Below are 144,179 nucleotides of genomic sequence, written 5' to 3'. Positions count from 1 at the left end.
TCAGAATCACCTGGAACAACTTGCTACTGTGCGGACTACAGGGCCCTGCCCCAAAGTTTCTGATGCAGGTGTGGATGAAGCATGAGCCTTCCCAGCTGGTGCTGCTGCTCTGGGGTGGGAGTTCTCAAGACAATGTTAGACTATGATGGGACAATGAGGATGCTACAGGCAGGCACAGGCTGGCCTCCCAAACCCCTCTGTGTGGGCAACCACTTCTACAACTGAGCCAGGCTGGCGGCCTGAGGGGTGTGCGTACTCGGGAAGCAGAGCACAGGTGAAGCCTCTCCCTGAATGTCAGCTATTTACAACATGGCGCCACCTGCCCAGGAGTCTTTGACAACCTCTTCTTTCTTCTACTTGTCATGCCTTGGTAAAGAACGGATGCTCTTTCCCTTCCCTGGAAGGAAAATCCAACACGCATGCCTGCACAGGTGTCAAGACAAAACTTCTCCTCCCTCCAGAAAGTAAAACATTCAGGCTAAAATCAAAGAAGCAGCTGATCGCCTCCTAGAGGTCTGGTCAGATTGCTCCAATCAAACTGCGTTTTCCCCCCCTTCCATTCCCAAAACTCCTGGAGGGCAGACTATTGATTTATCAAGTATTAGCCTCTTCTAGGAGCCAGGCCTGAGCCAGGGATGTGGTGATGAGCAAAGACCACGCCATCTTTGTTCATGTCACTGGCCATCTGATTTCTCTTCCTAAGCCCCTTCTTTCCCCTAGCCCTAGCCTGTATAGTGCCTTGGCATACAGAAGTTTTTCAAACGTCCCTTCAAGAACTCCCTAAGCCCTCCCTAGATCATTGATGCTGTCATTCTGTGTCACTCCAAGCGAGGAGAGAGAATATTTTAAATTAATAAGTAAAAATCAAAGGTACACTGGAGATGTGAGAACACTTAAGCAAAGCACCATCCCTCCTGCAAGGCTCAGGGACCATCTGCTCAGCCCACACTGGACAGCCTCGACATCATGCCTACCCTCATGTCTGCGTGTACAAACACACACACGCATACACAGAACTCATTTGATCACATCCATGCCCAAAAGAAAGCCCCACCTCCTCCTTTCTTCCTGGGACACACAGCTCCTCCCTCTCCTAGGGTGCCCAGGCTGGGCAGCTACTGCACACCCTTCCCACCCTCATGCCTCACCGCCGGCCCCCCCTCTGCCCTGCGCACCCCTCCTTTCGGGGCACAAGGCCTTGGTCTCAGAAGCAAAACATAGCCCCTTGCTGGCCTGGAGAAGGCCACAGGACACCATGGCCTCTGCTCTTAGCTTGACTCCAGGGTCTGTGCTGATGGGAATTTAAACCCGGTTTACTGCTTGCAACTGGGGCTAGGACGAAGGAGAGCCCATCAAGTCCAGTGAGAAAAAAATGTACCTAAAAACAAAGTTTACTCATACACACAAATACATACACTGAAGCCCACCCTAGGAGCTGGTAAAAATTCAAATTTTAGACCCATGTGTCTTCCAGGGTCGTCTGGCCTGGGTTTCCTGAAGAGTGTGACCCTAGGAGCCTAAAGCGCCCCCACCAGCCCCATCGTAGGGGTCCCAAAGCAACATTACAGCCGCTCGGTACCAGAGAGGCAGAGCCCAAAGATCGGCCGGACAAGCCTCAGCCCAGTTTGGGATTGGAGGGGAGGGGCTGTGTCTTCAAGCCTGTGCCCCTTGGCACTGCCAGTGTCCTGCCTCTCCACCTCCCATCCTCTGCTTCGGAGGTGAGGGAGGAGAGAAGTTCTCCAGGCCAAGTCACCCTCTCCAGAGACCTGGGGATTCAGTTCACAGTCTGGGTTCTGGGGAGCTCAAGTCAGGGGTGCTGTTAGCCATCCTGTCCTTGGCCCGCAGGTGTGCACGTTGGGGTGGCCCGCCGATGTCCCCTGCATTCTACACCCCAGTCTGCTCTTTAATCCAGTCCCGAAATTCAGAGATTCTCGTGTACACGCCGGGTTTGTCCCTCTGAGCGCAGCCGTCACCCCAGCTCACCACGCCGGCCTGGAAAATCCGCCCGTCGGCCTCCACGCTGGACAGGGGTCCCCCGGAGTCGCCCTGCGGGGAGACCAGCGCTTCGGTGTTTGAGTGCCCGCCCGCGCCCGCGCCCGGGGCCCGCCCCCTACCTCGGGGCCCGCCCCCTACCTCGGGGCCCGCCCCCTACCTCGGGGCCCGCCCCCTACCCCGGGCCCCGCCCCGCGCGCACCTGGCAGGCGTCCACGCCGCCGCTGAGGTAGCCCACGCACATCATGCGCGGGGTGATCTGCTGCGGGAGCAGGTTCTCACAGATCGTCTGGTTGATGACGCGGATCTCGCCCTTCTGCAGCACCAGCGCGCCCGAGCCTGGGGGGCGGGGGGCAGGAGGGCGGAATGAGGCTGAGCGGGGCCGTGGCGCCCCCATGGGTCCGTGCAACGGCCAGGGCCCCCTTCCGGGCGCTTCCACGGCAGTGACCGCACTAGCAAATCTCCGGACACAACCCCACTGCCCGTGGCTGACAAAGGCTCAAGGAACTGGGCGACCGGTGACAGGAGCTCGGACGTTCGCCATGCGAACGGGGTGTGGGAAACGAGAAACAGGAGAGCGACGGAAAGCACCACGCAGCGGCTCCGGGGTTGTGTTAAGTCGGGTTCTTTCCCTTTTTTCTCTCTATATTCTACAGATTTGCCACAGTGTGCTGTCGCACTATGATAACTGATTTTTCCCCTTTGCCACTGACCAACTAACGGGCCTTCAGACGGAGGCGGAAGGGCCGAGGAGGCCAGGCTCCCGCCACAGGACCTGACACGGGCCCAGCTTGCCAGGCCCCCCTGCGTCACACAGCGCTCCCACCAGTGTCCTTACGTTCGCGGAGCACCATCTGGGAAGGTGTCTGACCCTCACTTTACAGGTGAAGAAACAGGCTCAGAGTTTAAGCAACCGCCAAGGTCACTCAGATAAGTTCAGCGGCATGGCCAGGCCTTCCACGCGGAGCCCAGCCTGCACTTCACTCCTGAACAACCCCGCCCCGCCAGGCAGAGAGAAGAGGAGGCTGCCCAGCGGCCGCCAGCCCCCCCACCCCCCACCCGCGCTCGCTCACCTCCTTCCTGGGTGTGGCCCCAGCCCGTGACCCAGATGGCCTTGCCGGCGGGGAAGCTGTGCGAGGATTCGGGCAGGCAGATGGGCCTCACGGAGCTGCTGTACTCGGCGGGCTTGTCCAGCTCCAACAGGGCAATGTCATAGTCGAAGGTGAAGTCGTTGAAGAAAGGGTGGGTGATGATGCGCTTGAGGCCGAGCTCCTGCACCCCAGTGGCACTGCGCTTGCTCTGGTCGTGCAGGCCCAGGAAGGCGGTCCACAGCGTGTGGTCAGAGTAGCTGCGAGAGGAGCGGGACAGCTGCCTGAGCACTGACCTGGGCAAAGCCACCTGCCACTGCCCGGACCGTGGAGGGGGCTGTGGCTTCCGGGTGGCTCCTCAGCTGCCCACAGCACTCAGCCCCCTGTACCTCCTTGTTTCCCTCTTGTGATAGATTTTTAATCCGATTACCAAAAATACATTTCTTAGCGATGTGCTCTTTCACAGAAAGAAAAACACAGAACTCAGCACAAATACTTTTTTAACACAGTGGTACGTGTTCTAAGAACAAAATGAATTGGAAAGTAGACTGAACTTCATCTACTAGGTTTGCTGTTGGTGGTGGGACAAGTGTAGCAATTCAAAACTGTTCACGTATACTGGCAGACTGCACAAGTAAAGATAACACATTGCCATTGCTGGGAGCTAAGTTCTGGTGTGGGAAAAGGGAGATACAAAGGGAGCAGGGGAGGAGGGAGTGCAATCAGAAGTAGCAATCAAAGCTCAGGATTTCTCCAAAAAAATGGCCCCAAAGCAATGACATCCCCAATAACACCCAGAACTTGGTTTCTATATATTCTTCTCCATTAAAAGGAACCACGGCTCCCTGGAGAAATGGTTGATTTCAGGTCTGAAGCAAGGAAGGCATAAAGTGACCTTGGAACATTTTGTTTTACCAGAGGTAAGCACGTGAGTGCTCAAACAATCATTGAGCCAGTTATCAGGACCATCCAAACATCAAAATGAACAACAGGATTAAAGTACTATGCATGCTGAGTAATATAAAAGGGGGAGGGGAATCCATGAGTCCATCCTGAATCTAAAAAAAGAATTTCAAAATTTTATAAGGACAGAAGGAAAGCTACTCTTTACAGAAGAACACCAGCTAATAAACACAGAAGAAACAATATAATAAGAAATCGCATTTCGCATCTACCTTGGCAATAACCAACACCAGCAAGAATCATCGATGGATGCTAAAAGCACTGGGTAAAAGATTGCCGGGGGGGGGGGGGGGGCTCCTAGGGGGCTTAGTCAGTTAAACGTGTGAATCTTGATTTTGGCTCCGGTCATGATCTCAGGGTCGTGAGATCGAGTCCCACAACAGGCTCCACACTAGGCATGGAGCCTGCTTAAGATTCTCCTCCCTCTGCCCCTCCCCGCTCCTCTCTCTCCCTCCCTCTCCAAAGAGAAACAACATGATATTCACACTGACTCAAAGTGTCATCCAAGATTATTCATAACGGGGGGCACATTTATAATGGATGAAAGCCATGGACCCCACCTTAACCAAGTGATCAGACTGTCCTCCCAGCCATTCCCACCAATGGGCTAGGACACAGCATCACCTATATAGTGTTTTGGGCGGAAAAAAAACGTTTAACCTAACTCTAACCAAGAAAAAACGATCAAAAAATCCAAATTGAGAGACATTCTGCAAAATAACCAGCCTGGACTTTTCAAACATGCAATGCCTAAAAAATAATAAATTAAAAAAAAAATAAAGGTTTAGGGGAACTGTTTTAAATTTAAGAGACGAGGGGCGCTTGGGTGGCTCAGATGGTTAAGCGTCTGCCTTCGGCTCAGGTCATGATCCCAGGGTCCTAGGATCGAGCCCCATGTCTGGCTCCTGGCTCGGCTGGGAGTCTGCTTCTCCCTCTCCCTCTGCCTCTCCCCTACTCATGCCCTCTCTCTCTCCCTCTCTCTCTCTATCTGTTTCGAATAAAATCTTTAAAAAATTTAAAAAAAAACAAAAATAAATAAATAAATTTAAGAGACTAAAGAAAACTAAGGACTAATTCAGAGCACAACCCTTGACTGGATCCTAGATTAAAAAAAAAAAAGCTACAAAAGACAATATCGGGGTCATTGGGGGACACCTGAAGCATGAAAGACATGCTCGCCACTAGTCCTGTGTTAGCACTGTTGTTTCTGGAGGTGATTCCCATATTGTGGGGGGGGGAGCTCTCGTTGTTGGGAGACACGAGCTGAGGTACTTAGGGGACAGGTGTCATCATGGCTGCACCCAACTCGGAGACAGTTCAGAAAAACATGTGCATGTGTAGAGAGAAATAACACAAATGTGGTCAAATTCAACAGGTAGTGAATGTAGATAAAGGGTATGAGGGATTCATTGTCATTTTTTCCTTCATTATATTTGCAACTTTTTGTAGCTTTGAAAATTTTTCAAAATAAAAAATTGGGAAAAGTGTATCTTTAAAATAGAAAGTCTGCAAGAGGAAGAAAAGCATGAAGACCAGCTTCATTTTCTCTAGCCTATCAGGAAAGTCAAGAGGCTAGTGAAGTGGCCGGTGCTAAAATGTCCCGGCAAGGCCCCTTCTCTCCTCGGGTTTCTGAACCTTACCTCCTCCTCCACTGTCTCTCTCCCCCTGCCCCTGGAGCCCAGCTCACCGGCCGTCCGCCAGCCCCGCCCTGCGCCCGCCCACGCCTCTGTCCCCTCCTCTCCGTTCCTGCCACCACCTCCCTGCAGAACCTCACACCCAGACGGTAGCACTAGCCTCCAAACCGGTCTTTTTGCCTCCGGGTCTTTTTAATCTGTTGCTACCAGATGAGAACTTCCTGAAAATTTCTTTTGTGAGAGCCGTTTTCAACAGCCTGAAATGATTCCAAGACGTACCAGATCAGCCAAGCATTCTGTATCTGCATTAATTCTGCCTTACCCTTTCTGACTTCTCCCAACCATCTGTGGTGTTCCAGGAACGGCCCGAGACCTAACCTAACCTCCAAGTGTACCGCGTCCTCGGGGAGGGAGCCATGAAAACCACCCATGACAGCCCAGCATGGGTGACCTCCATTATGATGGGCAGCAGGCTATGGCAGAGTATGGGGTGGGAGGCGGGGTGGCGAGGAGAGGAAGCATGTCATGAACAAGGCCTTGGAGATCAAATAGGACTTGGCTAGTCAAAGCCTGCAGGTGGGGGAGAAAGCAGCAAGATCACAGAGACCCAAGGGAATGTTGAGATGCCCCCCGAAATTGAATATACAGAAGGTATGAGGGCAGGACAGGAGACTGAGCTTGGAGAGATGGCACGGGCCAGAGAATGTGGCCATGTTGGTCATGTTACACCTTTTCTGCTTTATCCTACAAGTTACCCCGAGCAAGGGGTTGATAGGATCAGATTAGCTCTTTGGAAAGACCACTCCCACCTGGTGGAGACAGGCGGGCATGCTGAGAAGCAAGAGGGTGATCAGGTAGAGGGTGCTGCAGCTGTGAGAGGGTAGCAGCAATGTGAGGGGGAAAGAGCAGAGATGGTCTGGGATATTTAGCAGGCAAGGGCCGGCGACTGAAAGGATGGGGTAGGGTTGGGGGACAGGGTGGGATAGTCCCCCTCCTCCCCTCTGGCACCATCTGTCTGTGATCTCATCACCTGCTACAGACATCCCTTTGTCACCCTGTGCCCATGCTAAGCCACGTGCCCCCACCCCCTTGCCAGCCCCATTCACCCAGCAACCCCAGCCCCTCTTTCTCGAAGCTTCCTCACATTAAGCCTGCCAGGATGGTCTTTTCTCTCCAGTCCACATGCCTCGGTCGAGGACAGCCTTCGACTCTTTGAGCAGACTTAGTCTCTAGTCATTGAAGGTACACACGCTCACCAGCAACTGAGAGACCAGGTGTGAAGGTCCAGCCACTGAGGTGCCCCGGGGACTGCCGTGTGGTTGGGAGGGCACTGGTGGTAGCCACGCCAAGCTCTCTTCTCAGTGCTGACACATCAAGTCATTTCATCCCCCAGGCAGCCCGTCAACGTAGGGCTGCCCATTCTTAGATGAGGACTCAGACTACAGAGAGACTAAGTAACTTGCCCAAGATCACACAGCTAATAAGTCATGGACGGGACTGAACCCAGGCAGACTATACTCTTAACCACAGCAACACCCTGCGAGGACCTGCCGACTCAGAAATGTGTCCAAAGTAACTGCACTCCAGATCCTTGCACACTTCACACCCACCTGCCTCTGCTCACACCCCTCTTTGTCTGGAAGGTCTGCGTCACCTTGTCCAGTTGCAAACACTCTCAGGTTTCAACACTCACACCAGACACCCCTGCTCACAGAGGCACTCTTAAGTCTCCCTCCCCCACCCAGGGGGGAATTCTCAACTCCCACACGCCGGGCCCAGGTAACCTGTGCACAGTTCCCACACAGCACTTGCCGCGTGCGCATGTATGTGTGTGTGCACGAGCATGTGTCATGGATCTCGTCCCCCCAGCCTGGGAAGCCTGGGAAGAGTGAGGAAGAAGGCTTATTCATCTTTGTCCCCCGGTGCTAATAACAGCACGGGGTGTCGAATGGATTAACTGCACTATCACTTGGCGGAAGTAAGACTGATGATGAAGAGAAAATGAAGGAGGAGGAAACGAGACATTCAGTGATGAAGCAAGAGAAAGAGGGAGAAGGAACAGAGGGTGCGGGGACCATACACGCAGATCCTGGCTCGCCCTGCTGAGGGTCTAGAACCAGTAGGATAGCAGTAACACTGAGGATACCAAGAGGCCCGGTCTCACTGTCCTCCGATAACAGGATTCCTGGGGTGGGGGGGGGATGGCTCATTCCAGGCCTGGGCCAGGGAAAATACAAGATGGGCCTAGAGCACCTGCTAGGGCCAGAAAGCACGGAAGTGGCTCAAAAGAACAAAAGAATGGGGGCAGATCAAAGAGACAAAAGAGCCAACCTCGGAGAGAGTGCCATGGTCGAATCTGGAACAATCTGAGCAACAAAGTCGTATCACGGCATTGGATTAAAATCCAAAGAAATGTAAATATACATGAGTCCATACGAATAGAAATAGCTAACTAAATAAATAAATGGAAGAGAAGGGACAAAGCTTCCTCACAGAAGAATTCCAAATTGGCTCACTTCCAAAGAATAAAGAAAGGGGGCCTTCACCATGAGGCAGCCTGGCAAACACTATCTCAACCAGCAGAGGAGTCACGTTACCAGTGATAGGTCAGGCTGGTGGCCTGTGCCTGTTGACAGCGTGTGATATTCTTTCCAAACACTCAGAAGCACAGTCCAATCATGACAAGAACATTAGACAAACCCAGACTGGGGCGGCGGGGGGGCACTCTACAGGACACCTGGCCTCCGGACTGTCAAGATCACAAAAACAAAGCAGGCTGACTGAGCAACTGTCACGGATCGGAGACTGGGGACAGGGGACAACAGTGCAAAGTGGTAACGTGGACTGGCTCCTGCAGCAGAGAGGATCTGAGAATAAACCCCACAGGATGCACCCAGAGCCTGCGGTGGTGTTCGTGGTGGGGCCCAGGGGGTTTCTCAGGGCTGACAGACGCACCCTGCCCACAAGAGAAACTGGGTGAGGGTACGCAGGAACGCCGTACTATCTCTGCAACTCGCCTGGATCCCAAGATAAAGAGTTTCTTTTACAAAATTCTTAAGTAAGCTCCCATCACCCCAAAAACGAACCAAATCATTTCTGCCCAGGGTAGAGCAGGGTGTGAGAAAATAAGAGGGAGGGCAGTTGGGTGGGATGAGGCTGCCCTTCAGCCCAGCAGGGCCCTGGGGACCACGGCACTGACCCTGCTCCCTCCAGACCTCTGCGGTCACCCCCATCACGCGTGTCTATGTGCACCTGCCTGGCCTTGCTCAACACCTGTGCCTCAGTGCCCTAGGCCCTGTCTCTCCTGAGATTTCAGGGTGCTTCTCCTCTCCTCCCTGCAAAAGGGTGACTGTGGCAGCCCAGTCACCTCTCACAGCTGACTCTGGCAGAAGAGTACGTGCCCGGCAGAAGACACTGAGGGTGGGGAGTCCCTGGAAGGTCCACTCCCCTCGGAGGAGGCTGTCCCACCAGACTCCCTCCATGGCCAGTGGCCACAGGGCCTGGGCCGGCTGGCTCTAAAACACAAGTAGCTGGTCAGGCTCCCCCATCCCGCTGCCCTGCCCCCCATCCTGAGATGCCAGCAGGACCCTTCTTCAGTGACCTCCCCTGTGCCAGGCTGGACTCTGCCCGTGGGCCCGAGGCCCAGGGGGCAGAGCGCACTGTGTGCCAGGCGCAGAGCTCAGGGTTAAGGTGCATGAGCGCGGTACTCGCAGGCCTCCAGGAATAAGAACTCACAGTGTCACCATTCCTGCGGAAGAACCCGAGGCCCAGGAAGCGTGAAACACTAGCCCACGGCCACTGGGCAAGCAGAGCTGGAGCGTGAATGTGAGTCTGAACCGGACCCGGGGCGGCCCCGTGCACAGACCGACCACACAGGCCTTGGAACCCGCACACCAGGGCTTGAGCCTGCCGGTGCCGCTCCCCAGCTGCATGCCCATGAGCACACGCCCTGACCTCTCTGAACCCCCGTTTCTGTAAAATGGGAACATAACCAGGCCCGCCTAACCAGGTTGTTAGGAGAGGCACTGAGATACTGCTTTACGGAGAGGGCGCACCTAACAGGGTTCTGTTTTTATGATTACTGTTATTAAGCCTCATCCTGGGGGGTCTGCCACCCCTCCTGGTCCTGTCGCAGCGCCATCCGCCCTGGCATGACTTATACACCGGGGGCTTTCCGAGCCCAGAAAACACAAGGACAACCCCTCCCAGCCAGCGGCCCACCTGAATCCTCTGTCGTCGATGAAGCAGTGAGCTGCCGACACCATCCAGTTGGGCGAGATGATCGAAGCCCCGCACACATGGCCCTGGCCCAGGACGTGGAGGCTGACCTGCCAGGGCCACTCACCTTCGTCGGCATTCGTGCCCCCGACGACCCGGGACTGCCTGGAGAACGACCGCAGCCCACAGTCTGGGAGGCGCAGAAAACGCACAGGTCAGAGAGTCCAGGTGGGGGCACTAGCCCCCCGCGCCCCGCTCTTGCCCCGCACCGGGCTCAGCAAGAGGCCATGTGAGGCAGCCACCTCTTCGTGGGAACCCCTACAAATATCTTGGAGACTCAGAGACCCCACTGACGTTCCCCCGGCCCCCTCCCTCCTTCCAAACCCAAAACCCTCACACTCCCACCCCCCTAATCCCGTCCAAATGCATTTAGAGGCCTTCAGACATCTGCTGGTTTGCTTGGATTTAATGTGAGTGGCATTTGCCTAGATCTCCTTGCTGACTGCTGACGGGCACAGCTCTCAGAGAAGGAGCGGATGGGTGGCGTGATGTCCCAGAAAGGCCATAATTGTGCTCAGATTCAACCTATGGCCAGTGCTTCTGAAATACACCCGAGGCCACAAACTGAAGCATGGGTGCGCTGGGGGCAAAACCCTGCCGGCTGCTCTGGCAAGCTGTGCCCTCTCTCCTCCAGGGAGGATGGCCAGCAGGGGCCAGCCCAGCACCTCGGCCAGGACGTCAGCTCTGCCACAGAGGCACTGACATGCTGGCGGCCCCGGGCCCTGCCTTCAGGATCACAGTGCCTCTGTGCCAGTCAGCAAAGTCATCCTTTCCCCCAGGCAGACACACCCTCTCACTAGGGCAGAGCTGGGTGAGTGAGGCACTGGCATGAGTTCTACCTCTGTATGTGTCTTGCACAGTGAACAACCTGCACAACTGTATGCAGTGGCCCTACTCACCACAATCCTTCTCATCTGAGCCGTCGCTACAGTCCTCCTTCCCATCACACTCAGGGTTGCTCTTGCTCAAACAGAGCCCGTTCTGGCAGCGATAGGTGTGTTTGGAGCAGGTAACAGTTCTCACTGTTCAAGAAGGAGTACAAGGGGCAGGCAATCAATTCCTCTGCAGCACCCAACCAGAAACCTAATGACCCATCCTCCTTATGCTGCTCATCAAGCCTGTCCCACCCATCCGCACCCATGCCCATGTCCTCCCAGCCTCGCCAAAGGTTCTCCACCTTCCGGAAGATTCTCCCCCCACTGACGCACTTTCGCAACACACTTAACGTCTAGGGTGGTTTGTGTTTGTTAAACTTGGGACCCCCTGCAGTCTGAGTGTGCTCACGGCGGCTTCCTTCCTTCCTGCTCCCACCAGGCCTCACCGAGGGCACACATGGCCTCGTCGGAGCCGTCGCCACAGTTGTCCGTCCCATCACACTGCTGGTTCTGTGGGACGCACTTCCCACTGCCACACCTGAAGGTCTGAGCCGGACAGCCTGGGGGCGGGATGCACGAACACTCAGCAGTGGCTCGACGGGCCCCTGCTGAGGGTGGGCCGCAGGGAGGCCAGGCCAGCCCCACCCCTCACTCACTGCACTCCAGCTCGTCGCTGTTGTCCCCACAGTCGTTGATGCTGTCACACACCCAGAAGAGGGGCTTGCAGAACTTGTTCTTGCACGTGAACTGGTAGGTGGCGTTGCATTCTAAAGGGAGTAAGGGGTAGCATTCAGCTGGGCTCCTGGCCCTCGCTCTGACATCAGTCATTGCTCACTGCTTCCTAGAGAAGCAGGCGCGACCAGACAGCTGCCCGGGGACCCCTTTCCCTGCTGGGGGGTTGGTTCTGGGGCGTCCCGGCGTCCCGAGCTATGGAAGCTGAGCCCGGTACTGCAGAAATTCTCTACTCTGCAGAAATACCCAAAAGGCGGAAGGAGGGGCGGGGCGTGAAGTCTACACGGGGTGTGGGGGGTGGGGACAGCGTCCAGGCGCGGGGCACAGTGCGGGCAGAGGGGACTCACGGCAGTTGAGCTCGTCACTGTAGTCCGTGCAGTCCGCCCAGCCGTCACAGCGCAGCTCCTTCTGGATACACCTCCCCGTGCTACACATGAACTTACCCGGGCACGCTGCAAGGGAGAGGGCAGGCCTGAAGTCCAGGCCACCAGCCCTGCCTCCCACGTCGGCTGCCCTCCCTCGGGGGCCACCCTCACCGCCACACTGAGGACCAAACAGAAAACTCTTCCCCCTCCAGCCCTCAGTGTAGAGAGGAGCGGGCTGCAGTTGGCACCAAGGGCAGGGGTCTCCCAGCCCCACCCAGCTGTGGCAAGTGGGGTTCCTAGAACCTACAGCCAGCACAGGAGGGCCAGCCGCAGACCCACAGCGAGGGGCCCCTCCTGACCGCCAGTGACCAAACCCCAGGGAGCTCCAGACAAAGTGGAGAGAGGCTGGCTGGGTGTGCACTCGGTTCTCCTGCCCTGTGTCCTTGCCGGCCACATGCCTCCAAGTGCCAGGCTCCCCCTGCCCAGCACGGAGCAAACCGAAGCTCAGCGGATCGATGACGTACGCATCCTATCCAAGTGCCAAAAGGCATCCCGAGATTTCCTTAATTCTAAGGCCTTTCCCACATTTCCGTGCTTCTGCAATTGGAATGTGTCCACCAACCAACGTCGTGAGGCCGGGGACAAAGCTGAGGGTGGATGGGAGTGAGCCTGGCCCGGAAGGTGGGGCCTTCACCTTGTGCGCTGCACCGGTGCTTAGTTACTTATCAAAGGGCTTTGGTCGGCCAGTTACATTTTGGGTGGCGAGCCGTGCTGTTGCATTTTAACTTAAATTTGGATTCTCGTGTATAGTTAAAATGTCTCCCAGAAGGTTACTCTCTGACGTGGGGCTGACACAAAAAGTCACCATGGATGCGGACGAACTTCTCTCACACAACAGACAGGGAAACTAAAGGCCACAGAAACCACCACATCTCTTAGGTAGAGACCGCAGAATTTTCGGAGCTCGGAGTACTTCGTGTGACGAGTCCTGCCCCAGGATTTTCTCCTGTGTCTCAGAATTACGCTGCCATTCCCCAAGGGGCCAAAAGGCCACAAAGACAGGCACGGATCTGCAGAGGCACGGCCATGCTGAAACACAGGCACAGATGGCCCAAAGGAACCCTGGGGCCCTCGGGCTCTGGTGTCTCCCACAGGGACTCGAGGGCACAGCCTGTACCAGCATTCCCTGCCCACCTTTGCCAAGAAATGCATTTATGGCAGCCTTTTATTTTATCCCTCCAAAGGCCACCGGAGTGATATGCACCTTGCAATCTCTGGTATCTCAGACTCAGGGAAGCACAATGCTAGGAAGATACACAGCAGAGGGTTCGTTGCGGGCCAGTCCCTCTAGCCAAGCTCCTCCTTCTAGAGACGTGTACTCACGGTCACTGGAATCATAGGAGAGGTACTCGGCTAGGAAACCTGTGTCGGTGTAGGACTGATCGGAATGGAAGCGCACAGTGATCCTGCTGCTCCTACTGGTAACTACAAACTGGGGCCTCTCTCCACAGTACCTGCAGGGGGCGGTCAAGGGTAAGGAGGGGATCTGGAGGGGCTGGGGGCACCCCTCCCCCTCCAGCACTGGCGCTGTTCCAGGGCACTCACTTCTCCCCGTTAACCTCCACGTAGTCCTTGGGGCAGGAGCCCGGGGGAATGTTGGGCTCCACCAAGTAGAAAAGCTTGAAGAGCACTTTCACATTTTGGTTGTTGGGCACCTAAGGAGGGAGATGCTGCTGGGGGTGGGGGGGGGTCTGTTGTGACCTTCCCTCCTCCTAAACCCAGGGACACAGCGTGCTGCTGGCCACGGGCGCTGGGGGACCATGGCACATGGCACAGTCGCTGCGTTTTTCTCTCTCCGACCCATGTGGGCAATATGGAACACACAGCAGGAGGGCCTCAGGTTGGACGTTTGGAAGAACTTCTAGACTCAGAGGCAAGAGACACTCTTCTATTCCTCAAGAAAGCTGGAGGTCCTCCCGGCATCATCGAAGAAAGGAAGGCGAGCCGGGTCTCTGACTCGGAGGGCATAAGGGGGCCTGGGCGGCAAGACTCTCGTCTTGCTGCATCTAGCAAGTGCTTTCTCCACGCCTCACGCACATTCTGCGACTTCACCTCTGAGAGGCAGACACCGTACTCTCCTCTTACCCAGGAGCAAGCTGAGGCACTGACGGGTGGGGTGACTGGCCCGGGGTCCCTCAGGCGGCCGCTGATCAAGAGCTAGGATTTGAGTCTTGGGGATGCTGTAAGATCAGCCCCCTCCACCCTGTCCCACCCTGCAAGCTTTAGATATTTGCTATTTGGGGGCTGCTAAGGGAGCCCATCTCCCTCTCCTTGCGCTTCCTCACTTGCCATCCTAGAGCAGCCCTCTCTCTTGTCTTCCCTCCCCCTAGAGCTCTCCTGCCCTCTCTCCCGCTTCCACCTCCTCCCCCTCTCTCCCCCTTTCTGCTCTCACAGGCACCCTACAGCTCCTACCTCAATGTCCCACGTGCAGTTCATGTTGGGCGGGTAGTGGCCAGGATAGTAGGGGCTGCTAAATGTCCCATGGGTGCCACGTAAGTAGCCTCCACAGGCTGAAAGGAAACGCAGGAGAAAGAGCCTGAGGATCGAGGACCCCGGCAGAGGCGGCCCTCCCTTCTCTCAAGCTGCGCGCCTGGGCACCCGCACACTCCACAACCAGTTGCTGGAAGGTGTGAGTGCTGGGAGTCTGACCCCTTTAGGGAGGGCTTCCGACCCACATGAGAGGCAAAAGGCCCTGTGGCTTAAGGTTCCCACCTCTGTCACCGACCAAGGCCAGTTCACCAGCCAAAGGGTCTGTCCTGCGCCTCATGGGCTCAGACCAGCCCCTCGGATCTGTCCCTCCTCTGCCCCGCCATGCCCTTCCTTACAGCTCCGCTTAGGCAGCTGGAAGAACGTGGCCTCAAAGCCAGGGTGTCGCCGCTCGGTGTTGGTGATCAGCGTGACGAGCAGGACATTCTGGGAGGAGAGGAAGGTCAGGTTGTAGGAGGGAGGGTAGGTGCCACACAGCCTGTGGGGGGGCAGAAGGGGTGCATGTTACCGAGAGCACAAAGAACCCCAGCGTCCCTAACCCCAGTCCCATCCACAAAAGGCCAAGGGTGGGGTCACTTCAAAGCCCCTCCCTGCATAAACGACCTGAATAAGGATTTAGTTGTAAGACTGTCTCTTTTTTTTTTTTTTTTAAGATTTTATTTATTTATTTGACAGAGAGAGAGACAGCTAGAGAGGGAACACAAGCAGGGGGAGTGGGAGAGGGAGAAGCAGGCTCCCGCCGAGCAGGGAGCCCGATGCGGGGCTCGATCCCAGGACCCTGGGATCATGACCCGAGCCGAAGGCAGACGCTGAACGACTGAGCCACCCAGGCGCCCTGTAAGACTGTCTTTTAAACAAACAGCAAAAACTCAGAAACCTCGAATACCTGACCACAGAAGATTCATTCAACTATGAGGTAAATAATAACAATAATAGTAACAGTAACAGCAGCAACACCACTTAGGAACATGCCAGGCTATGTATCTATTCACTCAGGCATTCTTCCTAACAATTCTACTAAGTAAATACTATAATCCCCTCTTTACAGACAAGGAAACCGAGGCACAGAGAGGTGATATAACTTGCCCAAGGATCCACAGTTTGTAAGTGACTGGGCTGAAAACAAAACTCAGGCATCCTGGCTCTGGAACCGACGCAGCCAAAGACTGTGTCCTGATGCTTCCACACAAGAATGCCACGTTATGCAACCATTACAAATGACAGAAACAAGCTTACTGATTCGGAAAGAGCGTCATGACATACTTCAGTTTTAAGAAGCAGATAGCAAAACCAAATGTGCCCTATAATCCTATTTTTATTTTTTTATTTACTTATTTTTATTTTATTTATTTGACAGAGAGAGACACAGCGAGAGAGGGAACACAAGCAGGGGGAATGGGAGAGGGAGAAGCAGGCTTCCCCCCAGGACCCTGGGATCATGACCTGAACCGAAGGCAGACGCTTAATGACTGAGCCACCCAGGAGCCCCATAATCCTATTTTTAAATCTATACACAAATGTACCCGGACACAGCAAAAAGAGTGAAGAACGTACATCACAAATCTCACAGTGATTACTTCTAGATAGTAAGATTACGACTGAGGTTTGTGCTCTTTGTACATGTCTGTTTCCCAGTTTTTCCTTTCAGAGCCATGTGCTGATTTTGTTGGACAATTCATAAACTAGAGAGAAGGAAAGAAACCTTGCAGAAAAAGGGTGTTCAGCCTGGAGCCCTGGCTGCTGAGCTGTGGCGGCAGATGGTTCTATCCTGTTTGGAACCTGAATTCTAGCCCATTATTTATCACGAAACGTCTGCCCACCTCATTTCTGCAGACAGCAAGGGAAGGCTCTGGCCCACTGAGTCAGGGAGAGCTGAGGAGAGGGCAGTCCACCCCCACCCGCAGCGCTGTGAGAGGCACGCTCCATCCTGGTGGGGGGTGGGGGGGTGCGGGTGGCCATCTGGGCACCCCCACCTCCTCAGCAGGTGTATGATGCCTTCTTATTTCCTGTAATCCTGAGGCTTTGGCCGCTGGGTCGCTCTTCCCTCCAGGCGACCACCCACCCTAATGGAGGTGGCCCTAATCACCCCACGACCAGATACCAGACAACCAGAGATGGCCCTGTGCCCCAGAACCCACTGGAATTATTCGAACCAGCCAATCCTTAACCTACATACAAGGCCTGGCCTTGCCTTTCCCGGAAACCATGACAAAGGCTCTGGCCCCTGTTTCCCCCCCCCAGCCCCCTCTGCCTCCTGACTGACCCTGGGGCTTCCCCATGTGGCCCCACACCTGGGGACTGCCCCTCCTCTTGGGAACTGTCAGGAACAAGTGATCATTGAAAAGATCCTGATTTTTTCAGTCCTGATCCATCGGCCTGAACATAAGTGAATGTAATAAAGTGGGGTCTGCACCTCCACTCTGGCGAAGAAAGAAAGCGCACCCAGCTCGCGGGCACCGAGGAGCCGCTGAGCCTTCCTCACCCTGGTCACGGCTGATGAAATCGCCTCTGAGCTGCTCTGCGGGAGCTCACGCCAAGGCCCACACACACCTGATCCCTGCTGCCCAGAACGTGTGCAGGGGCCTCAAGTCCCACAGTCTATCTCCAGCCCACGCTGCCCTTCCCTCCGTGGGCAGCCACCAAGCCCACCACCCCCCACCCTCGGCCCACCTCTGAGTCCCTGGGACACTCACTGCACCACGGCACGCGGCTCCACGGGGCTCAGGGTGTCATACACCATGACCAGGTCACTGCCACGGTCGTCACAGGACGCGACATCAAAGCTGCGGAAGGTGAGGCTCAGCACGGACTCGGCATCCCCCCGCAGGGTCCACTGGCAGCGGGCCCAAGCTGGGTACGGGCTGTCGGGGAAGCCAGGCGTGGTGAAGCGGGTCAGCTCCCCGCTCCGGGCGTGCAGGGCGAAGCTGCAGCTGTCTGTGTGGGAGACAGAGCGGCTGTGGGGGCAGGGCCAGGCGCAGCCGGCAGGGGTGAGCCACCCAGAGCCTCCCTGGCGGTGCACCCAGGCCCTCCGAGATGTTCCAGGCTGCCCTGGACCCGGGAGAGACCGAAGAGGGGGCTTCTCGTGGCCTGGGAGCGATGGGGGGTGTGTGTGAATGATTTGGGGACCCCCTTGACTGAAGGGGCATCTGGCCACATCCGTCCTCTTCTCTGGGAGATGGGCATGATACTTACTGTCCTTGGCGGTCTGTACTGTTCTGGAGTCAGTGGCTGAAGAACAAGAAGGAGAATGAAGTATTTAGTGGCGTGGTTGATTTCCTCATTCCTGCTTCCTTGCTCCCCTAGAGGGGAGTGCGGGGCCAGCAGGCTGACTTCCTTCCATGCCCTGGCTCAGGAGTGCTCTTCCCCCAACGGTCCAGGGCCTGGCCCTGCACCACCGACGATGGGCCCCACACACGCCCACCCCTAGCATCCCTGTACTCACGGAAGGCCACCACGGAGGTCAGCACGAAGGAGCCGAGGGCGCGGGCGCGGGGCGGTAATGTGACCACACGCTCCTCGGCCATGGCGCGCTCGGCCTCCTCCACCAGGTATTTGGGGATGCTGAACTCGGACCAGTAGTAAGCGATGACGCTGCCCTCACTGGGGGAGAGGGGTGAGCCTGAGGCACGGGGCGGGGGTGGGGCGCGCTGGGCACCCCACCTGTCCCCATACTCTCCCAGATGCCCGGCGCAGACGGAACGGCTCAAGTCCCCAAAGAGACCTTCCTCCAGGCAGAGGCCCACCCCAGATTCTTTTATGCTTCCCCACCTTTTGATCCCTTAAGCCAGACGTCTTGCCCCTTGACCCTCTACTCTCCGTCTCACGCCCAACCAGACGTGTTCTGGGGCCAGATCGCGTTTAGGAATGGGACCGCAGCCTTGGGCTGTGGACCCAGCTCTCCCACTAGCTTGGGCGCACTGAGGAACAAATTCTAAAGTCTGCCTCCTCATCTCGGAGAGAGGATGCGAATGCCACCTGCCACACAGCATTCATAAGGATTAAATTAAACTAACAAAATCAAAAGCATTTTTGAGATAAAGTCTATTTTTACAGAAGCATGTGGAAGGCTGAAGGCTGGTTGAGCACGGAAAATATGAAGGCTCACGGAAGCCTTCCAAAGCCAAGTTTGGAAAAGTAACACCCGGTCACCACCATTACTGAACGGCGTCTGTGGCCACTGCATTCACCTGCAATCACCCGTAACACCTGCATTCACCCATGTCACCCTGGCAACACCCCTGCGGTGACCCCTGCCCAGGAGACAGCACGATGCCGTGAGCTGAGGAAGAACAGGGCCTGGTGCCCTGGTCCCCAAGCCAGACCTCGCGGCTCCATCACCCTGCAATCTGTGAGCTTTCTGCCCCCCAAACACACACACACTGCACCAATCCCGCCCAGCCTTCTCCCCAGCACCCACCTGAAGGCAGTCACGGCCGACTCCTTGTGGTAGGGGCCCAGGGATGGCACCCCACTGTATAACAGCTTCAGCTGAGGGAAGGAGAGAAGGCTCACGGCTGGCCAAAGAGCAGCAACACCCCCCCCCGCCGCTGCCCAAGCCTGTGCCGCCCCCTCCCTCCGGGGACCTGGGCCCCCTCCCCAGGTACCTGGAAACCCACGCCACCTGCAGCCCAGGGATCTGGGAGGAAAGGGAGCCGTGTCCTCTCGGCCCAGGTGAGGTGGGAGCGCCAGGGCAGACAGCAGGGACGGGGCTCCCTGCCCTGGGGCTGGACTCACCGCTTCCTTCACCTTGTTGGCCAGGTTTGCAAACTCAGTGGAACTGGAGTTCTCATAGGCATCCAGAAAGTTCTCATTTGTGATCCTCAGGTAGCCATTGAAGACTTTCTGAACCCGCACGTTCCGGTCTATGGGAGACCAGAGAAGGAGGGTGGTCAGAAGAAGCGACACCGTCCCTGCCACCATCCTCAAGCTGCCCTCAGCAACCCCCAGGGAGCGAATGCCAGGAGGGGCCAGTGGACACATGAGCCTCTGGGCCAACACTCCTCCCTTATGGCTTCAAAGAGCCAGGGGAGACAGAGCCCTGGACCCTTCCTCACCTGTCCCCCACCTGCATCCCCTGTTCTCTCCCTCATGTCCCCCACAACCGGTAGCCCCTGCATCCGTCTACTGAGAGGGGAGGTACAGCCACCCCCAAACCACCCGCCCCAGAGCCAACCCCTGGCTTTACTCACACTGGAAGTGCCACACCAGGAAACATGCCACGATAGAAAGCAAGAATAAGCCAATCAGCACGGCCACCAGCACCACCCAACGCTTCGGGCCCCGCTTCTCAACCTTCTTGGTGTTGTTGACTGGCAGGAACTCCACGCCTTCCTCAACACCGTTCATGCTCTGAACAGAGAAATGCAACACAGCTCAGACACTCTCCCTCCCCTCAACAGCCTCCCCAGCCCTGCTCCAGGAAGAAGGTTTACCCTTTGTAAAGTCCCGCTTGGAGAAAAAAGCAAGGAGAAATGAGAAGTGGCCTTCTCATCCATGCATCCCGTGTCTGGGCAGCACCATACATGTATCGCTTAAGAATTGATAGTTTAAATGAAAATGAAACCCAGTCATGGAGGCTTTCCACTCAAATGAATCATCTTTGACGCAGGTAAATGCCCGTGTGTGAGGAGAAAGGGCCATGCCCAGGGCCATGATTGGCTGCGTCAACTTCTACAGGCAGCCCCTCCTTCAGCTGACACAGCCCTGGGGTGTGGTGCAGAGAGCCCCTGCCAGCTTCAGTCCCCACTGATCACGGAGGGGGAAGGGGGGGCAGGAGCCTATGGGCCGCACAGAAACTGTACACCCTACCCAGTGGCCTTGCTCTGCCAATGTTTAACCAGCCCGAAATAAAAAGGCAGTAAACCCGGGCAGCCCTGCCATGCCACCATGGAACCAGCCACTGATTCCCGCCTCAAGTGTCCCAGTCCGGGATCTCAAGGTGACATGAGGCTAGGTCACTACTGGAATCCACACCCACGCTCACCTGAGAGCAGGAAAAGCAAAACTTCCAATAAACAGGGCGACAGCTTCCTTCCTAGGCTCCTCCCAGTCAGGGGCTCTCCAGGAAGAGAGCAGTAGGAATATGGCGGCTGGGGTGTCTACAGGCCCGTAATGACAGGGAGGCAAACTCTTCAGCACTATAACACACTCTGTCTGCCCTAAACCCCGGAGAGGAGCTCTGCCCTTTCAGCTTTAACTACCTCAGACCCATTCCAAAAGGGTATGTGATCAAAGCAATAGCCCCCACCCACAAATTCCACAGATGCAGCCATTTTAACAATGTGTTTCCAGATGTGGTTCTTCTGTTGTCCTCCTCATGCTCTCAATGATGTGCTTGAACTGACATTTCTTGATTTGTTACATTTAAACATCATCTATTAACTTCACCATTATGAGTCTCCCCATTCCTGCCACCCTGGATACTCATATTTCTGTTTCATAATTGGTTATTTTTGTGACCCTAATACTGCGTACAGAAACACACCCCATTGCTAACTCTACTTTGGTAATCATATTGCAATATATAAATGTATCAAATCAACATGTTCTATACCTTAAACATTACACAATGTTCTATGTCAATTATAGCTCAATAAAATAAATTTTTAGAAAGGAAAGAAACACAGCCCAGAGGTGATCACCTAAAATGCTTTCATGATCTGCTTATTGTGGAATTTATCTCCATATTTCTAAATAACACTATCTCTTGATTCATCTATTTAAAATATAAGCATCTGACTTACTATTATGATAATTTGAATTTTAATATCCTTTCTTTGTCTCACCCATACTCCCAATAGTTACAGGGCTAAAGTTTTTTTTGTTTTGTTTTGTTTTAAATTATATCCACACTCTATATTTTCATTACAGTTGGCCCTTGGAGGGTTAGGGGTATCCACCCCTACACAATCAAAAATCCACATGTAAATTTTGACTCACCCAAAACTACTCATAGCCCACTGTTGATGAGAAGACTTACTGATTAACACATATTTTGTATGTTATATGTATTACATATTGTACAATAAGGTAAGCTAGGGAAAAGAAAATGTTAAGAAAATCGTAAGAGAAAATACATTTATAGTACTATACTGTATTTATATATTAAAAAAAAAAACCCGCATATAAGTGGGACCACGCAATTCAAACCCGTGTTGTTCAGAGGTCAACTGTATTAGTCTTTGGAAATACTGTTCACTATTGTTTCCTTCCCAGTACAACTAATTTATTTCTCCTGCTGCAAAATTCATTTACTTGGGTTTCTTTTTAACATATACCCAGGTCTTTCTATACAATCTAAGAGCTCTGTAATACTCTTCTAATCTTCCACACATAAAGTCTGTCAACCTTCCCACTTCATTTTTTCCTGGAAGCTTCCCTCCCTAGGACTCTCTGCCCTTTCCTATAGCTATTGTCTGGAACTTCCTGCAATATCACACTGGGAATTTCCTTCCTCTCCCTCTTGTGTTAAAAACCCCTATTTCCTGGATTCCATGTGTTCATCTTTCTTGGTTTACTTCATTTTGGTGGAATACATACCTCAGTAGCTTCCCAAGAGAGAAAATTTTTCAGACTTTGCATGTTTCTGAGTACCTGACACACATTTGTTGATAGTTTAGCTGGGTATAGAACTATAGGTTTCAAATAATTTTCACTTAAAATTTTGAAGGCTCCATTGTTTTTTAGCTTCTAATTTTGCTTTTGAGAAATAAGGTAACAGTACAAATCCATTTTTTCTTATTCATAATTTGTTATCCCTATCTGAAAGCTTTGAGGATATGCTTTGAATTGGGTCTTTAAATTTCATTATGCTGAGCTCTCTCCACCTGCCCTTTGAATTTGGAAATTCATATCTTTCAGTCTGGGAAACTTTCTTGTACAAGCATACTTTGTTTTGTGCTTTGCTTTATTGCACTTCACAGATAACACATTTTTTACAAATTAGAGGTTTGTGGCACCGTGTGTCAAGCAAGTCTATCGGTGCCATTTTTTAAAAATTTTTTATAAATTTTTTTTAAGTTTGTATGTATTTATTTGTCAGAGAGAGAGAGAATACAAGCAGGCAAAGCAGCAGGCAGAGGGAGAAGCAGACTGCCCGCTGAGTGAAGAGCCTGATGAGGGATTCAACCCCAGCACCCTGAGATCACCACCTGAGCCGAAGGCAGACGCCCAACCAACTGAGCCACCCAGGAGTCCCTATCAGTGCCATTTTCACTTCCAGTTTCTGTGTCACATTTTGCTAATTCTTGCAATATTTCAAAACTTCTCATTATTATTATATCTGTTATGGTGATCTGTCATCAGTGATTATGACTCACTGAGAGCTCAGATGATGTTTGACATTTATTAGTAATAAAGTATTTTTAAATTAAGTATATACATTGTTTTTTGTATAGTGTAAACGTAACTTTTATAAGCACTGGGAAACCAAAAAATTCATTTGACTTCCTTTATTGTGACATTTGTTTTATTGCAGTGACCTGGAACTGAACCCACACTATCTCCAAAGTATGCCTGTATTATTTCTTAAATTATGTCTTCCCCTTCATTTTCTCTAGTCCTTCTGCAATTCCTATTACATTGATTCTCTACTTATCCTTTCTCTATTATCCATCTCACTTTTTTCTTTTTTAAGTAATCTCTACACCCAACATGGGGCTCAAACTCATGACCTCAAGATCAAGAGTTGTATGTTCTACCAACAGAACCAGCCAGGCACGCCCGTCTCATTGTTTTTTAACTTTTCCACTGAACTCTTCATTTCTGCTGTGAACTCATTTCCAAGAGTTCTTTCTTGTTGAATTTTCCTCTTTCTTATTCTCTGAATTTTGGATGCAAAATCTTCTCATCTTTATATTGCTATTAAGTACTTGTTCTCTGTTTTTGACTTTCTTTTTCATGTTGAAGACTTTCCTCAAATGCCTCAGGGTGTTTGGTTGTTCATTCATATTTAGGAATGAGGTCCTAAAAGCAGTTTGGGAGCTCTGTGTGTATGGTTTGCCACCAGTGGCTTTGCTGTAGGCTACAATTAAGTGGCTAGCCAGATTTTTTTTTTACTAGGCACTCCCAACTGTTAAGTTAGGTCTATCTCTTCTATGGGATGGTTTAATTGCTCCAGAGAATAATTTTCTAATATCCTGGAAAGATTGATTTAAACCCAGCCACTAGCATTCTGAAACACATGAGAGACTAGGCCTTTGACTATTCTTCACCCCTCACTACAGCCTTCCTCTATACCTAGTGTCCTCAAGTCTAGAGAAATCAATTTCCCATTCCTTATGGGGGACTGGTGGGGTAGGGGTATGTTTGTTTGGGATCGAAGTGGGGATCTGGGATTTCTAACAATGCCCTTCCCCAGCTCTCCTCTATCTCATAGCTTGAGCCCAATTCCTGAACCTGGGAGTGGACATTATCAAAGAATACTGTAAGAATATTTCCAAGAGCTAAAGAGAGGCACATAACTTTAAATTCAAAGATGAATGAAATGAAAGAGCATGCTTAACTAAATATATCATGATGAAATTTCAGGACACCAAGGATAGAGGAGATCCTTTGCATCTCTCCCTGGTGTTTTTTCCCCGCTCTCATATTTTACATTTCTTTGTCATTTGGTTCTATTCTGGGATTTTTTAAATTTACTCTTGTGAACCTTCTATGGAATTTTAAAAATAGCTTCACTGACATATAGTTGACACAAAATAAACTGTACATATTTAAAGTGTGCAATTTTTGGCACATATATACACCCATGAAACCATCACCACAATCAAGATAATAAACATTATCTGTCATCTTCAAAAGTTTCCTCTTGGCCCTTCCCTCCCATTTCTCCCTGATTCCCTTTCCAGTCCCAAAGCAACCACTTACCTGCTTCCTAATTTGCTTTGTTCTAGAACTTTATAAAAATGGAATTATACAGCATGTACTCCTTATTGTCTGGCTTCTTTTACTCAGCATAATATTTTGAGATTCATCCACGACACTAGGTTTATTACGTTAACAGTGCATTCCTTTCTATTCTTGAGTAGTATCCCATTGCATGTATATACAACAATTTGTTTACTTATTCATCTGTTGATGAACATTTGGGGTGTTTTTAATTTGAGGCTATTCTAAATAAAGCTGCTATAAACATTCCTGTACAAATCCTCGTATTGGCATATGCTTTCATTTCTCTTGGATAAATACCTATGAGTGGAATAGCAAGTTTGCATGACAGGTTTTTTCTTAACTTTGTAAGAAGCCACCAAACTGTTTCCCAAAGTGACTGTATCATTTTACATTCCCATCAGCAGTGGACGAGGACTCCCATTGTCCACATCTTACCCAACATTTGGTATGGTCGATCTTTTTCATTTTAGCGATTCTAATAGATGTATAGTGGTATCTCACTGTGGTCTTAAGTTGCTTTTCCCTGATGACTAATGATGTTGAGCATCTTTTCATGTGCTTAAATTGCCATCTGTTTGTCTTCTTTGGAGAAGTGTCTTTTCAAATCTTTTCCCTAGTTTTTAAAATTGGTTTGCTTATCTTCACATTACTGAGTTTTGAGAGTTCTTTCAATATATTCTGGATACAAATCTTTTAACAGATATATAATTTGCAAAGATTTTCTCCTAGTCTGCAGCTTGTATTTTCATTCTCTTAACAGGGTCTTTTGAAGAAGAGAAGATTTTCATTTTGATGAATTCAGTTTGTCAAGTTTTTCTTTTATGGATTGTGATTTTGGTGTTGTATCTAAGAAATCTTTGCCTAATCCAAAACAACAAAGATTTTCTCCTATGTTTTCTTCCAACAGTTTTAGGTTTACATTTGGGCCTATAACCCATTTTGGTTTTTTTGTTTTAAAGATTTTATTTATTTATTTGAGGGCACCTGGGTGGCTCAGTCGTTAAGCGTCTGCCTTCGGCTCAGGTCATGATCCCAGGGTCCTGGGATCGAGTCCCGCATCGGGCTCCCTGCTCAGCGGGAGGCCTGCTTCTCCCTCTGCCACTCCCCCTGCTTGTGTTCCTGCTCTCGCGCGCTCTCTCTCTCTCTCTCTGTCAAATTAATAAATAAAATCAAAAAAGAGGGAGTGGCAGAGGGAGAAGCAGGCCTCCCGCTGAGCAGGGAGCCCGATGCGGGACTCGATCCCAGGACCCTGGGATCATGACCTGAGCCGAAGGCAGACGCTTAACGACTGAGCCACCCAGGCGCCTTGGACCTATAACCCATTTTGAATTAAAAATTTTTTTATTTGGTGCAAGGTATAGATGAAAGTTCTTTTTCTTTCTTTCTTTCTTTCTTTCTTTCTTTCTTTTTTTATATGGATATCCAATTGTTCCACTATAATTTGTTGCACAAACCATCCTTTGTCTACTGAGTTGTCTTTGCCTCTTTATCAAAAATCAGTTGTCCAAGGGGCGCCTGACTGGCTGTTGGTAGAGCAGGCAACTCTTGATCTCAGGGTCAAGAGTTCAAGCGCCTGTTGGGGAAAGAGCTTACTTAAAAAAAATTATTTTTGAATTATTTTTTAATTTTTTTAATCAGTTGTCCATATATTTTTGGGTCTATTTCCAGACTCCATTCTATTCCATTGCTCTCTTTAATAATGTTTAATGTGGGTCTATTCCCAGATCCATTCTGTTCAATTGACCTCTTTATGTATGTTTATGCTAATACCGTACTGTCTTCATTACTGTAGCTTTGTACATCAAAACACTTTTTGTTTAAGATTTTATTTATTTATTTTGACAGAGAGAGAGACAGCGAGAGAGGGAACACAAGCAGGGGGAGTGGGAGAGGGAGAAGCAGGCTTCCCGCAGAGCAGGGAGCCCAATGCAGGGCTCGATTCCAGGACCCTAGGATCATGACCTGAGCCGAAGGCAGACGCTTAATGACTGAGCCACCCAGGCGCCCCCAAAAAAGCTTTTGAAATACTAAGTGAGTTTAGCCAGGTTGCAGGATTCAAAATTAATACACCAAAATCAACTATATTTCTACATATTAGCAATGGCCAACTGGAAATTTAGAGAATTTTTAAATACTATTTACAATAAATATGAAATACTTACGGGGCAAATCTGACAAGGGATATACAACATCTGTACACTAAAAAATACGAAACTGTGAGAGAAATTTTAAAAGACCTAAATAAATCAAGTAATATCCCAGGTTCATGGATTAGAAGACTCAATATATTTGGCTATTCTCCTCAAATCTGTCTAGAGATTCAATATAATCTTGATCAAAATCTCAGCAGGCTTTTTGGAGAAATTGCTGAAGTGCTTCTGAAATTCATATGGAAATGCAAAAGACTCTGAATAAAAAGAACAAAACTGGAGGACCAATGTCACCTAATCTCAAGCCTTATTATAAAGGCAATGAATCTTTTTTTTTAATTTTAAAAATCATATATTTCACTCCCAAGACTGTTGTTTTATTCTTTGACGGTTACTTTATAGAGCAGACTTTTCTTATTTTATGAATGCACTACCTTCTTGGTCTTTCTTAGGATACTAATTTGGTTTTTTTTGTTTTTTTTTTTACATTAGAACTTTGTCTTCACCTTTCTCTTTCAGGGTGTAGATTTTTCATTAAATGCCCAATGGTCCTTGGTAGTCTAATCAGATTTACAAATGAAAAAATAGTAAGGCTTTGGCTAGACTCTCTGAATAGAGTGTGTGTATGTTTACATGTGTTAGGTAAAAATGTAACAAAATAATAGCTTATGAAGTTTATTTTCAATTTTCAGAGTAATTGCACAATATTTTCTTACCTGATCCTCACAACAATCCTGGAATCATTCATGACTGGTGCCATCACGCCCACTCTATAGATAAGGCAGGGAAAAATGATGACTGCAAGCCAACAGACTTGGTGGCAGACCCAGATTTAAGCCTGGTTTTCTACCTCCCAATGTGATCTGCTTCAGGAACTCAGGAAGCAGGTATTAAGGGAAATGGAAAGCAAGCTCCTTGGGAAGGGGAAAGTGGCTGACAGCATGGACAGTGGACCCCAGGGGCCACCCCCAGCCTTGCTATACAGCAAAACTGTCAGCTTTGGGACTGGCTCAATGGCAGGGCCTTGGTTGTCCCTACTGTGTGAATTCTGGGGCTCCACTCTGCCCAGACATGCTGTTTAATCAGTAACTAGACTGTTTCCTTTTATAACCCTACTCTCAGCTCCATTCTTAGGCATATTAGAGATCATCTTGCCTAACCTAGTCACTTTATTGATAAGGAAACTGAGGCTGACAGAGAGGGAGTGACCTGTCCAAAGTCACAAAGGCAGTGAGGTCAGAAAGCAGCAAAGCCGAGACAAGAGCCATGTCCTTCCAACCCCACGTGGGGTTTCAGGCCCGCACATGATCCATCCGCCTCCAGAGGAGGGGGGGACAGGGAGCTCCCATCCACTAGATCTCCACTGCATACATAACCATCTCTCTGCACATACCAATCTCTCTGCAGGGCCATAAAGCCAACGGGAGACAAAGTATGCCAGTCCCTGCTTCTGCCTCTTCTTTCTCTCTTTCATAAAAGTAAACACATCAGCAGGTGCACATAAAATCTCAGTGCTGTGAAGCCAGGTGCTTGCTTATCATGAATAGAGACAGAAGCTACAAAGCTCTTGTGGCCAGTTCCCACTGGCCAGCTCAAGTTAGATCACGGCCAGAGTCCCCAGAAACACAGGATGGCTCAAGGCCAGCTCAGACAAGAGAGCAAGGAATGACTTCCCAAAGGACAGATGCATATAAAGGGCTTGGAGTACACACACACTGAAAACCAGGAGGATTGAAGGGGTAGAACCCAAGGGACAGGCTGCAGGGACAAGATCAAATTACCACCATTTCCGTCCAACTTCCTGGAGGGAAACAGGAGGTACAGTCCAGAAATCCAGGGACTGTCCAAAAGAAATTGACTTAGAGAAGGTATGTGATGATATAAGAAAGACTCTTGCAGTCACCGGACTCCCATCAAGTAAAAAACTCACCAGACCTGAAAGCTAAATGCTAAGCAAACAAAACCTGGTGTCCAAGTCAACCAAAAAAAAAAAAAAAAAAAAATCCTTCCACTTTGAAAGGAATCTTCTCCCAGGTTCCCTGTCACCAGCTCCAACTCTCCAGGACCCACCCTCTCACGGGCTCCAGGGACCAGCAAATCCAAAGCCAGAACCTGCCATTGTAGCTCAGAATGTGCTCCTCACTAGAGAAAAGGCAACTGGTAAGTGTGTACATTTGTAAACAGCAAAAATAACACCAACTAACCAAAAATCTACACAAGATTTCAATCAGAACGGATGGGGGAAAAAAATTAATCTTCACGCTAGACTTTTTTTGTTTGTTTGTTTTTTTGAAGATTGTTCCTCATTTGGCTACAGCTGGGTGGGACCTGATGGGAAGGCAGGGTATGAAACTAAACACTAAAGAAGTCACTCAGAGTCTTGGGATGACATCACACAACTGGTAATCTGCTTCTGCTGCTGAAGGTCAAGATCAAGGGGCAGAGGTGATGTCACTGGCGGGAGACACAGGTGTTTTGCTCCGGCCTGAGATGAGGACAAGGGTGGCTGGCTTCATGTGACACCATCAGCTCTGTTGCCGACTTGTGGCAGATGCTCTTCACCTCCAGCTTTGGTGGCTAGTGTACCCACCACCAGATGAGATGGGTCCCAATTCCACCATCCACCACACAGCACGGTCATGCAAACATCCCTCAGATTGTTCAAGCAGGAAAGGACAATAGTCGGAGCCTCTGCAATGGTTTTCCAAGGTGAGGAGGTATTCTGTAGCACTCGAAAAAGCCCTCTTTTGCAAGGAGCAAGACAAAGCCAGCGTAACTCCCCGGGGCCACCCCCCCTGATGCCGGTTCGAGTCTAATCCTGGCCAAATTCCCCAGAAATACAGCATGGCTCAAAGTTACCTGACACAACAGGGCAAAGAATGACCTCCGAACACGAGCGCTGTATTGGTCATCCTGGGCGATACTGAGCACAGACATGCACAGAACTGACCCACCAGAGGTGACCCTGGAGAAAGGCCTCTTTTTCCAGTTGCTGATTAGGAAGGGAGGTGGGTCCCTACGTAGCTGGGCTCTCTCCAAACTCAGCTGCTGTGGACAGAGAACGGCCAGCCCATGCACAGGCTCCCCGAAGGCAGAGACTCCCCAGTGACCAGCACAGAGAGGACACTTGATTTGTTCAGCACGGCGGGGGGGGAGGGACAGAGGGGACAAATGAGAGGGGAAAGAAAACCCACACTGAAATCCTCCACCCACTCAACCACGCTGAGGCAATCGATCCCACAGAAGCTAGGAGTCTCAAGAAACCCACATGAGGCTCCAGTTCCCATGATCATACCACTTCAGCATTTCCCAGGCTTGTCAGGTCATGAAAAATCATAAAAGAATAAAATAAAGTAAACACAGTGCTTGCCCGGCATCCAGATTCCCAAGCCCCTCTCCCTGGAGATTCTGATACAGGAGGTCAGGGGCAGGGCTCTGGCATCTGGAAGTTTAACAAGACCCCCAGGTGATTCTTAGGAACCTGACAGTTCAAGAAAGGCTGCCTGCCATCTTCCAGAGGCTGCCTGCCTGGCTCACCCACTTCCCATTGCTGTGAGGAGCCTGCGAGGTTGAGTATCACCCGCCCCATTTTAAACCACCTGCATGTGAGGAACCTGCTATACGGGCTGCGCTTTGCTTCTTGCCCTGGGATCCTCCCACAAGAGGGTCCCGGAATAGGGGATCAGCGTCACCCCGAAGTCGCTGAGGCTGCCACCAGAGCTCCTCAGAGAGGCGCACTCCCAGCTGAGGCCTGGTCAGCAGGCGGTGAAATCCCTAAACCCTTTTTGGTGCCCAACCCTCTCACCCTTGCCCTTTGACCCCGTCCCTGTCCTCAGCTGACACACCAGAAGCAGCTGCTGGGAAACAGGTGAGGCTTTGGGGCCCCAAGGAGGATCCAGAATTACCTGTGGATCTGTGACCATCTAGGGGAGCAAAAAGCTGACCCACAGCCAACAGTTTCTACCTGAAGGAAGTAAATCACCACTCTGCTCACTTGGTCGGAGCAGGAAGGAAAGTCCCCTGGGGCCTGACTCAGCCACCGTGGGCGCTCTGTCTGCACTGAGACCCCATAGTGCTCTCACGGCCAGTATCTGGCTGCTTCAGGTGTCCCGCCGGGTCCCCTCGCCAGACCCTGCCCACACAGCCACGGGTCGGGGCCACACACCCCCACAGCAAGACCCCACAAGGGAATAGAAAACAGACCCACAGATCCAAATTCCTTCTTTCCTTTTTGAGGGGTTGGGTTGGTCATCACCTGGATGAGGGGTCGGGCCTGAGAACCCTGAGCCACTGGGGAAAATATTTCTCACTGTGCCTCAGTTTTCCCCCTCGAAAAAGTGGGTTAATAACCCTTCCAGCCTTCTAAGTAGAGGTGTTGTAAAACATAATTAGCTGATTCCTGCTAATGACAGAGGCCTCCCTACTATCGTCCTTCGATTCTCATTTCTCCACCCACAGTCCATCAACCTGCCTAAATTGACCAAGGCCCATCCCTCCCTCTGGTCTCGTCGAACAGCCAGAGTTCAAGTTCAAATATTACAATGAAACAAACAAAACAACCGTGCAGCCTCAAAGGTAGCCCGTGTCCCCTGCCCTCTTGTCACTTGCCCTTGACCAAAAGCACCAGGAAGGCCTTGTGCTCCCTTCCCAGCACCCACCCCTCCCATCCTGCCCTCTGAGGAAGGCGGGGACTGGCCTGGGGCAGAGAAGGGAGCCCTCCTAGGGACCTCTGCACCCGCTCACAGCCCAGAGGCGACTCACCTAGCAAAGCCATCAAGTCTGCCATCTACTTATATTCTAGGCCTCGGTCTACATGTCAAGTTTCCGGTCATTTCCAAAATATTTTTTAAAACATTAAAATCCATTTCAGGGGCGCCTGGGTAGCTCAGTCGGTTGAGTGGGTGACTCCTGATTTTGGCTCAGGTCATGATCTCAGGAGTCCTGGGATCAAGCCCCACATCGGGCTCTGCATTCAGCAGGGAGTCAGCTTGGAGATTCTCCCTCTCCCTCTGCCCTTTCCTCCCCCTCTCAAGTAAATAAATCTTTTTAAAAATCCATTTCGAATGCAATTGTTTGCAGAACCTCAAAATAATAAAATAATAAACAGACTGGTTCAAGTAGCCTCAGGACCCAGAGGGTATCCAGACTATTCCTTGAAACATTGCCTTCAAGGTCTGTGACAGGTTTCCAAGCCACGGAGTTAGACGATGCCTAACCCAAAGCCTTCCTGGGGGCTACAGGAAAGGGGTCAAAGCCCACAGAGGCTCTGGGGATGCCCTGATAGTTGCCAGGGCCCTCACCTCCTTCGTCCACGTGCCTCACAGCTCCGGGAGGGATGGAGAGGCCACCACAAACATATTCATGATTTCTGTGTATCTTTGTGCTCCGTTAGGGATTTTAAATACAAATTATCTCTAATTCCTAGAGTAGGTTTCATTTCCAGATGAGGAAATGCATAAAGGAGGGTAACATCAAAACCCCAGACAGCTAAAAAGTGGCAGGGCGGAATTCCAGATTCCAAAGCCGGTGTTCTCGAGGGGTTCAGCTATCATCCCTTCTCCCCCAGTGTACAGACAAGCACACTGAAGTGCAGAGAGGAACCACCTTAAAGAACACTCTGCAAAACTCCACCTACGACAGAACCCGTGTCTGGGGCCCAAGAGGTGAGAGGGCTGGCCCAACGCTATATATGCATTTCAGCCCTTCAACACTGGTCTAGGGGTGTTGACTACCCCCACCTCTGACTTTGCCCCCAGCCAGGAAGCCCCCCACACCTGTAAGGAGCTGGGATGCTGCCCCCATCCTGCCCACTCAGAATGGCTCTGCTCTCCTCACCACCTACCAAACCCACCTGCCCTTGAAAACACAGCCCAAGGCTCTGCCCCTCCAGAAAACCTGCATGGACCACCTTCACCTACAGAACTTTCTCTTGGAACCTCACCTCCCTTATGACCCGTACCAGCCACTTGGCATCAGTGATATTCCACTGCCATGCTAAGACCAGGCAGTCCTAGGGGGTCAGGGTACCCCCGTTTCTTCTTCATACTGCTTCTCTCCCCAACCCCCTCCATGACCTTGCCCAGAGGTAGCACCTGATTGGTTGGTTGATTGAATGAGGGACCTCTTTTTCCCTAGCCACACTTGGGTAGCCTACCCAGGGCAAGATGGGAATCTCCCAGGTGCCAGGGCCCAGGAGAGTTTCCAGACTCATATCCCAAGGTACCTTCATCTACCTGGAAGGGGACAGAATCGTCAGTCTACACCCCAGGGTTCTTGTTGACAGCCTCCCAAGCTCTCTGGTGTCAGACCTGGCCTGGCCACCTGCTTTGGGCAGCCCCACCTAAGTATGGACTCTCCCAGCCTCTCCCTCTCCAAGTCTTCAATTAAATGTTCCCCCCAGGACACAACCTCTTTTGTAATTCAATCTCTGCTACCAGATCAGGTGGCAGTGAGCACCACAAGCAGCCCCTGCCCTACCCCAGGCTCTCATCCTCCTCCCGTATGCCAGGGCCCGGGGTCCTTAATCTCCTGAGATCCTCTGCCCGCCCCTCGCCTCTCCTGCCCCCCCCACCCGCCCCATGTCCGGGATTCAGGGGGCTGGTGGATCCACTGGCAGCAGCACAACCAGAGAGTACACCCGAAGTGAAACGAGAGAGCCAAGAGGTGAGGGCAGGGCCATGCAACTCTTTTCATTCTTTTCCTCGACTTCTCACTGAACCCACATTCTGACTTCACAGGCTAGTGCTTTTTTCATTTACCGCATTTTTTTTATTGAGAGAACTAGGTTCACGTGCAGTTATAAGACATAACACAGGAAGACATCCCTTGTACACTCTGCCCCGTTTCCCCCAACGGTAACGTTTTGTAAAATTGTACTATTATACCACAACACCGATATAACCCACTGATGTAGGTTTCTCATTTTACTCGTACTCATCAGTGTGTGTGAGTATTAAGGTCCAGGCAACTGATCACATAACTGATTACGGGGTAGGGTACTACAGCCACCGCCCTTCGGTAGCCACGCCCACCTCCCCGCTGGTCTATCCTCCTATTCTAAAACCGTCCTTTCAAAAATGTCACATAATGAATCATCCCGCATATAATCTTTTAAGATTACTGGCTTCTTTCACTCAGCAAAATTCCCTGGAGAATCATTTGAGTCATCGCAGGCACCAAGAGCTGGTTCTTTCTATTGCTAAAAAGTATTCCACACAGGCACCCCGGTCTGTGTTAACAGCTTTTCCGTTAACCCTTTCTAACAGCTGCCTGAGTGGACCCAGGAATCTGCAGAAGTTAGTGGGAAAGCCCCAAGCCCACCTTGCTTCCTGGAACTGACTACATTCCCAAAGCCTCTGCTCAGGCACGTTTATAGAGCAATAAACCAAGGGGTCAGTGGGAATGAGAGGCCTGGATAGGCCTGGATAACAGGAAAGCACGGCCCTGCGGGGAAGGCGCCTGGAGGCCCAAGTCCACACTCTAGGGAGCCAGAATCCCTGTGGTGCAAGCAGAAGGACAGGAAAGAGGTGAAAACCGCGAAGTGTGTCCTTGGAATCACATTCTTAGAGCTGGGACAGACTGTAGACACCATCTCATCTCCCATCCTCCCCGGGCCATTCTTTGGACGGGGGGTGCCCCCGGGGGGGGGGGAGAGTGGGGAAGGATGATAATATTTTCCTTTCTTACCAATCTTAGGAAGCTCTCCGTCACACCAATGTGATCAGCATCACAATAACTCCTGTACATTAGCATTACAATAGAACTGGCCAGATAGCTTCCGCTCTGGACAGCTCCTGAAAGACTCCAAGTCGGCAGTCATGCTCTGAGTCTGCTCTTGATCTGGCTAAACACGTTCCCCTCGATGATTCAAACGATGTGTTTTCTAAACCTCTGGCCATCTACAACCTCACAGGTAGCAATGTTCCCATGAAGACATGGTGCCCAGAATTCAACAGCATAATTCAAACACGGACCAGCGTGGTCTCCACAGGGGCTGTTTGTCAATTACCTCCCTCTTCCGGAGGGCTCTATCTCCATTAATCGTCCAATAATGCATTCAATTAGCACATAAAAAGAATAAAAATAAATAATAATAAACAATGATATATCCACTTTATGAAAGCTTACGCAGCAATCAAAAATGGATTTTCAAAGGGTAGGTAATACCATGAAAAACTCTAAGAAACGATGTTAAATGAAAAAAAGACAATCAAAAAGTATATAAGCACTTCCCGTCCCTCTAAACTCAACTCTGGTGTCTCCCAAGGAGGGCCCCTCTCCCTCTGTTTTAGTCAGGTGACTTCCCAAGTGTTCCCTAGCACCCCAAGCACCCCCCCCAGTCCCAGCCTCTCACGGTCTCAAGGTCAACCACCTGCTCTTTAAAGATAGGAGAAACAGGCTGTCTTGTTCCACAATCCCAGCATGGGTTAACACAGTTAATAAATGTTTCACCCAGGGGCGCCTGGGTGGCTCAGTCAGTTAAGCGCCTGCCTTCGGCTCAGGTCATGATCGCAGGGCCCTGAAATCGAACCCCGCATCAGGCCCCCTGCTCAGTGGGGAGTCTGCTTCTCTCTCTCCCTCTGCCCCTCCCCCTGCTCAGGCTCGCACTCTCCCTCTCTCTCAAATAAATAAATAAATACAATCATTTTTTTAAAAAGAGACTGTGGGAAAATACAAGCCAAATTATTTATAGGGGTTATAAAACCCAGGGGAAAGAATTTCAGAGGAATTTTGCTTTCTACTTTGCGTATTTCTATATTGCTTGATACAAACAAACAAACAAAAAAACCTTCCTAACTTTTGTATTCAGAAAAAAAGCAACTTTTTTCTTTTAGAAAAAGTGCATAGGCAATACCAAATTATAAAAATGCCTTTCCAGGGCACTTTCCCCCATTTCTCAATTCTTTTTATTTATCTGAGTTATCCAAATTTTCTTTAAATATGTATATCTTGGTCTTTTTAATAATAATTTTAAAGGGTCTAACCAAATAAAAATACGGGAAAGGAGGAATTTCCTTTACATTTTAGGGAGCCACAGAACATGCCTGGCTTCTACTGAGCTTGCCGTTGACTCAAAATATGGGCTCTACTGTGGTGTCCAGCTTGTTCCTTCTCAGTCTCCTCCTCATATCCCAACCGTGGGAGGGAGGTGGTTTTGGTTTCCAGTGTTAGGGTGGTGCACTAAAGCACAGCATTTACTCAGAAGGCAGATGGACACAATCCCTGACACCCCACCATGCAGGCCGTCCAGGTCCTTCTGACTCAGAATTAAGTAAGCAGAGGTATTGGGCCTTTCCCTCCCTGGAGGCTGTCATCTACAGAGCTGATAAGCAAATACTCCAAGACTTCATGAGAATTGTTAGTAAACAAGAAATAGCCTTTCCCTCCCTGGAGGCTGTCATCTACAGAGCTGATAAGCAAATTCTCCAAGACTTCATGAGAATTGTTAGTAAACAAGAAATGGCCCAGAACCCAGGAACTATGCAGAAGCAACCCCCAGGCCACGGCATAGAGTGACTTGTCCGCGAATGGACCCTCTTGGGCACATTCGTTGTCAGACCTGAACCAGACCTCACTCTCCCTGTCTTCTAGCCCCTGGGCCTCCACCACGCCAAGCAGATAGAAGTCTGGTAGAGAAATTCCCCAGGACACAAACTGTCTCCGCAACAAGGAACTCGATAAAACATATGCATTTGGTAAGGCAGGTAAGGAGGCATGAAAAATGTAAACAACCCGATCTGTTGGCTTGGGTAGGTGAATCTTTGCCTTTTTCATTTTAAAACTGCCTTTGTGATCATAATCATGTGTATAATAAATAAAGCTACATTTTGTTCAAAGCCTTGCTGAAATCACATCTCCAGCCAGTCTCCTGGTCTACCAGATGAGTAACCTCATCAAAAGGGGAAACCAGACGAGTTTGGTGTGAGGGGTTTTTGTGGACTCGTGTTGGCGCCTGATGCTCACCACTCTGTTTAATGATGTGTTCCAGTACTTTGCTGGGGATATGCATCAATCACCATCATCCTTGGAATACAACTGTATAATGGCTTTGCGGTTAAGATCTAGGCTTTGAAGACACACAGATCTAGGTTTGAACCCTGGTATACCTCTAATTGCCTTTGGGCTATTATGCAAATTTTGGAGCCTCAGTATTCTCATCTGTAAACCGGGCTTTTTTTTCCCTTAGTTGCTGTGAGAAGAGAGAGACATGATGAACTGAAATACACATACTGACTGATGGGTAGAAATGGTTGTAATCATAGTCCGCTCTACCTTTTCACTAACATCACCGAGTCAGAGAAACAAAGGATCCAAGATTTTGACCAGTTTGCCAACTGCCCCAAGGAATCTAAGGATTCTGTTGCTAAGCCTGGATAGAATAAGCAAATTCAGAAAATATGAGATTCCAAGACAGAAATTTTAGTAGAGACTTGCTTCTGGAAAAGTTCTTAACAAAGAGAAAGAGGCAATTACTATCTGAGAACTCTGAATAAACCCCAAACACCTTCTCACCACAGCCCACCTGAGTGAGAATTCTCAGAGAAGCCCAGAAATTCCCATTCCCATCTGCGAATTGGCCATTATAATTATGGTAAGCCACCAGCATCTCAGCAACATCCTAAGAAGAGAAATCCTGTTTCTACCCAAATCAAACTAATCCTCACCCTTAGTAATCCATCCAGTCCCGAGCGCACTGTCTGACACTCCAGTAGGCCGAGTACAGCAGACAGAGCCGGGTTTCAGATTCCAATCCCACTAGTGTTTCACTCTGTGACCTTAGGCAAGTTACTTAGCCTCTCTGTGCTCCACTTTCCCCACCTATGAAGGGGTAATAATAATACTAAGAGGTATATAATACATGGTCTATGCTCACCAAATGCTAGCAATGATCTAAACACTCCAGCAGCATACATACAATGTCAGAAGCAACACGTTTAGGCCCTGGGCTGAGGGGGCTGGGTCACACTCTCTTCTACGAACAGACTTTCTCTCTTAGGAGAGACATGAGCCAACAGTCTGGGCAGGACCAGAGGCCAGAGAAGGAACTGACACCAGGGGAACTCCAGCACCACAGCGGCCACTGTCCACGGCCACGGCCACAATGCAGGCAGCCACACCCCCTGGGGGTGCAAGTGAGAGGCCCAGGTGGGGGAGGCTGTGATGATGTGGTGCCCCACCAACAAGCCAGCTCTGGGCAGACCACCCCACCCCTGGCACCACGGAGAGTCCCACTGGTTTAGACGTCCCAGGCTTCTGACTTGGGCAGCGACTAAGCTAGGGTTGTCTTCTCTGCCTCAGTTTCCCCATCTTCCAAATGAAGCCATGAAGGTCCAGGTCTTTCCGGGACCAAGGTGCAGGGAGGCCCCCTGGAGTATGTAGGCTCCCTGTTCATTCACAATACCTGGGAGGCGAACCATCCCAGTTTCCCATCGCCCACCCTCCTGGCTCTCCCCTCACCCCCTGCACACACCTTCCCAGCACAGGGGCCTCTGAGAGAGCCCGGCACGCACTCAAGAGAACCCGGAATGAAGGAAGTTGTTTTAAAGTTTTGTGTTGTGGGGGGGGGGGGGGCAGGAGGAAGAGGGGAAGGAGGAGTCAGTTACAGTGGTCGTGAGCTCACATTTCCTTCCTGTAGAAGGATCTTTCCCACAGAAGCTGCATAAAGGGTGCTCTCATTTCCCACAACTCCTCTAAGACAGTTCCTGTGTTCAGCAGGGCAGGCCGGCCGTTCTGGGAGGCCAGTGCCCCAGCACCGGCCCGGGTTCTTGGCCTCTGCACAAGCCTGCTACCAATACGACAGCACCTTCCTCTTGGTCACTAAGCCTTTTCCAACTCAGAAATCCAACCTGTGCCATGTGTACACCACCCTGCAACTTACAAAGGGCTGTGATGTAAAGTATCCCTTTTAATCCTTGCAACAAATCTGTAACACACGTCATCCTCATTTTATAGTCACAGAAACTGAGGCTCAGAGACATTAGGTAACACCTCTGAGATCACCTGCCAGGAAAGTGGAGGCACCAGGTCTTGGCTCCATCATGTTGGACGCTCCGGCACCACATCACAGATGGCCGCATGCCCCAGTTCCCCTACCCTGACCCTTTGGGCCTGGGGTGGATGCCTCCTACGTGACCCACCCCGGGCTTCTCTGGAATCTAGTACTTACCATACACACAGAACTTAATTCCCTGTATCCCACACATACTGGATGTTCCCTGCAGGCAGGGGGTCCCTGACTGGGGTCTGTCTCAGCATTATTGTTCAGTACCTGGCACTTGCTGTCAGTGGGTATCTAATAAATATCTGTTACATGGATGAGTGAATGTGTGAACAGTTCACAAAGAGATGACGCTATGAAAAGCCGCAGCTGTACAGCCTAGCCCCCAAACTTGATTTCCCAGTCCTGGTCTCCACATGCCTAGGGGATACTGAGTCCCACCCAGGGCACTCCTGACTTGAGAAGGCACCAATGGATCCAGCAAATATTCAACAAGGGCCCAGACACTCAGTGAGGCAGGCTTTCCAGTTCTCATTGCTGGCCATAATAATTGGCCTCTGCACACCTGCTATCATGGAGGGAGGGTTCACACAATCCCCAGACACAATGTGTACGTCAGGGCCCTGGGGACAGTAGGGACACTGAGATGGCCACTTCCTGCTTGATGGGAACAGCTTGGGGTGGGGCAAGGGCTAGAGTCATCAGCCTTGGGAAGGATGCAGCCATACACAAGAACCTCCAGACAGGACCTTTCTCCATCCATGCAGGAATGGAAGTAGCCAGAACATGGCACTTGAAAGCAACAGTCCCCCTGCGGGGCTCAGCATGACCCAGCCAGGCTCTGCTGACACCCAGGGCAAAACCAGGGGCAGCAGCTGCACCTGCTGATCAGGGAACAGGTCAAGGCCGAGCCTGCAGACCCTGACTGCAAACACTGCAAGGTGATCCGGGGAATGAGATTTCTGCTAAGGCATGGGATGGGAAGGAATATCTGAAGACTTCCTGGGAAATGGAAACGAGCTTTGGGCATAGTCGGCTACTTTCTTCAGGACACACTGCATCACATCTAATTTTTGCACATGTCTCTAAGCATGGCTCTCAGGACTGTGATTTCCTTAATGGAAGCAATCACATCTTATTTGTCTTTGAGAACCCTTCCTCCAAAATTCCTGGCCTGGGATCAGGTACAGAATTGGTTCAATGGAGCCTGGCAGGAGAAATAACATGACAGAGTGATCTATGTGAAGGAAAATCGCAGAATCAGAGGTGGAGGGGAGAACCCAATGGAAGAGAGAACGTGTGAGCTTCACAGAAGATGAGAAAACCAGCAGGGACCAAAGGGAAAAATAAGCAAGGGCTTGCAGGTGACAAGAGAAAGCCGGCTGTCGGGGGTTCTGAGAGGAGTGTGGAGATGAGCCCCAGGCCTGGCCCCTCGTCAGGAGGGAGTGTGGGCGGAGGGGCAGCACAGACAAGACGGATCCCAGAAAGGGAAGTTGAGGGGAAAAAACAGCCCTGAAATAACAAATACCAAACAGCAGGCCCTCTGCTGAGGAGGCAGGAGGCTAGAGGCCCAGCAGGCAATTCTCAGGGATTCATAAACATGGCAGTTACAGAAGGGAAGATAAAAGGCATACATGGGGTGAACCGGCAGCCTCAAGCGGGGCGGCTCAGCAGGAACCCAATCCCAAGCCTCCAGGCTGGCTGCCCTGTCCGTGCTTCCTTCCACGCAGGGTGGAGAAAACAAGAGTAACCCAGCCTCGGTGACTATTTGGGGTCTGGCTAACCACAGCAGCCCCAGGATCTGGTCTTCTGCAAACTCCCTAAGTCACCAGGCCCCCCCTTGAAGAAAAGGAATTGATTTCAGAGAGCGCCAAAATGTGGCCTGACTTGGAGCAATGGCCACAATGTGGGGCAGCAGATGTTCCTGGACCAGGACAGGAGAGAAAGTAAGAGCCGGTGGTGCAGCAGAGCCCCCCATCATTTGCAGAGGGGAAAGCTCCCTCCCAAAACAGCCCCTGCCTCTCAGCGCCCACTCAGCGTCTGCTGTGAGCTGGAGTTTACCCGCATTTTGGGAAACCCGGGGTCCCAGCTAGACAGAGGTAGAGGCCTGGTTGCTAGTCCCGCCTGGATGCCGCCACCTAGGTGTGTCCTTCAATAAAGGAACAACCCATCCCCAACTCTTTGCATTAAGGTTTAACGTCCTTGAGATCTTTCAAGAGGTCTCTCATTGTTTTGTCTGTCAAACAAGAGCTGCAGGCTTTGGGAGCTTCCAAAAGGCTCAAGACACATGTTCTCACATCTTTTCCCAGAGAATCACCTTCCCAAAGAGCTCCATCCCCTCTTCCAGGAGCCCAGGCAACCCCAACCCTGGAGTCCTTAGCACCTTAGCACCACCTTAGCTCTGGTCTCCCAGTAGCTCTCTACAAAGGTCACAAAATGCCTTCTGACGGGGAATGAAAAAAGCAAACTCCTGCAGAGGCCAAGGATGGCTCTGGTCCAAAGCCCCCTAGAAACCTCCCTTCCTCGGCCCAAATCACCCCACTCCGTGCCTTGGTTCCCTGCTTCTTTTTCCAGATGTGCACTAATAGCGCAGAGTTAATGGAGGGACCGAGAGGGAGCCCTTTTTTTCGGGTCAGGGAAAGGACTGAGCGGGCAGGAAGGCCGGGGGAGAGATTGGGCGTCTCCAAGGACCTGGGGGTTGCCGCCTCCACCGTGGCCGGCTGGCGCGCGGCAGGGCTGGTACCAAAGGTCCGCCAGGCACCCGCCGAACAGGAAATTCCACCTGTCGGGCCGGCCAGCGCCCGGGCCACAAATGGGCAATGGAGCGGTTCCCTTTGCCAAGACAAAGCGCGGCGCTGCAGCGTCCGGGGCCCTCGGCGCCCGCTCGCATCGCCCAGCTCCCGGCCACTCGGGGTGGCTTCCCGGGCCCCGACGACGCGCGCGAAGCCCGCGCCCCTCTCCCACCTCAGGCCGCGAGCTGTACTTGAGTCCCGCGCGGAGGTCCTTGGCGCCCCCTCCGCCCTTGCGGGCCCGATTGCTCTTCATGGTCCCGGTGGCCGGCCGCGAGTCTCAGAGGCGTGGTCCCCGCGGACGGCTGGCTCCCATCGCCCACGGGGCGCGGGGGACGCGGAGGGCGCGGGGTGCGCGGCCGCGCAGGGGGGCGCGCGGGCTGCGCGAGGGGCGCGGGGGCGCGGGGCCGCGGGGGGCGCGGGGCGGGCCGAGTTCCGGTCGCAGCCCGGCGTCCCGGCCGCCGGCGGTCGCTCTCGCCCTCACTCTTCCTGTCCCGGGCAGGTAGTTTCAGGGTGTGGCCTCCCCGGGCCCGCCCCGCCGCCCGGCCGCCCGGCCGCCTCGCCGTATCACCCTTCCCAGGTCCGTGTGGCCTTCCCAGGCCCGCCGCCCCCTCGGCCCATGCCGCCCCCTCCGCCGCTCCCGCCCCGCGCAGGGCCCCGGGGAGAAGGGGAGCAGCAGGCCACGGCCCGGAAGGTGAGGGACAAGTAAGACTCGGCGACCTGCGTGGTGGTGGCCATTAGCATTAACTGTGGTGGTGGCCATTAGCATTAACCATACGGGCCCAAGGCGAGTATCTAAGAGCAACAAAAGTGAATGCACCGCTCTCCTCCCCTCCGAGAGGTGACCCTCTGCCCCTGGAGACAACCCTTCCATCCGCCTCCTTGATGCCAACCATGGTTTCCCTCCCTCCCTCTGGCGTCTGCAATCTCTCTCCACCTTGCTACATGACTAGGTCTCAATTATAACCCCTCCAAACCCAAACAGAAACCAGAACTGCTCCTTGACCCAGCCTCCCCCTCCAGCCACTGCCCTCCGTCCTCATGGCGGAGGCCATTGCTGCCCTGTCCTCTCTGCTAGGAGGCCCTTACTGGGGTCTGTGTCCAGCTCTCCCTGGCTGGGTGACCAGAGACTCCAGTTGCTCCACCAAATGCCATACTACCTGTTCCCAGCACCCTTCACCTGTTTGCCACATCCCGTACTGATTGATCCCATCCTCCAATGCTCACCCCTTCCCTGGATTCTGGTCCTACTTTCTGGTCCCTAAAGGTCAAGTTTCCCAAAGTTGTCTCTTCAGCCTCCTCCCCTCTTTGGCTCCCCTTTCTGGACAACTCATCTCATCTAATGACTTCAAATAGGTAACTCTGCCTTCCTAATGTTGACATCAGGAAGGAGTGCTGGTTCTGCATTAATAATTGCTCGGGAACTTCTCCATTTGTGTTCTCCTGGTATTACATAGTCAACAAATATTACTGAGCACATATTATATGCTAAGCACTGTTGTAGGTGCTGGGAAACAAGAGTAAACAAAATAAAAATCGCTGCTTTGCAATCAGCAAGCCCCAAACTTCTTTCCCAGACTTGGCCATCTTCCTCTGGCTGTAATGGTAGTCTCCTAGACTCAAAATCTTGGAATTATCTCTGACTCTCCACCCTCTTACACCTTGGATCTAATTAGTTCCAAATCTGGCCAAGTCTTTCTCTCCAAGAGCTGACAGGTATAGCCCTTTCTTTCCTCCCCCCTTTCAAAGACCCCCTTGAATACAAGCCCTCATCACCCTTTTCCTGGATTTGTGTAAGAAGCAAATGGATCTCCTGTCTCCAGTTTGGTCCCCTCTGATCCCTCCTGGACACACCAGTCAAGTTACTCTTCCTAAGCCATGGCTTCTGTAAAACCTTCCCTGTCTTCTGGATCAAATCCAGCCTCCTTAGCATGACTCTCACAGTGTGACCTGTCTTCTTTTGCAGCCTTGTTGTCCCGCATTCCTGTTTGGACCCGGTCTCTGCAAACAGACTTCCCAACACGTGCACCTCTCCTAATGCTCCTCGTGCACAGAAAAGCCCTTCTCCTTCACACTCGTCTCTGCACATGGGGACAGAGTCACGCACAGTAGTCATGAGTGTGTTGTCATTGTTCACTGGGTGTTTTTCATTTTCTGCCTTCTGGGCATGGGCTAAGATTGCACTCCCTCCCCTTTGAAGTTAGGTGTGGTCATATGGCCAGCTGTGGACAAGGAATTGTTAAATGAGGAGGTAAACACCACTTCCAGGTAGGAGTATAAGGAAATAATACACAATCCCATACCCTCTTCCCCAGTGAAGTACGTGTTGAGGTAAGATCTCCCCTCACCCTGTGATCCGGAGCGGCTGCAGTGAGCAGAGACTCTTGCTGATGTGCATTGGCCATGGAACGTGAATGAGAAGCACGCTCCGGGGATGGTAAGCCCTGGGGAGTTGAGGGTTGTTCAATACTGCGGCAAGCCTAGGCCACCCTGATATATTACATCCTCCATGAGATTTTCCTTCCCTCTAAACCAGAACTAGGTCTGCTTGTACGTTTATCATGGAATTTATCACCTTCTCTTGGCATTTCTGTCAGCGTCTCACTCACCTTTGAGTCTCAGAGCGTAGCACACCAGCACGATAACTCGGGTCAGTTTAATAAATGGAAAATAAGTCTGCCACTGTCCATAGAAAGCATTCCAAAGCTAACTAGAAGATATCAAAAATAATTTCCTGCGTATCGGGACAGAGTCACCGATGGTCCTTTGTAGGCACCACAGTTACTAATGATGCAATAGCTTGCAGTTAGTGTGGGTGATTGAAAGTAAGCCAGATCCCAGGTAAGCGAAGTGAGACGGCAAGCATGGCACTGAAATCCGCTGTTCTGCTGCAAAAGGAGCATCTCATATCACCGCCTCGGTTCCTAGGGCATCATCTCTTAGCTCATGGAGCTAAGAAGTGCCTTGCCCACAGAAGGCCCACAGAAGGTACCGCTGAACACAATACACATGCAGTGAGTGCACTGACTCTGATTCCAGATTACGAGGAAGCCATGCAGCCCGAGACCCTTCTCTGGGATCACTGGGTCATGTCTATTCACGTTAAACCGATTTGACTTAATTCTCGTAAAATTATATTATGTGAAATAAGTGCTTTTATTCCTAAATCATAAGCAAAGAAGGCCAAGAGCAGGCAGCCTAAAGGATGTAGCCAGGTTCTCATGCTCTTAAGGGGTAAATCCAGACTCAAACCCAGATTTCAGTTGGAGGCCGGGGTCATTTGCTGCAACGACCAACTCACACAGCCTCCATCATCCCCCAGCTCACCCCAGACCCTCCCAATCCAAAGCTGCCAGCCATGTCATGGGTCAGTCTTCCTCATACTGACCCCAGGACTCTGTCTGCTGGGGAAGTCAGGTCTATGTCCCTGGGACCCCCTCCGAAGGCCTCTCCAATTAGCCCACTGCTAATGTCCTTGGGGCCAGAGCCACTTAGAGCTTGTACAAGTGTGGAGCTGACCAGAGGCCAAAAAGCAGGCTTCAGGTGGTGATAACGTGGGAGAGAGAGTGGGGCCACATCAGGTAGACCCAGCCCCAGTTCAAAATCACAGAGCACTGTTATGGTCCAAGATAGTGAGAACCGGGGGCAACGCCGCTGAAGCAGATTTTGCCAGGAGGGCAATCCCACCCCTGCCAGGAGAAGTCTGCAGACAAGGAGTGGGGGGCATGGGGGAGGTTTAGCATGAACAGGGTAGAGCAGTGTGGGCCAGTTACGGAGCCGTCATCTGTGAATGTATCCGCATCGTCTGGAACAACGGGGTTGACAGACTGGCCCCTAATACCACTTTTGCTTTTGTGCTGCTGCAGATCTAGCCCTTCCCGGTGGAAGGTGGAAACACGCTTTCTAAATACGAGTTGTTCAGTAGCCGCCAGGTGATTCTGCCTTCTCCCTGCATAACCACTTCACCCCACCCCACTTCTTCGCCTTCTGCAGAAATCCAAATTCCACTAAAATATCACTCTGCGGAACCTTCTTCAGGCATATCAATCTCTTCTACCTCAGCTCCCCCAGAAATTGGTACACTCCTCAGGCAGAGCTTACATCATGGGCATTTGATTGTTCTGGTCCACGTAAGAGCTCTTTAAATGTCGTTGCAAGAAGCAATGAGTGAGGAGAGTCCATGAAGCTGATGGGAAAAGCAGCATATCAAGCCCTTGCTCCGGCTTCTGCTCTTGGGTTTCTTCATGTACAATTTAACAATAAGAGTATTTACCTATATATCATAATTTTATGAGAATTAGACCTAATGGGTTCAATGTAATGACAGAGGGTTACACTTGTCCTTCTGTCACATACAGCACTCTCTCAGGAAGTTGACCTGACACAGTGATTGTAGAGAAGGGTCTCGACCCGCATTGCTTCCTCTTAATCTGGAGTGGCATTAAGTGTACTGTGTGCATATTGCATTCAAATAATAGCACTCAATGCTTCCTGTGTGCAGGGCGTTTATTCTAGGAAGCCAGGAAGCAATACGAGACATCCTTTCCTAGCAGAACAGCAGGTTTAGTTAGTTAGTTAGTTATAGGTAAGCTCTAGGCCCAGTGTGGTACTTGAACTCACGACCCTGAGATAAAAGAGTCACATGCTCGGGGCGCCTGGGTGGCTCAGTCGTTAAGCATCTGCCTTCGGCTCGGGTCACGATCCCGGGGTCCTGGCATTGAGCCCCACGTCGGGCTCCCTGCATCGCGGGAAGCCTGCTTCTCCCTCTTCCACTCCCCCTGCTTGTGTTCCCTCTCTCGCTGTGTCTCTCTCTCTGTCAAATAAATAAATAAAATTAAAAAAAAAAAGTCACATGCTCTACCGACTGAGTCACCCAGGCGCCCCTTTTTCAAGTACGATTTTTTTTTTTTTGGAGGGAAGATTACTTCATATGTGGTGGTGTGTTTCCATCTGGCTGTCTCTTTTATTTCCAACTTCACGCTTGGATTCTAAATTCAGGAAATGTGGACAGTAACCTTTCAGTTTACCATTCTTTATTTACTGATTGAAATACCTCTTCAGGGCGAGATTTCCCGTCTGCGCAGTTACCCAGGGGTAACGTTTGTATTGGAATGAAAGATAAAGACCTGAGTCTTTCCCTTTACTTAGCGGTTTTCAAAATAGTTAATTCCCAGGGCGCCTGGGTGGCTCAGTTAGTTAAGCGACTGCCTTCGGCTCAGGCCATGACCTCAGGGTCTTGGGATCGAGCCCCGCATCGGGCTCCCTGCTCGGCAGGAAGCCTGCTTCTCCCTTTCGCACTCCCCCTGCTTGTGTTCTCTCTCTCTGTCAAATAAATAAATAAAATTTTTTTAAAAAATAATTAATTCCCTAACATCTTCCAAAAGGACCAATTGGTGTTTGTTGGCTTGTTTTTGTGGTATTGTGAATTCTTGGATTTTTAAACGTATGTATTATGTTTTGGTTCATTGTCATTTTTATGCTTAGTGATGTTCAAACTGTCCTCTCTTTCAGGAGCGGGAGCCTCTTCTTCTTCATTTTCTTTTTTTTTTTTTTTAGTAGGCTCCATGCCCAGCACGAGCCCAACATGGGGCCTGAACTCATGAGCCTGAGATCAAGGCTTACCTGAGACCAAGAGTCAGACACTTAACCGACTGAGCCACCCAGGTGCCCCGAATGGGAGCCTCTTCTAATTGGCTATGACTTTTGACTCAGTTCTACTCATCTTGGATCATTTATTTGCTTTCTGGTAAGAGTTGCAGGTTCTTCTTATATACTCATCCCTTGCGCAGACATGCAATCGGCCATTTCTTCAAGACATCCTGGTGTGTTTTTTAGTGAGAAACAGTATTTCAAGACAATCACCTGGGCACAAGGGATATTTATTCCTACTGAGTTGGTCACTGCTTCTGGGGATTTTGGTGATGGACAGAGCTAGGAATTTTTTAAAGAGATAAAATACCCAAGAAATTCATTTGTATATTTCCAATTCAGATTTAGGGCCACCGGGTACTGACAGAGCTTATTCTATCTTGTATCTGTATTTTTTCCCCCACACTGAGAGTCCTTGTTCCCATGTCACTTTTTTTTTTGCCCTATCTTTTTTGTTAAATGAAGGTCACAAGTACAATTTTCTCATTAGAGTTCAGTGACTTCGTTTTTAATGCAGTTTTTGTCAACTTGCCAATTTACAAACAACAAAATACTCTAGCTAATTTGAGAAAAAAAAAAAGAGGAAATTATTAAAAGATTCTTAGGAAGTTCGTAGAATCTCTGGGAGGCCCAGAGAGGCAAGAGCCAGGAAGCAGGCCAGCCACACAACAGGGCTGCTCACGAAGCTCCCCCAGCCCCCCACCGCTCTGGTCCAGGGAGTTAGCACTACAGCTCATGCCAGTGAGCTCGCCCTGCAGGCCAGTAATGCCACCCCCTGCCGCCCCCGAGCTGTCTGACTCTACTGTTACTCGAGCCAGAGAGTGACCCGTGTCCTTTCTTTGTTCCTTTTTGAATAAGTCTCCTGTGAGTGCACCTCACTGGCAATCCTAAGTTAGGCCTGTGCCCTACCTACAAACCAGTTGAGAAGTCGAGTTCTGTTTCCTGCCTTGGGTAGGCAGGACTCTTAATGTGGAAATCCTCCAAATACAGGAGGGCTGCTCGAAAGATACCCTGGTGTCTACAAACCAGGCAATTGCAGGTGCTCTGAGCTTGTCGTCTGGAATGTGCCCTCAGAGCCTTTCCGAAAGGCATTCTATTTACCCCAGGCTACTACTGATTTGATGCTCTGTCTAGACGGCATCACTGAGCACTTTCTTTCGTCTGACTGCCCCTGTCCTATCCTTATCACCGACACAGCCAAGTTCACCCCTTCTTCCATCTGGTATGTGGAGCTACGCCCAGCCCACCACTCCCTGACCCATGGTGCTGCGTTGGGCCTACATGGGCTTTTGATTTTTATTTTTTAAAAGATTTTTATTTATTTATTTGATGGAGAGAGAGAGCACAAACAGGGGGAGCAGCAGCAGATAAAGGGAGAGGGAGAAGCAGGGTCCCCACCGAGCAGGGAGCCCGATGCGGGGCTCGATCCCAGGACCCCGGGATCATGACCTGAGCCCAAGTCAGACGCCCAACCGACTGAGCTACCCAGGCGCCCCTACATGGGCTTTTTTTTAAAAAATCCAAGTACCCTGACTCATTTGCTTACTCAGTCTGAGTTCAGTGCTCATGGGCCTAGTTAAAGGAACTCAAGTTTTAATCAAATAGTGTAAATATATGTGTGTGTGGCTTTAGAAGATTCTTACAAAATATTATCTTCACTGCAATTAAGTAGACAATACCAGTACCTCAAGCACAGAACAAGAAAATGTTCCCACTGACATTTCTACTCCCAGTACAAACTCTTCAATGGCCACAACAATGGCCCAATGGTTACAACAATTATCATCTGATTAAGAAGTTGGTTAAAAGGTTCTGAATCCGGGCGCCTCGGTGGCTCGGTTAAGTGTCTGCCTTCGGCTCAGGTCATGATCCCAGGGACCTGGGATCGAGCCCCACATCGGGCTCCCCGCTCCGCGGGAAGCCTTCTCCCTCTCCCACTGCCCCTGATTGTGTTCCCTCTCTCGCTGTATCTCTCTCTGTCAAATAAATAAATAATCATTAAAAAAAAGGTTCTAAATCATCAAGATCATGAACTTACATCTATTAATAATGATGTTCCTCACTCTAAGTGTATGTTGGGCCTTGGGGTGTTAACAAGTATTATGAGGCCAACATGATTAATGAGACTTAAAAATTAAATGTCCAGGGGCGCCTGGGTGGCTCAGTGGGTTGGGTGCTAACTCTTGACCTCAGCTCAGGTCTTGATCTCAGGGTCATGGGTTCAGGCCCCACATTGGGCTCCAACCTGGACATGGAGCCTACAATCAATAATCAATCAATCAATATCCAGTACATGACAAGCCACTGCATTTTTTAGTGCTTAAAGTCATACAATACTCAATTCAGTAGTTTACAAAATTTCATTAAAGAATGATAAATGTACAGCCTGAGGTTCTTAATTACAAACCAAAGACCCTGTAGAATCACTTTTCCTGCCACAGTAAGAATGGCTTGAAACAATACAAAGAAAACAGGCAACACTATAATACATTCTTCTGTCAGTAAACACTGTTGGATGACTCACAGACTTGAACAAACAAGCAAAAAAATAATGTTAGTGTATGGAAGGTTTGGATGGAAGTACAGATGTTTCTTTCTTTCTTTTTTTTTTAAGATTTTATTTATTTGAGAAAGAGAGAGGGGAGAGGGTCAGAGGTAGAAGCAGACTCCCTGCCGAGCTGGGAGCCCCACGTGGGACTTGATCCTAGGACTCCAGGATCATGACCTGAGCCAAAGGCAGTTGCTTAACCAACTGAGCCACCCAGGTGCCCCAGTACAGATGAGTCTATCACAGCCCAGTTTATGGTATAGTATTTGCCAGGTTTTTTTTTTTTTTTTTAAGATTTTATTTATTTATTTGGCAGAGAGAGACACAGCAAGAAAGGGAACACAAGCAGGGGGAGCAGGAGAGGGAGAAGCAGGCTCCTGGCTGAGCAGGGAGCCCGATGTGGGGCTCGATCCCAGGACCCCGGGACCATGACCTGAGCTAACAGCAAGATGCTTAATGACTGAGCCACCCAGGTGCCCCTTTGCCAGTTTTAATCATGAAGTACACAAGTACTGTCTCTTGAGCGAGCCCTGTGTCCTGGAGAAAGATATGTTTTCAACCGTTTAAAATAATAATACCTGCGGCACCTGGTTGGCTTCCCACCTCCGTGGGAAGAGCATGCTACTCTTGATCTCAGGGTCGTGAGTTCGAGCCCCATGTTGGGCATAGAGATTACTAAAAAAAATAAATAAATTTAAAAAGATAGCTCTTGGGCGCCTGGGTGGCTCAGTTGGTTGGGCGACTGCCTTCGGCTCAGGTCATGATCCTGGAGTCCCAGGATCGAGTCCCGCATCGGGCTCCCTGCTGAGTGGGGAGTCTGCTTCTCCCTCTGACCCTCTTCCCTCTCGTGCTCTTTCTCTCAAATAAATAAGTAAAATCTTTTTTTTTTAAAGATTTTATTTATTTATTTCACAGAGAGAGACACAGTGAGAGAGGGAACACAAGCAGGAGGAGTGGGAGAGGGAGAAGCAGACTTCCTGCCGAGCAGGGAGCCCGATGCGGGGCTCGATCCCAGGACCCTGGGATCATGACCTGAGCCGAAGGCACACGCTTAACGACTGAGCCACCCAGGCGCCCCTAAATAAGTAAAATCTTTAAAAAAAAAAAAAAAGATAGCTCTTGGGGAAACTGGGTGGTGCAGTTAAGCATCCAACTCTTGATTTTGACTCAGGTCATGATCTCAGAGTCATGAGACTGAGCCCTGCATTTGGGCTCCTAGCTGGATGTGGAGACTGCTTAAGAGTCTCTCTCTCCCTTTCCCCCTCCCCCCAACCCTGCTTTCTCTCTCTCTCTAAAAAAAAAAAAAAAAAAAGATAGCTCTTATACTTTTAATGATACCTAACATTCACCGAGCACTTGCTCTGCACTGGGCACTGGTCCATGTTTCAGAGCTTTCCCTGTGGTCACTCACTTCTAACCCAATGCAGTAAGTACTGTCACTGCCCCCATTTCTTCAGATGGGGAAACCAAGGCACAGAGCAGTTAGGTAACTTTCTCAAGGTCCCCTAGCTAGTAGGCGGCCAAATTAGGAGAAGAGCCAGGCAGTTTTGTCTTCAGAATTCCCACATGTAGCATTATAGCTTCCTCTTAAATTTAATCTGTATTTTGTGGAAAAGAATGGATTATGAAAAATCTCAGAAAATGAAATGCTATTGGATTGGCTGATTTGGTTAGAATAAAGAAATGTTTCCAGATAACGTTCTGGTGCTAGTCCACGTGAAAACCTTAAGTGCACAATATGTTACAAAATGTCTTCAATGTAGTTATTTTGATAAAAATCAGGAACATTTAAAATATGGTAGAATCTTTGCAATATTTTAAAATAAGATTGGAAATGACCAAGAAAACATTTTGTCCCACGCAGAGATTCGTCTTGTGACAAAGTATTTAAAAAGTTGAACTTAAAGATGTTGCAGTTTGTTGTAAGTATTTTAAGCTAAAAACACCTGTTCCAATTTTCCTTTTTTTTAAGTAAGCTCTTGGCCCAATGTGGGGCTCAAACCCACGATCCCGAGAACAAGCATCTTATGCTCTACCGACTGAGCCAGCCAGGTGCCCCCCGATTTGCTTTTTCTAAAAGAGCTCATGCTATGGAGAAATTTGAAAACAAATTATCTAGAGAGGTTTCCATCACTAGGTTATTTTGTTGTGGACAGTGATGTCTCCTCTAAAAGACCTATTTGTATACCTAAACTCAGAAGCAGAATTGATAGATCGGATTGTGCTGTAACAGGCAGAGCCAAGGGCGCACTTCTCATTCCAGCCTGTTTGTATGAGGTGTCTCTCTTGGCTTTTTGCTTTTTTAAACAGCTTTATTGAGGTTAACTGACAATCAACTGCATCTATTAAAAGTGTTCAAGCTTGTACATATGTCCAACTTATATACTCATAAAACCATCACTACAATCCAGAACTCTTGGGGTGCCAGGGTGGCTTAGTCGGCTAAGCATCTGCCTTTGGACCCCTGATCTCTGGATCCTGGGATCGAGCCTCCCATCGGGCTCCCTTCTCAGCGGGGAGTCTCCTTCTTCCTCTCCCTCTGCCCCTCTGCTCGTGCTCTCTCTCAAAAATAGATAAAATCTTTCAAAAAGAAAAGAACTCTTTCAGTTTTGATAGCCATTAAATGACGAAACAAGTAGACTTTGAGCCAGACTTGTAATTGCTCTACTTCTAAGTGTTAAAACACAATTTAAAAATAAATACGGAGGAGCATAACTCTACTCCTTAACTGTGGGTGGCACGTAGTGACATCCTTCCAACAAGGGAACGGGGGTTGGTGAGAGTATCTTCCCAGCAGAAGACACTGCCAGACCTGCCCCAGACAGGTGGGCAATGCCATCAACAGTGGTAAGTTATGGTGACAGTATGTACCCTTGATATGATGTGATGAGCATGGCACTTTGGTCTTCCACCCCAGTAGCACATAACGCCGGGGTCTTATCACGAGAAAAACATCAGACAAACCCCAGTAGAGGGGCATCCTATGAAATACCTGACCAGCACACCTCAAAACTGTCAAAATCATCAAACACAAGGAAAGTCTGCAAAACTGCCACAGTCAAGAGGAGCTTAAAAAGACACAACTAAATATAATGTGGTATCCGGAGACAGAACAAGGACAGCAATAAAAACTAAGGAAACCTGAACCAACTGTGGACTTTGGTTACAAGAGAACAAAAGCAATCACTTCGTTTGCACTGAAGCTCGTAATATTTTACTGGACCCAAGAGGCTTCATTAAATAACATTTAGAAAAAATAATTTCATCTTTTTTTATGCTTTCCAATTTTCTCTTTATGACTTTATATATATCTAATCTTAAAATAACTATATATATAGGGCACCTATCAAGATGTTTTGTTGATGGATGTTCCTGCTCTAACCAGAAAGAGCCACTGACTTCAGTATCTCAAGTTCATTTGGACCTAGGTTAACTTGGCCAAAGAACTCCCGAAGATTCTCCAAGTCGTGCCCCATCCATTTCAAGGATCGTGAAACAAGTATTTGTGAATTGATTATGTCTTTTGTCCCATCCTCTGGACACCTGGGCTTCTCCACAGCGGTTTTGCACTAACAGCCTGCGATTTTTAAGGAGCTCTAGACAGAAGTATCCCCAGACAGAAGTACCCCCATTTCCCAAGGGGTAGCCAGGCAAGATATTATTTTAGAAGAACCGCTTTACCTTTTGTCCCAGAAAAAAGAACCTGCTGCCCATACCACAGACTTTCGTTCTGCATTGAATAGCATCGTGACCTGTGGTCATGTTTGAACTGTGAAATGAGAGATGCCATGAGGGCCCTTCTAGTTCCTTCCATCCATTTTCTCCATGTCCGTCACTTCTAATGAGTGAGGTAAGACAGTAGGTTCCTTGAGAGTGAGCCTCTGGGCTTCCCGCCAAATCTGAGAGACTCATGGCCCCCCATTCTGTGTCTCCTAGTGTAAGGGTATCAGTGTGACAGCAAAGGAAACCAGAGGAGACTGCCAGGACACCTGGGCTGGCTCTGACCTCAGCTGCTGGGTTCCAGTTTCTAACAGAGCAGACAGGGAGGTAGGAGGACTTTACACCAAAGCCAGCTGGAAGTTGCCGGCACCCGAGGCCCACGGCAAGGTGGGCAGGGCCACATTCCTCAGAAGGCAGAGCTGAGTCACCAAGGCAGAAACCAGGGGATGATAAGTTTCTCTCAGTCCCCAAACAGGAGCCGGGGCCACCAGGGAGCAGAGTGGAGCTGGCCTAGGGTGAGGCCTGCTGGACAGTCCAGGCCGGACACACGCCTCATCGCTGTGGGTGTTTCCTTTCAAAATGAAGAAACAGGGCGCCTGGGTGGCTCAGTTGGTTAAGCGACTGCCTTCAGCTCAGGTCATGATCCTGGAGTCCCGGGATCGAGTCCCACATCGGGCTCCCTGCTCAGCGGGGAGTCTGCTTCTCCCTCTGACCCTCTTCGCTCCCGTGCTCTCTGGCTCTCATTCTCTCTCTCTCAAATAAATAAATAAAATCTTAAAAAAAAAAAAATTAAAAAAAAAAAAAAAAAAAAAAAAAAAAAACAAAATGAAGAAACAGACTCTTTATCTGCAGATCTGTATCAGTCCAAGATGAGGGAGGTACGTGAGCCTCGATGCCAGGACATTCGAGTCTAATCCCAACTGCCTCTGCACCGACCCTGTTTGGGTAACGGATGTGTAAACGGAAACACTGCAATTTCACCAGCCCCAAACTCCCCCAGGGCCCATCATCCACAGGAGTGTTGGTAACAGAAGTCCTACCAGTCGACCAGTTGGATGGGTCCTAGTTGACTGGCACCAGCCTGTGGGGTGACCCCAGGGACCGCTATCCTCTAGGACCAACGTACAGGGAGCTTGGATCCATCCCTTAGCAGTCAGAAGACCTCAGCTTTCTCCAAGATAAGAATACCCATGCTATAAAGGTTAAGACAATTAAAGGAGGCTCTGCGTGTAGGGCAGCTAGCAGATGGCAGGCCCTAAAATAAATGAAGCTGGTCTGTTCAATTTGGAACCAGATAAGGAATGCTCCATCTACACTTTCCAGCTGATACCGCAGAAGGTCAAGTGACAATACTTTTTTTTTTTTTTTAAGATTTTATTCATTTGAGATAGAGAGAGAGAGAACATGAGCAGGGAGAGAGGCAGAGGGAGAGGGAGAAGCAGGCTCCCTGCTGAGCCAGGAGCCCGATGTGGGGCCCGATCCCAGGACCCTGGGATCATGACCTGAGCCGAAGGCAGACGCTTAACCATCTGAGCCACCCAGGCGCCCCAAGTGACAATACTTTTGAGATCACTCTGCCAGAAACTGGCTTTAAAAATTTTCATTTTTTTCATGACTTTCCTGGCAGCAATCTGAATGGTCAATGGAGGAGGAAGAGGCAGATAGGGAAGTGCGGATTGATGGTAACAAAAGAACCAGCCTGTTCAACAGGTTTGTCCCATGGTGCTTCCTGGCGGCAGGTTTGTAAGATGCAGTCATTATATTCAAGTACCCTAAGCAAGATACATGCATCATATATGTATATACATGTAGTGTTACCTTCACTGCACTATCTATGTAAACTGGCATTACACTCAACTGGGGTGAGGACTCTAAGATTAGCCCTGAGTTTACTCTTACACATGTAGCCGGACACTAAAAACAAATCACTAGTGAAAACCACCCCCAGGCACAAAGTGCTAAAAGCAGAGGTCAGGTAAACAAACCCCCTTCAATGAGAAAACAGCACCTCCTAGTGGCAGGTCATTAAAGGAACAAGTCAAGGCTGGAAATATTTCTCTGAAAATCCTGTGCTCGAAATCCAGCCACAAGCCCCATTCATTGTTTCCAGTTTCAAAAAGAAAAGTCTTGGGGCAGCTGGGTGGCTCAGTCATTAAGCATCTGCCTTCGGCTCAGGTCATGGTCCCAGGGTCCTGGGATCGAGCCCCGCATGGGGCACCCTGCTCCGCGGGAGGCCTGCTTCTCCCTCTCCCACTCCCCCTGCTTGTGTTCCCTCACTCGCTGTGTCTCTGTCAAACAAGTAAATAAAAAAATAAGATCTTTAAGAAAGAAAAAAAAGCAAAAAGAAAAGTGTCCTATTAATAATATCAGTAGCCCAAATTCAATTTTGCTGGGCAAAATGCTCGGCTAACTTTCCCTCCTACTTTTTTAAGTAACCATGATCAAATAAATAAATGCTACACATTTACAGGAAGTCAATAGCTCAGAAGGAAACATGTAATTTAAAGATAACTTTAAAAATTCACGTGTAAATTCAGATTTGTCATCGTGAAAAGCGATGTTAAAAGGAATAGTAAAATAAAGTAAGCAGCTCTCCAGAAATTTTAAACTTACAAAATTGACCAAAAAGGCTGCAAGATAAAGGCAAAGCAATCACTCAGATTATAGACTGAAACTACAGAGAAAATTTTAAAGAAAAAAGCAATCAAGGAAGTCCAATGTTTAGCCAAATTCGCATTTTAGAAAATATAAAATATGGTGGAGGAAACCATTAAAGGAAATAATTTCCCTTAGACAAAAGATACCAGCCTTCAGATTGAAAGCACTTTCCCTTAGTATTTTTTTTAAGTAATCTCTACACTCAACTTGGGGTTCAAACTCACAACCCCGAGATCAAGAGTCACACACTCTACTACTGACTGAGCCAGCCAGGCGCCCATCTCCCTTAGTTTTTAAATGAAAAAACGGAATTCAAGGGGCACCTGGGTGGCTCAGTCCTTAAGTGTCTACCTTTGGCTCAGGTCATGATCCCGGGGTCCTGGGATCGAGCCCCGCATCGGGCTCCCTGCTCCGCGGGAAGCCTGCCTCTCCCTCTCCCACTCCCCCTGCTTGTGTTCCCTCTCTCGCTGTGTCTGTCAAATGGATGAATAAAGTCTTTTAAAAAAAATTTTTAAGAAAAAACGGAATTCAATCCTAAGAGCCAACTTGCTTGAGTGGCCAGATTCCTGTCCCTGTGGTGCAGCTTGGAACCTTCTAGGGAAGGCAGGAGGGTTACAGCCATCCCCACGGATTAACACCACGCCAATGAAACAAGGAGTCTTGGTGGAAGTTAAAGTATTTATTGATGTGTTTCAACTGTACATTCTCCACAGATCAGATTAAGGAGTTTGTAGGTGAAGTTTATCTGTGCATAGTGGGAAGACACATGGATAAGGTAGAGGGGAGGAAGAAGAAGGAAAAAAAAAAAAGGTCACAGGGAAATAGAAAAAAATACACCACAGGTTACCAGAACCTTCCGACTAAAATAAAGAAAAAGAATGAAAGGAAAAGAAAGAACAGAAGAAAACGAAAAAACTGTGAGCATCACCAACTATACAAGCATCACAAAGACTCAGGTGAAGGAAACAAAATCTCCAAAGCTTTACATGGTGTCTACAGAGCATTTCATGTACAACGTGGAGCATCCTCCTCGCACATAAAAGCCAGCCCCCCACCTCTCTCCTGGGTGCGTGGCACCCCCTACTGCGGTCTTCTCTGAGCAGCTGAGGGGGCGGGCAGGGAAGTCAGGGTACAAAGGGGAGGGAGGAGGGTCAGTGCTGGGGCCGGGGGGGGGGTGTCCAAATAGGAAAAGACAGTACGTGTGGACGTGACTGGAAAGGGAAGTGAGTAGTAAAAAGCTACAGTAAGTCAACGGCAGACAGTGGAAGGACATCCTATATAAACTACAGGCTAATTTCCGTGGAAGAACTGGATTTAGAAGGAAAGCAGGAGTGGCTGCCCTAATCTGTATACGGTAGGCTTGCTAAAAGCTGCCGAACTCAAATGCTTTCAGCCTCCTGGGTGACACCAAGGTGCCCAGCACTGGGAACACCAGACTTCCAAGAAACTGGTCCTTTAACATGATTCTGCAAGGGTCTCATGATGCGCTTGAGTGGTCAATGACGGTTCCCTATTACATTTAGTTTCTAGGCAACTTTCTGAAAGCTAGCTCATTTAAAAAGGGAATACTGCCTTAATTTCTTCTTTTTTTCCTAAGAAAAACCAGGACAGTGAATGAGCCTTAAAGAGTGGTTTATACAATGCAGATGGAACGGCCTGCATATACAGTCCATCACCGAAAACCAACATTGTCCATTTACAGAGAGCATATGTGAGACAATACAATAGAAGTGGGATTTCTGATTAATTTAAAAAAAGAAAACTACATCAGTCAAATATCTGCAATAGATCATTTTTTTCATTTCATTTAAGGTTTATATATCATATATTGTTATATTAACATTTTTCACCCATTTAAAAGAATGGAAATTGTGATTCTACAGTAGTACTTTAGAGTCTTAATGATCCAGGAGGTCCGAATGAAATCCTCCGGGCGCAACTGCTGGTCAGGAGTTGACCCAAAACACCGGACCTCCATCTCCTGGCCCACCTGCAGCGCCTGCTCCAACAGGTGGCGCCTCGCGCTTCCTTCCGCTTAGATCTGCATCTGCTCCAGGTATTTGTAGGTGGGGTTTTCATAACCATGGTTCTGCATCTTGTTCAGGTGGCGCTCCTCTGGGGTGAGCATTGGGTCAACCTGGAGGAACGAAGACGGAAGATCACTGCACCGTACCGGAAGACAACTGCACAGATCGGAACACTGGAGCCGTTTGCTGTGCAGTCCCCTAGGAACCAAAGTCTACCCGGTGTCCAACTGCCACCGGGTAGACCAAACGAGAGTCAGTGGTGAGGACACTGGGGGAGGAGGAGGAAGAAAAGAAGGGGGTCAAAGAGCCTTCTGAAAGCTGGAGTCCTAAAAGTGGAGTCCGAGTTAAAGGAAAGAGTGAACTGAACTTCCTAGCACCACGGCACCAACCATGTCTCAGTTGTGCCGCTTACTATTTGGGACAGCCTCGGTGAGTGATCCCTATAAAATGAGAAATGGGATCACGTGATCTGTGGGTCTTTTCCAGCTCAGAAATTCTACTACTAGGCCAGTGTCTAGCAGGAGGTGAAACCAAGTCACTAAGACACACATCTAAACTTATTTTCCAGGGCACATCACATTCCTTATTGTATTCAATTTCTGGAACCAAGAAACTCTGGACATTCCCATCACCTACCTCAAAATGAGTCGTAAGCAATTCTAATTATGAATCAGCAGAAGACGGAACCGAAACAGTCTGCTCTGGCTCTAAATTTCCTGTTGCTTTTTCCCCCCCCCATTAAAAAAAGACTACTGGGGCGCCTGGGTGGCTCAGTCATTAAGCGTCTGCCTTCAGCCCAGGTCATGGTCCCAGGGTCCTGGGATCGAGCCCCGCATCAGGCTCCCTGCTCAGCGGGAAGCCTGCTTCTCCCTCTCCCACTCCCCCTGCTTGTGTTCCCTCTCTCTGTCAAATAAATAAATAAAAATCTTAAAAAAAAAAAAAAAGTCAGCAACAAAAACAAAGAAGGGTATCGACAGTCCTCATTCCCAAATACCTAAACATACCGGAAAGAAGGAAACACCAAGGAAATAATCTGAGAAAAGTTTTCACCCTCTGCAGCATAAAACGCTCTTATGTTTTCCTCCCATTCACAGTCAAAGGCCCAAATTAATGTTAAAATGTGACAGGGCCAATATAATTCAGTTGGGGCGGACTTCCAAAACATGACCTGATAACCCAGTGACTACTTTAATTGAAGCGCGGCGCCCATGAAGTTGAGATGTTTGCATGCCATTAACCTCCCTGACAGCACAGAGCAAGCCGTCACCAGCTCGGGGCCATGGCACAAAGAAAGGCCTACTCACCTCCACGATCCCATGGCTGATGGTGCCATACTGTCTCTTCCTCAGCATCACCAGGCTGATGACGATGACCGTGGCGATGGCCACCGCAATGACCAACAGCCCAATGAGGGCACTGCTGCTCAGACTGAAGTCCTCCCGTAGGGGCCCCACAGATTCCTACAGTAACAGAGCAGACGTGCGACAAGGTCTCGGTGACTCAGCACAGCGGGAGACACGCACTCCACGAGGCCCTAGCTCCTGGAGAGCCATGACTCTGAAACCCACGGGAGCTCCAAGATCCTGCCTTCCAAGTAACCATCCCCATAAGGAGAACTCCCACTTTTCCCAATCTCCACGGAGATCCTAATTTTAGCTTTCTTATCCAAACGTGTGGAAAAATGGGGACGGGGGCCTTTGATAACTTGAGACGCCGGGCATCTCTCCGTTTTCCACTTGAAATGGAAAGAGCGCCGTGAACCCTGGCAGCTGGGTTCTGGAGCTGAACACGCACCGGTTCTGCCTCCAGGCCACCGACCCTCTCGGCATTGAAGATCATTTCCTTAACGTCCAGAGTCTCATCGATGACCTGAAACCGTATGAAAAGGTCAGCACCCGGGTGGAAGGGGGACCTTCAGTACAAATGGAACCACTTCTTTTCTACCCCATTTATTATTTGCTGGAGGGAAGCAGATACCTGAGGATACCCACTAACCAAGCAGTTCGTCACGTTCTAAATCCACTCACCAAAGCGCTAGAGGAGGAAGCCAGTGTGGACAAGGTTACTGAGTCACAGCTGGCCCCTCAGGGCTCTCGCCTGCATGTTCCTCTAGGTAACCATTATGGAGACACATTTCAGGACAGACTCCCAAGAAGTCCTGTTCAAGTATCGAACTCAGTTGAGGAGAATCCAGAAATATCAGTGACAGAAAGTGCTCGTATAATAATAATAGTAGGTATAAACCTAAAGCAATAGAAGAGTCAAAGTCGACTCTATTCCAATTTCAAGTTACTAAATCTCTATATTCACTTGAAAATGGCCTCTCATATTTTATCCCTATCTTCGGTTGCAAATATATTTCCCCCTCATCAAGAGATGAGCCACTGCTGAAAAATGATTCTTTATTCCTTCTCATACCCAGATGCTAAACAATACAATCAATTTGTGGGAGTAGTTGGAGCCGACCCATCTTCTACCATATGGAAAAGGAACGCATGGAGGTTCATCGGGAAAGCATCTAGAACAATGCCACTCATGCCAACTAGTCTCAAAATTAAAACAGGGTAGGGCAGAAGGGAGAAATGGCTCACCATATTTTCATCCACTTTATTCTTACTGTTAATCACTTTCTCCTCAGCACCGATCAGCCCTCCATCCTGCTCTCCCACTCCAGATCCTGTGTTGGAGAGAGAGCACAGCTAAGTGTTTCCCAGGCTGGGCCGGCCTCATGCCAACCTCACAGAAGCAGTAAACTCCCTCCTGAGAGCCGGGGAGCCCTCGCTGATCACCTCCCCACCCCCACCGCCCACCCAGGCTAGATGATATGCTACTTTGTTCCCATTTCTGGGGATGCACTGTGCTCTATAAAGATGAATGGTACAGGCATTTTTCAGAGGACCGATGGGTATAATGGAGGAGGAGAGAGTGCTTACTTATATCCAACTTGGAAAAATGGAATGCCAACCTTCAGAAAAGAATGTTTATTATAAGGTAAACAGAAGTGGAGTCCAAAGGCAACCTAGCACAGAAAAACATGTAATACCCTTCTGGGATATTACCAAGCACCTATTATCCCACAACCTGGTCCTTCAACATCCTGGGCTCCCTTTGGATGGAGGCACCATCATACCAGCAATGAATCTGCACGTCTGCCTCGGGCATCATATTTTATTCCACAGGCAATTCTGTCCGCCTGAAATACCCTCCTTGCCTGATGAAGGACCTTGTCCTTGGAGCTGCAGCTCCTCTTGGGAGACAGTCCCAGCTTACAGCACTTAAAATCCTTGTTTATCCTCATCTGTCTTCTTCTCTGTCTCCCACTAGCCGGTCACCCTCTGAGGGCTTAGATCACAGATGTCACATCTTCGATGGGGATTAGAGAATGAACAGGAAAGAGGCACGCCACAGACAGGGAGAATTCTATCACAAGGGTGGAAGGCACCTTTCTATATGTGGAGCAAGACTAGCCACACTCCTCTTGTCAAGGTCAGATATCACTTGAGCCAATGTCACCTGTGCGTGGCACCCCAAATGACAGTATCCAAAGATGTGGCGTGACTGAAGCCAGCACGAACCCAGGCAGAGGAGAAGCGACAAGCCATCCTCCTTATTTCTAGCTTCAAAAGGCATGGGACTCCTACTAGCTATCCTACCAGTTTTTGTGAACAATAAGATACACAGTTCTATATAAATGTCTGTGATTTGAACCCTCTATAAATAGATCACCCTGACAGCATTCTAAGGGGACCACCTGCATGTGAGGAAGACTCAAACAGAAGTATATGCCAAGCACTGCTGTCTCTGGGCTTGCCGACAATGACACTAGGCCCGGCCACAGCACAGCTCACAACCAGACTCGTTCTTGACGTGGAGCCGTGAGTAAAAGCTACCATGGGCGCCGATCACGAGGGCTAGCTACTGTGTTCACTCATTAGAAGGCAGACAAAAATAATGCCGGTTTTTCCTAAAGCATTCACTTCAAAGAGGAACTTCACAACTCGATTCTAGGGTGAGTTAAATCAGGGCTGGCTTTTGTAGTCTCAAAAGGCCACTGAAACAGTATTATTGCACACTGACTATTTCAGAAAGAGGAATCTGGAGAGGTGCTGTCTCAGCATGGCTGCGGATGAGCAAGCCTAGTAAATTCTAATCCTTCCATCACTCCCTCTCTCCTCCTCCAGACTTTAAAGGTCACAGGGCAGGATCCTATTTGAAAAGTAACATGGCACTGAACCAACAAATTTTAAGTCCTACTACTAGTCTAGACTGTTCTCATACTCCTTTGGTGGTATAACCCACGTTTTCTTAAACACTGACCAAAACCACTTTGGTTTTACAGAAGGCACAAACAAGTGACATTAAGAGAACAAAAATTCATGTTTGAATTATTCCAACTAGTAACGACTGAGGTATGAGGACGAAAGCCAGGTAAATTTCTAGGAAATTCATCTCTACAAATATCTAAGAGGTACTACTGTTCAGAGGAAAGGGAACACAGTCATCTCCGAGAAGAGGAATATTCAAGTAGAACTAAATCAAGCATTTACATATACGTGATTTTTACAAGATTCAAACTGCACTCTTCATGTTCTGAGGCAAAGCTGTGGCAAAAACCACAACATCAAATTCTTAGAGAACACTGCTTGGTCCATCCAAAGTCGGCCAGAGCCAGTACACTGGGCTCATAAAACACACACTAAGAAAACACTGACCCTAGGACGGCAGACTACCCAACAAGCCGGAGAAATTCAGCAGCATTGTATGGAACAGAAACAGCATGGGCTTTGAAGACAAAGGAGCTGGGTTCAAATCCAGATTCCTCCATTTCTCAAAGTCATGACTGAGGAAATCATGCAGCCTGAGGCTTCTTCAACCACCTAATCTGTCTGAGAGAGCGAAAAACCTGACCATGAGGTGTGCTCAGTGCATTAAATGAACCCAAGCACGTGAGGCCCTCAGCACAGTGCTTACAGAGCCCTAGCCTGTTCTGAAGCTTGGACACTCACTACCATGCAGCAAGAGTTCACTTGTCACAACCTGTTCCATCCATCAGCTTCTAAGCTTTGAGGAGTGCTACAACTCCGGACAGGAGACAAGTGGGCATCGACAAAGGGTCAGGCGCAGCTAAAAGGAAAGGGAAAGATGTAGTGGGGGCAGCACAGAGGTGGGGGGAGAAAAAAAAGAGGTCAAAGAAAAACTCTCTACCTGCCCCTAAATCAAGCATATTTTAATTTTTTTAAAAAGATTTTAAAGTAGACTCTACACCCAATGTGGGGTTCGAACTCACAACCCGAAGATCAAAGAGTCGAGAGCTCTACTGACCAAGCCAGCCAGGCGCCCCCAGCATGTTTTCAAATATATGAGCAATTCCAGCCAACCGGTGTAAGTTGGATATGCATTTAAAAATATACCCAGACGAAAATGTTTCATAAAAATATCCGTATTCTCTGGACATCCAGAAGGAAAGTTCAGGATGGCCACCTTATCACCAATACCACGGACACTGGATCCTACGTGCAGGACACAGGGCTACTCTGGTTCCACTCACAGCCATGTCTAAAGAAATGAGGTGGGAACATCTCAGGTGATGGTATGACACAGAAAATGAAACTCCCGACACACGGGGGAAGTGAAAAGGAATGAGATCTTTAAAGGGAACATCTTTGACAGACCAACCTTTTTTCATTGGGTGGTACAACTCCGGCTGAGTGTCTAGCAGAAAGGAAAACAATAAAAAAAAAAAAAAAAATAGCACAAAAAGGAGATTAAGAAAGAAAATGGCTTCTTTCGAAATTCCTACCTTAGAATTTCTCTATAATGTGAACAGAAAGTATCCTTCCTTAAAGATATGCCTGAAATATCCCATAACAAACCAGCAAGTAAGACCCACAGCATGTGGACTGGAAGGCAGGAGAGAAAAAACAGGTCTGCCTTGGGTCTCTGGGGGGGGGGGGGGGGGGGTTTGGGAGATTCCCAAATTTTTCAGCTGAGCCCGCAGTTGTTTTTCTCAGGAAATAATAAAAACAAAGTCAGTATCTATCGACTGTGGTTTTCTGACAAGGAGACAGGGTCCTCGTTCAGACCTGTCCGAGATGCCCCCACCCCAAACAAAGTGTGTAAGCGTGGCCACCCTACAGGCCCATGGAAGTCTGGCGTTTGGAAGTGCGGGTTTTAGGAATGAAGTGGTATCTGGGTCCTTTCTCAGATTCTGTCCCAAACTGAGTTGGTGCTTCTGGGGTAACTAGTTCAGAAGGCATTCTGTTAAGGTCTGAAGGTGAAGCTGGGTGCCCCCCAGTGTCCCCGTTCGGCAGGCCTCTGTTCCAGCCCTGCTGTATCTGGTCAGGGGCAGCTGGACCATACCCAAGACTGCAGGGGTTCAAATCCTTACTCTCCACCTACAAGCTACGTGACCCTGGGCAGACACTTAACCTCTTTACATCGTGGAATGCTCAAATGAGGGCAGGCCCCAGGACCCACGTTAAGAGGGCTTTCTTGAGGACTCAAGGAGAGCAGCCGTGCACCAGGCTTAGCTAGAGCGGCCCATGATAAGGACTCCATGGTTGTGGCCACTATTTCCCCCGTCACTGCCGTCAGCAGCAAACAAATAAATAGAAACGGATTCCACACCCTGGTCTCAGGGCACCGGGCTCAGCAGCTTGTTTATTTCTGGTGCAGACCCACAGCTTTCAAAGATCCTTTTAGACACCGAGAACCAGCAAGGGAATAGAAGGAAGCATGCCAGACCGGGAGTGAGGGGGACAGGTCTTCTGATCCCGCCGACCCCCTCACCCCCCCAATACCAGACGTGTCACCTTGAACAAGTCAAGCCACCTCTGTAGCCTTCCCACTGCCTGCCCCCCTCGCTTGCTATGAAAAGCTGATGACCTCACATAACACGGAAGTGCTATTTAAGCAGCAGAGTGACGTCCACGTGCCAGGAGTCACACACCCTGTGGAGGCAGCTGACAGGACCAGGAAAAAGAGAGGGTTTCACACAAAGCGTCTATAAAGTGGGAGGAATATTACTGACCTCATGGGGATCCTGAAGCCGGCGATCTGAAGGCACCCGGCACGGTGCCTGCACACAGTAGGTGCTCAGTGAATCCCTGCCCAGCTGTCACCAGGAGCACAGCCCCCTGCCACAACCCAGGTCCCAATCCCTTCGGGTTTCTAACCCCGCGCCCCCGCCCATGCCCCCCCCCCCCCGCGCGCCCCCCCAGCCAAGCATACACACCTTCGTTCTCAGGTAAGGATGGGAAGGGATGGAAGGGGCGGAACGGCGGGGTCTCATCACTCTCTTCGGAGCTCACCCGGACGTCCACGGGGGTCTCAGACATAGAGGCAGTGAGCTGGTCCGTGTCGGCTCGCTGCTCTTGCAGCAGCTCGTCTGACAAAGACAGACACACGGCAGGGAGCCGGCTTTCAGAAGGACCACCAGTGCGAACGAGGCTCACTCGGGTCACCACAGAACATGAGGTCTGCTGCGGCGAGCATCTCGCCAGCTTGCGGTGCAGTGGACAACTGCCTCCTAGCTACAGCCCCGATTCTGTAGCACCGCAGAACCCCGGCCCTGGCCCGCCTCTCTCCTTTATGAGCCTGCTCTGGGGCTCAATGGTTTCTTCCCACGGCAGAGATTTTTAAATGACCCCCCAAACTGTACCTCCTATCTACTGCCCGGACCCGCTTCATGTCCAGCAGCAACTTGTGTTTTCTCCGCTTTTCCTCAGGGAAGTGGGGCACCACTGTCCACGCCGCTGCAGACGCTGGAAAGGCCCAGGCACTGCCCTCGGGGCTTTCCTATCCCTCACACCCCTGGGACCCGAGCCAGCGGCACCCCCTGCTCACCCTTCCTCTGCGACATGCCCTACAGCCCTCACCTCTTTATTTCCTCCACGACCACCACAGGGCCCACTACCAGCGTATAAACCAGATGTTTATAATGGCTTCCTGGCGGCTTTGTAATTTTAATAGCACACAGCAGCCAAGGATTTTTTTTTTTTTTTAATTCCTGTTCTTTTTTAAAGCATAATACAGATCTAGTCACTCCCTCATTTAAAACCCTCTAACGGCTTCCCATTTTCCTAGAATAAAGCCCAAACTCCTTGATTTTGCTAAAATCTCTGAACAAATTGGCCTCTGCCAACTTCTTTGGCCCCCTTTGTCCCCCCCCTGTGTTCTCGCCACACTGATCTACTCAAATGTTGTCAACTCGACTTGAACTTCAGGCAGCTGCAGCGGCCATTCCCTCTGCTCACGGTGTTTCCCCCTCGTGATCTCTGCATGGGAGGCTCCTTCTCGTCATGCGGATCTCAGGTCACTGTGCCCGAGACGGCCCTCCTGACCACCCAGCCACTCTCCGCTGGCCCACCCTGCCCTTCCATCCCCCTGCCCCACCCCGTGGCACTCCTTGTCTTATTTTCCTGATTCCCCTACTGTAACATGACCTCCAGGACACACTGCCTGCTCATGCACCATTTTGCTCTGTGACTCACAGTAGCCATTTATTTGCCAAATAAATGAAGCAGGTGAAGAGCAGAAGAGGGAGAAGTAAGAAGGTGTGTAAAGCAGGAGCCTTGAAATGCATCAGCAATTAAGGGGCAAAAGGGCAACAGGAAATTCCCCTGGTCCCTTGCAATTTCACACCCTAGAGTTTTTCTTCCGGTCACAGAGTAGAGGTCAAGAAACTCAAGGCTCCGCGGCTCACAGCCAGTACATCTGTCCTGGGTTACTCCTTGACCTTGCCACATAAGCTCCAGTGAATTTGAGACTTACACCCCGGCGTGCTAATGCCCAGCTTCCTGGCCCTGGCTGTCCCGACTTCTCTAGTCGTGCACTCTGCCACCCCCGAGCCTCAGCCAGAAGTCCCACTGGACCGCGATACAAACACAGCACCCACCAATTTCCTCTTGGATTTCCTGGGCTACGTAAGGTACTTTGTAGAGCAGGGAGAGGCTCTGGTTCCTTCTTTCTTCAATCACATGGAGATGGGTCATCACCTGGAGGTACAGTACGGTGGAGAGGCCTTGTTACCAACAGAGCCGGGCCCGGAGGAAACTTGCAGACCCACGCTTCCGCAAAGATCAGCTGAAAAAGCATATTCTCTACACAGTCCAGCAAAGCAGCTGGCCAGAGGAAATGCATCCACCCCACCCTTATTTGCTGACCACTGCAGTACAACAGTCCCCCCCCCTTCTCTGTGGGGCCTACGTTCTAAGACCTCCACTGGACGCCTGAAACTGCAGACAGTACTACTGAGCCCCCTGCGTACTGGGTCTTCTTCCTGTACATACATACCTATGATAGACCTCAATTTATAAGCTAGGCACAGTAAGAGAGGAACAGTACCTAATAATAAAATGGAACAATTAGGGCACCTGGGTGGCTCAGTTGGTTAAGCGACTGCCTTCGGCTCAGGTCATGATCCTGGAGTCCCGGGATCGAGTCCCACATCGGGCTCCCTGCTCAGCAGGGAGTCTGCTTCTCCCTCTGACCCTCTTCCCTCTTGTACTCTCTGTCTCTCATTCTCTCTCTCAAATAAATAAATAAAACTTTAAAAAAAAAAAAAAAAAAAAATGGAACAATTATACTATAATAAAGTGACTTAATATGGTCTCTCCCTCAAAATACCTTCCCGCACTGTACTCACCCTTCTCCTAGTAATGAGGACAGAAGAGAAAATGCTACGTGAGGAGATGAAGTACGGGGATGACGGAGGCCCTGAGACATAAAGTTAGGCTCCTACTGACCTCCTGATGATACATCAGGAGGATCGTTCGCTTCCGGGCCACAGCTGACCCATGGGTAACTGAGACCACAGAAACGAAGCCTCCGATTGGGCGGGGGGGGGGGGGGGGGGGGAGGGGGGGGGGGGAGGGGGAGGTGGGGGTGGGCACTGCTGTCAAGGAGTATGTTCAGATTGTGTGTAATACCCCTTGGTGATCTGAGAATTTATCCGGACAGTGCTCGGAGTTAGAAGAAAATTTAATTTAAAAACTTTCACAAGGCAGTTATTGATTTGATTTTTATACGAGGCACTTAGCAACTGTACTAATCAAGAGTAAAGGAACCCTAATTTATACAATGCCAGATACTCGGAATGAGTCAATTTTAACCACTGGTCAGACTGGATGGCGTAAAAAGAGAATGAAATCACTGGCTAAAAAGTGGATTTGCATGGAGAGGGGGCCATTCATGGATTTGCTAAGTAACTGCTTGAAATGATTACCATGGTGAATAACAGAACAAGTTTATTCATATTTAACTGAATTAGTATTCCTTTCAATATTTACACCGAGGTATAAGTAAACCTGATTTTAGGGGGTGATAAAGACTTACCTACCATCTATCTTCTGCAGTTCACTACCGTCTCTGAATTCAACAGTTCTAGGTTGTTCATATTTTTTAAAAAGGAAAAAAGCCATCAAAACTGGTCACTTTTAAAGCTTTTTTGGGGTGGAAATGAAAGGTGACATGGGCTAACATCCACCCCAAGGCCACAGTGAGGCCTTGTGTTGTTGAAGCTCACACAGGCTAATTCAGGACGGTTACACTTGCAGTTACCACACTCGTCCTAAAGAGGGTGCTCTAAGCCCAGGGATTAATTATGTGGGCTTGAAGCCATTAACATGGTCAAAATGGAAAAAAAAAATTAAATGGAAAGATGCTTTTATTGTAGATTGATGTCTCTCTGACCTTTAAAAACAGGGATGAAAGCAATTTAATTTTATATTTGCCATTCTTTCAATCAAGTAAATTGATGGGAAAGCACAAGAGTTAAGTGCCTTAGAGAGAGAATGCAAATGGAAAGTGAAAATGCACCACCCACAGTCTTCGCGCGTGTGTGGATGCTGTTATACTTCAGATGAATTAAGGAGCCATTTGACTGAAGACGGTTCATATGCCCCCAGGAGAAACACGAGCCGCAGGGTGGAATACTGGACACATCCGTGTCTTCACAGTGAGCCCTGAGCTACAGGATGAGGGGGAAGGGCACCACACCACTCACACCCCAGACCAAACACGCAAACTAGTGTAGCTAATGGGGAACATGCAAAAGTTCATGTAATTCAGCAGCCAAGTTAAGTTCCACTAGAACTATGGGCTTAGAGCACACGCAACTTTCACGCCAGAGGAGACAACTCATTCCCTAGTTGTCGATACACTGATCAAGGTCTCTCCTTTCCTTCTACTCTCACACCATATAAAAATGGCTCTTCTGTAAAATACTCTGTGATCTATGTTATAATCTAGTTTTTCCACAAAAAATCTGGGGGAAAAAAAAAGGTCATGTTTTTTGTTTCTGTTTTCAAAAAACCAAACAGACCTGAAAAACCTAGCCCCTGTCAAGGTGGATGCATTGTTCCACCTACACTTCCTGGAAGTTACTCCAGGACTTGGCCTTCTGCCTTCTCCTCTACTCCAACCAGCTCAAAGCAAAGCACTGAGCTCCAGGCCTGTACCATATGCCTCCCGGGGTCCCCAGAGCCACCCCTCTCCACATTCTCCCACTCTTCTCGTTCCCCCAAACATCCGACTGCTAGATCAACTCTGTATGCTCAAGGGTAATTATTCTTCATCTTTGTAGCTACTATAATTAATACTACACTGATAGTGAGTTGCTCAAGGGTACACAAGGGATTCCATTTCGCAAGGTCAGATGCTAGTGCTGAGTTGGGCATGTAGACAGCAGGCACTGTCTACACAGCAGGTTCAGCCAACTTCTGAACCAGGGGAGCAGTCACCTTAGTTGCAAGACTCCTAAGACTTCCAGGCAGATTGCCTTGCAATCCTAATACACACTAGGCAAGAGGCTGGGAGGGGAGTCCCTGAGGAGATGGGCAAGTGTCCTCGAGGCTAAGTGCATCCCATGGACACTGGGCAATCAGCACAGCACTAAATTTAAAATATGGGAGGAAATTAAGATCAGTTGTGTCATGACAAGGCCTTCTAGGAAAACCAACAGACTAAGCTATTAGACTTGCTGGTTTACAAGGAAGCCAGCAGTCTTGCAGGCAAGGCTTCTTTTCTACAAATGCGAGAGAGTAAACGTGAGTTAACAGATGGACGATACCGAAATTAAGAGGGTCCAGAAACGAACCTCTCCAGATAACTGCAAAGGAACAAACCCAGGAAGGTACCAGTGTCTGTCTCAATTAAAACTAATGTACAAAACAAAATAATTTTTAAGAACTGCTTGATATAGTTGCCTAGAAAAAGACTTCAAATATTCATTCTGGTGGTACCCGAAATCCGAAATAAACGGATATAAAAGAAAGATTGAGAAACTGACTCAGCTCTTCAATATGATCATGCATTTCTAAACTTCCAGAAACTCTTTTAAATAGAAACGATTTAATAGAAGTACGGGGAAGATATTTTTTTTAAAAAATCATTATCTTTGCACAAACCAACTCTTATAACCTCATAATGTCTTTGGAAACCATTTATCATTTTCCAATATCAGCACTGCCCAACCACTGGTCAAAGCAGAGTCTCCCCGCTAGAGACACTCTCCCGCCACAATTCCTACTCTGTCTAGCGTACCTGGGATTTCATTTGGGCTGCCTTTTCTGGGTCAACAGCCAACACGTGCTGGTAATGACGGATGGTATGCAGGCGATCTTTGTTCTCAGCACGGACATAACGCCGCAAGGCCTGGAGGATGCGATGAGGCTGCAAGAGAGAACAGTAGTTTTAAGATCCAGAGACTACAGAATGGAAAACAGGCAGGAAGGCAAAGCTTAAAAACACTCACCTAAGAATGTAAAGCCCAGCCAGGCACAAGGATGAAAGCTATGCTTTTTGAAGCTTTTAGCTTACCCAAGAGTAAGAAACTTCCTTTCTACAGAAAGTACCAAAAACTAAGCTCCAAAGCTGCAACCAACAGTATTTTCCCGCTCATTCTGTCCTCTCCCCTGGGTTAAGTGTCGGACACCTTAATTACAAGGTAGGCAACCCCTGTGTCACCCAGAAAAGACTTTTACTTGCTCACTTAAGGATACTACTATCTACTTGACGGTACTTTCCATCCCCCCAAAGCAAGGTAGGTTGGAGTTAAGGGATAAAGAAATATGAGGTCACTAGCACAAAGGGCTTCGACGGAAGTTCCTTTACCCCTTTTTTCATAACCTTCTTTAGAACAGAATGAGTGCAAAAGCTTTGAAAGACAGGTTTTTAATCTTTGAAAGTAAAGCTACTACAAAAATTCAATAACTGAGTAACTACCAACCAGTACTGTGAGGGAAGGTACTTCCATTATCACAGGCGGCACATGCAAGCAGAAAGTGTGACGCTACGGTGACCTAAGCACATACTAGAACATACCTCTTCCTCCCTACTTTTCTTTCCTTACCTCCTCCAGCCTCGCCAGAACTTGTCACAGAAACGTAATCTTTTTGCTGACCTGTGTGTCATCATCTACTGGTTCTACACAGAGCCTACGTTACAGCAGGCAACCCCGAGGACAACGTTCACCAGTGACCAGGCTCCGCACAGCACTCACCCGCGGGGGGTCAGACTGCAAGGCAGCCAGGTAATTCTCCAGAGCCATTCGGCGGCGGTCATTCAGCATAGCTTCCACTCGAGCCAGGTGGGTTTCCACCAGCTGCTGCTTCTCGCTGGCTGCCTCCTTCTCCAACGCTTTAACCATAGCTTGGAAGTGCTAAACCGAGAAAGCAGGACCGACAGGTAATTCGTGGTGCCTGGAAAGTCTAAGCAAACAGCCTGAGACCCCAGTGCTGCCACTCCGGCCCAGAGCCTGTGCGAGTCGATAATGGGGTCAGAAGAGTGGAGCAAGGGTAAGATCCAAGTACACTCTATCTGATTGCTGTTGGAAAAATTACGTCCTTATCTAATTGAGAGCATGTTAAATCTGAGCGTCGGAGTCCGAATTAGCACCTCCGTCACTGAAATCACTAGTGTTACGAGCCCAAGGCGGGCTTTCCCAATGTGCCCTGCAAGAGAAGGGATGCTGTCCTTTCCGTACTTAGCAAAGGTGCCCACTTCCAAATCCTGAGACACAGACCAACAGGAATTATATTTTGAAACATATCCCAGTAATGTGGTAAGTTACGCTGAGTCATTCACACCGAAGTCCTGAAGGGCAAGTTATCTGTGAAGTACCTGGCTAGGTTTAAAGGTAAAGTTTAAGGCTGTGGAACTAAATTTCCCTGCACAGGATGCATTGGCTATGTAGAAATTAACACTCTTAGATTTTCTATGTGATTGATAAAAAGGGAAAGGTGTCCCGATAAAGTATTAACATCACGAGAAGATAGATTTCAGTGAATCATAATCTGCTTTATGAAACCCAAATCAGTCTTACAAACTGCTATCCCTATTCCTAGCAACACTCTCTTCTGTTCAAGGGGCACCCAGCTGCTGCTACAATTCTAATGTTACATTCTTGCAAAGTTAAGTGATGAACTGGTATCAGAGGGTCTTATTGTCTGCCTTTCCACTTTTGAAGAAGTCTGCAAAAAAAGAATTCAGGAGGTGCCTGGGTGGCTCAGCCAGCTGTGTCAGACTCTTGGTCTTGGCTTAGGTCACGATCTCATGGGTCTTGAGATCGAGTCCCCCACCCATGCACTCACCCCTGGGCTCTGCGCTCAACAGGGAGTCTGCTTAAAGATTCCCTCTGCCCCTCCCCCAACTCGCACACACTGACGCACATGCTCTCACTCTCTCTCTCAAATAAATAAATCTTTAAGAGAGAGAGAAAAGGGGCGCCTGGGTGGCTCAGTCGTTAGGCGTCTGCCTTAGGCTCAGGTCATGATCCCAGGGTCCTGGGATCAAGCCCCACAACGGGCTCCCTGCTCAGTGAGAAGCCTGCTTCTCTCTCTCCCACTCCCCCTCTCTTGCGGTCTCTATCAAATAAATAAGTGAAATCTTTAAAAAAAAAATTAAAATGAGAGAAAAAAAAAAGTCAGTACTGCTGAAAAACAAGTCACAGCCAGGATTTTTGCCAAGAAAGCAGAATTTTTAACAAACATAGCCAGCTAGGGTTGCTTCCTGGCATGAACTAGTAACACTCTGGTTTGTTTGCTTTCCTTCCACTATAGGTGATCAATTCTAGAGAATGCCAGTTTGGAGGCGAGGAAAACAAACAAACAAACAAAAAAAGCAAGCCAGTTAAAACTTCCCTGTAACGGGGTGCCTGGGTGGCTCAGTTGGTTAGGCGACTGCCTTCGGCTCAGGTCATGATCCTGGAGTCCCCAGGATCGAGTCCCGCATCAGGCTCCCTGCTCAGCGGGGAGTTTGCTTCTCCCTCTGGCCCTCTCTCCTCTCATGCTCTCTCTCTCTCTCTCTCAAATAAATAAATAAAATATTAAAAAAAAAAAAAAAAATTCCCTGTAACATAAGCTCTTGACTGAAAGAAAGTGTCAAACTCTAATTTCCTGGGAGTCTGGCTCTGTCCCTAGAGAATGCATCTTACCTGAATTAGAGTCTGCCTCTCTGCTTTCGGGAGGTTCTTGGCCTGAAGCTCAGCCTCTTCCCATTCTTTCTTTACCTAGAACAAAGGGTCAAAGCCACTAGCACCAGAGAATCATCTCTGAAACAGTCCCCCCATTTTCTAACAATACTGCCAGGCCCTGAAATCTAATATAGGAAACTGCAAATGGAAATAGCATCATATGACCCCTCACGAGCTCAGGGCTATTTAAGCTTATTCACAGAATTACTGTCTCAGAAGGTCCTGTACCACGACCATCCCCAAACAGAGCCTCAATTCCATGACCTCCTTGTTTTAAATAACCCGGGGCAAGTTATTTAAAAGTTTTTGTGCCTTAGCCTCCTGACACACTAAAACAAGGAGGGGGGGGCGTGTTTCATACCTATTTCTCAGAACTGTTGTGGATAAAAGAGAATAAACATTTCCCTAAGTATAAGCCCAGCACAGGTGATGTGTGAGACTTTAGGTGGTATTCAGACCTAACAAGAAATTCTTTTCAATTTTCTTTCAATCTTCCTAAGTAACTCTAGGAGAAAGCTGCAGTACGGTGCTCAATGTTGCTCTAAGCCTTATAATTCTTTTAAGAAAGCATCCTGAGGGGCGCCTGGGTTGCTCAGTTGGTTAAGCATCTGCCTTCGGCTCAGGTCATGATCTCAGGGTCCTGGGAGTCAGGCTCCTTGCTCAGCGGGGAGCCTGGTTCTCCCTCTCCCTCTGCTGCTCTACCTCTCTTGCTCTGTCAAATAAATAAATCTCGGGGGAAAAAAAAAAAAAAAAACCAGCATCCCAAGACTCAGAAGCTTCAGCAGGCAACAGTATCTAGCTAGAATATGTTAATACAGGTTTGCTTTCATCTATTTTTACAGTTACCTGTTCTAATGGCAAAAGATACTAGCTTTCTGTTTACAACAGTTATATAAAGTTTCCCTCCTTAATATAAAAAAATTTTAAAAGCTAGTCAATAGCAAAGAGAAATAACAAGGACATAATCGTTTTGGAAGTGCTCTGCAGAGTCTGAACACGGTAAGCACTCAGAGAGTATTATATTATCCGGGGGCAGGGGGTGGGGGTGGCTAGGCTCACCCAGAATACAGCCCTGCTAAACTCTCACATCTCACCTATGCTAACACAGCATGACAATCTGCAGGGGTGTCCCTTTTCTTCAACTATGAAAACGCTATTACCCAACGCCAAACACCAGGAGCATAAGGAAGCACCAAGTTTACCCTGTCCATCCGGTTGCGGTGCCGTATTTCCAGCTGCTCCTTAGCCTTCTGGAAGCGAGCGTGCTCATTATCATCTGCAGAAGTCTCAAAATACACATCGACATCATTGGTTGGCAGAGGAGTTGGGGGAACTGAAATGAAATGACAAGAGGGGTTCCCTCTGGGGGTCAGGCCCAACACAGAAACCTCACTGAGCCCTAGGAAGAAGACCGAGCTGAGGACCTGCAGGACGCACTAGTTTGCCTCGCACCGTGCTCCCAGGACAAGGTGCTCCTGTCTGCCAAGACTCCACTTGGTCAGATCACAGTGCTCCATCTTCCTTATGTGACATTCGGCACCAGGCCAGTCCCTGCCCCCTGGTATTTTTGGCACCAGCAAGGCACCTACTTAGGACTTCAGAGGAAGAAAAAGAAATCCTCTACACCTTCCCTCAGTTCCTGAAATCTTAAAAGCTAAAATCTAATTATTTGTTACTGTCACTGATCACTTCTAGCCAGGGACAAGGGCAGATATCAGACCTGCAAAGGCACCTCCCCAAATTCTCCATTTTGAAAGGAACTTTAGTGCTGAATGGTCTTTGCACAGAGACTGCGTAGAGAAAGTCCAAGCTGCTTAGCCCTAATTTTTTAGTTGTCAATATGACTGAAGAAGTCTTAGTCCCACCCCAAGGCGAGGGATAAGAGGGACAACAAGTTGCTGTATTTGACAAGGACATACCACACAGTGTGAAGATACTTTGGGCGTTTCAACCCATGGCACTCACTGGCCTTACCAGGCCATCACCCAAAGAGCAAACCCATTAGAAAACACACTCCTCCCTGCTAGTCAAGCATAAGGGTTTACTGGCCCCAGGCAAGTCAATAGCTGCACAAGGGAGCTTAACCTCATAAAACAAAGGTTTGAGATGACAAGTTTACCTACCCTTAAGAAATATCTACGAAAAACTGATTAGCCCAATTCACTCCCAATTTCCCAAGCCAGGGAGGAAGGACATAAAACTTGCTCGTACAAATTGCTGTATTAATATTAGAGCTAAGTGGAGAGCCAATACCAAAACCCAATAAATTTCAACTCAGAAATAAAGTCACCTAATTTTCAGAACTGTGTAGCTATAACACAACACTAAAGTAACTGTATAACTGACAAATGTAACTACAAATTAGTCAGCCACTCCAAAGGTCTTCTGCCAAAGCATCTTTTCCTTAGCTTTAAACCTAAAAGCTGCAACTAAAATCTTGTCAAGAATATTTGGCTCCTACCTAAGCTTAAATAGGATCACCACAGCCGATTTTTAGATTAACTAAATTAGAATATATAGCTTCACAAACCACATTCCCCATGATACTCCAAAGTTCAGCTGGGAGAATTTCAAAGCCCTGAAGTCCATCAGCGCCAATAAGCACGCTGCCATCAGCAGCACGTCTGCAGCTTAAAGGCTTATGTGTTGGAGACAGTCTTTGGTTACTATCACTGGGCTGGATAAAGATAATACAAAACACAAGCTGCCTCCACCCCCTGCGAACAAAAAGGTAAAGGCCTGTTGGCCCCAGAGCGCTGTTTCTGAAAATACAATGGGACCCAGACCTAGAACCACATCCTTCTGTCCATGTGAAAACAACCAGCTCAAGAAACCAGCACATTCGCCCGCCTCTGAGCCCCTTCAAGGAGGGGCACAAACTTAACCAGTGGCACAGTGATGCTTCTAGGCTCTTAAATCACTCAAGCCGGGGACCCACATGTCCCCGGTGGGTACACGAACACCATGCTTCTCTGCGGCAAGTCTTCCCTACCATAAGTACTGGGAAACTACAACTGCAGAACCATTAATGCTCGGAAGAGCAAGCCATTCCATCATAGCTTACAGCACTACCTACGTGATCCTTTAGGGAACAACTCCCTTTCCGTATTCAGGGAGATCCTTAATGACCCCTGATTCCTCAGGCTTCGCCCCCAAATTATGTGTTGTTGCACCTTAGTGTAAGTAATTTTACAAAGCAGGAAATATCCCAATAATTTCTGTCTCTGTATCTTTCCTGAATAAAAAAAAGTTTCTGCCACCAAAGTTCCCTAAGGACTCATACTGTTCCCACACTTTCAATTATTCCTACTAAACACAGCTTTTCCACAGAGCAGCAGCTGGAGTGGAAGTGCTAAAAGCAGACCGTATCATATCAAGATTTAAAACACCTTTTGGTGGCGGGAGGAGAGAGGACCGTGAAGGTATTCGAATGAAAAGCCATCAGAAGCTTAGGAGCAAAAACCGGGAATGGCCAGCAACTCCTTATTCTAACACGTTCCAGAATCAGAACCAAGTGAGTGCCTCGCCTGAGTGAGGATTTTCCAAAAGCATGGGCTAGCACTGCAAGGTAAGAGAAAGGGGGCCTTAAAAAGGGAAGGGCATAACCATGGAGAAAAGCAAACGTTCTCCTACCCGTGTCTAAGTGAACCCAACTCAGCTGAACCACTGAATTTCCTCTGTGACCAAAGGACACACGAACTAAAATTCTTTCACTTCCTGAACCTTTGCGTGAGGCATTGCCAGAACACTGGAGAAACAGTTACTACCACACAACTGCACAGCTCACTCCCTAGAGTGCCTAAAGCAAGACACTGCGATATTCTGGACTCTCAGAGAAAGTATTCCTAGGGTCAGTTCTTTGAAGAAGTGTCGTCCCCCCTAGCCAACATGCACCATGGGTTGGGCGACAGGGTAGCTCAAAGACAAGATGAGAGGAAAAAGCCCAGAGACGAGAATGGGCAGAACTCATGGCCGCTGTGCTCACCGTTCTGCACCTTTCCACTGCACACGGCCAAGGGCAAGGCTGCCGTCACCGCACACGGCCAAGGGCAAGGCTGCCATCCCAACCAACACAGAAGCGCTCCGGGAGCCCACAGACGACGAGGCGGGGTGCGAAAGACCAAGCCCTGGGCGGTGCCGGGGAGGGGACACACCACCAACCGCCACCACCACCGCCACCTGACCCACAGTAAGCATGGGGCATACAGAACTGGGCTCGCGACTGCCAACAGGAAAGCAAAGCCTAGATCTAGAAAGCACAAAGAGGAGGGGAGAAACGCTGGACAGCAAGCCCCTGCGTCGGCAGGGAGCACTACACAGACGCGGTCACGAGGACGGCCAGGAGAGAGACAGGACACCGGACAGGACGCCGGACAGGACAGGGCCGCTGCGCGGAGCCGGCGCGCCGGGACTTACTCATCGCTTTACATACAGCCATACAATAATCCTCAGACTCAAAATTGTTCCTGTTGCCTCCGCAGCCGCCATATATAAAGCGCACACACTTTGCCTTGGAGAGATCAAAGTACCAACGAGGCATCACGGCCCGGCAGGGCCCCGTCATGGCCTCCTGGGAGCAGACAGCTGTGTGGAAACGGTCAGAATGTCAGCAGGGCAGAGGCAGCGGCTTCACGTGCTTCACAACTGCTACAGGCCGGCGAGCGCCGGGAGGGGGCGCGCCCGGCGGAACGGCGCTGCCCCGGCCAGCTCACGCACCACCTCTAGCCCGCCGACGGGGAGGACGCAGTCATTCACCCGCTCTGATGCAGTGAAGGCATGCAGGAGCTGAAAACAGCGCTTCTCACACTGTCTGGAGGCTAGACTGACGGGGAGGAGCTCTGTGTCTCACAGCTCCATGAGCCTCATGTTTCTGATCTGGCAAGTGGAGACGTCTGCCTGACTTGTCCAACGTGCTGGTGTCAAGGACCAAAGGAGCCCAGTGCAGGTGAAAAGGCTGCTTTGGTGGTGATGACCACAGGAAAAGCTACTCCAGCACCCGGAAAGCATGCGTGGGCACTTGCATTCTCCGAGGTCAGTCAAAAGCTTCTAGACTTGTTAAGTATTCCCCCCACACTAAGTCCTAAATAATTCTTCAGAGCTTAACTGGCTTCAAATATATACTCGGCAGGAGGCTGCGTGCCAGTCGCTCTAGAATGGTCACAACCTTTTTTTCCTCTTTTTTGGGAATTGGCAAGATGAAAATCCCTCGCCGGTAGGTCATTAAACTCCACCCTCCCAGGCACAGACATCTTCTAGCGGACAAACAGGGCAGCCTACAGATGGGAACATGCTCTGGAAAAGAACCAAGTCACTTCCATTCTAGAAGGTCAGGGCTTTAGAAGTATTGAGGAGGGGGCCTCCCCTTGGGGAGAGAACATTTCAGGCTGCATGTGGAAGGATCCTGCCCAAGCAAAAGCCACGTTATCTCCCTGAGTCTCTGGACTGGTCCTTCTTCTCTAGCTAGGTCCTTACAATGCAAATGAGAGTGTCTGATTCAATTCTGGGTCCCTCCCTGAATGTGTCCACTCCAGCCGCTGCAGCAGCCTGGCCCCCCCACAGCGTTCATATGGCACCACCAGCGTGCTGGAGAGCTGGCGTCATGTCGGTGCCCAGGAGCGCCGCCTCTCCTTCCGTGACTTACCTGCGACGGATGCAGTCCAAAATGGTAAGCAAGTATTACCAAATGGATTTGAATGCCATGATGGCTTTACATCAGGTTACCTTTAACGTCGTGAGTAATTTCCTTTTCCGAAATCGTCCCCTCGCGGCTGGGTTCAGTTGGGCTCTCCTCATTGTACTCATCTCCTTTAAAGGTGTCGTAATAGTAATCTCGGTCTTCCACCACCTCCTCCCCTTCCTCCTCCTCCTCGTCGTCGTCATCCACAGCTGCTTCGGTAAAGTCCTCCAAATCTGCTTCGGTAGGAAATTCGCTGAAGGTCACAACAGAAAAGGAAGGTTAATACCGATTCTTATGTGCACAGCACAACAATGATTCTCTTCCCTACTGTGAAACACAAAAACAGAGACAGGAAATAAGCTCAACTCGCAGTTCACCGTGCCACGACAGCCCTCCGCCGAGCTACACCAGCAAAAGGGCAGAGTTAGTGGGCAGGGACTACATTTACCTGTGGAAAGTCTTGTGGCCAGAAGGAATGCCAGCCGACTCAACTCCAGCGCAAACAAGGGCATGCCCACTTTGCCCAGAGGGAGGGACCGGCAGCCCTGTGCCACCAGTGAAACCATTTCACAGGTGCAGGACGAGAGTTTACCTTTTGTAAATATCATAGTCTTCCTCTTCTTCCTCCTCCTCTTCTTCCTCCTCCTCTTCCTCCTCTTCCTTCGATACAGTAGACCCAATAATCTTTGTCTGAGGGCAGCACACATACTCAGTGCCGTGAAACTGGTCTACCCCACAGGGCAGCAGCATGCCGTAGCGATATAAGGTCATTCCCTGAGTCAGACAGGCCTGAAAGAAACCCACAGGTCCACCTCAGAACATTAACGCATTTGGTCAAGTAGTCCCCGATCATTAGCTTTATCCAAAAGAAATGCCTATCAAATCACTATGTAATGGGGCGCCTGGGTGGCTCAGTCGTTAAGCATCTGCCTTCGGCTCAGGTCATGATCCCAGGGTCCTGGAATCGAGTCCCACATCGGGCTCCCTGCTCCGCGGGAAGCCTGCTTCTCCCTCTCCCACTCCCCCTGCTTGTGTTCCTGCTCTCGCTATCTCTCTCTGTCAAATAAATAAAATCTTTAAAAAAAAAAAAAAATCACTATGTAATGCTTCCTCTCATGGACACATAAATTTTCTGTCAACAAGCTGTGATGCTATTATTTTAAGAAGATTTGCACATTTTGCTTTACTCGCGATGGGGCAACATCATCTGGGCCAGAAACAATGAAGGCCCAAAGTTAGAAATTAAGGAAAAGGGAATTCTTCTAGTAATTATCAATGCTGACTAAAGGTGGTCAGTGATAATTTATATTCCTTGCTCCGAGGGCATGGTGTCAGATTTTGACAAAAGAAACTGACTAGAGATCTCACTTAACTACAGAAGGCAAGTATAAGAAAGGCTATTTCTCCTCCCAGAAGAATGAAATGGCGTCTAATCCTATCAGTATATATGTCAAGACATTGATTTTCTGTAATTGGCTATTTCTACTCTAAGGCCCTAGGGTTGGGATGGCCTCCTTGGGAACCCCACGGACAGCAACCTTGCTTTCAGCACCCTTAACTCGAGGGGCTGGATCGTCAACACTGTATTTCCCTATAAAAACACCCTCCCAAATATTTTTAATTTAGAAGATACAAGTAAACATAAATGTTGAAAAGATAAAAGGAAAATAAAATTAATTTGAAATCATGAGGTTTAGAAGAAAATGCTACTTTCTCTCTTAACGGGAAAAACAATACATTTGATCCATTCTTTTACCTCTTTGACTACAGTGTGCCAATGCTGGTGATTCTCGCACACCTCCATCCGCTCTTTGTGGAAAAACTGGCACTTTTCTGGAACTAGTAGAACATCACTTACAAATTCACCCACTGGAAAAGAGAAAGTTTTGTTATGAGCAAATCTGATCATGATTCAAGGCAGTAAGGACCCTCCTCACAGAAGATTATGAGAGTTATGTAGTTAGGTGTAAACAGGAGCAATCTCAAATATATATATAAGCTGATAGGCCTCTCTCATCTTCAAAGGTCAACTGGACGTTACAGGTCCAGGCAAGCAGCACAAGAGCTCAACATTCCGTTACAGTCGTGATGCTTGGGACTTTCCTCACTCTTCCCAGACTCTAATCCCTTACGGTCCAGTTGCAGGGCTATCACAACACAGAATAGGACCCTCCCACACCATTCCGTGATCTCAGACACACACAGATATTCCTCTGAGTTCACATGCATTCATATTCCTAGCCTCTTACTTCCCTATTTCTGCCGTTAGTTTTTTTTTTTTTTTCAAGATCTGTTTATTTTAGAGAGGATGGGGGAAGGGCAGAGGGAAAGGGAGGGAGAATCTCAAGCAGACTCTGCGCTCAGCACAGAGCCCGATCTCACAACCGAGATTATGACCTGAGTCAAAACCAAGAATTGGATGCTTAACCAACTGCACCACCCTGGCTCCCCAGCTCATGTTCTAATAACAAAATGCCAAGAAACTAAGGGTGTTCTTCGAAAATACGGATGAATCTTACTTTGGCCCTTTGTGTCCCTAAAGATACATAGCTCTAAGACAAAAGCATTGTAATTAGTGAATTATAACAAAGCACTGTAATAAGTGGATCAGGTAAAAGACTCCTCAACGAAGGGAACAGGTGCCTCTGCAATGGAAAACTCTGGCAGATGCTACTTTAACCAGGTGACCAGCCTAACATGAGGTTTGTCACTGACAATGACAAGCTGACATATTCGTGATGTGCTAAGAAGAAAATACCACTACACAGTCTTTCTGCCAAAAATATGTCATTTGATTCTAATCGTGATAAAACAATAAGACAAATTCAAATTTAGAGATATATTTAAACAAATGGCCTAACCTGAAAAAATGCCAAGTCATGAAAGATTTTTTTAAAAAGAAGGAATTAGGGAACTGTTGTAGGTCAAATGTAATGTTTCATCCTTTTTAAAGGAAAACTATAAAGGACATTATTTGGAGAGAAAATGTCCAAAGTATTGATTATTGTATTTGTAGTTATATAGGAGAACATCCCTGCTCTTAGGAGAAATAAGCTGAATATTTAGAAGTGAACTGTCATTATGTCCCAACTTACTTTCAAAGGGTATAACAACAACAAAAGGTATATAAGATGTGCGCGCGTGCGCGCGCGCACGCGCACACACACACACACACACACACACACACACACACACACACAGATAAGGCAAAATTGGAAAACCTCGGTAAAGAGTATAAAGGTATTCACTGTTATTTTTTTTCTATAGGTCTAAAACTTCAAAAATATGAAACTGGGGGGCGCCTGGGTGGCTCAGTCATGATCCCAGCGTTCTGGGATCGAGCCCCACATCAGGCTCCCCGCTCAGCGGGGGGGGGGGGGGGGGGCATGCTTCTCCCTCTCCTTCTGCTGTTCCCCCTGCTTGTGGGCTCTCTCTCACACATAAAATCTTAAAGAAAAATTTATAAAGCTGGGAGGGAAATACACATAGCTGCTCAAAAGACAGAATGTGATCTTTTAGAAATATACACTGAAGTATTTACAGGAAAAAAGATACTATCTTTGCTATGTTTCCAAATAATCAAGGGTAGGTGGGAGTGGGTCCACAGACAATGGGAGAGTGGCTCACAAACTGATGATCATTACATCATAAGTAATGATACTTATGCTCTTGTGCTGCTTACCTGGACCTGTAACGTCCATCATTAATGGTACATAAAGGTTAACAGTATTATTTTTCTCTATGTTTGGACATGTTCATAACTTCCATAAGAAAAAGCTAAAAATTCATCTATCACGGGGGCATCCAGCTGGTTCCATCAGTAAAGCATGTGTTGAGTCTTGATTTCAGGGTCATGAGTTCAAGGCCCATGTTGCATATAGAACTTACTTTAAAAAAAAAATTCATATATCACTGGATCATCACCCAGAGATTCTGATTCAGTAGATCTAATGTGGGACTCAGTAATTTTCACTGAACAAACATTCCAGGAGATTCTGATGCATCACCAATATGCTCCACACAGGGTCTCAGTGGAGGAAAACAAAGAGAGGGGGAAAGGTGCGTGCATAGCTCAGGAAGAGATGCAGTATAAAAGGGGCAGGAGAAAGGAGGCAGGCAGGCTAACCTCTGAGGTTTTTTTTCTTTTCTTTTCTTTTTTTAAAGAGGAAGTGTAATAGGAAAGTAATCTGGCCTGAGAAAGGTCTCAGGGCTTTGAACTAGTGGAAAGTCTGTGCAGACCCATTGCCCAGGTTCGTCATGGCAGCCTGGTCCTCCAGGACCGCTCGTCTCAGGCCTCAGACTCTGGGCACTACAGAAGTCAATCATTCCATGACCCATGACCTTTCACAAACGAAAGAAGTCCTTGATCTACTTGAAGGGAGAAGATGTGCTCTGACATTACAAGCCGGAGCAGTAAACACAGCCTCCCCACATCAAAACAGCCTTACACAGGGTAAAGACATTTCACACCATTATTAGCACAAGGGAATTTGGGGGCCAAATAGCTCCATTTGACACTAAAGCACGAACACAAAGTAGTAAGTTAGACATAGTGTTGCCTTGACACCCCAAAGGCTCTAAGGTGGTAGAACATGTACATAAACTTTTTCAATCAACTAGACACAATCAGTGCTTAAAAAACCCAAAATCCCCATGGGTAAATGAAGATTTGCCTCTATTGGGAGAAACAATCATGATACTCAACAAGTTAGAAATCACATAAACTATTGACATCCAACCACCAACTAACACTGTTTTAATGTGATCATCCTGTATTGACTAGGCAATTCTCATATTTAATCTATGACAAAAAGCAACAAAAGAGTATATTAAAAGGCAGTGTGCACAGGGTTAAATGCAGGGGTTCAATTTCAGCACCGTCATTACCAGCAGAGTGGTCTTAGGCAACTTAACCTTTCTGTGCCTCAATTTCCTTATCTTGTTATGAGGATGAAATGATATGATATATGGAACACACAAAAAGCTTAGAGCAGAACCTAGTGTACAGTAAGCAGCGCACAGCAGGTAAGTGCACTAGCTCTAATTACTGATGCTAATGTTGCTGAAGTATTGAGCTGAGCAGCTTCACCCAAACTATATATACAACTATCATTATCATACAGAAATCTGTAATTTGTAAAACCTCAATTTTATATGTACAATTGCAACACCGGAAAAAATTTTAGAACAGCAGTTTTATTACTAGATATACAGTCTATAGAAACAATAAACTGAGTTTTAAAAAAATACAATGGAATACTATGTATCAGGTTAAAAATGAATGAAATCTACTTATATCACACTTTAGACACACCCCAAAAAGATGTAAAGTAATAGTAAGTTGTAAATGGTCAAGTACAGAATGATACCATTTATGTACGCTTACAAACAGAAAAATAAATGATCTACAGATACACACATATATAGAAGTATAAAAACATGCATGAGACAGAGGGAAGGTGGAGGTGGGTGGGGGAAACAGGTGATGGGGATTAAAGAGTACAGTTATCATGATAAGTGTTGAGTAATGTATAGAATTATTGAATCACTAATACAGTATTATGTTAACTACACTGGAATTAAAATTTAAAAATTAGTAAAAAATAAAGAAGCTGCTGGAACTTGGGTTCTTTCCCGCCAGAAAACAAAACACATGCATGAGAATAACATGCCAACAAGAGGGCAGTGGTTAGCTTGAGAGCAAGGGAGGGAAGAAAGGAGGAAAAGGGAAGGAAGGATGGGGCTTTGGAACATTTAATACCTTTATGAAAAAATAACATGGAGATGAAGAAAACCTAGCAAAATGTTGAAGAACTTAAAACACGGTGATGAGTACTGAGTGACCATCATATTGTGTTATCTTTTCAGTATGCTTCAAATACTGTATTTCAGAATTAAATTTAAAATCAAAACTTTTAAAATGCCCGATTTAATAATTAACTCCATGCTACACCAATCCTTAGCTATTCCATGGCTGAATCAATCTGTCTGACCTCTGAAAACCAGAAGAGAATTAACACTACTGAATTTGACAAGAAACTAAAATGTAAAAATAAAAAAACAAAGAATACTCTTCGAGTCGACAACTGCAATTCTAACAACATACCGTAAGGAAATAATTAAGCAAGTAAACAAAGATATTTATTGCAGTGTTAATATCAAAAATTGGAACCAACCTAAATGCCCATCAATAGGGAATTAGTTAAATGATGTTAGCTATATACAATGGAATACCAAGGGATCACAGGAAATATAGTTTGTGTCTATATTTAACATGGAAAAACTTCCATAGTGATTAATTTTAAAAATCATTAAACAAATAGGGGCGCCTGAGTGGCTCAGTCGGTTAAGAATCTGACTCTTGATCTTAGCTCAGGTCTCAATCTCTGGGTTGTGAGTTCAAGCCCTGTGTTGTGGTCTCCACACTGGGCATGGAGCCTACTTAAAATTAAAAATAAAAATTATTTTTATAAACAAATAGAGCAAGAAACACACCCCATATCCCCACCCCTCCTCCTTCAGCCTGGTTAACTCCTTAAGGTCAAGTTTGTCTTTTATTCAAAGATACATAACTCCCTAAGAGTAGCACATAATAGATGTTCAAATGTCAACTTAAAAAAAAGAAAAAAGCAATAAACAGGTGAGCAACCGTAGTATGACCCCATTTAGAGGAAAAAAAATTTCATTTAAAAGCACACATACTTCCATATGTGTCCAAAGAAAAAAGTCTTATATACACACCAAAATGTTAATCATGGTGCAAAAACTGGAAATGATTATTTTTGCTTCCCCTACCTTTCTTCTATTGAAAATAAGCTTTTTGGGGCTGGGTGGGCGGCTCAGCCAGTTAAGCGTCTGCCTTCGGCTCAGGCCATGATCCTGGGATACCAGGATCGAGCCCTACCATCGGGCTCCCTGCTCAGCGGGGAACCTGCTTCTCCTTCTGCCCCTCCCCTCCAGTTGTGTGCTTGTTCCCTCAAATAAATAAATAAAATCTTAAAAAAAAAAAGAAAGAAAGATTTTTAAACAAGCAAACTAAAGAGGAACACATTTCAATCCCAACATCAGGTCTGTCATTTCACTGCTACTTTTTGACATTTGCTACATTCATCAGAAGCTTCTAAGAAAAAAAAAGAAAAAAAGAAAAAGAAAAACCAGACTTAGGCAGATCAGTATTACTCTGTTTTACAGAAGAACACTGAAAATGGTTTGGTCTCAGTTTAGAATTTTACCCAAGTTTATAACAATCCTCAATTTAATCATTTGGGCTGTAAAAGATAATGGCCATAATTTCCCAAGTCACTGGACACAGAAGGTTATATTGTTTTCACTGTTTAAGAAACTGATCAAGGAATATGGCAATTTAACAAAACCTAGTAACTTACAATTTCCTTTAAAGCTGCACTTATGATCTATCTCCAACCTCTACCCATGCCCTATGATTCTCTCTCTCTTTCATACCATCTCCCCCAAGCAGGGCCATGACAGCCATCAGGTTTTAGAGCTTTTCTAGAGGTGCTAAAATTCCTTTTAAAAATAACAAAGGTCGTGTACCCACTTGGGAAAGCCCTCAACACTGACACTCACACATATTTTTTAAAAACCTACTGCGAAAGTACTCTCCAGCTGCAGATAGAAGACCATGTCAGTTATGGGGCTCTGGAAGCTGTAACCAGGTGGGGGAAGAAAGCCTTCTGTAATGAGAAGGAGCCAAGAGAATCAACCTGACCACCGAACACAAATATCTGTGAGGTTTGGTGGACATCCCTAGCAGATATCTCAGAGGTAAACAGGGCTCTGAAGTTAAACACCCAGGATAATTCTCACGAGCATAAAAGCTCAAGGGCCCATGGGCCCACGCTGGGGACAGGGTGAACTGTTGATGGGCTGTTGTGAATTTCAAAGGCAGAAGATGAGTAGCTAATGCCTGCGATGGATCATGAGACCCCGAGGTGCAGGTGCTGAAGGTGACACCCCGAAATCTCTGAGAATGAGAACTGTCTTTGGCAGTCCTCACATCACAGTCACACTCTCTGTCCAGATCGCCATCCAAAAACAACCCAAAACAAAAACAGTCACGGGCTCTCAAAGCTCTCTTCTTTTAGTACAGGAGCCAGCCTACATAGAAATGTTAGAGATGACTAACTCCTTCCCCCCAAATCCCAGCAGTTTCGCTTCTTCACATATCACCAACCCCGCCCTACTTGGACCATCCTATCTACCTACCTACCTACCTATCATCTATGTACATTTTTAGAGATAAACAGGAGTCAGTGAGTAGTAGTAACCTAAGATATAACGTCATTTTGAGAAAGGAGAGACTGAACTGAAACAGCAGGTGAAAAGTCACACTGGTGGGTAGTTAAGCATCAAGAGAGGGCAGAGCTGAGTGACATGAACACAGATGTCCACAGGCAGCATGACACAGACTGGATGCAAGCACTACTAGCAACCCAAATTCATTCTCAAGCTGCCTTCCAAGCATGCTAACCAGGACATCCCTCTCTCCACTCAACCTAGCAAAAACGACGACAAACAAAACGAGAAAACGAGTGCCTGAGGACATAGGTAAGAACCCTGGGACACCCAACCCAAGTAATATGGGTGACCCAACCAACACAGACAGATCCTGTTTTCCCCCGTTCCCGTCTCCTCACCTCTGGCCTGCCTACCACCTATGCTTTGGGTTTGCTAGGCAGTAATTATCTTTTTTACTGTTATTTTTTTAAGTAAGCTCTACACCCAACATGGGGATCAAACTCACAACCCCGAGATCAAGAGTTGCATGCTTCAGAGACTGAGCCAGCCAGGCGCCCCATTAGCTAGTTATCTTCAAGGGGGTCTCAGGGCTAAAGCAAACCATACTTCTACCATCACTTTATTCCAACACGTGGTATTCATCTTAATATGTACAAAAAGACTTATTATGATTATTTCTGGTGAATAAAATGTACAGGACTTTCACTTTTTTCTGCATCCATGTTTGGTACAGTTTGTATGTTAAAAGAATTGTGTATGGTTGTGTATATACTACAAACCATTAAACTATGTACTTTAAAATGGGTGAATTATATAGAATGTGAATATACTACAAACCATTAAACTATGTACTTTAAAATGGGTGAATTATATAGAATGTGAATATACTACAAACCATTAAACTATGTACTTTAAAATGGGTGAATTATATAGAATGTGAATGATATCTCAACAAACTTGTTGAGCAGAGACTGACTGGGGAGCCTGGGTGGCTCAGCTGGTTGAGCATCCGACTCCTGATTTCAGCTCAGGTCACGATCTCAGGGTCGTGAGATCAAGCCCCACATCAGGCTCTGTGCTCAACGCGGAGCCCGATCCTCAGGATTCTCTCTCTTCCTCTGCCCCTTCCCGCCTCTTGCTTATACTCTCTCTCTTTCTCTCAAAAAAAAGCAAAGACTGATTATTTACAGGAGATACTGAGCAAATAAGTATACTGAGGATAATGGAATTGGAGGCATCAATATGAGCTGTTTCTAACATACACATGTAGCTATAGAAATATGGATTTATGTGTACATGCAGATGTATATATATGTGTATTTCTTAACTCTGTCTGCTGAGTGGGCCTAGAAGCAACAATATCTTAGTACAACAAATACACATAATGCCCAGACTTGGTTTCCAAATACCATTCTCCACTGAAAGAAACCAGGGCTTCCTGGAGAAATGGCAGACTCCAGGGGTAGAATTGGGAAAATCCAGGATCAGCCTGGATCCTCTTTTTGTCAAATCTGGACAATGAGTCCATAAGGAAATAAGCGAAATGCAGACACCACCTTAGCCAATTGAAAAAAGTTACCATGGGTAATAGAACAAACGGACATCCTGCAACGCCTAATATCATGCAACAAGAAGAACACATGTGTGGTGGTCTCCTCAAAAATGCATCAATCAAAAGAATCATAAGGGGTGCCTGCCTGGCTCAGTCTGACTCTTGATCTTAGGGTCATGAGTTCAACCCCCGCGTTGGGCATGGAGCCTACTTTAAAAAAAAAAAAAAAAAAAAAGGATCGTAAGACAAACCCAAATTGCAAGGCATTTCCGCAAAGTAATTTGTACTCTTTAAAAATGTCAAGGTTGGGGCGCCTGGGTGGCTCAGTCGTTAAGCATCTGCCTTCGGCTCAGGTCATGATCCCAGAGTCTGGGGATCAAGCCCCACATCCGGTTCCCTGCTTGGCTGGGAAGCCTGCTTCTCCCTCTCCCGCTCCCCCTGTTTGTGTTCCCTCTCTCGCTGTGTCTCTCTCTGTCAAATAAATAAATGAAATCTTAAAAAAATAATAAAAATGTCAAGGTCATGAAAGACAAGGAGAGACTAAATACAATGTGTGATCTTGAATTAGGTCCTGGCATTATTGGATAAAAGATGAAACTTGAATAGGGTCTGCAGATTAGATTCAGACCAATGATAATTTCCTGATTTTGATGATGTGGTTATATAGGAGAATGTCCTTGGTTCTAGAAAATCTACACTGAAGTACTAAAAGATAAAAAGACACCAAATTTTTTTTTAAGATTTTATTTATTTATTTGACAGAGAGACACACAGCGAGAGAGGGAACACAAGCAGAGGGACTGGGAGAGGGAGAAGCAGGCTTCCCGCCGAGCAGGGAGCCCGAGGCGGGGCTTGATCCCAGGACCCCAGGACCACGACCCGACCCAAAGGCAGATGCCGAACAACTGAGCCACCCAGTCGCCCCAAAAGACACCAACTTAAATGACTCAAACGCAAAATCCCAGCAATGGAGGGCGAGGGTTGAGGGCGTTGGGGGAGCGAATACAGTTAATTTTACCATATTGGTCATATGGTAACAGTTGGAAAATCTGAAATCTGAGGAAAGAGTATACGGGAACTCTTTGTACAATTTTTCTAACCATTTTGTAAACTTGAAATTATTTTTAAATTATTCTTAATTTTAAAAGGCAAAAGCAACTCTAAAAGACTATCACCAAAATGCTTTCTAAGAATATGGAGAAAAGAAAGTGGTGCTAATTATTAACCAAGGTCAGTTCTACCTGGATGCTCTAAGGGGAGATGGGATGGGGACAGCAGAGAGACATTAAAATCTACTTAAGGGGAACCTAGGTGGCTCAGTTGGTGAAGCGTCTGCCTTCGACTCAGGTCATGATCCCAGGGTCCTGGGATCTCTGCTCAGCGGGGAGTCTGCTTTTCCCTCTCCCTCTGCCCCCACCCCTGCTTGTGCTCTCTCTCGCTCTGGCTCTCTCTCTCAAATAAATAAAAATCTTAAAAAATAATTAACGAAATCTACCTTAAATGATGACAAGGAAGAACTGGCAGTATTTCTGCCCTGCTACCTCCCTTAAACTCCAGTCACCTGGTCCCTTACTAGCTTAGCCTCAGGCAACTGTATATATTTTAGAACACCAGTGGATGGCTCTACTTACTGGCTAAGAAGTTGTCAAAATGGATAGTGGTGTAAACACAAAAAAATTGTCTGAATTAAACATCAAAGACCATATAATACTTTATTCAGTGACCACATGCAAAGAAAGTATTGAATAGTTGATGTTCAAACGGTCTTTCATGCATTTAACTAACAGTATCATTTCACTGGTTCTTTTTTTTTTACTAAAGATTTTATTTATTTATCGGACAGAGAGACACTGTGAGAGAGGGAACACAAGCAGGGGGAGTGGGAGAGGGAGATGCAGGCTTCCCGCTGAGCAGGGAGCCCGATGTGGGGCTCGATCCCAGGACCCTGGGATCATGACCTGAGCCGAAGGCAGATGCTTAACAACTGAGCCACCCAGGCGCCCCCCACTGTTTGGTTCTTAAGACTGAAAAATTCAAACTACATTCAACATACGGGATCCTGGGATCGAGTCCCGCATCGGGCTCCCTGCTCCTTGGGAGCCTGCTTCTCCCTCTGTTTCTCTCTCTCTCCCTCTGTCTCTCATGAATAAATAAATAAAATCTTTAAAAAAAAAAAAAACATATTGGAAAATAAAGCGGAGAATGACTTGTTGTGTACCAGCCACAGTAAGCAGTCTTGTCATAACTATTATTAAAACGGGCGTCCTGTTCTAGACACTGTCACTGTACGAGAGGACAAAGAGGGCTAGAGCAGGGTCCCTGGTTTCACAGTGTTTACAGAAAAGTTGGAGAAAGATACAGAAACAGATCATTACTGTACAGGGTGACAGATGCAATGGCAGCAATGGCAGAATTTCAGAAATCTGCCTATCTGGATAGAAAATGTAACAAGGAGGAAAAGTTTTCTTTAAAGGAGGCAGCCCCTCACCTAGGTGGCTCAGTTGAGCGTCCAACTCTTGATTTCCGCTCAGGTCATGATCCTGGCATCATGAGATCAAGCTCCCCCATTGGGTTCTGTGCTTGGGGTGGGAGGCAGAGTCTGCTTGAGATTCTCTTCCTCTGCCCCTCCCCGTACCCACCCCACCCCTGTACTGGCTCATGCCTCTCTCACAAATAAATAAATCTTTTAAAAATAAAATAAGGGAGGCAGCCCCTGAAGTAAGCCTTGAAGGGAGAACTTCCCAAGCAAAGGAAGTAGAGGAAAAGCATTCCAACAATGAGAGCTCGATGGTGTGTGGCCAGGAGCCACGAGATGCCCACAGTGACGAGGGGCGGTGCACAGAGCAGGGCATGACAGACAACCGGGAAGGCCTGAGCAAGGGCCACATTATGGAGTTTTTAACCTAAACTAGGGAGCTTAATTCAACCTATCTTTCAGGTGAAGAAGAGCTACTAAAGGCTTTTACATGCAGGAAAAATAATTCAATCTTCATTTGAGGTCAGAGGGCAACAGACTAGACAACAGAACGGAGAAGCACCCAAGGAGGCCACTGTTACCGTCCGGGCAGGAAAGGGCAAACGGGCAGGGACCAGAGCAGCAGGAATCCAATGGGAGGAAAAGGATATAAGCCAGACATTCCCAACTTCCGAGTCACAGCACCCTTGAGTGTCTCAGTAATATTTTCATAGCACTACCAAGCCAAAAGAATAGCCAAAAGCTAGGTAGTTAGGTCTAACTACTTAGTAAGTCCTCGTGTCTTAACCCCTTAGTGCTTGTTGGGCACTGCACAAAGCCTCCAACATTGCAATCGACTGAACACCATCACCCTTTCTTCTCCTCCTCCAGTTATGTTGGCGTGACGCTGGCTCTTTAACCCGGGAACCACTAAGATATCAGTCCGGGAATATAGGAGGTCACTGAAAGGAATGGAGCCAAAGGATATTGAAACTGTGAATACCTCCAGCTAGTAATTCCTGGGATGTCTGAGAGATGTCTCCTTTGAAAATCAAAAATATCCCACAATGCTCATGGCCTGAGTTTGCTCCAATGCCCCGGGGAGGCTCGGTGCGCAGTTTGGGAACCATGCAGAGAAGCCATTCTGAAGAGGTACGAATCAGGCTTGAAAACTGACTGCATGTGGGGAGATAAAGGTCTCCCAGATCTCCAGATCAGAGTTCTGGGTGAGGAGTGGAGCCATGACAAAGAGCCTGTAGGAGGGGGGCAGACCAGGCTGCAAAGTCTTCGGGGGAAACAATGCGAAGGGAAAAATGACTGCAAGTACTTTCTACCTAGTCTACAATCACTCAAAAATACTCTTGCTTCATTTAGTTCACGGATTTTATAGAGAGTGAATGAAACCTCATACCCGGAGATTTCTGCGAGCCAAATGGAATGGGAGAACATCCTTAAACCACACCAAAGGTTTCCAGGTCTCACACTACGAATGCATGATGCTCCATTTTAAAGTAAATGGTGGTAAGCATCTGCACAGTCTCTCTTTTCCCCCTACTGAATACTTTAAACAGTAATTCTACATATTTTAACCACTGTTTATTTAGGTGCTGACTCTTCCTGTTATTTTGATACCGAGAATGAGAAAAGCAACTTATTCCACTTTAGGAAAGGTTTTAATGAAGGGAGGAAGTAGAGCGAGTTAAATTAATGGTTAAAATTAAATACATCTACAAACTACCCAAAATGCCTATGTTGATGCTATATCTATGTTAATCCTATCATGGATCATCAAAAATCAAATTATTTTGATCTTTTAAGCTTCTACGACCACGTCTGTTCCTGAATCACCCAGACTACACATAACGTGAGTATACGGATGTCTCAGTGATACGTAGTTGGGATGATGAATGCATTAAGTAGATGAGCGTTTGAAGCAACAACTGTTTCTGGGTAATAAAAACTCCTTGCTCAGTGTTAATCAAGTTAGCTTTATTAACACCAACCACAGGCTCAGAAAGCCCGGTAGCCATCGTGGGCCCTTCAGCACGGCAGGCAGCACAGGGCCTAGCCCTGGCCTCCCTTACCGTGTGCTCAGGCAGCTGAGTCACTTCTCCCGAAAACTCCCATGAGTCTGGTCTCGCTAGCAATACAGGATCTCAGTACCTTGCCAAATGTGTATAGGATGAAGTAAGAGGAACAGAAGACTCCATTCCTTAGGCTGCTCAGTATAACTCACTACTACGACTATAAAACGGGAATTTCAAACGTCAATGTGAGACAAAGCTGGGCTGCTCTCAGGGCGGCACTCTGACTCACGCCATGCAAAAAGCTCATCCTTAAAAGACAAAGGATGCCCACGATGGGAGAGGTCATGACCTTCAAAGAGAAGTCAACCATCGACCCTAGAAAGCAGGAAATACTCAAAAAAGAAGTACCACAATACATTCCTGCAGCCGTCGGCTTCTTAACTAATGTTGAGGCCAGAGAAAATGAAATTTAAAAATGAGCAACCTCCACTTCCTAGAGGTTCCTGTAACCAAGAGCACCTCCGAGACACTCACCAAGACACTTGAAAGGTATCACGATGTGTGTCTTGCACTGCTTTTTGTCCCTCCGGCACCAATTGTCGACACTGACAGGCTCGTTTGCTTCCATCACGTTTGTGATCTGTAGCTCTGGATACATCTGCAAAGAAAAGAAAACACACGCACAATAAATGGACTTTATCCATAATAAATGGACATTCATTTGCAAGTAAGGATGCCTCATGTCAGTGTCATCATTATGCTCTATAAATCTCAACTTCACTCTGCTACTCCTGGTTCTAACTGAACTCATCGAGTAAAAACATACTGTAACTATTAGTTTTCTTTTGACAGGTAGATTTTTGACCACTTCTAATGCATTCTCTTAAAAAAAAAAAAGTGGGGAGGAGGAATCTTTATTTAAGGACCTAACAAAAGCAGCAAGCTCTCAAGCCCAAAATAAATCCATTCAGTATCATGTCCACTTGTACGGTGCATGGAAATAGCTGAGAAGAAAAACCTTAAAAGGCAAGTCCATGGAAAATGTCTGCTGATGAAATTAGAGAGTAATACTTTAACCCTGGCCCTCTACACTAATCTTGGTAAGAAGTTAAAGCATCTCATATCCCTTTCTAGGTCACGTTTTGACCCAAAAGGTAAGTTGAGTCAGACCTGAGATTATCATTCACAATACTGGTAGCTTTCTATCTGCAAGTCGAAAGCCAAGAGCACCAGGCTTTACTAACATGCACATGACATGTTTGGCTTCACATCCTCCCATAGTAAGTGGGAAGCCAAGGGAACCAGGCTCTACTCGTACAGTTTCCATACAAGTTTACATACCCGTTTACAAGTACGGTTCTGCACTGTTCCCTCCTGAAAGAACCAAGAGCTCGCAGCGCACACAGGCAAAGCCTCTGACAAGTCTCAGTCATGTCATATATAGTTAGAAATAAAGGCCCGGTGCTCTGTCATTAGCAACTTGGTCTTCTAAGGTAACGAGGTTCAAGCCTGACCCAGAAAAAAAGCCATTTCCACATTCTGGCAACACTCTTACCTCCTGACAGTACTGAAGAACTTCTTCTTTTGTTCCAAAGCAGCTCTTAGTGCCTGTTGGGTCCGGTTCCCATTTCCCAGTCTGAATGTTTACATGCATATTTAACTTCCCACAAAACATTGCAATTTGAGGCTCAGCGACAGCAAATCCTGTTCCAGCATTGGCTGCAAGAGCCTACCGAAGGGGGAGAAAAAAATCCACGTTTACTCCAAAAAAGCCGGCAGAAAGGCACAGTCATCCAATGGTTTGTAACAGAACTGATCTTTTAAAACTTCATTATTTATTATTTTAATCTTCATAAACAAATCCTTTTCCCAGGAGTTAGGCCAGAAAAAACAATGACCATTGGACTTCAATGATCAAAGCGAAAGGTCAATGGAAAATCTAACCCCCACTCCCCACCTGGATACTTCTGACTTGGGAGCCTGTAATCCAACTGTGATCTGCTCTAATACAAGCACATCTACTTCCCATCCCTTACTGTAGTAAGCCACAAAAGTACAGAATGGCTAAAGTTCCAGTGATTCACTCACACAAAATTTTGTTGAGCAGCTACTAGTTTGCAAAGCAACATGCTAAATGCCTAGGTCACAAAAGTGAGCCAAAAGTTATGGTCCCTGCTCTCATGGGGCTTACAGTCTAGCCCAAGAGTCCATACTCACACATAAGAAAGTGTGATCACATCCCTAGATGTCCTATGAAGGAAAAGAACCCAGGGCTGAAGGAGCGGACAGGAAGGGAATTTAACTTAGGCTTGGGTTCAGGGGTGGTCAGGGAAGCCTCCTGAGGAGCAGTACTTGTGAGGTTCCCATGTGGATGGAGAGAATGCAGACAGAGAGGCAGAGAGCAGTAGGAGAAGGGTGGAGAGGCATGCAGGGACAAGCGTACACAGTGCGTGGACCAAGAAAGGACATCTGTCTTATCACTGAGGTGCTGGGAGGTTTTAAGCACAAAGTTAGTATTTTCAAAATGCAGCTGTGATACTTTTTTCTGGTTGCAGGATGGCAAAGAGACTGAAGGGGAACAAGTGTATAGAGGGGATGGCTCAGGAACCTGGAGTTGCAGACTCAGGGGGAGAGCGAGGGAGGGAGGATGGAACCTTGGACTAAGGCGGTACGGCGGAGAAACAGATTTGAGAGATCAGAGAACACACCTGGCAAGACTTGGTGACAGATTAGTTAAGAAGATGTCAAGCATGGCTTGCACCCCTCAATGAGGGATGGTATCATTCATGGAAGCGGAACACTAAAAGGGATTTCATGAACAATTTTATCTTGTATTAGATAAAAATAATCAATGATTCCATTGCCTTTCTTTGGTTAGTATCCTCTTCTTTGTGAAAAGATCATAGCCACTAACAGATCACAAATTACAGGTGAGAAAGAACATCTAGGCATTATGACAGTTAAGGCTCCTACAAAGTCTCACGTTCTAGAAAAAACACAGGCATCCCAGCATCTAGAAATATGCCAATATCGATGGCTGCATCCACAATGGAGTTCTGCGGTCTCCCCTAATGTAAAAGTTCTTTCAAAATAAAAATCAAACCGTTTTTTAAAATGTTAAAAACTTGGCGGATAGGGTTAAAGATTGTACGGTCTATCATGTTGCTCTTTTTAAAAAGAGCAATTAACATAAAATGGTTTTCCAATTAAGAGAAAGGGTAACTCTGACTTTTATAATATATGGAAAATATGTGCTTTCTAAGCAACTCTCATCTATTTGTGCTGATGGACGACACAGACATTAATGGTCCTTCCAATCAGGAGACTACATTTGATTCTGAAATACATTATGACCTTTCTCCAGGCAAAATTTGCCATCCTCCACACATTTTGCTTAGGAGCTTATTAAAATAAGCTTGCTTTTTACCAGTACAAGAGAAGAAAGCACAGACACTTGTTGGATGGCTGGGAGAAAGCTAATTTGGGTTGAAAATATTGCCAAGATCAATCAGGGTTGAAAAACACCTCAATTAAATCCAACGAAGAGAACAATTAGCAACTTTATCAACTAGAATTGATTGTAGCCCTACTGTGACGATTAATCATTTATTAAAGTAGAAGGCAGATCCTAGACCTTCCATGTAACTGCATAATATAAAGCTACAGGCTGATAAGAAAAAGAAAGAACAGGGGCACCTGGCTGGCTCAGCCAGTAGAGCACACGACTCTTGATCTCAGGGTTGTAAGTTCAGGCCCCACGCTGGGTGTGGATGTTACTTAAAAATAAAATCTTTAGGAAAAAGAAAAAGAACATTTAAGGATATCTGTGGAAAGGAACACGCACTTATTTATAGGCAATACTCTAATGGTATATTAATTCAAACCAACTATTAAAAGGAGTAAGGACGCCCAAGGCAGACGTGTTTAATTCTCAACACTGAGTTCAATATGTGTACCAAAATGCCTCTTCTATTGGCCATTCTTTTTTTGAGAGCCATATCTAAGGATTATGGCTAGAATGCTGGATTACGATATGGAGGAAAATGGGTATACATAAATGGGTTAATACCGAGACAAAGGCCAAGAAACCCCAGGGACACTTTTAACTACCGAAACCTACTGTTTCCCTAAGTTCTTTCCTTCCTACTTCAAAAGCCCAGACAGAAATAGAGAAAATCGAGAAAGAGATGATAAATATATAAGCAAGAAAGCCAAAGCAATAGGTCAAAGGAGAGTGTTTCCTAAACCTGCTATAATTAAACCACCACAGGTAAATCTAAAAGTTGTGGGGCAATAATTCCTAAATTCTATGACTTCGTATATCTTATTTATTTTTAAGATTTTTTTAGAGGGGGAGGGGCAGAGGGAGAGAGAGAATCTTAAGCAGGCTCCCCAACCAGCGCAGAGCCTGACGCCGGGCTCTATCTCATGACCCTGAGATGGTGACCTGAGCCGAAATCAAGAGTCTGATGCTCAACTGAGCCACCCAGGCGCCCCTTTAAGATTTTAAGTAATCTCTACCCCCAACGTGGGGCTCGAACCCACAACCCCGAGATCAAGAGTCGCACACTCCACTGACTGAGCCTGCCAGGAGCCTCTGGCCTTGTATATTTTAACATTAAAAGCAGCTATTAAACAAACAAAATTTCGAGTGTGGTAGAAGTACTGGGGGGCGGGAGGGGGGGAGAACAGGACATTAACCTCTTAAACTCTAAACATGAAATCAGGTAAGAAACAGTGTCAATTCGTTACATGAGCTCACCCGAGCCACAGACGTGGAGTGGTCAAAAGTGTGCAGGCAGCCACTTATCAGCACCAAAGATTATGTTCCACATGTTACTCATTATGGTTGTTGGCTAAAAGACCACAAGAGTTCCAACTGTATAAATGTTCAGTTTACGGGTCAACCACTAAGGTCAATACATCAGTGATGAGTGCATTTGATCTTTGTGCTGAGATGGTCAGCATCGCCTTCCCTAAAGAGAGTCTAAAATACCAGAGGTTAAAGCAACAGGAAGCAGCAGCTAAGCAGAAGCAGCCCCTCACATCAGTTACCACCAAGAAAGAGGAGAGTAACTGGAATCATTCCAGACAGCTAATATGCTGCAGTGATTCACTTCTGAGTTCAGAAAGATTAATCCTTGTGGTCATAAGAGACTCTCAAGAAGGTATCATCTGAAATATAAAAAGCCTCTGTGGACCATGTCTAGGAATCAACTAATCAAACATATCCCAACCTTACCTAGAGTATAATAGGATCGGTTTTGTTCTGTGATGTTTGTGCTTCTTTCCTCTGAAAATGCTCTTATTTAATGTGCGTCCATTTTCTTAAGCACACACTGTGCCTGGATCCATTACATCAATGTATAAATCAATCTGTTTCCTAATCTAACATGTTACAAATGGGATTTCACTGCCAAGTCAGCATTTCTGATATCCTGTGAACCTGGAATCCTCTACGAAAGAAAATTAATGCCCCATGCTTTGGCACTTAAGCCGGTCCTTGTGATCTATGCATATTGCAGCACTTTTAAGGCTTTGAAAACAAATTGCATCAATTGCTTCCCAGCTCAGCGCTTCCATTTTACTTAATAATTCATTCTTAATAAGAAATTCCATTTTATTAATTTGGCTCAGCGAAAAGAGTTTAGCTTTACAAGGACAGAAACTCAACTTGGTAAAAAGTGCTTCTAGTAACTTGGTTGAAAACCTGATATGGCTTAAAGCAATAAATAAATATAAGTAAATCTAAATCTGAGCCTAATTTAAATGAGGGCCTTTAATTATCATCTCAAGAGATGCAGCTCCTGGGCCCACCTCAGTCCCACCAGCCTTCACAAAGCGGCTCAGGACCAATGCAGCGTTCTCAGTCCAAAGCGGAAATGTAAGCCCAGTATTTCCTTCCCCACTGAAACGATCATCTCAGGAGCTAATCTGGCTCCAGGGTTTGGGAAAGTGCCTGCTGTGGAGGGAGCATCTTCTGAAGAGGACAGTTTTATCCCCTTACTGAGTGAATCACGTTTCCTCGGATGGGAAGGTGCTGCATTATAGGCAGGCAAGTGTTCCAGCTTCGCCCTGGGAAGGCCAGTTAACACAGTCCCAGTATGAATAAATACAGAACAAAGCACGCCTCTGTAGCATCTAGTTACCACCTGCATGGTAGTGATAGCAAAAGACACAGCATTCATAATCAAAGACCTTCGATTTGAAAGAAAAAGTCAGAAAAGGACAGTCTATTAATGGGTGCCAAGATTCTATATAATCATTCCTGTTTGTTCAAGTTCTGCCTGGCAGGTCATGATTCGTAGGTTAAAATGACTTAAATCTGTGTTCACCAACCCCCACCTGAGATTTACTTAATTGAGCAAAGTTTTAAAAAGCCATCATTTCAAGGTATCTCTCCAAGGTAGTTATGGACTACAAAAGGGAAGAAAAATTACTGCACAGTGGGCATACTATCACTTCCCTCACCAGCAGTAAGCGGCCTAAGAGAACCTCGATGAGAAAGACAGAGGGGCTCCCCCATTTCAGAAGACCAAGGAGAAGTAAATGCAACAAGTAAATGCAACACCAGAGCCAAGACAGGACGCTGGGGCAGGAAAACGACGTCAGTGAGAAAACTGGAGTAATTATGTGGATAGGGTCTGAGTCAGTTAATAATTGTGTACTGGTGTTAATTTCCCAGTTTTGACAATTGCACCGAGGCTATGTCAGATGTGGAGATCAGGGAAAGCCCGGAAAGGGCATAGGGGAACTCTGGAGAATTTCTGCAACTTTGAAACCGTGCAGCCACGGTCAAAATTCAGGTGGGTGATGAACATGATTTAAAAAAAACCCAAACCACTTTATTTTGAACTAACTCTAGAGTTTTTTTTTCAATCTGTCACAAAGAGAAGACACATGTTCAGGTCGGGCCACTATCAAGTTATAATCAGAGTAGGCCAATACCTGAAAAACATACTATTTATTCTGAACACACGAGCATACATCCTAACGCAGTAAAACCCCGCGTGTGCAGATAGTAAATTCTCTCCAGTGGGAACACTATTACGATTCTACCGAGAGCCTAATATAGATGAAAGTCCACTCTTGTTACTGTCAAAAGGATCACTGGAGTTTGGAGCCTTTAGTATACTCCATCAGCAGTAAAGAAGTGAAGCTTTCAATTTAAAACAAGCTTCAAACATTCAACCCACTATTTAATAAAACAGGATTCTTGTTAAGCATTTCCCAGCTTTAGCAGCAAACTGAGAAAACCTGTCCTTAAAAGTGACAGTTTGCATTACAGCAACTGAAAATCCTTAGCCGTGTTTTTGTTTGTTTTAACATTTGAACTTAATTCGAATTAGGTTTAGGGCGAAAACTCTGAATGCAAAAAGCCATTATTCTTCCACTGACATACGCCAGCTCTTAGGTATTATTTTCATAGGCAGTAACTTATACAAATAATCTCTGCTTTATCAGAGCTCTAAATATTAAAGTATAAATGAGGTATCATTTCCAAGATTAAAAATGGTTTAGACAGTCTCCAAGGCTTTTTATAGGAACACAGTGATTTGTTCATCTGGATTACACTGGTTGGTAAGGATCTAAGCCCCAAGATTTAAGAGAGGTCTGTTATATGTCCCCGAGATGAGAGTGAAGAGTCTTCTATAAAGTTATTGAAAAATACATAAATACATAAAATACTTTTATGTTAAAAAAAAAAGAAGAAGAAGAATAGTGTTTATGGGCCTAAAATTCTCAAGTGGACGGGTTCTGGACTGGCTCCTGTGTTTCCTTCCAATTGCCCGTAATAGGAACTCTGAGAAATGGATTTCAGCAGGTATGGAGACATGCCTTGACCAACAATTTGTCCTCTGCTCATTCCACTCCTGACCTCAGAGGAAGTGTCTGAGGTGGTGGCCAAGTGCAAGGGCTTTAAAGGGAGGGCAGACCCTGACACAGTTCCAGCCCCATCACCGACTAGCTGTGCCACCTTTGGCAGGTCACCTAACCTCTCTGGCCCTCAGTTTCTTCATCTGTAAGATGCTGACAATAGTAACTGCTCACCACAGTGTTGTCTTGAGGTTTAAATAAGTTAACATATGCAAAGTGCTAGAAATAGTGCTTGTTCTACAGAAAAGAGTTCTTCAAATGTTGGTGGCCATTGTTATCAGGCTTTAAATTTCTTGATTTGTAAAACGGGGCTCCTAACATACCTACACCTCTCAGGCCTGTCGTGGGGATTACATTAAGACGCTGCCCAGAAGCACTAAGCCCGATACCTGCCACAGAGCAAGACCTCAGACGTTAACCTCATTATAGTCGGGCTGGCTCCTCAACATTCAGCTCTCTCCGGCTACAATAACAGCACTGGGGCCTAAATTACGAGTGTACAGGGAAGAACCCGCGAAGTCCCCATGGGACTAGGCATCCTCCCCAAATCCAGGATGGCATGAAATGGGCTTCAAAGACTGCACATGCCTTCTTTACCTATTAAATCTGGACATACTTCAAGTAGGCTGCATTAATGCTCCACATTTTCTTCTGTGGGAATTCAGGTTTACATGAACAATTTAATACCACCCTCCCATTTAGAAGAAAATCACCGGGAGTTGCTGGCTTCCTGGCCCTGGTCCAGCTTCCGGCTGGCACGGAAGCTAGGTCAAGATGAATCTGCAGTTACTACTGAGACACTGCTGCGATCAAAAGAGCGCTGTGTAAGTTATTTCTCTAGATTTGTATTCTTGAGAGAAGGATATTCCCCTCAACTTACCAGCTATGCAACCTCATGGAATAACTTCTCAGTATTAGTTTTTGCTTCTGGGCAACATAAATATGGTGCTACCTAACTTTTAGGTATTATAATAAATGACAACCACAATATTAACTTTGGACTTTGGTTCACAGTGCACACTACAACATATAGAATTCTACTTTCCTGACACTCCCCATGCCTAAGGAACATGGCTTGGAAACAAAGACAGCTTCCTCACAGAGTAGGAATCTGCAGGATTCCAAAGTCAGGCAGTAATCCTGTCATACGTTGAAGGCATGCTAACTGCAGAGGCCAGAAAGCCAGGAGGCTTGAGTATTAATATAACATGATCTAAATGGTGTGAACTTGGGCTTAACCTTTGAACTCACTGGCCAGTATTACTTGGTTTTTATTGAGGGTGCTAAATAAATAGTGTGTGCAGGGTTAGGGGGAATGTATGAGGGGTATGTTTCTTAAACCTTTAAAGAGGGAAATGATTTTAAATAACAAACACCCAGAAGTATTACTGATTAAATATTAATAATTACTGTTCATTCTAAATCATTCCTATTAATTCACAGATGATAGAAATAATACCAAAAAGAACCAAACAAAAGAAATAATACAAATGACTGCAGGGTAGGGGAGTGTTCTGTGCGATATCCAAGCACAAAGCTGGCAATATTCTCAGAAATTATAAGCATGCTTCTTACTTCTGGCTAATCAAATGCTTTTATAATATTGTTTATTTCAAATGCATTAAGTCATAATCATTAAAAATTAGGCACTATTTTAGCATTTTTCAATTACCTCATGTACTTAATGTAATAAATTACACCTCCTTTAAAAATATTCTATTTCTATTTCACTAAAATATATACTCAACTCAGTGATTTTACCAAGGTTAAGTTGGGAAATCACATGTCAGCTTTGGCTAAAACGCTGACTTCCAGATGTTACAACCGCAAACACGAATAGCTAATGTTAGAGATCTGAAATTGATTCTGCTAGGTCTCCTTTCCTTTACTATATCCAGGAAAAGATAAGAGCTCAGGTCATGATCTCGGGGTCCTGGGATTGAGCCCCCGCAATGGGCTGCCGGCTCAGCGGGGAGTCGGCTTGTCCCTCTGCCCCTCCCCCTGCTCGTGTTCTCTTGTTCTCTCAAATAAATTAAAATCTTTAAAAACAAAAACAAAAACAAATCCATGCAACTGAAAACATTTAAATTTTAATATATAAGATGGTTTTTATTGGCATTTTAAAGTGGAGGTTCCCTAACACTCATTGGGGGCTAATAGGGTCCATGACAAATATTCAATGGCCTGAAAAATGAGAAAAATAAGAAGGGTCTGGTGTGCACGTGTGTGTGTACGCACCTGAACGTCTAAGGATATGGAATTGCTGTCTTCTGAGGAAAGAGTGCTCTGAATTCTATGATTATCTTTTTATCTTTTGTTTTAAATTTTTTTTTATAAAATGATAGCAACAGTAACTTGATAGTCTGTATTCCTAAGAACTAATGGCCTTATCTAAAAATGTCTTAATTTTTTTACTTTTCCATGAAAACCAAAGGCTTGGTTATTTGAGGTTCTGTAACGTTGAAAGTCAAGAAAGGGCAGAAATTCTTAGGTGAGTAACCCGTAACTGTTTATAACTAGAAAATAAGACAATTTGCCAAAATGACTTTTACAGGGCAAAGAGGGAGGAAATGACATTTCAAATTACAAATGGCACTTTCTATGTGCTGTTCTGCCTACCATTTTACTATGTTTACTAGGTGCAAGCCATATTCAGATAACCAATCATGATGAAGCAAATTACTTTAACTTCTAATGTCCACTAAAACTGAAAATAACAAAAATACAAAAGAGCTCCACCTTCCCCCCAAGTTCAAAGCAAGTCAAAAAGGCATCTTTCCTATGATTTATGTAGCATTTAAATTTAAAAGTAAATACAGACTGGATTATCAGCTCACACCAGATCTGCTTGCAGACAATGATTCTTCCTGTCTGGGACCCGTGCCCATGTGCATTATTGTAATTATCAGCAATTTTAAAAAATAAAGTAATAAAGCTAGTATGAGCTGCTGGTTGGTATGTTTACTGCTTGCTGCCTCAACCATTAATTAACCTTCCTGGGTTCAAGCCACTGGAACTACCAAATAAATGCATCAAGGAGAAAGGGAAACACTCCGTGCAAGTAAAAAGAATGAATAAAAAGGATGTAAGTGTGGGTGTGAATGCACATGAACACAAACACACCCCCACCACGGAAGTACACCCACACTTTGTGCCACTTGTCGAGTGGGCCTCTAGGGAGCCGTGTCCACTCTTGCCCTCCCTGATCCATTTTCCCCCAACATTCTGAATCATCGCAAGTCAGAACACATCAATCACTCCTCTGTGGCAAGAGATTCAAACTCTTTCACACAACACCCCTCTCACTCCATCACCCAGCCCTGGGCTCAGCACCACCCTTCTGGTCCTTGGGTCTGTACAAAAGTCAGGGTCTTTCTTGCCTCAGGGCTCTCCATCTAGCACTCCCTTCCCCTGTTCTTCCCAGAGCAGGCACATTCTCAACTGTCAAGACTCCTCCCAAATGTGCATCCTCTGCAGGCCCTTCCTGAGGACAGTCCCCAACCCACTGGATGTTTTCTTTTCCCCTCAAGCAATCTAAACTCCCTTGCCAATTCACCTGCATGGTCCACCTCCCTTCTGCTAGAATGTGAGTTCCTCTAGGGGAGAGGCCTCATACAGTTTTCTAACCACTGTACCTGGCTGGACACAGCACCTAGAATAACAGTAAGTCGTCATTCACAGCCAAGTAAGCAACTAACTTGAAAGCCCGCACTTTTGGTTTTTTCCAAGACACTTAAACTAATACTAATTAGCAGGTATCACTCAGCAATTTTTTTTTTAAGATTTTATTTATTTATTTGACAGACAGAGACACAGCGAGAGAGGGAACACAAGCAGGGGGAGTGAGAGAGGGAGAAGCAGGCTTCCTGCGGAGCAGGGAGCCTGATGCAGGGCTCGATCCCAGGACCCTGGGTTCATGACCTGAGCCAAAAGCAGACGCTTAATGACTGAGCCACCCAGGCACCCCCTTTTTTTTAAGATTTAATTTACTTTAGAGAAAGAGAGCGCATGGGAGTGGGGGAGGGGCAGAGGGAGAGAGAGAATCTCAAGCAGACTCCTGGATCAGCAGAGGAGCCTGATGCGGGGCTCGATCTCACGACCCTGAGATTATGACCTGAGCCGAAACCAAGAGTCAGACGCTTAACCAACTGAGCCGCCCAGGCGGCCCATCACTCAACAATTTCTCAAATGATTAACACTGTACAAGTTTCAACGAAGTAGATCTATAATGACAAATCAAATGAAAAGAAGAAACTTACACAGTATAACAAGTTCCAATTTTTTCTTTAAAGTAAGCTCTGTGCCCAGTGGTGGGGGGCTTGAACTCATCACCCTGAGATCAGGAGTCACATGCTCTACCGACTGAGTCAGCCAGGTGCCCCAACAAGTTTCAGTTTTTAAAAACTGTTGCTGAGTGCATCCATGGACACAGCCTGAAAAGCCACATAACACAGGCTTGTACTAGCAGTCCCCATCTCAACGGGCCCTTGCTCCTGAGAGGCAGCGCTTTCTGCCCTTCCTCCACTATTTACCTCCACCTTGTCGAACAGCAGGCTTTATCTCTGTACCCTTTTCAGTCCAGACATTATCTAGTAACTCCCTAGTAAAAAGGGGTTTCAGGGGCGCCTGGGTGGCTCAGTCGTTGAGCGTCTGCCTTCGGCTCGGGTCATGATCCTGGGGTCCTGGGATCGAGCCCCGCGTCGGGCTTCCCGCTCCGCGGGAGGCCTGCTTCTCCCTCTCCCACTCCCCCTGCTTGTGTTCCCTCTCTCGCTGTGTCTCTCACTGTCGGATAAATAAAATCTTAAAAAAAAAAAAAGGGGGGTTTCACTCAGGGGCACCTGGGTGGCTCAGTCGGTTAAGCATCAGACTCTTGATTTTGGCTCAGGCCATGATCTCAGGGCCGTGGGAGCAAGCCCTGCGTCCAGTGCTGTGCTTGGTGCAGAGTCTGCTTGAGATTCTCTCTCTCCCTCTGCCCCTCCTCCTTTCACTCTCTCAAAAAAAAGAAAGGGGTTTCACTCAGAAACCACCATACCTTATGTTCATGCACTCACTTCCCCTTGCCCTGTTGGTCAAATCAATACTATTTTGTATTTATATGTATTTATAATACATATAATACATAAATACAATGTATTTATAATACATTATTATACCATAAAAATGTACTCTGATTACAGTTCCTTTCTTCGGCATCTATCTTCACTCTTAGAGATAGCAACTGCACCTTTTCTTTCACCTGCTTGGTTTCACATGTACTGATCAACACAGGCTCTGAGACTGTCAGAAAAGGTGCACAAAGCTCCCTCGGTGCAGTCTGACACAAGAGGTGATCCAATGGTTTCGATTCCTTTTTTCTTGAAGACAGACCTCCGTCAGGCCTGTCATTTTCCTACTTCATCTACGCCGATTATTCTTCCAAACCTGCACACAGCTGCCATTCCTGCCTCCCCCACCCCCACCCCACCCCCCGTTCCCTGACTCCATCCTTCCTCTGTCTTGACTTACTGCCTGGTTTAGGGGCTGACACCTTCTGACAGCTTCCCAAGAAAGGCTGTTGTGAACAGGAAGTTTCAAACATGACAGGTCTCAAAACAAGTTTTTATTTTATGCACACACTTTATCACTAATTTGGATGAGAACTAAATTGTAAGCTAGACACAATTTTCCTTCAGCATTTAAGGTCTGGTGCTACTATCTTCCAGCTTCCGGCACTGCTGCTGATAAATCTAAAGGAAATTTGATTCAGAATCTTTTGTGCAGGTCTCTTTCTATATGAAAGTAGGTTCTAAGATTCTTCCCAATCTCTGCTATTCTGACATTTCAACATAATGTGCCTCGGTGTGCGGTTCTGTCCCCGACCTGAGCTCTCTGTGGGCCAAGTCAGAGACACACTCAGTCCTACACATCTCCTGTGTTCTCTTCCTGAAGTTCTGATTCTGTGCTTCTCGGACCTTCTACATTAATCCCCTGCTTTTCTTAATTTTCCTTTCTAGGTTCTTAGTGTTCTCTCTGAAAGATTACTATATTTTTAAATTCCTGGTGTCATGTTTCTCATCTTCAAGAACTCTTCCTTGTTCCCTACCTTATTTTACTACAGACTATTATGTCACAGATGGAATACCCTCCCCTCTTTGAAGTAAATATCAAGAACTTATCTAAAGTTATTTGTTCCCTTCCTTGTCTTCAAGTTGCTTTTTTCCCCCCTCATCTGTTTTTGTTCTTGATCATGTTCATGGCATTCCTGAAATCTTTGGTGTTCCTAAGCCATCCAATTTAATATTTAAGAAGGGGGCACTAAAAAGCTGATTACATTGTTGTGTTTTTTTTAAGATTTTATTTATTTGAGAGAGCACGAGAGAGAGCAAGAGCACAGGCAGGGGGTGGAGCAGAGGGAGAGGGACAAGCAGGCTCCCCACCCAGTGGGGAGCTCGATCCCAGGACCCTGGGACCATGACACATGCCGAAGGCAGGTGCTTAACAGACTGAGCCACCCAGGCGCCCCTGGCTAAAAGTTTTCTGTGCGTGGAAAGAACCACTCAATGAGTGACCTCTCCAGAGAAGGCAACAAGTTCCCCACCTGGGGCCCACCAGTCAGGCTGTCAGGGGACTGGTGACCCAGTTAAGGAAACTGCCACCTCTCAGCCTCTCATTTTCTGCTGGGCCTGCTGTCCCTAGGTAAATCGGGAAAAGTCTTTTCCCCGGGGGCAGGAGGAGGGCAGTGAGAGGGGTATTCCTGGGCTGATTCCTCACACTGAGTTTCAACCCCTCCCCTCACTCACTCAGAAGCCCTGACACTTCCTGTTCCTCAGTCAAGTCCTGCTCTGCAAATCAGTTTGCTTTTAGTTGGCTTCTCCGCCAGCATTTACATTTCAGTTCCTTCTGGCCTGCTAATAACTCTGCTACTCAGGATCCATCTGCTTTCCATCTTCAAGATTCTATGGACATCTCTCCTCTCCAGTTCTTTGTCCTTGTTGGCTTATTCATATACTAAATATATCGAAAGCTAAGCCACATTCTGTCTCTCATCAGGACAGAGTCAGAACAACTAGAATCAGGGGCGCCTGGGTGGCTCAATCATTAAGCTTCTGCCTTTGGCTCAGGTCATGATCCCAGGGTGCTGGGATCGAGCCCCACATCGGGCTCCCTGCTCAGCAGGAAGCATGCTTCTCTCTCCCACTCCCCCTGCTTGTGTTCTCTCTCTCTCACTGTGTCTCTCTCTGCCAAATAAATAAAATCTTAAAAGAAAAAAAAAAACTAGAATCATCCACCTGCATCTTTTAAGGTGCAACAATTCAAAAGCTGCTAAATACGAATATATAGAAAAACTAGAGATAGGAAAGTACGAACAAAATCATAAGCTTTTATTTTTTATTATTTAAACATAATGCCCATTAAGAAAATAAAAGTCTGATCCTTTATTCAAAGATTATTTCACTGGGGATGCCTGAGTGGCTCAGTCAGTTAAATGTCTGCCCATGATCCCAGGGTCCTGGGATCAAGTCCAGCATCAGGCTCCTTGCTCAGCGGGGAGCCTGCTTCTCCCTCTGCCTGCCACTCCCTCTGTTTGTGCTCTCTCTCTCTGACAAATAAATTTTTTTTTAAAAAGAGATGATTTCATTGGATCACTTTACAATTATGCTACAGTCAACATATTATTGGTTGAACTGTATCCCCAGCAAAACTCGTATTTGAAGTCCTAACCCACACTACCTCCACACGTGATGTTATCTGGAAATCAGGTCACTGCAGATGCAATTAAGATGAGGTCATACCGGAGTATGGTGGGCCCCTAATCCAATATGACTGCTGCCCTTATAAAAAGGGAAATGTAAAAGAGACACACACACACACACACACACACACACGGGGAGAAGGTCATGTAAAGACTGGAGTCATGCTGCCAAAAGCCAAGGGACCACCAGAAGCTAGGAGAGAGGCCCGGAACAGACCCTTCCAATAGCACTTTCCAAGGGAGCACTGCCCTACCCTCCGGACAACCTGGTCTTGGACTTTAGCCTCCAGACCAGTCCAACAATACATTTCTCTTCCTTCAGCCATTCAGTTTGTGGTACATTGTTACAGCAGCCCTAGCAAATGAATACACTGGGTAAACTGGTAGACTCAGGATCCATATTTGGGGAGCTAATAGTCTTAGAGACAAGAGCCAGGCACAGAGAAACCCAGAACTACGCTGTAACACATGCATTATGAATGAGAGGTGAGGAAGTGGAGACAGAGTGCAGTGTACTCTGAGAAGAGCTACAGTGGAGACAGGTACAGGAGAGAATCAGCCAGGGGCGGGGGGGAGGGGGCGGCAAGGGCCAAGCCTTCAGAAGTTTTCTCCAGAAAAACTGGGCTTGGGCTCTCTTACAGCTCGCGTGGGACTTGCTAGGCATACTTAAGAAGGTGGAAGGGTATGACCTGGGAAGATTAGGTAGAGACAGGAAGTCAGGTAGGAAGCCGCTGCATTCACCCAGGAGAAAGGCTGATGAACAAACACTGGAGCAGCGTGGGAAGGAAAGGGATTGCAGAACTGTGGACAGGATTTGGACAAGAGATACGAAAGAAGTGTCAAAATGATGCCAACTTTCTAATTCTGGCAACTAGAAAGCAGTGGAGCTAATAACCAAAGAACTGAAAAGGGTTTGGAAGGAGGAGATTGGAGGATAATGTGGGCTGGAATCATGAATTTGCAATTTAATGACAGGTTGAAAGAATTTTATGCCCAGAGAATAGGTAGGATCATTTGGGGCGACTGCATTTAAAAAGGAGACGGGCACCTGGGTGGCTCAGTCAGTTTAAGGATCCGCCTTCAGCTCAGGACATGATCTCAGGGTCTTGGGATCGAGCCCCGCGTCAGGCTCCCTGCTCAGTGGGGAGTCGGTTCTCCCTCTCCCTTTCCTTCTGCCCCTACCTGCTACTCGTGCTTCTCTCTAATAAATAAAATCTTTCAAAAAATAAAAAGGAGAAAGACAGAACCATAAGAAATAACATTTACTGGGCATGCACAAAAGGAAGGTCAGTGACTGAGGTGGAAGGACCAGGAAAGTATGTCAGAGAAGCCTTATCAAGAGAGATGAAGCAGCAGATTCGAATGTTCTCAGGAAATTTCGGTGGTCATGAAATCACCAGTCACTTCAATGTGTTGGCAGTGCTAGAAACAAGGTCACACGAACCCAGGTGACAAATGAGAGGTGAGGAAACAACAGCCTAGGAGTATAGACTAGGGATCTCCAAGTTAGGTGTGCCAGGTCACCCCCACTACAGAAACACTACAACTGTGTCGATCTTATTCTGCATACTGCAAGACCTCGAGGCAGGACAATGTTTACAATAGCTGGAAGTGGGAGGAGCAATAACCATAGAAATCTACTGTACCACACAGAAGTTTATCTCTTGGTCGCTTCATGGTGGAGTACTTGTGAGAGTCATCAAATTGAGAAATAAGTTAAGGGGCACCTGGGTGGCTCAGTTGATTAAGCATCTGACTCTTGATTTCCACTCAGGTCATAATCTCAGGGTTGTGAGATAGAGCCCCATGTGGGTTCCGTGCTCAGTGGGGAGTCTGCTGGAGATCCCCTCTCCCTCTGCCCCTTCCCCCCTCTAAAATAAATACATCTTGGGCGCCTGGGTGGCTCAGTTGGTTAAGCAACTCCCTTCAGCTCAGGTCATGATCCTGGAGTCGCAGGATCAAGTCCCACATCAGGCTCCCTGCTCGGCAGGGAGTCTGCTTCTCCCTCTGATCCTCTTCCCTCTCGTGCTCTCTATCTCTCATTCTCTCTCTCTCTCTCTCTCTCTCAAATAAATAAATAATCTTTAAAAAATAAATAAATCTTTAAAAAAAGAAGTTAATACATTTTCCTTGGGGCACTTGGGTGGCTCAGTTGGTTAAGCATCTGCCTTCAGCTCAGGTCATGATCTCACTGGGTCCTGGGATCGAGCACCACATCAGGTTCCCTCCTCAGCAGGGAGTCTTGCTTCTCCCTCTCCCTCCTGCTCATATGCGCTGTCTCACATAAATAACATCTTAAAAAAAAAAAAAAAAAAGAGGAAGATACACCAGAATCAATCTCTCTCTCTCTCCTGTACACAGAGGGAAAGCCCATGTGAGGACACAGAGAGAAGGCAGACATCAACCCTGCTGACACCTTGATCTTGAACTTCCAGCCTCTAGAAATGCGAGAAAGTACATTTATTCGTTTAAACCACCCAGTCTGTGGTATTTTGTTACAATGGCCCTAGCAAACCTAGTATAATCACATCACTGTCACACTGCATATGAATACAACATTCAAAGGAAACTTTGTGCCTTGGCTACATAAGGTACAAAAAAAATTTATGTTGAAACTAAAACTTTTTAGAATATAAATAATTTACTCATTTTGTAACATGAATATGCAGAAGACTTTTTTTAAAATGTTTAATCAGTTTTAAAGTTTTGTGTTTTTGTTTTTTTTTTAAGATGTTATTTATCTATTTGACAGAGAGAGACACACAGCGAGAGAAGGAACACAGCACGGGGAGAGGGAGAAGCAGGCTTCCCACAGAGCGGGGAGCCCGATGCGGGGCTCGATCCCCCCCGGGATCATGACCTGAGCCGAAGGCAGACGCTTAACGACTGAGCCACCCAGGCGCCCCAAGGCTTTAATTAAAAGCATAGTGTGATGTGAACTGGCTACAAAACCTACAAGAAAAATCTTAAGAATGTTGGTTGATAATGATTGAATTTAGGCTTTTCAATTTTTGCAATGCTCCTTTAAATTGATATTCACAGTACTGAGCTGATACAAGAGTTAGCAGATTTACTTAAATGATAGTTCTGAATTTATAGACTTTTGTTTCAAGGTGAAATTGATTCTAAGGGCGCCTGGGTGGCTCAGTCAGTTAAGCATCCAACTCTTGATTTCAGCTCAGGTCATGACCTCAGGGTCATGGGATCGAGCCCCGAGTTGGGCTCCACACACAGCAAGGAGTCCGCTTGTCCGTCTCCCTCTGCTCCCCCACCCCCGCCACTCACGCGCACTTTTTCTCAAATAAATACTTTTTAAAAAATAAAGAACATGTACCAGCTTTGTCAACACAGACACAAGTATCAAAGGAACACAATTTTTTTTAAACTCCACTCAGTTATTAGAAAACATTTGTATTTGGAACAACCTGAGAATGTCTACTTTGCCAACTGTAAATTTCATGAAATCTAAATAAAAATCAAGTATTTCCGATGAAGATTGCCATCCAAGTTGAGATGTGGCTATAAATGTAAAACATATGCAGAACTTCAAAGACTTAGTATGTAAATTTTTAATATGCAAAATATCTCAATTTTATTACATGTTGATTTTATAACATGATTACACATACTGAAATGATACATTGGGTTAAATAAAATATAATGGTCAAACTAATTTCATCTACCTTTTTTTTTAAGTAGGCTCCACATTCAACATGGGGCTTGAATTCACAACCCTGAGATCAAGAGTCACAGGCTCTATGAACTGAGCCAGCCTGGATGCCCCATCTATTTTTTGGTTTTTAAAAAATTGTCAACTAGAAAAATTTTGACTATATGTGTATGGCTTGCATTTATTTCTGTGGGACAGTTCTGTGCTCAATGTTCAGTTAACGTTGTGCTAGAAGGTATGACCTGAATGACTTTTTTCATTCACCTTTACATTCCATATGAACCCACTTTCCTTTCTTTCATCAAGAAGACTAAAGCTAGGGGCGCCTGGGTGGCTCAGTCATTAAGTGTCTGCCTTCGACTCAGGTCATGATCCCAGGGTCCTGGGATCGAGCCCCACATCAGGCTCCCTGCTCCGCGGGAAGCCTGCTTCTCCCTCTCCCACTCCCCCTGCTTGTGTTCTCTCTCTCGTGGTCTCTCAGTCAGAAAATAAATAAAATCTTGAAAGAAAAAAAAAAAGACTAAGGCTAGCAAGAGTTTCCGGTGATTGGAAGAATGGGGTAGGTACTCAGAGGGTTCCCTGAGAAATCTTCAGGCTGCCAAGAATTAAATGGGTTAAGAGCCACAAAGCTTTCCTGAAGAGGCTAGGCTAGTTCAAGAGAGACAAGTGGTTCCAAGTAAAATAATGAACAGAAATTAGACAGGAAAAAGACATTTCTTGAGACATTTCTCCTTATAAGAGATTCAGTATTAAAAGCAGGGGAGGCGGGCATAGAGGATTCAGTATAGGTTATGTAAGTGGGTTAAGTGCCAAAGTTATTTTATCCAATTGCTGGGGGCGGGGGGAGGAGGTGGACACTCTCCTCCATCCCCCAAACTAATTAGATCCACAAATATGAAAGAAACAGTCATTGACAGATAAACAAACAAATCCCTGTTCTTCCAGGCTTCTGACAACCACAGAACACAATCCAAGGGCCGTCCAAAGACAATAAAAAATAACCAGAACAGAGCATATATGATATGATGTTCATAGGTATTGCTGACTCAATTACATTTGTTTTAAGTCAGTAAACATTTTAAGGACCTTACAAGAGCAGGCTCTAAAGACAATAAGACGAACAAGTCCTCACATGCCCGGAAGCTTGGCTTGGTCGGGAAGACAATTTTGTAAACAAAATAATCCTAATAAAGAAGGAAAGCTTCTTAAACTCTGTCATATAGGAGGTCCGCAACTTCTGTCTGACTGGTTCCTAAATGACAGTTAAAAGTTAAGCCCAAATAAAAGGTGCAGTGATGGCATCCCTGGGATCTATAGGTTTAATATTATAAATTGGGAGCCTATTCCTGAACAAATATGAAAATAAGAGAAAAAAGAACAGACACAAATTGTTATAAACTTAAGTATTTCAATCATAAAAGTTCTTTTGGAGTGTCCTTCATGGGCTAGAGTGGCTGAGGCTTCTTAAAATACTTAAATCTAAGGAAGTACAGAGAGATAACATCTTTTCCTGAAAAATTTCCCTGAACAAGCTTGAGTACCCTTTGTGGCTCTAAAAACCTTAGTATTTCCCTCAAGTTTACACACCTGGATGATTCCCGTTGCTGATTCATTACACAAGAATGCATCAATCACGTCAAGGAAGGAGTCAGGCATTTTTCCAAAGATACATATTTAGGGATTCCTTACTTCCAAATTCAGCTAACTTTTCTGGAAAACTCTGGCGTTTCCATACCCCTTGTAGCCTTCCCAAGTGCTGGTTTTTTTTTTTCCTTAAGATTTTATTTATTTAGGGCGCCTGGGTGGCTCAGTTGGTTGAGAGACTGCCTTCAGCTCAGGTCATGATCCTGGAGTGCCGGGATCGAGTCCCGCATCGGGCTCCCTGCTCAGTGGGGAGTCTGCTTCTCCCTCTGACCCTCTTCCCTCTCATGCTCTCTATCTCATTCTCTCTCTCAAATAAATAAATAAAATCTTTAAAAAAAGATTTTATTTATTTATTTGACAGAGAAAGAGAAAGACAGCGAGAGAGGGAACACAAGCAGGGGGAGTGAAGGAGGGAGAAGCAGTCTCCCCACTGAGCAGGGAGCCCAATGTGGGGCTCGATCCCAGGACCCTGGGATCATGACCTGAGCTGAAAGCAGCCGCTTACTGACTGAACCCCCCAGGCGCCCTGAATGTTGATTTTCTTAAAAATCCACCTAATCATTTCTTTTCCTGGAGCAATCAAATCGTCCTTTCCTTGGGCTAAAAACCTCTTTCCTTTGATGATTTACAGACGTTGCCCAGACCAAGCATAATCACTTACTCTTTAAAATAACCTGCCATTTTAATTTGAATTCAAACACATCATAAAAGCAAATCAATAAAAGGCAGATGACAGCTTGGCAACCATCCGCAAATTTCAAACCATTGTATTTTGGATGAAAAACTGACAACCACCTTGCTAAACTGATTTTATATATTCCCAAATAGTAAAAAAAAAAAAAAAAGTCCCGCCAAATAGTAAAAAGCCTTTATTCCTTAATATATCACTACAATCCACAATCATAGATGTGTCATGTATACACATATATATGTATGTATACACAAATACAACAGTTCTTAAAAATTTACCCAATGAAAACTGAATATGCTTTGAGAGCACCAACCATACCAGTTTATAAAACACCAGCCCTACTACAAGTCTTTATATGTCCTTAGTAGTAGATTAGCCTCTAAACGATGTCAACCCAAACACTGCAAGAAAATTATTTCTACAACACAGGGCGCTTACCACCACACACCCAGAGCTGCAAAGTCTCATCAGCATTTAGGCACAGAGGTAATTTTCAGCACACACACTTGGTCTATAAAAATCTCTCATTTTTCTTCTGAACAGTCTTACAGTCATCAGAACTAGTTCACCATAAACCTTTCAAAGACTAGCAGGTCAAGCAGCTATTTATGTATAGTACTATCTGGTATCTTAGTACCTCAGCCAAATTTGAGCAATCCAGATTGGCATGTCTCAGAATGACTCTCCTTTCACCCTCCTTGTCTCTTGGGAACAGCTATTAAGTAGCTCAATGAAAGAATTTTTGCAACTCATCTCTAATACTTAATGCCAGGATGTAAGCAAGTGTTCATATTAGGTTAAAGTGACTTCTTTGGCCCTATGAAAAAAAACTGGTTACAAACATTTCCAAAAGTATGTAAGGCTAATAGTTGCCTACATCACATCACAAAAGCCCTGTGTTAATCTCAGTAATATTTAACATGATATTTTATTTGGCCAACAATGAACTCAACCTATGATGGTATAAAATAATGTAACCGTACTGACCTTCTGATCACTTGTCTCTTTGCTTTCTTCCAAACATTTGCTCCCCTAAACCCCCCAACATCCCAAATACTGGATATGGCAATGATGTGCTATCCAAAGGAAATATATCTTCACAGGGGCTGGGGGGATGGGTTAGCCTAGTGATGGGTATTAAAGAGGGCACGTATTGAATGGAGCACTGGGTGTTATATGCAAACAATGAATCATGGAACACTACATCAAAAACTAACGATGTAATGTATGGTGATTAACATAATAAAATTTAAAAAATATATATTATCTTCACAAATTACCAAGTAAAAAGAATGCTAAAAATACTATACCTATAATACTATCCCTTCTTAATAAGGGGCGCCTGGGTGGCTCAGTTGGTTGAGCATCTGACTTGGTTTCGGCTCAAGTCATGATCTTGGGGTCATAAGATCAAGCCCTGAATCAGGCTCCATGCTCAGCGTGCAGTCTGCTTGGGATTCTTTCCCTCTCCCTCTACACACACACCCCCCCCCCCGCCCCGCTCCATTTGTTCTTGCTCTCAAATAAAATTTTTTTAAGATTTTATATATTTATCTGACAGCGACACAGCGAGAGAGGGAACACAAGCAGGGGGAGTGGGAGAGGGAAAAGCAAGCTTCCTGCCGAGCAGGGAGCCAGATGTGGGGCTTGATCCCAGGACTCTGGGATCATGACCTGAGCCTAAGGCAGACGCTTAACGACTGAGCCACCCAGGCGCCCCTAAATAAAATCTTTAATAAAAATAAAAATAATAATGTGTACTGAAGCAACCATCATTACCTCAAATGGGACTTGAAGTTTATGTTCTATTTCCTATAGCTTCTTGGAGACAGATGTAAATGTTGCTCTCATAATATCAGATTACCATAGGGATATTTTAATGAAATCCATCCATCCACTAAATCTACAATATGCCTTCACTTCCATTATTCTGTGACCAGTTCAACTTCTTCACTCACTACATATACAGACATAAAACCACATGTAATGGCTCAGCTTGGCTAGGAGCTTATCAGGTTTTGCATCTCATCTTTTAAAATCAATACTTAAAACATTTTACTGATTTTAATCTCTCCTGATTACTATTTCCCTTGTTTAAAAACAACACTAACCAATCTTCAGTCTCAATGACTTGTATCAATTCACAAAATTAATCTTTCATAATGATAGCTCAGCAGGATATTTTATTAATGTAGATTCTGAGGAATCTAATCAAGCCTCATTTATCTTGAGAGTTGCTTTAAGAAGAGGTGCCTGGCTTGCCTAGTCGGTACAGCATGCAACTCTTGATCTTCAGGGTCATGACTTTGATCCCCACATTGTGTGTAGACAATTACTTTAAAAAAAAAAAAAAAGAGCTGCTATAAGGAAAAACATTCATATAGCATTAAGCAGAAATCAGCTTCCAAAGGGAGTGGGGGCAGGGCAGAGTCCAACCAGACCATCAAAGAAGATTCTGTCATGAAAGGTGGTTTTCAGGTCACTTGAAACCTGCCATGAGTAATAAACATTTATTGCAAGGGATCATTCCAATCCAACTCTCTTTCTCTTTTCTTTTTTTTTCTTTTTTTTTTTTTTTTAAAGATTTTATTTATTTATTTATTTGACAGAGAGAGACACAGAAAGAGAGGGAACACAAGCAGAGGGAGTAGCAGGCTTCCTGTGGAGCAGGGAGCCTGATGCGGGGCTCGATCCCAGGACCCTGGGATCATGACCTGAGCCGAAGGCAGACGCTTAACGACTGAGCCACCCAGGCGCCCTCTCCTCTTTTCAACAGGGTTGAAAATTCTCTAAATGGATAACAGAAGGGTGATAGTGGCAGACAGGAGTATAAGACAAAAATGGCAACCCACATTCAACCTCCCTCAAGAAAGTCTCCTTCCCATCTGAAGGAGGCCGGTGCTACCTGTGCATTGCTGCCAGATCTTCCAATTTTTTTAAAACTGGAAAGGAATTTTAACATAAAAATCCACATTATTTGGAAGTGATGATTTTTTTATTTAAGATTTTATTTTTAAGTGATCTCTACACCCAATGTGAGACTCAAACTCATGACCCTGAGATCAAGAGTCGCATGCTCCATTGGCTGAGCCAGCCAGGCACACCGGAAATGGGATGTTCAACATGAATTTAAAATACAATGAAGCCCAACATGGTGAGAGCCAAATAAAACAGAAGTCCAAGCCACATGCTGTCTGCAGACTGTAGGTTTTCCATCTCCATTTGGCGGTTATGTACCAGGAATCAGTTAGTAGGGATGACAGTTAATTTCAGAAGCCTATAACTCATCAAACACCTAGTACCCAGAAGTTATAGTATAAACTACAATTAATCATATATCAATTATAAAAAACTTGATTATGGAAATTTATGTTAAAGTCCTAACACTTAATATTAAGATGACAATACTGCTGAAAGTAATCTAGCAGTTCAGGGCAATCCCTATCAAAATCCCAAGTGTTTTCTGCAGAAATTTCTTTTTTCTTTAAGATTGTATTTATTTATTTGAGAGAGAGAGCATGAGCACGGGGAGAAGCAGGGAGAAGCAGAGAGAGAGAGGGAGAAGCAGGCTCCCCAATAAGCAGGGAGCCCGATGCGGGGCTCAATCCCAGGACCCTGGGATGATGACCTGAGCCAAAGGCAGACGCTTAAGCGACTGAGCTACCCAGGCACCCCTGCAGAAATTTTTTTAGAAATCTTAAAATTTATATGGAATCTCACACTCTGGAAAAAGAACAAAATTGGAAGATTTAAATTTCCTGACTTCAAAACTTACCACAAAGCTACCTATAGAAATAAAAACAGTGTGGTACTGGCATAAAAATGGACATACAGAATGGAGAACTCAGAGTCACCTGCAGAAGAATGAAGTTGAACCCTTACTTTAAACCACAAACAAAAATTAAATCAAAATGGATCAGGGACCTAAACCCAAGAGCTATAAAGACAAAACCCTGAGGGTAGAGTCCGACGTGGGGCTCAATCCCAGGACCCTGAGATCATGACCTGAGCCGAAGTCAGACGCTTAACCGACTTAGCCACCCAAGCGCCCCAGAAGATAAAAATCTTAAAAGAAAACGTAAGGGCAAATCTTCGTTATTTTATTTGGCAATGATTCCTTAGATAATGAAACCAAAAGCACAAACACACACACCACAAAATAGCTGAACTGGACTTTATCAAAATTAGAAACTTCTCTACAAAAGACACTATCAAGCGAGTGAAGACAACCCAAAGAATGGGAGAAATATTTATAAGTCATATATCTGATAAGGGATGAATATTTAGAACATATAAAGAACTACAACTCGGGGCACCTGGGTGGCTCAGTCGTTAAGCATCTGCCTTCGGCTCAGGTCATGATCCCAGGGTCCTGGGATCGAGCCCCACATCGGGCTCCCTGCTCAGCGGGAAGCCTGCTTTCTCTCTCCCACTCTCCCTGCTTGTGTTCCCTCTCTCCCTGTGTCGCTCTGTCGAATAAATATCTTTTAAAAAAATAAAGAACTACAACTCAACAAAACCCAATTTAAAATGCGAAAAAAACTGGAATAAACATTTCTCCAAAGATACACAAATGGCCAACATGAAAAGATGCTCCACATCACTAAGCTTTAGGGAAATGAAAATCACAGTAAGAAACCATTTCACACCCATCAGGATGGCTATTACCCCAAAAATAGAAACAACCACTGGCGAGAATGTGGAGAAATTAGAACCCCTGCACATTGATGGTAAGAATGTAAAATGGGGCAGCCACTACGGAAAACAGTTTCCAGTTCCCAAAAAGCTCCACAAAAAATTTCCATATGATCCAGCAATTCCACTTTTCAGTACATACCCAAAAAAAACTGAAACAGGAACTCAGATACAAGTACACCCATGTTTACAAAAGCAGTATTCACAATAGCCAAAGAGTGGAAACATCCCCAATGTCCATCAACAGATGAATGAATAAGCAGAATGTGGTATAGATACACACAAGGGAGTATAATTCAGCTTTAAAAAGGAATGCCATTCTGATATTTACTTTGAAAACAGTATAATGTTTTAGAAGAATATTTATAAGAATCGGCAACTTCATAAGAGAGGTTTGGGGGGGTTGGGGTGGGCAAGAGACAGGGAGTTAATGGGATTATAATGGGTACAGAGTTTGTCTGAATGATGAAATGGACAGTGCTGATGGTTGCAAGGCACTGTGAACGTACTTAATGTCACTGAACTACACACTTAAAATTGACCACTTTAACCATTTTTATGTTATGTATATATTAAAAAAAATTATGGGGAGCCCGCCTGGCTCAGTTGGTTAAGCATCCGACTCTTGATTTTGGCTCAGGTCATAATCTCACAGTTGTGAGATGGAGCCCTGTATGAGGCTCCACGCTGGGTATGAAGCCTACTTAATATTCTCTCTCCTCCTCGCCCCTTACCCCTCCCCCACACACACAGTGTGCACGATCGCTCTCTTTAAAAAAAAAAAGGAAAAGAAATTTCAGTTGTACAATTTAGGGAAATTTTTATATCTTTAGGCTGACATATGTAAAATATCTGGAAGTAAACCCTTAAAGATAAACTGGATTAAAATCATCTATTTTTTTTTATTAACATATAACATTATTTGTTTCAGGGGTACAGGTCTGTAATTCAGCAGTCTTACACAATTCACAGCACTCACCATAGTACATACCCTCCCCAATATCCATCACCCAACCACCCCATCCCTCCCACCCCCCTCCACTCCAGGAACCCTCAGTTTGTTTCCTGAGATTAAGAGTCTCTTATGGTTTGTCTCCCTCTCTGGTTTAGTCTTGTTTCATTTTTCCCTCCCTTCCTCTATGATCCTCTGTCTTCTTTCTCAAATTCCTCCTATCAGTGAGAGCATATGATACTTGTCTTCCTCTGACTTATTTCGCTTAGCACAATACCCTCTAGTTCCATCCACGTCATTGCAAATGGCAAGATTTCATTTTTTGATGGCTGCATAATATTCCCGTGCACGCGCGCGCGTGTGTATGTGTACATATATATACCACATCTTTATCCATTCATCTGTTGATGGACATCTTGGCTCTTTCCATAGTTTGGCTATTGTGGACACTGCTGCTATAAACATCAGGGTGCATGTATCCCTTTGGATCACTACATTTGTATCTTTGGGGTAAATACCCAGTAGTGCAATTGCTGGGTCATAGAGTAGCTCTATTTTCAACTTTTTGAGGAACCTCCATACTGTTTTCCGGAATGGCTGCACCAAGCATTCCCACCAACAGTGTAGGAGGGTTCCCCTGTCTCCGCACCCTCGCCAACATCTGTCGTTTCCTGACTTGTTAATTTTAGCCAGCCTGACTGGTGTGAGGTGGTATCTCATTGAAGTTTTGATTTGGATTTCCCTGATGCCGAGTGATGTTGAGCACTTTTTCATGTGTCTGTGGGCCATTTGGATGTCTTCTTTGCAGAAATGTCTGTTCATGTCTTCTGCCCATTTCTTGACTGGATTATTTGTTCTTTGGGTGTTGAGTTTGATAAGTTCTTTATAGGTTTTGGATACTAGCCCTTTATCTGGTATGTCATTTGCAAGTATCTTCTGTTTTTGTTGACTATTGCCTTTGCTATGCAAAAGTTTTTCATCTTGGGGCGCCTGGGTGGCTCAAATGGTTGCGCATCTACCTTTGGCTCAGGTCACGATCTCCAGATCCTGGAATCGAGCCCGGCACCTGGCTCCCAGCTCAGCGGGGAGTCTGCTTCTCCCTCTGCCTCTCCCCCTGCTTGTGCTCTCTCTCTCTCAAATGAATAAAATCTTTTAAGATTTTTTTTTTTTGAGATAGAATGAGAGAGAGAGAGAGAGAGAGAGAGAGAGAGAGAGCGCGAGCACATGAGGGGGGAGGGTCAAGGGCGAAGCAGACTCCCCGCTGAGCAGGGAGCCCGATGCGGGACTCGATCCAGGGACTGCAGGATCATGACCTGAACTTAAGACAGTCGCCTATCCAAATGAGCCACCCAGGTGCCCTTAAATGAATAAAATTTTTAAAAAATTAAAAAAAAAAAAAGCTTTCTATCTTTATGAAGTCCCAATAGTTCATTTTTGCCCTTGCTTCCCTTGACTTTGGCCATGTTTCTAGGAAGAAGTTGCTGCAGCTGAGGTCAAAGAGGTTGCTGCCTGTGTTCTCCTCAAGGGTTTTGATGGATTCCTGTCTCACATTTAGGTCTTTCATCCATTTTGAGTCTATTTTTGTGTGTGGTGTAAGGAAATGGTCCAGTTTCATTCTTCCACATGTGGCTGTCCAGTTTTCCCAACACCATTTATTGAAGAGACAGTCTTTTTTTCCATTGGACCTTCTTTCCTGCTTTGCCGAAGATTAGCTGACCATAGAGTTAAGGGTCCGTTTCTGGGCTCTCTATTCTGTTCCACTGATCTATGTTCGGTTTTTGTGCCAGTACCATGCTGTCTTTGTGATTTGTAATAGAGCTTCAAGTCCGGAACTGTGATGCCACCAGCCTGGCTTTTCTTTTTCAACATTCCTCTGGCTATTTGGGGTCTTTTCTGGTTCCATACAAATTTTAGGATTATTTGTTCCATTTCTTTGAAAAAAGTGGATGGTATTTTGATAGGGATTGCATTAAATGCATAGATTGCTCTAGGTAGCACAGACATTTTCACAATATTTGTTCTTCCAATCCATGAGCATGGAACGTTTTTCTGTTTCTTTGTGTCTTCCTCGATTTCTTTCATGAGTATTGTATAGTTTTCTGAGTACAGATTCTTTGCCTCTTTGGTTAGATTTATTCCTGGGTACCTTATGGTTTTGGCTGCAATTGTAAATGGGATTGACTCCTTAATTTCTCTTTCTTCTGTCTTGGTGGTGGTGTATAGAAATGCAACTGATTTCTGTGCACTGTAAAATCATCTATTTTAAAAGACTGGAGAAGTGTTATCATTTTTCCAACAACATAAAAGGCTTCTTTCATTTATCATTTTAGTAGCTATATGCTGCTTTCAGCTATAGTGTTATTTGTGCTGTCACAATGCCCTGCATATAGCAATTTAATAAATATGGGCTAATAATGATGACTATGAAGAACTTCAAACGAACCAATTACCATGGAGAGTCTTCAAATTTAGAACAAGTTATTACAAAAGTTCTTTTAAATGTGAATTTAAGATACAGCTAAAATTTAAAAAAAAAGGCATCATCCACTGCATATTGTTTAGAGAAAAACCAGAAATATGAATATCCAATTATAAAGGAATGAATTCAGTAAATTAGAGATAAATTACAGAACAGGAAGATCCTTGCTTTTATATATATTCTTGAAAAAAATGGGCAAGTTCAAAGACTATGCATGTTATCTGGGGGTTCTGCTACTAGAAAGGTAATGATTTATACAAATCTCAATTACTCCCAGTCTTCCAGGACAAAAAAGTATCCTTGAAAACTTAATTCCAGAATCTAAAAACATTCCATCGTAGGGGCACCCAGCTGGCTTAATCTTTAAATAAATAAATAAATAATAGGGGCACGTGGGTGGCTCAGTCGGTTGAACGTCTGCCTTCTGCTCAGGTCATGATCCCAGCGTGCTGGGGTCGAGCCCCGGCTCCCACTCCCTGCTCTCCGCGGGGAGCCCTCCTCATCCTCTCCCTCTGCCCCTCCCCGCCCATGCTTGCTCACTAATAAAACCTTTTTGAAAGTAGGAATAATAAAGTATATAAAAACATTCCCTCACTTTTCCTACATAACTGAGCCCACTGAGTGTTCACCTAAATTCAAAGACTCTCCAGAAAGCACCAAATAAGTACCAATACATTTCACCATGTGCTTTTTATCAATACAGTAAGCACTTTGCTTCCCATTTTCTCACTCATTCTTATAAAGGCAAAATGCAATCATATATTCAAATTGTAATTCCAATACTGCAAATACCTGACCACTGGCTGGTAAACAGTATTCTGAAGTAACTGGAAATGTTTATGCATCAGCTTAAGTACTATTATTCAGGCTATGAAAAGCAATTTGGGGGGTGGTTAATATCATATATTTAAAAATGCAGGGAGAAAAGAAAAAAAGAGGCACCTGGGTGGGTCAGTCGGTTAAGCGGCTGCCTTCGGCTTGGGTCATGATCCCAGGGTCCTGGGATCGAGCCCCATATCGGGCTCCCTGCTCAGTGGAGAGTCTGCTTCTCCCTCTGCCTGCCTCTCTGCCTACTTGTGCTGTCAAATACATAAATAAATAAATCTTTAAAATAAATAAATAAATAAAAATGCAGGGAGGGCCGCTGCTGGATCACTCCCCTCTAAGCTTCACCAGTCTCCAAACACACCATGGCCGGGCCCCTGCACACCCTGCTGCTCCTGCTGGCTACTCTGGCCCTGGCCATGGCCCTGGCACAAGCAGGACCAAGTCTCCAATGGTGGGAGCCCCATGGGATGCTGACCACGTCAATGAGGAGGATGTGTAGCAGGCGCTGAACTTCATCCACAACAAGTTCAACCAGGCGAGCAAGGGCATGAACCACAGCTGCGCACTCCAGGTGGTACTCGCCCGCAAGCAAGCTGTGGCTGGGATGAAATACTTCTTGGACATGAAGACTGGCCAAACCAGATGTCCAAGTCCCAGCCCAACCTGGACAGCCATCCCTTTCATGACCAGCCACACCTTAGTGAAGAAAATGCTCTGGGGGAGTCTGGGTGGCTCAGTTGGTTAAGCTTCTGCCTTTGGCTCAGGTCATGATCCCGGGGGTCCTGGGATCGAGTCCCACGTCGGGGGGGTTCCCTGCTCAATGGGGAGCCTGTTTCTCCCTCTCCTTCTGCCCTCCCCCAAATTGTTCTCTCCCTTTCTCTCTTTAATAAATACAATCTTTAAAAAAAATAAAATCTTTAAAAAGAAGGAAAGAAAAGAGACGGGAGGGAGGGAGGGAGGGACAGACGGACAGACAAAGCAAGCAAGCACTCTGCTCTTTCCAGGTATACACTGTCCCCTGGCTGGGCAAGACCTCCATGGTGAAGTCCAGCTGCCAGAATGCACAGAGGACCCTGTGACAGGCTGGTCTGCTCTGGCACCCTTCTCCTACCCCGCTCCCCCTTGTAGAGTTCCTAAGCCTTGGAAGGGTGGCCTTGCCCAGGCAATGTTCCCTCAGTGTGCTGGCCCCAGGACACAAGTAGAGAAGGGTTCTGAGGCATTTACTGAACACGTAAGTGACTGTAACTCTTTTCTTTTAATTGCTTTCCAAATGCACCAATATGTAGTAAGCATGTTCTGTTCTATCTTAATCACATTACTTTTTAGTAACATCAGCTATAAATAATAATAGTAATAAAATTTTTAAAAATGTAGAGAGTTCAAAAGCCCTAAACCATGGATGGTTATTCAACTAAAAGTGATATGAAATATTTAATGCCCTGGAAAATTATCCAATGTGTGAAATGGGGGGAAAACAGGTTATAAACATATAAAGGGGAATCCACTTTCTAAAAAATTAAGATGTATAAAAAACAAGAGTGGAAAAGTTATTTATCTAAATGATAAATTCTTTAATTCTTTAATCAGTTAATTTGTTTTTGTTTGTTTTGCCTTACCTGTCTTTTCTAAATTTTGCACAATGACCATCTATTTCTTCTTTAACACATTCGCTACACCTTATATAATCATTTGTAAAGAGTCAATTTAGAATCTCAGTCATTTTTTTAAATAGTTTATTATTTTTTTAGTAATCTCTACACCCAACATGGGGCTTGAACTCATGACCCCAAGATCAAGAGTCGCATGGTCTTCCAACTGAGCCAACCAGGTGCCCCAGAATCTCAGCCCTTTTTTTTTTTTAAGATTTTATTTATTTGACAGAGAGAGACACAGCAAGAGAGGGAACACAAGCAGGGGGAGTGAGAAAGGGAGAAGCCGGCTTCCTGCGGAGCAAGGAGCCGGATGCAGGGCTCAATCCCAGGACGCTGGGATCATGACCTGAGCCCAAGGCAGACGCTTAACGACTGAGCCACCCAGGTGCCTCATCTCAGCCCTTTTTAACAAAAGATTTTAAGAAGTGACAAATAGGTTCCTGAGATGATCATACACGTTGGAGCCAAATGGACAAGTACAGATAATGGTTTGATGGTGGAGAAACTAAGAGCCTCAGAAGAGTTTCCCTTGACTTTCTGATTACTAAGAATCACCTACTGCAATGTTTTACCTAAATGTTGGCTGTCGGCAGCTTGCTTCAGCAGCACATATACTAAAGTTGGAACGATAACAAAGATCAGCATGGCTCCTGCACAAGGATAACAAGCACATTTGTGAAACGTTCCATATTTTTACTGAAACTAATATTATACCGTATAATTGGAATAACGATAAAACCTTACAAAGATAAATTTAAAAATGCAAATGTTGACTGTCTGATAACCTTCTCTTGGAGATTGTCTGGTACTCCCATGCCAAACTGAGCTATGCCTTCCCCAGGGATCTGACCCAGGCCATCTGTCCCACCAGTTAGCACAAACTTGAGAGCCAGTTCACCACTTACTGATTTATGACCTTGGTCAAGTTACTTTACCTGTACATTCCCCCAGTTCCTGCATCTATCCTAAGACAAGGATAACCATAGTTCCTTTCTCAGGACTGTTCCAAGATTTCAATGAATATATGTAAAACACTATACATAGTAATTGCACCATAAATAGAACTACCATTATTATTACTCCAACAACCACTAGAATCTGCTACTCTATTCCTGCTTGTATGTTCCTCCCTAACTATGTAAATTCACATAGATTTTCTCTATAAGTTCCCAGTAAATATCTAATTTCAAGGGAATTAACATCCAGTTACGGTCAGCTAGGTTATTCAGACCAACCACCCTAATGAGGACAATGAGAAGAGCAATACAAAATATGAAAATCACCTGCTCAAAGGCAGCAGAGATCTAAAAAGATAGTAAAGATTAAATGGGTCAATATTTAGGGGAGGATAAAGGCTCAGAGAGATAGGCACAGCTTGCAGAGCTTTCTTTCTCTGGGGAAGCTGAAAACTTCTGAGTAGATAAGTAGTGCTTCTGATGCACAGGACTAGAAGGACTGGAGTCCAGGGCTGGAGGAAAAGGGGAAGGGAAGTATACTTGGAGAGCCTAAAGATGTGCAGCTGACACTACAAAGCAGGCTGAACAAAGAATGGTATTTCAGAAATTGACAGGCCTTCCCAGAGACTGCAGCTCAACTTCCAATAATCTAAATCCATGAAATGAAAAGGAGATCCTGGATTGCTAGTGTCCCCAAGCTTCAGATAGAAGCAAATGGACTGCTCCTTGCAGTATAACATTAGCCTAGGCCTCAAATTAGTCTATAAGGTATCTGTGTAAATAAAATGTCTGGCACATAATCAAAAATAATCTGACAGAAAAGGATATAAGATAATATGAAAACCAAAAGAAATAAATCATAGTAAAAAAAACCCTTGGGGCTCCAAGATACTGGAATTATCAGACATAAACAACTATATTTTCCATGTTCAAAGACACAGAAGACAAAAATAGAGAATTTCAGCTGTGATCTAGAAACAATTAAAAAAATTTTAAATTATGGGGCGCCTGGGTGATTCAGTTAAGCATCTGCCTTCAGCTCAGGTCATGATCCCAGGGTCCTGGGATCGAGCCCCGCATCGGGCTCCCTGCTCAGTAGAGTTTTCTCCCTCTGCCTGCCGCTCCCCCTGCTTGTGCTCTCACTCACTCTCTGGCAGATAAATAAATATCTTTTTTTTAAATTTTTTAAAAATATTTTTTAAATATTTTTTAAATATTTAAATAAGACAGAAAGAAAGACAGTGAAAAAGATATTTGGTAAAAGATATTTAATTATCTTTAATAATTAATAAAAATAAAATAATTATTTTAATTAATAAAATATATTTTAATTAAGAAATTAATAGTTTTAATTATTAAAATTTATAATTTTAATTATAAATTTATGTTTTTATTAATTTATTAATTGAAATATTTAAATATTTTTTAAATATTTAAATAAGACAGAAAGAAGGACAGTGAAAAAGATATTTGGTAAAATAATATGACAACAGCCAACTTACCCTTAAGAAAACAAACTACAATAACTGAAATTAAGAACTCAATGGATGGACTTCAAGGCAGATTAGATAGAGTAAACAGATTTATTTGTAAAAAATTATTAGTAAATAGAAAGATGGGCCAGAAGAAAATCTATCCAATGAGGCATGGAGAGACACAGAGGACACAATGACAATGTCTAAGATGTCTGTTTTGGAGTCCCACAGGAAAGGAGAGAATTAGGCAGAAACAATATTTCAATACTTAAAAAGAAAACAGCTGGGAATTTTCTAAAACTGATGAAAGGTATCAAACCACAAATTAAAGAAGCTCTACAAGAATACATTTTTTTAATTTAACTTTTTTTTTTTTTTTTTTTTGAGAGAGAGAGAGAACACTCAAGTGGGGAGGGGCAGAGGGAGAGGACAAAAAAGAATATTAAGTCCATGCCTAGAACAGAGCCGGACGCAGGGTTCGATCTCATGACCCCAAGATCATGACCTGAGCTGAAATCAAGAGTCAGACATTTAACTGACTGAGCCACCCAGGAGCCCCAAGGAGAGAACACTTTTTTTTTTTTTTAACTATACCTAAGTATATAATAGCAAAAGTGCTGAAAAACAGATTCAAAGAGAAAAGCTTAAAAGTAGACAGAGACTTAGGGACACATTACCTTCAAAGGAGGATAATTATACAGACACAAATTCCAGTAAGTTATTGTTAACATTCAGTATCAGGATATTGGTAACAAAAAATATCAGGAATGGAGTCAGCGCTTTGAGATGATGGAAGAAATTCTATTCCCAATGAACCTATCTTGAAAGAAAGACAGTGAAAAAGATATTTGGTAAAAGAATATGACAACAGCCAACTTACCCTTAAGAAAATTCTAAAGTGTTTTGGAAGACAAAAAATTATCCAGGAAAAGTTCAGAGATGCAAGAGACAAAAAATAATGAAAACAATAAATATGGAAATCTAAATCAGAGGCTCTCAATCTTACCACAAACTTGAATTACCTGAGGAGTTTTTTAGGAAATACTAATGCTTGACCTCCTCTGTCCAGAAATCCAGATGTCATTTGTCCGAATTGCAGCCAGCCATCTGTGTTTTGCAAAAGTTCCCAAGATGAGACCAGTGTGCCTCCAGAGTCAATAACCACTGACCTAAATTCATTTGACAGTATAGAACATGGCTTGTATAACACCTTCTGGGGTTTAAAATGAAATTAACATATATAACAACAATGACAAAAAAAGATGAGATGGGGTTAAATGGAGTTAAAGTGTTCTGAGGTCTTCTATTGTCCAGGAAGATAAAAATACAAATATAAGACACTGATAAGTGAAAGATACTGAAATTTCTAAAGTAACCACTAAAGCAATAATAAAATACTATATAAATATGTTCCAAAGTAATAAGAGAAGTAAAACAGTAACAAATTCCAAAGGAATTAACTAAGGGGGAAAAAAACAAACACAGAACTGGCAGAATAAACAAAAAGCACTAAATAAGAAGGTAGTGAGAACCCAAGCATATCAACAGCCCCATTAAATATAAATGTACTAAATACTCCAGTAAAACACAGGTGCTAGGTTATCAAAAGAAAAAAACCATAGCACATCTAAAATACACAAAAATATTTTAAAAAATAAATAAGTAAATAAAATACACAGAAATATTAAACAAAATATTAGTAAAAGCAAAAAAAACATTACTGGAGATAAAGAGGGAAACTATATGAGAGATTCAATTCTCCAGGAAGAGATAGTAATTCTAAATCTGTATGCACCTAAGAACAACCTCAAAATAAAGCAAAAAAACTTTCAAAACTACATAGAAAAAAAATTATCCAAAATCACAGTTGGAGGGGGTGCCTGGGTGGCTTAGTCGGTTAAGTGTCTGCCTTCAGCTCGGGTCATGATCCCAGGGCCCTGGGATGGAGCCCAGCATGGGGCTCCCCACTCGGCAGGAAGCCTGCTTCTCCTTCTCCCCCTGCGGCTCCCCTACTTGTGCTTCTCGCTCTCTTTCTCTGTCAAATAAATAAAGTCTTTAAAAAAAAAAAAACCACGGAGATTTTTTAACACACTTTTCTCAATAATGGAAAAAAAGATTACAAAAATCAAGGATAAAAATCTGAACATGAAAACAGGATCAGACATACATAAAACATCAGAAGTAAAAACTGAAGAATACACATTCTCTTCATTCACACAATGAAAATTTTACCATAAACCAGTCATAAAACAAGTCTTAACAAATTTCAAAGGACTGAAATCATACAGACTAGTTCTCTGACCACAATACAGTTAAACTGGAAATAACAAAAAGGCAACCAGAAAAATTCCCCGTATTTAGAAATTAACAGGGCACCTGGGTGGCTCAGTTGGTTAAGCGCTCGGATCATGATCCCAGGGTACTGGGATCGAGTCCCACATGGGGCTCCCTGCTCCCCACCCCTCGTGATCTCTCTCTCTCAAATAAAGTCTTTAACAAATAAAAGAAGAAATTAACATACTATTTTAAGTAGGCTCCACGCCCACTGAGGAGCTCAATGCAGAGCTCGAACTCACAACCCTGAAATCAAGACGTGAGCTGAGGTCAAGAGTCAGACACCTAACCAACTGAGCCACCCAGGTGCCCCAGCAAATGTACTTCTAAATAGCCCATGGAGGAAAAAAATAGAATTACAATGGAAAACCAATTTTTCTACTGAATGGTAATGAAAATATTATGTATCAAAACGTACATGCTTGGGCACCTGGGTGGCTCAGTCATTGTTAAGTGTCTGCCTTGGGCTCAGGTCATGATCCCAGAGTCCTGGAATCAAGCGCTGAGTTGGGCTCTCTGCTCAGCAGGGAGTCTGCTTCTCCCTCTCCCTCTGCCCCTCCCTCTGCCTATGCTCTCTTGCTTGCTCGCGCGCGCTCTCTCTCTCAAATAAATAAAATCTTTCTAAAAACAAACACTTATATGCTGGGGGAACCTGGGTGGCTCAGTCAGTTAAGCATCTGACTTCAGCTCAGGTCATGATCCCAGGGTCCTGGGATCAATCCCCGAATCTGGCTCCACACTTAGCAGGGAGTCTATTTCTCCCTCTCCCTCTGCCCCTCCCACCCCCGCTCCCCACCCCCTTCACATGCGTGCCTGCGCTCCCTCCCTCTCTCAAATAAATAAATAAAATCTTTTAAAAAAATGTATATGCTGTTGAAGGGCACAAACTTGCAACTAGTAAATAAATAAGTTTTGGAGATTAATGCAGAGCATAGTGATTACAATCAACAATACTGTATTATAGGGCGCCTGGGTGGCTCAGTTGGTTAAGCGACTGCCTTCGGCTCGGGTCATGATCCTGGAGTCCCGGGATTGAGTCCCACATCGGGCTCCCTCCTCAGCAGGGAGTCAGCTTCTCCCTCTGACCCTCTTCCCTCTTGTGCTCTCATTCTCTCTCTCTCAAATAAATAAATAAAATCTTTAAAAAAAAAACAATACTATATTATGAAGTTCAAAGCTGCTAAGAGACTAGATCTTAATTATTCTCACTACAGAAGAGATATAATTACTTGATAGGATAGTGGTATTAGCTAACATGACAGCGGTAATCATATTGCAATATGCAAACCAACACACTGCACACCTTAAACTTAAACAGTTATAGGTCAACTGCATCTCAACTTTTGAAAATAAATTAAATAGAAAGCTAAAAAAAAAATCCCTTGTGAACTGCAGCTAAAGCCCTGTTCAGAGGAAAATTTATAGCTTTAAATTAATAGAAAAGCAGAAAGGCTGAAAAATTTTAGCAGTCATATCAAATTGTTAGAAAAAGAATAAATTAAACCTCTAGAAAGTAGAAAGAAGAAAATAATAATAAGCAGAAATAAATAAAATGGAGGCTGGCTCAGTCTGCAGAGCATGCGACTCTTGAGCTCGGGGTTGTGAGTTTGAGCCCCACGTTGGGTGTAGAAGATTACTTAAAAATAAAATCTCTAAAAAAAGAAGAAGGAAAATGCAAAATAAAGAGACAACAGAGAGGATCAACAAAACCCAAAGTTGATTATTTAAAAAGACTTAACACCTGGTAAGACCGACTGAAACAAAACAAAAACACACAAAAATAACCAAAGTCAGTAATGAAAAAAGGGAACATCACTGCAGATTCTACTCATATTACAAAGACCATTAAGAGTATATTATAAACAACTTTGATCAAATGCTATCAATTTAAAAAAATCCAATGTAACAGATTACTAGGGAAACTTAACCAAACTCACACAAGGTAGCACTAATCTTACAATTAGAAAATAAACTGAATGTATAATTAGAAACCTTACCACAAGGGGCGCCTGGGTGGCTCAGTCGGTTGAGCGACTGTCTTCGGCTCAGGTCATGATCCTGGAGTCCCGGGATCGAGTCCCGCATCGGGCTCCCTGCTCAGCGGGGAGTCTGCTTCTCCCTCTGACCCTCTTCCCTCTCGTGCTCTCTATCTCTCATTCTCTCTCTCTCTCAAATAAATAAAATCTTTAAAAAAAAAAAAAAAAGAAACCTTACCACAAGGAAAAGTCCAGATGGCTTCCCTGGTAAATTGTTTTCCAAACATTAAAAGAAAAAATGCCAATCTTAAGTAAAATATTCCAGAAAATAGAAAAGAGGCAATATCCCCTCTCTCCAAGTCCTTTTGAGGCCATAAAACTTTGAAACCAAAACCTGATATTATAAAAGAGAAGAATTACAGGTTAAACCGACTTTTAATGATTTTTTTTTTTTAAAGATCATTTATTTGAGAGAGAGAGAAAGAGGGTGCAAGCAGCGTGGGGGCAGAGGGAGGAGAGAATCTCCAACACTGGGCTTGATCTCACAACTGTGATATTATGACCTGAGCCAAAATCAAGAGTCAGTCCAACCTGAGCCAACTGGGCACCCCCAAAACCCACTTTTGAGCACTGAGGCAAAAATCCTGAACAAAATTAATAAGTTTGGCTCATTTCAGGAATGCAAAAGTTACTTACATATTTAAAAAATCAATTAATATATTTCACACTATCAAAATTAAAAAGAAAAATCATATGATCATCTAATTAGCTGGGAAAAGGGTGAAAAACATTCAACATTCATTCATGACAAGAATCTTTAGCAGACAGAGACTAGAAGAGCTCTTCCTTAATCTAATAAAGGACATGGTATCTACAAAGAAACCTACAAGTATCATATAAGCAGTGAAATGTAGTTTCTGTCTTGAGATCTGGAGTTGAAAAGAGATACCAGATATTACCACTTCTCTTGAACATTTTACTAGAGTCTTAGTCAGTGCCGGAAAGCAAGAAAAAGAAATAAAAGCTGTAAGAATTGGAAGGGAAAAAAAACAAAACTATCATAATCCATAGAATATTTTCAGAAATTTTCAATATTACTAATAAATTATTAGAATTAGTGCATAAGTTTACCAAGTCTCTGGATACACAGTCAATTTTGGAAATATCAACTGCATTTCCACAACCACAAAAGGACAACAAAAAAATTTACAATAGCATTAAAAATAATCAAATATCTATGAAGAAATCTAACATAAGATGGTACAAGATCTCTAGGCAGAAAGCTATACAAAAGATTGAGGGTAATGAAAGAAGACCTAAATAAAGGCATGTGCCATGTCTCTAGATTGGACCCAGCACCAAGCCCAACTTGGATCCCACACTCACAGCCCTGAGATCAGAGTTGGACACTCAACTGACGAACCACCCAGGTGCCCCTGGAAGACTCAAATATTAAAAAAAAAAAAAATCAATTTCTCCCCAATTAACTACAAACTAAATGCAAATCCCAATCAAAATTCCAACAAGTGGCTGTTTTCGGTGAAATGCAGCTAATGTATATGGGAAGAAAAGAATTATAAAAAGTCAAAACACTATTAAAGACAACCAAGGTAGAAGGGCATGCTCTAGTAGATATAAAACCTTTTTATAAAAGTACAGTTATTAAGAGAGTGTAGACTTGGTGCAAGGATACACACAGAAAGCAATGATTAAGAGAGCCGAGAAACAGACTCACCCATACAGAGATATTAACTAACAACAAAGGTGCCATGGGAGAACAGAAGGGAAAGGATGACCTTGACAATAAATGGTGCAAGCTGGATAGCCATATGGTATGGGCCACATACCCATATGGAAAAGATAAAAATAAAAAGACCCATGCTTCTTATTACACAAAAATCAGTTCCAGGTAAACTGTAGCTCTAAATGTGCCAGGCAAAATAAGAAGCTCTAATAGATAATCTAGAAGAATAATTTTATGTCCTCAGGGTAGGAAATGACTTCTGAAATAGTACACAAAAAGCACCTATCACAAGAATAATAACAAGAATACGAATAAAGAGATAAGTTAGACCTCAAAATTAAGAACTTCCAAAGACATCATTAAGAGAGTAAAAAGGCAAGCCAGAGAAAACAGCAGTATCCCAATAACTTCAAACTGGAAACAACCCAAATGCCTATCAGCAAAACAAATCATGGTTTCTTCATACATAGGAATACTATACAGCTACACTCAACAATACCAATGACTCTCAAAAACACATCTAGTGAAAGAAAGATGCCTAATTGGCTCAGTTGGAAGAGCATGTGGCTCTTGATCTCAGGGTCATGAGTTTGTTTTGTTGTTGTTGTTGTTGTTGTTAAAGATTTGACAGAGAGGGATCACAAGCAGGGGGAGCTGGAGAGGGAGAAGCAGGCTCCCCACTGAGCAGGGAACCTCATGTGGGGCTCGATCCCAGGACCCTGGGATCATGACCTGAGCTGAAGGCAGACACTTAGTGACTGAGCCACCCAAGCGCCCCTCAGGGTCATGAGTTTGAGCCCCATGATGGGTGCAGAGATTACTAAAAAATAAATAAATAAATAAAATAAAAACAAAACAAAAACCATGTTTAGTGAAACAGCCCAGATACTTAAGAATACACACTGAAGGATTCCACTTACATAAATTGAGAAAACAGGATAAACTACAGTGGTTAGGGACAATGGTTGGATGGTAAAACTATAAAAAATAAGTAATTACCATAAAGGTCAGTGTAATAATTGCTAGAGGGGGTGGTTAGGGTAGGAACGTTCTATTTTTTTTAACCTTGGCAGTAGTTACACAGGTATGTGTTTTATGAAAACACACTGAGCCATAAATTTTTAAAAGCTCAAAAATACTCAAGGGCTTTTGATGTAGGGAGGGTTGCAAGACTACCATGCATGCTTGGCACCTTCATAAGTATGTGGCTGTCTTTACTTCCACTTCAAGTATCTTAGCTTTTAAATCATAATATGTTCGTACAATTAATGCTCTGCATTGATAAATATTTATTACCACTCTAAGAGCCTGAACAAACTTTTGTGGAATCCAAAAAGAAGAAAGGATCTCTCTCAGCATGAAAACGTGAATGGGAATGCTAAATTCCCAACTCAAGATAAGAATTACTTCAGGAAAGGAAGGTTAATGGGATTGGAAAATGTTCAAAGGAGGCCTTTCTACTGTAATGTCTTATTTCTGTGTGTGTGTTTTACTACTCAAAAAAAAAAATGGCTAAAGCAAATATGGGAAGTGTTAAAATTTAACAGAACTGGGTGGTGTATAGAGGAGTATCTATATTTTTACTACACTATGTTGGAAATATTCGTAATTAAAGTAAAATAAAAGAACGTCCTACACTCTTATCACCTCATTTCTCCATGGAGAAACTCTGCTTCAGTCTCCTACTTAGCCTTCCAGAAACAAACTATAAAATATTCTAAAATACTTATGTTCTTCACCCCCACCACTAAATCCCACCTTTTCTTCTTCTCCAGCTAAATATCTCCCTTACAGTTCATCCATGTTTCATGTCAAATTTTTCATATTCTTCACCATTCCAGTCATTCTGTTCTAGACAGCAATAACCCTCAAAATGAAGGGCCAAGATCCTAATCAATGCCCTGTGTGAGGTTCCTCCGATTTCTTAATTTTGCCAGTAAACATTTAACTCGCAGACAACTTAGGTAAGAATGAATTAGTTTTTTCCTTCCAGCCAGCCCACCTATTCTGTAAGATCCCAAACAGAGAATGCCCTTGCATGTGTTATCTACCCAACTACCACAGCACTCTTTTCCAACAGAACCCAACCCACAGTACCATTCCCCCTGCAGACATCTAGTTTGGCTAGAAGCATCTGATAAAATTCTGTCCAGTAAGATTTGAGGGGTATTTTGCTGGTAGACTCTGAGAAAGATTTCTTCACTCTTAAGGGGAGATATACCAGAAGAGATAGTTTCTTTCCTCCCCTGGACCTTACCATATCAGAGTGTGTCCTCTGGAACTCCATCCAATCTGCAACCACAAGAGGTGCTGAGCTGAGAAAGGAGCAATGCAAAAGGTTGCACTGAGCTGCTCAATTAACCAACCTCACAGGTGCCCCACTCCAAATGCTGATTAACTTTTCTCTGGACCACAATCTTAGCCCAGTCACGATGATTAGTGTCAACCTAGTCCTATAGTTGTCTATCAACTAGGCCGGTAGTTGTAAATCTGGTGCCGGCAGCCTTCTCTCTTCCAAATAATTTGATACCCTGATTCTGATAAGACTCCCCCCCGCCAACACACACAGAGGGGGTCTTTTAAATTTCCTTTCCTTAAATTTTGCAGAATACAAAGATGAAACAAACTTACTATTTAAATACAGACAGGGAGAACTGGCACATTATATAAAAAAGCATTAGTTTAAAAAAAACCCATGGAAAATGTAAAAAGGCAAAGTCCCCTGTAATTACATCCTCCAAAGATAACCACTGTTAATAGTGTGGTATATATTGGTTCGTGATACATTGTAACTTCCATGAAATTAATTTCTTTTAAAGCAAATACCTAGGGGTGCCTGGGTGGCTCAGATGGTTAAGCGTCTGCCTTCAGCTCGGGTCATGATCCCAGGGTTCTGGGATAGGGCCCCACATCCGGCTCCTGGCTCAGCAGGAAGCCTGCTTCTCCCTCTCCCTCTGCCTCTCCCCCTGTTCATGCTCTATCTCTGTGTCTCAAATGAATAAGTAAAATCTTAAAAAAAGTTTAAAGCAAATACCTATATCAGATTTTTTGGTAGTGGGGAAGATAAAAAAGGAAATCTGCAACCATAAGAGAAACATTATGAAACACCCTGACACAGGAGAGAAAGAGCAACAGATTTAGAACAGGACAGATGGATTTGTACACTGGCCCTGCTGCATGGCCTTAAACCCTTGGCCTCTACTGACTCCCTTTTTAGGTGAGGATAACAATACCTACTTCAGTAGGCTGTTTGTGTAGACTTAAAAGATAATGTACCCAAATGAGTTGTTAGGGTTTTCTGTTTGCTGTTTTTCTGTACTTGCACACAAGCATCACCTGGGGAGCATTTAAAACTGAGAATCCCAGATGTACTCAATGAGATCCTCTGAGGGTGGGGCCTAGAAATCACAGGCAAGTGCATTTTGTAGAGTAAAAAGCACGATGCCTATTTGTTTTTACTACTGTAGCATTTAGCATCTAAAACAGAACCTCACAAGAGTGATTCAACAAACACTAGTAAGATAAATGGCAAATGAAAAGTCTTATTTTAAAAAAAGATAATAGTTGGGGCGCCTGGGTGGCTCAGTCAGTTAAGCGTCTGACTCTCAATTTTGGCTCAGGTCATGATCTCAGGATCCTGAGACTGAGCCCCATGTTGGGTTGTGCTGGGCACGGAGCCTGCTTAAGATTCTCTCTCTTTGGCTCAGGTCACGATCTCGGGGTGGTGAGATTGAGCCCGGCAACGGGTTCCCAGCTCAGCAGGGAGTCTGCTGGAGATTCTCTCCCTCTCCCAGTCTCTTGTCCCCCACCCCCAACTCTCTCTCTAAAATAATAAATAAATAAATCCTTTTTAAAAATCTGTTTTTTGTATTTGGAAAACATGAATAACCCTTCACATTTTACTGCCAAGACTTCTAAAGCTCTTCAGCTTTAAAAATAACTATGTTTTTGAAGGTTATAAAAAGCATTATTGGGTCAACTGACAAGTGGAATACAGACAGTAGATTTGATCAAAGTATTTTATCAATGTTAAATTTCCTTAAATAGATAACTGTACTAAGGTATGTAAGGCAATGTCCTTGGTTCTTAGGAAATACACAGGGACAGGATGTATGCAATTCACAAATACTTCAGCAAAAAAATACATAATAGAAAGATAAAGGGCGCCTGGGTGGCTCAGTCGTTAAGCGTCTGCCTTCAGCTCGGGTCATGATCCCGGGGTCCTGGGATCGAGTCCCACATCGGGCTCCCTGTTCCGTGGGAAGCCTGCTTCTCCCTCTCCCACTCCCCCTGCTTGTGTTCCCTCTCTCGCTGTCTCTCTCTCTGTTGAAAAATAAATAAAATCTTAAAAAAAAAAGATAAAGCAAATGCTGAACAGGAAAAACATCAACTGGTGAATCTGGGTATTAGAGTCATTTGTATGATTTTCGCTACTTTTGTAAGCTTGAACTTATTTCTAAATAACATTTTTAATTGAAAAACAAAAAAATAACATTCAAAACTGTCCTAAAAAGCACTTAAGAGCATGCTGGTCTAACTTCAAGTAAGACATTAAATTAACACTGTCCAGAAGAAATATAATATGAGCTGGCTGCTTTAAAATTAAAAGAAACAGGGGCACCTGGGTGGCTCAGTCGGTTAAGTGTCTGCCTTTTTTCAGGTCATGATCCTGTAGTCCTGGGATTGAGCCCCCAAGTCTCCTCCTCCCACCCTCGCTTGTTTTCTAATAAATAAATAAAATCTTTAAAAAAAATTAAACAGGTGAAACTAATTTTAACATATTTTACTTAGCCAAGGTTTAAAAATATTTTGATGTAATCAATATAAAAATTATTGAGATATTTTACAATTACTTTCATTCTAAGTCTTCAAAATCTGGTGTGCATGTTACACTTACAGTACAATGCAATTCAGATGCTAAATTTGCATAGGAAATACTTGATCTGAGTTAAAATTTCATTAAATCTACAGTTCAAAAAGTAGATCCACATAACCAAGTTGTTTCAAATACAGTTAAAAGTTTTCCAATCCCTGAACTATCAGTTTTAAATGTCAAATTAATTAAAATTAAATAAAGTGGAACACTCATTCCTCAATCATACTAGCCACCCTGCAAGCTCGGTAGCCACATGTGGTTACACCGTAAGACAGCCCAGCTTTAGATGATGAAACAAATTCCCTCTATGACAGAAGGACCTAATTGCTAAGACTCAGTTCATCATATTTATCAAAAGATTTTTAGTAGTTATGATAAAATAATGACTGACAATCGTGTCAGAAGCTTTGGCATCTCCCCAAGTCATATTCAGACATCCCATATACCACCACTCAGCAATACCAACACAAAGCCTTCTTTATCTTCAAAGTCAGCTGTCATACCTTTTAGTTGAGTTTCCTGGAAACTGTCTGTCAAATGGCCCTTTTTTAAATGTAGCAGAACGGGGCACCTGGGTGGCTCAGTTGGTTAAGCGACTGCCTTCGGCTCAGGTCATGATCCTGGAGTCCCGGGATCGAGTCCCACATCGGGCTCCCTGCTCGGCAGGGAGTCTGCTTCTCCCTCTGACACTCTTCCCTCTTGTGCTCTCTCTCATTCTATCTCTCTCAAATAAATAAAATCTTTTAAAAAATAAAAAATAAAAAAAAATAAATGTAGCAGAACGAACCCGAGTTCTGGCTCTCAGAAGCAGAGTGCAGGGTTTCAGCACAAATACTATCTGAGAATCCCAAATGGGAGCATGCACACAACAGAACATATCCTGGATTTAAAGAAATATCCTCAGTACAGAGGTGGGTTTTTCTTTTTAAACAGGTGTAAGAGATTAATTCAGTCAACACCATGCAACACTAAAGATTCGCCAATCAATAATTCTGTGCCAAGCAACTTGATCAGGGATTTGGCTAGAATCCCTTTGGCTAATCTCAATAAAGACCTTCCCAAAGACATCCTGATTTAGGCCATTCTCATCTAAATTAAGGTTTAGGCAGTCCTTTGCCTGACAGCAAAGAAATGAAATGATATACACACAAATTTTGCCTGCTTGACATAAGAAAGAAAACATCTGAAAGATAACTTAGTGTGGTCAAAAATATAGTTCCAAAGGACAGTAATCATAAAATAGCATTTAAAAAACACTTTAAGGAAACGTCTAATTCCTACTTTCTGCCTAGCCAGACTTTTCAATTGAACAATGTTGTGGGTAACAACTGAATTTAATCCACAACAACTAATTCTGATATTGCTAGTTTTTCTTTCTCTGCAGGCATACATACAGGTGTTAATATTCTGCTTAAACTTGAAATGAAGATATTCTTTAAAACCGATGAGTCCTTTATTGTGAATCTACTACCGCCTGAAACTACACATCAGCCTGGGAAGTGAGGTAAAAGAGTGTGCAAAATGGTTTTTTGACACCCTGACCTAAAAGTTCTATGTTCCATACAAAATCCTTTTTTTCCCCTTCCTTTCCCATCTTGCTGATCTAGCTTGCAACATCATATCAGGAATCACAGATACTGATCTAACCATTGTGTGGAAACTAAAATAATCGTCATCCAAAAACATGTATATATAAATATTAACTCTACTTAAAATACAACTTCCTTCCCCCCTTCCTCCAAAGAATCATAAAGCTCTAAGCAGGATGAATACAAACATTTTTAAGCCGTTCCATCGGAGGTGTGTTCTTGATTAGATTTGATCCTGGAAATGTTTGAACATTCTGTAGAAGAACACATTCTAACTATGGGTCTTTGCTAGAAACTTCTCGTTCAATGCCTATGTAATCAAATCCAGTCTCACTTGTCTCTGAAATAAGCTAAATACGCAGAAATCCATTGTAATTTTAGAAATAGAGAAGAGGAAAAAGAAACTTCACCCGAAACACATTCCAGTCCAACAGTTCAAGCACTATTTCGAGAAGGCAAGTAAAAATAAAGTCCCACGTCTCCCTCAGGAACAGAAAGGTTTTCATGAAGCGCCAAGGTCCAGACCACGCAGAACCCTCCCGGACCCCGGCAACCCTGCCCGTTCCAGCGAACCACCCATGAATCCGGGCTACTTAACCACCTCGAAGCACAAAGATGTTTATGGGGTTGTCAGATGCATAACAGCTGCTTAAATTCTAACACCGAAAAAAGTATGATGAAACAAGAGTTTTTAACACCATATTCATCGGTACCTTTCCTCCTCGCTGGAACCCACAAAAAAAGGGGAGCAACACGAACACCAGAGAGGGGTTTCCCCTTGTTTATTAGACTTAGGCAAACAGCTATATTTAACAATTCCTCCCAAAGGCCGGATGCCAGAGCGGTGGATCTTTTGAGAGGCAGGCACACAGGAAACAGAAGGCACACCCGCTGCTTGGTGCAGAAGCATTCTCCCGGTGCGGCCAAAGCGGCGCTCGCCCCAGCACCTCGGCACTTTCCAAGGGCCAACCCGGGAAGCCTGCATCCCCACAGCCCAGACCGCGTTGCCAACAAAGGCTGCATCTACTGCTTGCAGGTGGGAAGCTCCACCGTCTGACGCGGGGAGCGCGTTGCCCGCCGCAGCCCGGGAGCTTGGGGTCCGCGCGGAGCCGCCCCCGGAGGGAGCCGCGCCGCACCGAAGTCCCGAGGTGAGGACCGCCGGCGGGGCCGCAGGGCGCAGGGGCTCGCAGTATCCCGGGGGAGGGCGGGCTGGGCGTCTGAGCCGCGCAGAGTCCCCAGAGGATGTGGCGACGCCGCGGGCGGGATGGGGGCTGGGGCAGCCGAGGCGGCCCGCCGCCCCCCGCGCCCCGCAGCCCCGATGCCTTTCATTTGGCCTCTGCGGCGGCGGAGGCAGCTCGACCTCCAGCGCTGAGCACTGCGCCAAGCAGGGGCGGGAGGGGGAGGCGCCGCCAGACCCGTGGCAGCGCCGGACCACCCCCCCATTCCCCCCGCTCCACGCCGCGCCCCCAGCCCGGCCGGACCCCGCGGCCCGCCAGTCGGCTCGCAGGCCGCGCTCCCACGGCGGGCGAAGGAGACTGCGCTCCGGCGCTCGCCCGGTCCCCACCTCGATGTAGCCGGCCAATGCGGCGGCAGGCGCCGTGAGCCCGAGCAGCAGCAGGACCAGGAGCTTGCCGGTGGCCGTGGCGGCCGCGGTCCCGGTGGCCGCCATCCCTCGCCGGGTCGCTCTAGCGCTTGACTCTCAAGCTCAGACACTAGAACTCCAAACCTTTCCCCACCGCGACCCAGAAGCATCTGAAGCCTGTTCGCCGCCGCCCCGGGGGTTTTACACCAACCGGAACTGACTTCACAAGGCCACGCCCTCTTTCTTCGGGGCCCAATGCCGGCCCGTAGAGCTTCTCCAAGATACCGCCCCTTGTTCAACCCAGACCCAATTAAAGAACAGAAGAGCCTGCACCTCCCGCCCGCCCCAACCGCGAGCCCCGCCAGGCCCCGCCTCCGGCCTCTGACGGCCCCGCCCCCGCCTGGGACCCTGCGGCCGCGTAGCGAGGGGGTGTGCGCAGGGTACGTTGGGGGCCGCGGCTCCGCGGAGGGTGGGCGATTGCTCTGGCCTCCCGCACCGTGAGAGGTTATCTGGCCGCGCTGCGCTTGTGTGTCCGCCTGCAGCCTACTGATTCGGGCACGCCCCGCTCCCCTAGCCCTGCGGGGTATTTTTCAGATTCCTTTGGGTACCGCCCTCTGTGAGGTTCTGAAAATGGTTTTATTAAAAACAGAATTAAAAAAATTTTTTTGTTGTTCCGAACCCAGGCAGGTTAACCGAAGGCCTCCCCCGAGCCTGGGGACCAGCTGAATGAGGGAGCTTTCCTCCTCTCCCGACCCCTGCTTTAGGCGTGCGGGTGTCGGCGCTCTGCTCGCCCAGAGCCGGATTTGCCCTTTCCCCGAGACTCTGCTGGGCGGTGTTTCCACGCTTTTGACCTCTGTTCCTTAGGCCTCATCGTTACCCTTCCTTCCCAGCAGCCACTCGAGCCAGGGATAGCTGCCTCCCACTGGACCCCAGTGGGGCAAGGACCACGTTGACCTTAAAGCCCACGTCCCCTTCCTCGTATGTTTTAGGGAAAGATCGTTTTTCTTCATTATTCAGTTAAGGATAATTGGCAGGAGACCTGCTTCTCCGCTTTCTTGCTCCACGGCATTTCCACTTCAACTGGGAAAACGTTCTGCTGCCCCATTTCACAACTGGCACGGTCTTGCCACTGCGAGGGCTCTGCTGGCTTTGTTTCCTTTCAATAGCTGTGTGATTTATACACCACCCTTTGTAAAGCCCCTGCTAGTCCCTTTAGGTTCAAACAAATAAATAGAGAACAGGGTCTCTACCCTAGGAAACTGACAGTAAAAAGAAAGTGTCCACAAAATAAACAGTGGAGTAGTGAGAAGAACGCTGGATTTTCCAGCCTTATTGCCTGACTGCCCAGTTCTTGGTGGTTAAACAGGCTCTGTCCCTATTTCCCAAAGACAACCCACGCCTTTCCATTTTCAAGCCCTTTCTATGCCTTCAGTGTCCTCTCTCCAATACCGACCTGTTGAAAACATTGTCATTCTTCCTCTGCCCCCTGGATGTAATGTTTTCCATTATGGCACTTGCTTCCTTGGTTGTTTCCACACCTCTGTTATGCCACTGATAAGAACTGGGCTATGTCCTACTGCAGGACCTCCTGCAGTGGAGACCTCAACACGTTTGTGCAGTGACACTGAAACCAAAGATGCTGGGCTCTGGTCTTAGTTCTGGAACAGTTGCTATGACTATCAGTGTCCTTCCCCCAAAGTTCCTACATGTTGAAGCCCTAACCCCCAATGTGATGGCATTAGGAGGTGGGGCCTTTGGGGGATAATTAGGGTTAGATGGGGTCATGAGGGTGGGGCCCTCATGATGGGATTAGTGCCCTTGGAAGAAGGGACCAGAGAGATACCCATGTGAAGACACAGTAGGAGGAGAGGAGAGAGCCCTCATCCGGGAACAAAATCAGGGGGCCCCATGATTTTGGACTTCCCAGCCTCCCAAAAAGAAATGTCTGTTGTTTCAGCCACCCAGGGACTCCCTTTTCTTCTCTGTCATGTGTGGATATTACAAACATGTCTCACTTTACCAATTTATGTGATTCAGTGAAAAGTGAATGTACAATAGTGAAAAGCAGGAAGAGAGTTAA

The 144,179-nt window shown here is 46.1% G+C and overlaps 2 protein-coding genes and 2 pseudogenes across 7 annotated transcripts in view; 2 read left to right on the top strand and 2 right to left on the bottom strand.

The window, feature by feature from the left end:
* Positions 1-41,718, bottom strand: part of ST14 (ST14 transmembrane serine protease matriptase) — a 42,046-nt gene extending 328 nt beyond the window's left edge. The window contains exons 1-20 of one of the 3 annotated variants that reach the window (XM_027579346.2): positions 41,478-41,543; positions 27,232-27,285; positions 19,664-19,823; positions 19,209-19,336; positions 18,892-18,962; positions 17,917-18,074; positions 17,667-17,702; positions 17,168-17,408; positions 14,813-14,952; positions 14,400-14,497; positions 13,533-13,642; positions 13,311-13,441; positions 11,910-12,014; positions 11,487-11,597; positions 11,277-11,390; positions 10,855-10,977; positions 9,899-10,085; positions 3,066-3,340; positions 2,195-2,331; positions 1-2,046 (exon numbers count right to left, since the gene is read on the bottom strand). The exon at positions 1-2,046 is cut by the window's left edge and continues 328 nt beyond it. In XM_027579346.2, coding sequence (XP_027435147.1) covers positions 1,885-2,046; positions 2,195-2,331; positions 3,066-3,340; positions 9,899-10,085; positions 10,855-10,977; positions 11,277-11,390; positions 11,487-11,597; positions 11,910-12,014; positions 13,311-13,441; positions 13,533-13,642; positions 14,400-14,497; positions 14,813-14,952; positions 17,168-17,408; positions 17,667-17,702; positions 17,917-18,074; positions 18,892-18,962; positions 19,209-19,336; positions 19,664-19,820 — 2,484 coding nt within the window. In that variant the 5' untranslated portion in view covers positions 19,821-19,823; positions 27,232-27,285; positions 41,478-41,543 and the 3' untranslated portion in view covers positions 1-1,884. Of the gene's footprint in view, positions 2,047-2,194; positions 2,332-3,065; positions 3,341-9,898; positions 10,086-10,854; positions 10,978-11,276; positions 11,391-11,486; positions 11,598-11,909; positions 12,015-13,310; positions 13,442-13,532; positions 13,643-14,399; positions 14,498-14,812; positions 14,953-17,167; positions 17,409-17,666; positions 17,703-17,916; positions 18,075-18,891; positions 18,963-19,208; positions 19,337-19,663; positions 19,824-19,906; positions 20,047-27,231; positions 27,286-41,477 lie in introns of those variants that run through there. The other 2 variants (XM_027579344.2, XM_027579345.2) reach the window with 2 other exon arrangements.
* A 14,823-nt stretch (positions 41,719-56,541) lies between these two features.
* Positions 56,542-142,277, bottom strand: APLP2 (amyloid beta precursor like protein 2). 4 transcript variants are annotated; one of them, XM_027579347.2, is made up of 18 exons: positions 142,082-142,277; positions 94,902-95,075; positions 93,881-94,004; positions 80,810-80,922; positions 79,646-79,842; positions 79,098-79,306; positions 77,793-77,960; positions 74,579-74,709; positions 73,338-73,412; positions 71,406-71,564; positions 70,448-70,576; positions 66,801-66,900; positions 65,139-65,291; positions 63,581-63,616; positions 60,496-60,581; positions 59,699-59,773; positions 59,209-59,364; positions 56,542-58,014 (listed from the first exon to the last, which is right to left on the bottom strand). In XM_027579347.2, the coding sequence occupies exons 1-18, from the start codon at positions 142,184-142,186 to the stop codon at positions 57,913-57,915; spliced, it is 2,292 nt and encodes a 763-aa protein (XP_027435148.1). In that variant the 5' UTR covers positions 142,187-142,277; the 3' UTR covers positions 56,542-57,912. The 4 variants fall into 4 exon arrangements, with proteins under 4 accessions (XP_027435148.1, XP_027435149.1, XP_027435150.1 ...); XM_027579348.2 differs by lacking the exon at positions 63,581-63,616; XM_027579349.2 differs by lacking the exon at positions 77,793-77,960.
* Positions 124,278-124,994, top strand: LOC113914377 (annotated as a pseudogene).
* Positions 126,162-126,262, top strand: LOC113915562 (annotated as a pseudogene).
* Positions 142,278-144,179: the final 1,902 nt, after the last annotated feature.

The sequence above is a fragment of the Zalophus californianus genome, chromosome 11 (assembly GCF_009762305.2).
Source record: "Zalophus californianus isolate mZalCal1 chromosome 11, mZalCal1.pri.v2, whole genome shotgun sequence".
Taxonomy (NCBI): domain Eukaryota; kingdom Metazoa; phylum Chordata; class Mammalia; order Carnivora; family Otariidae; genus Zalophus; species Zalophus californianus.
The sequence above is the reverse complement of the archived record's forward strand: the minus strand, read 5'-3'. Positions and strand labels throughout refer to the sequence as shown.

What these genes read in the sequence shown, in the direction of transcription:
- APLP2 (XM_027579347.2), bottom strand. Translation starts at nt 142,186, where the DNA reads ATGGCGGCCACCGGGACCGCGGCCGCCACGGCCACCGGCAAGCTCCTG. An exon ending in AGAGGCAGACTCTAATTCAG is followed by an intron (nt 71,565 to 73,337) that starts GTAAGATGCATT and finishes TTCTCGGTTTAG; the next exon opens with CACTTCCAAGCTATGGTTAA. An exon ending in ATCCTTACCTGAGAACGAAG is followed by an intron (nt 63,617 to 65,138) that starts GTGTGTATGCTT and finishes CCTTTCTGCTAG; the next exon opens with ACACTCAGCCGGAGTTGTAC.